General features: G+C 35.8%; 3 protein-coding genes, 1 long non-coding RNA gene and 1 other non-coding gene across 7 annotated transcripts; 3 read left to right on the top strand and 2 right to left on the bottom strand.

The window, feature by feature from the left end:
- Nucleotides 1-1,223: 1,223 nt before the first annotated feature.
- MYOZ2 (myozenin 2) lies at nt 1,224-42,089 on the top strand. The gene is made up of 6 exons (XM_003985054.4): nt 1,224-1,391; nt 1,952-2,040; nt 17,289-17,458; nt 22,895-23,024; nt 28,230-28,413; nt 41,653-42,089. Exons 2-6 carry the CDS (start codon nt 1,965-1,967, stop codon nt 41,885-41,887), a joined length of 795 nt encoding a protein of 264 aa, XP_003985103.1. The 5' UTR covers nt 1,224-1,391; nt 1,952-1,964; the 3' UTR covers nt 41,888-42,089.
- Nucleotides 42,090-58,852: 16,763 nt separating this feature from the next.
- USP53 (ubiquitin specific peptidase 53) lies at nt 58,853-124,595 on the top strand. Of its 2 annotated transcripts, XM_011281669.4 has the most exons (16): nt 58,854-59,142; nt 73,718-74,395; nt 85,447-85,539; nt 89,295-89,429; nt 90,768-90,881; nt 91,037-91,119; nt 93,942-94,047; nt 95,045-95,191; nt 95,978-96,127; nt 104,191-104,353; nt 105,432-105,584; nt 107,060-107,206; nt 108,557-109,295; nt 110,601-110,677; nt 119,017-119,113; nt 121,077-124,595. In XM_011281669.4, exons 2-16 carry the CDS (start codon nt 74,252-74,254, stop codon nt 122,062-122,064), a joined length of 3,336 nt encoding a protein of 1,111 aa, XP_011279971.1. In that variant the 5' UTR covers nt 58,854-59,142; nt 73,718-74,251; the 3' UTR covers nt 122,065-124,595. The 2 variants fall into 2 exon arrangements, with proteins under 2 accessions (XP_011279972.1, XP_011279971.1); XM_011281670.4 differs by lacking the exon at nt 95,045-95,191 and having other exon boundaries at nt 58,853-59,142.
- LOC111560341 lies at nt 81,384-81,448 on the top strand. Its single transcript, XR_002742086.1, has one exon. It is a non-coding gene; the product is annotated as a U7 small nuclear RNA (small nuclear RNA).
- Nucleotides 124,596-125,458: 863 nt separating the features above from the next.
- On the bottom strand, nt 125,459-128,608 carry CB1H4orf3 (chromosome B1 C4orf3 homolog). Of its 2 annotated transcripts, none has more exons than XM_003985052.5 (2): nt 128,266-128,608; nt 125,459-126,841 (listed from the first exon to the last, which is right to left on the bottom strand). In XM_003985052.5, coding segments are annotated over exons 1-2 (207 nt in total). In that variant the 5' UTR covers nt 128,472-128,608; the 3' UTR covers nt 125,459-126,840. The 2 variants fall into 2 exon arrangements, with proteins under 2 accessions (XP_003985101.1, XP_006930954.1); XM_006930892.3 differs by having other exon boundaries at nt 125,459-126,821; nt 128,266-128,606.
- Nucleotides 128,609-129,218: 610 nt separating this feature from the next.
- Nucleotides 129,219-131,644, bottom strand: LOC109499003. Its single transcript, XR_002156101.3, has 3 exons — nt 131,497-131,644; nt 130,964-131,093; nt 129,219-129,734 (listed from the first exon to the last, which is right to left on the bottom strand). It is a non-coding gene; the product is annotated as an uncharacterized LOC109499003 (long non-coding RNA).
- Nucleotides 131,645-131,971: the final 327 nt, after the last annotated feature.

Raw genomic sequence — 131,971 nt, 5'->3', positions numbered from 1 at the left:
ATAGATGGATATAAGCAAAAGAGATCTGAGCAACATCAGGACATGTTCCGAAGAAGAGATAAGATAGTGTGCCTTTCTCATTACTTTTTCCTTTTTCTGCTAACAGAAATATGAACATGCTGGCTAGAGCTGAAGCAGTCACATAGGCCCAAAGGACCTGCATTTTAGGGAAAACGGAGCAAAAAATTGGAAGGTGATTGAGCCCTTGTTGATTATGTCAATCACACTAATCCTAGATGATCACCTCTGGATTAAGTTTACATGTGGGGAAAAACAAACTTCCATCTTTTTAAAATTTCTGTTTTAGGGGTTTTTCTTTCACTTCCATTCGACTTTAATTTTAATACAAAAATATAAAGAAAAATGAAGCCGAATTAGGGGAACAGAGAGTGGCACCATGTGATATTTTAGACATGGGGACTGGGGAAGAACTTTGTAAAGAATCAATAGTTGAGCAAAGTCCTGATTGCATGACAGAGTGAGCCATGTGCATAGACGAAGAGCATGTTACAGCAAGCAGGAAATAGTAAAAGCAAAAGCCCAGAAATGGGAACATGCTTCTTCTGTGTTCAAAGACCGGCAAGGAGGCCAACAAGGCCCACCTTCAAAATTTGTTATCCTGTCATTCTCCCAAACAGGATTCCTTGACTCCAGACCTTGCAAAGATTAGTCAACTTTGTAGGCACTGTTCCTCACAGGGTTTCTTCAAAAAGTGTGACCCAGTTATGAGTCTAAGCTTTTACTCAAATAGCTTCATGGCTCAACTTTAACACCATTTCAAAGTGCTCACCTGCCTCAGCATTCAAATATTACCCATTTTTCTGAACCCAGCATCTGTTCTCACTCCTGCTTAAGGGATGAGTCCGCTCCACATTGCTTTCTTTATTCTTGAAACTCTGTAGACATTATTGTCCAGACTTTCATTTTAATAGTTAATGATCTATCATTCTGTTCTCATTCATGTTATGTGTCTCTTGCCGCCTCAATTTAGAGGTAGCATGAGATCTACATGTCAAAAAGTTTTCAAAATCCCTTTTGGCTACTATCTTCTCGAAGAGAAGGTGCTCCATAAAAACTTTCTGTATGTTCATTCAACCATCTCTCAAACTAGAAGCACAATGGAGAAAACCTAATCTTTCTCTGTTCCTCCCTTTCGCCAGGAAGATATGAGTAGCTGAAGTATTTGGTGCTATATATAGTCAGTTGATGTCAGCTGGATGCCAGTCTCTTCAGAAAGGCTCAGTCCCCAGTTTGAGTCAGAGCTAGGGACCATGCCGTCCCAGGCTCAGGGATAAAAACCATCGGGCCCAAGTGCCATCCATACTCCATCTCCACTCTTTCCTCCACAAATTGGGATTCAACCCTGCTGAAAAGCACAGTCTAAGAACAAGGTGAGTATATTGTTTCCTAAAATGTTTTATTAGTCAGTTGTCCAAGGAGGTTCAGAGTTGTGACTCATAAATGGGCATTCTTTGCTTTAAAGGGCAGCTGTTGATGTCAATATTAAAATGTCACCACCAAAGAGTCCTGGTTTAATCTAGTGTCCTTTCTTCATTCTTACAGTTTGCTGGAATTGATGTACTGTGAGGCTGGTACAAGTGAAGGCCAATAAGGAAATAATGACAAATTAAAATAAACTGTGGAAAAGAGAGAGGGAGGGGAAAGGAGGCAGCTCTCTCATTGTTTCTCATTGCCTGGTGACCATTGTACAAGTGTATAGATAAGACTGGGCCTGAAACTCTGAGTATTATCCTCTGTACAGTGTGACTTTGCCTGTCAATGAGTAACATGCTCTGTCACTAGATAGAGAATACATATTAAAGTCACTCAGTAGGAAGCAATGATAAATTCCTAATACAGAACAAAGATGCTGTCTTTCAAAAGGATGATTATAAAACCCTCCAGACAAGTTCTTCACGATGTTTCAATAATGTTCCTTTATTTTCTATAGGGAACAAAAAACCATGCTTTCACATAATACCATGGTGAAGCAGAGAAAACAGCAAGCATCAGCCATCATGAAGGAAATCCATGGAAATGGTATCAATAAAAATCCTTTGTAGCATTAACATAGCTCACCATTAACATAGATCCTTCCTGATGTTATTTAATATTCTATAGTTTACTTCCTTTAAAACCTTGCTATTCTGTCATAACAAACCTGGAGCTCTAGGGGGTGTAGAAAAGCCTATGGTAACTAATCCTTTTGTAGTCATCCTTTCTCATTTGAAAGCTATTTTCAGATGAACAACTGCTCTAAAGGAATGAAGCAATCTGACAGCTGATGTACATTCTGTTTGGCTTGCCTTTCACATTTCACATTATAAATTAATATCCCTCTCAATTCCTTCTTTTGGCCAGGTCTCATATTTATCTTGATGGTCCAACCTGCATGGCATATCTTGATTTCTTTTACCTTATACTGCGTAAAACATTCAAAATATATTCTATTATCTTTTTTGTATGAAAGCTTTTAAGTTGGAATCCATGTTGTGAATTTCTCCAACTCTGAAACCAGTCTTCATATTTAGTAATTGGTTTACTAAGACATTTTTCTGTAGAAATCTACTTTTATTTATAATTTTTAAGGAAATGTAAAGTTTATGTAGTCTCAAAGCATATGGCCCCCCAAAACTTAATATAAATTAGATACAAGATGATATTCTACTCTCCTTTTCCTTAAGTTCTAGCAAATAACTCTGGAAAGCAATTCTTTATACATTGCATTTTGATCATTATAAAGGAAATTCAACTTTATGAGCAAAGGATAGTATCAATTAAAAGTGAATAGGTAAAGTATTCAGAGGCTTTTAAGGGCTGATTTGAGCCATTCCAGACATATCTATGGGGTTTTCAGAATGCCTCCTTATTTCCCCTCCATTGATAAGGAATGTAACCTTTCACCTGAACACTATCGAGACCTAAAGGCATGATATCTGGTGAGGGCAGCTGGGTACAGGGGTAAGTATAGTGTTTTCATATTTTACCTTCCATAACTCACACTGAATAGAATCAAAGATTGTTTTTGAACTCGCCTCCCCACACAGTGTCATATCTAAACAGTCTTGTTAAGTTTCATTTTCTATCTTTTGCAGTACAAAATTACCATACTGGATTCAATTTAGTTTTACTATGATGTTAGACTAGCTTGGAATACAGTGAGAATAATTCTGAACCAGATTCCAGAACTGAACTTGTATCAGTTCAGTTCAAAAACTCATACTTCTTTTAAATTTTTGTGCTTCTTTATATTTCCTGCTTCAGGTAATTCACTTGAAATTGTTTTTATAGTTTTCCTGATCAACAAGGAAAAAGGGGTGAACACTTGAATTTGAGAATAAATTATTTACCTTGCAACTAGCTGAGATAAGTTATTTTCTAATTGCAGCACAATAATTAATCAATTGATCCATTTAATGTATTCCCAGTTTAAATCATGTGTTGGATTCTACTCTATGTTAGTCCTGCCATAGACCTACAAGGGTAAGAATATCTTTTTCTTTTTCTTACAACATAACTTTTATGTTTATGAAATATAAAGAAAAAATACAACTATATCTCAAGGGGAAAAGACCCTCAAAACTATTATCTTACCACCAGTAGGTCCTGGCCATGAAAAGTCTGTGGAAGCCTCCTCCCAAGTCACGGGTAGATTTCCAGCCCCCTTAAGTGGAGTCACATGCTCTGCCTTTGTTTGGAGGTCAAGTATCCAGATAACACAGGATGATCACAGACTTTCCTAACTCATCTCAGATAAAATAGCTGTAGTACGTTAAGAAATAGCTTAAATAATTTCCCTATTTTATTTCCTCTCTTATTTCCTCTGATATCTTATGTGGAACTTTACTATTTGTATATGATACAGCGTCTAGAGATCTGGAGCTAGGAAAATATCCTGGATGCAGAGATGCGACATAGACTGCGGAGAAGCCTTCTTGGGAATAATCCTCCAAATTTTCAAATACATCACAGCAGTAAAAATCTGGATAATTTAAGATAGAACATTCAACTGTTTTTATCTTAATAATAAGACTAAGTAAATCAAACTTGGATTGCATTTTCCTTTATAAAACTGAACAGAGAAGGATATTTTCAAATCCTTCTCCCACCTCCTTTTCCCCTTGTGCATCAGGACTTTTTTCTGTTGTGTGTTATAACTTCTTTGTTTTTTTACATCACTTTTCAAAAACATTTAGCCTGGAAGAGAATGAAACGTGGCAATGAGATGACTAAATGTGTTGTCTTTTAACATGAACTGGAAGTTCACTCCAGTTCTTGTTGTCTGGGAGAGACTAGAGCTAGTGAGCCTTTGAGATTAAAACAGTAGAAAAATGTAAGAATCAAATAAGGAGAGTTTTATATCAGAGTACTCATTTCATCTGAAGAAGAATCAACCTCAAAGAATTGATGAGCAATCCTATCCCTGTAGACTAAAATACATAGAACTGGATAGAAGAAGTAAAAATGTAGATAGCTTCCAGCCTCTACTGATTATGCCCTAAATTTTTACTCAGTATAAATCCATTACATTTGTGGTGTCAAATTATGCATGAGCAGCAAACCTACCACACTCCCAACAAATAATTAATAGAGAGTATTCCCTGACACTAAGGCTGTGTACTTTCACATTGACCATGTATCATGACCATCATCATCAATGTTAGAAGGAGTAGAGTTGACAGTGGTAGTAGTCTTGTGTTACTGCTGTGATACAAAACTTCTGTGCTTCTTACAGGAGTATGAAGAGCCATGTTGCTGCCATCTAACAAGTGCTATTCTAAAAGATAGACAAAAACGCAAAAATATTTTGCCGTTATCTGTGCATGCATTAGTTGTGGGGGAAAGAAAACTTGGCTTATAAAAGTTTCATGGACACCAGCCCTGTGCTGTTTATCCCTAATTGGTCAATATTCTTCAGTATAAATCATGTTTTTCTATCACTCAGAAACTCATTTGAGACTTGACTACTGGAGAGGAGAAAGAGAGATAGGGAAGCATAAAATGAGTTGTGAGTAATAAGGGAGTAATAAGTTGACAGAGAAAAGAGGAGGGGGAATAAGAATAAAAGAAGGGGAGGCTCTCTAGAATAACTGGCATCTGACCAGAAGTGGGAGGACGCGTGGGGAAAGAATTGTAATTAAAATAGCCATAAGCAGAACTGTGCATATGCTGTGCCCTGGTCTTACACACAGATATAACAGACAGTTCAGAAGAACTTCAGAAACAGGGAAGACCACAGTGCCTCAGAAGGCTGCTTCAGTCACCCTACAGTTTTTTCACTGGGGTGCTGTGAAGGCTTTTTTGGTATGTTTTCTGTTTATGTTCTTTATTTTTCCCCTCATGATTGGTGAATAGCTTTTCCCGGCACACAAAAGAGGACTGAGCAGACTGTTTTGGTGACTTCAGGAAAAGAGTTTAGCTTTGTGGTCTGAAAACAGGAAGCCCAGGTTCTAAAGGGAGTGCTGTTGTTGATAGGGTACCAGGAGCCCTGGGTTCCAGACTAGCCATCGGATTGCTCATCTGAACATGAGGAGGTTGGATTTGCTGATACATTTAATTCTTTTCTTTTAGCTTTTATTCATTTATTTTGAGAGAGAGAGAGTGAAAGAGAGTGGGGGGGGGCAGAGACAAAGGGAGAGAGATAATCCCAAGCAGGGTCTGTCAGCACAGAGCCTGATGTGGGGCTTGATCCCACAACTCTGAGATCATGACCTGAGCTGAAATCAAGAGTCGGACACTCAACCAGCTGAGCCATCCAGACGCCCCAACCAATACATCTAATTCTAAAATTCCATGATTCTAATTTACTGAACTTTGTGCCAAAGTCAAACATCAGTGTGTTTGAGTTTCTCCACCAATAACAAAGACGATGATCATATTGACATAAATTGTAAGGGCACTTTGAAAAGTACAGAGTATAAAATCTATAAATTCAGATGGAAGACTGTGAAGATTCTTTTTGCTTTTCCTGTATCAGCCTATCTTAAACTGTAATTAACCAAGTCATCAGTGTCAAAATAAGGACACCAAGAAGGCCTTAAATACCAGAGACAAAATACAAAAAGTATGCGGGAGAAAAAGATTTTAACCTAATGCTTCAGTGTACAAGTTTATTAGTTTTCTTTGGTTTCAATTTTGACATTAGCATTCCAAAACTCCAAGAAAAAAAGCATGTTTTATTTTGAAAAGTGGTGTGCAGTAACATCTTGTAAATTCATAGATTTTCTGAGCATGCCATAGGTTCTTAATTTTCTAATAAGACCCTTCAGAGAAGTGGCTGTAGAGAGCTAGGCTAAATTTTAGCTAATACCCAAGTTGAAATCACAGTGAATAAATCCAGCCACACTATATGTATACTATCATCTGAATTTCCTTCTTGTCTTTTTCATTCTAAAATGCTCTACAAGTACATCTCATAAACAGTCCTAAATGGTTGCATAATTCAAATTGTAGAATTCAATACATTGGTAATCTCATTTCTTAAATGTTTATAAATTTATAGTTATTAAACAATAATATTTTAATGGCAAGTTTTTGAAAACTTTACAAAATAGTCTTAGAACTCAAATCAAGGCAAAGAGATATAAAATAGGAAAGTAAAGAATCTCAGAGGTTTTAAAAATCAACTTTTTAATGTAAAGAAAATTATTACTGACATTATCAATTGTAGACTTTTCCGGCATTATTCAAAATCACAGTCTGGACTATTATCTTTCATGTAATATGTATATATGGTTGTTACATTTTAAAATAAAGTATATTTTATGAACTATATTCAATTAAAACAGGCCATCTATAAGCAGTCAGAAGAGACCTGTACAAGTGCAGAGAAAATATATCGCCTAAGACTTCTTAGTAAATCAATAGGACCACCCTAAAGCAAGTCAATTTCCATTAACTTCCCTTCACTCTTTTTGTCTATTCCACCAGAATGGCAACTGCCAGGGAATCGTGGGGAAGTAGATTTTTAAAAGATCTTTTGTCTTACTACAATTATGTGTAAGTGATATCTTTATAGACTATGAACTAGATTCATGGGTCTAACTAAATATGTAGCTTTTGGTATGATCAAAATTTCATCTTAAATATGTAGGACTACCTGTGCACAATCAATCATTGTTGATGAAGTTTCAGAATGTCAACCTATGAAATAAATGTGGGAAAAAAAGAATATTTCCCTTTGGAGGAACTGAAGTCCAGTTTTGTTCATAAGACTATGCACTGACAGAAGGTTTGAAAAAGGAACTGTTCATGTTTTCGAAGATTACATATTCTCTCAATAAAATGCAATTTTCCATTTGGTTTCTAATACTCACAGTAATGGAGCTCCTCAGTATGAAAAGTAGGAGAGTATACTCAAAAACCAAATATTTGAACTTATAAAAAATGTTTATTTTGAGAGAGAGAGAGAGAGCTTGTGCACCCACAAGTAGGGGAGGGGCAAAGAGAGAAGAAGAGAGCGAGAGAATCCCTAGCAGGCTCTGCACTGTCAGCACAGAGCTCAATTTGGGGCTCAATCCCAGGAACAGTGAGATCATGACCAGAGCTGAAATCAAGAGTCAGATGCATAACTGACTGAACCACCCAGGTGCCCCAAAATATTTGAACTTTTTAATGTAAGATTTTGGATCTTAATTTAACCACAAAATATTTTACATTTGAGAACACTACTGAGGAAGAATATTAGTAACAATTATTTAATATTTCTAGCAGATTAAAACTTGTAGGATTTTTGTGGAAATTAATTTGATTATGGTGAAGACCCTCCAGTTATGTATCTATATCAAATAATAATTAAATAATCAACTATTCATAAATAATTGAAATAGTAGCAAAATACTATATTTCAAATCCTATAAAATCTTTAAAGAATAAAGGGAAAATTCTGGATGATTATAAATGACATCAATAGGAAAGTATGCCTAGTAATATTATTTTCAATAGATGATCTAATGCCACAAAGACAACCTTCTAATCCATCAGGGCAAAGATATGTATCCTGAACAAGTTATATCATTTATCAGGCATCCAGATTAAACACACTGTTAAGACCCTACAGACGGGTTTGCGATAAAGGGCAGAGAACAGCTGAACTTGAATTCTATGTGCTCAGTTGACAGTATTCTTCACTCTGAAAGTTTCAGTAATGAAAGTGTTCATATATTAGATTCCCCAACTCACAGATGGTCTGGAACTCCTGCTCCATTTACCTAATAAAGTTAGCTATTGGAAGGGAAGGGAAGAAAACCTTGGAGAATTTAGATATGCCTTTCATTGTTTGTTTCTTTATGCAGAATGTGTTGACTTAACATATTCCTTTATCTAGGTCTTTGTTAGTAAATATTTAAAGACTGGTTCTTTAGGGGGTAGAATGCCTTGGTTTTTAGAGTTTGCCAATTTCTATGGTATAAATATTCCCACCATGGCCAATTTCAAGCTACCATCAAGAAGACACTGAATGCAGAATTAGAAAAAGATGTGCAGTAATACATTATATAGTATTTCCACTATTCACATACAAATAGATATAAATAACATCAGGAGCACAGATAATAGCAAAAAGAAGTAAAAGACTAAGGCAAAAAGTAGTAGAAAGTAATACTTTTTGAGTATTTATTGCTTTGTTTTAAATATACTTTATCTAAATACTATTTATATAAATTTTAATATGGTTGTGTTCGTTGAAGTTAACTACTGGCTCACAGAATTCTTGAAAGTTTATCATTTGATTCTTCTGAGCCACATACAAGTTTGCTGTAGCACTGACTTATCACCTGGTACTTCTGGCTCCAGAGATCCTTAATACTGTCAGATGGTCACTCAAAGTCACAGATGGGTTCTCAAAGGGAGAAAATGTAGACTTAGAGGAAGTGTAATGGAGCATAAAGAATAAGAGGTTGGGCTATTATCTTGTGTGCCTTCTCTCCTCCTTTTTCCTTTTTGTCTCTTACTTCCCCTCTCTCATGGTATAAATTTGCTAGTAATAACAGACTGTATCAGCTGGTAATTTCTTTGTACACCCTGACCCTGAAAGTTCCTCGTGGCTCTTACTGAGCATCTATTCCTTGTAGCAGCTTGAATGATGGTTCTAGTGCTTTGCTAAAAAGGAGTGAATGTTTCTTAGAAACCAGATGAGTCTGTGGCCAGGGTATATCCATTTTTGTTATAGCTCTGCTCTCTGCTCTCTTTCCTCTTTGAGGCCCCCACTTCTGGGCTCTCTGGCTGGCCTTATTCACTCATCCTTATGACCCCAATCCTAATATACTTTTTGGACCTACATCAGTGAGATGAAAATCTAGAGAGAATAACTACACCAGCAGGTTCTTAGTCAGAAGCCAACTAGCTTAAACAATAAAGGTAATTTATGGCTCACATATCTGAAAAGTTCAGAGGTGATCTGGTAGAGCTTCTTCATCTAGCAACTCAAGTATGCCACCAAGGATTCTCCTGTTTCTCTGTCTTTGTTTTGATTTCCTTGGGATGAGCTTCATCCCAAGCCTGGCTCAATACTCTACCATGTACCTGCCAAAAGTTTCCTGGATGATATACTTCCATGTTTTGATGCAGCAGGATACAGAAAGCATCCTTGGCATATTTACAGAGACAAGTCCTGATATTCACTCTCATTGGCCTGAGTCAGGTCACATACTTGTTTCTGAATCAATCACAAAGTGGATCAACTCCTGTCAAACCCACCCTAGAAGACTACCATCAAATACAGAGGCCAGCAGGATGGAATCTAATTATGTCATGTGGCTATTTCAGAAAGGTTGGTGGTATCAGCTAATATTAGGGGCCATTAGGAAAAGGGAAACAAGACAAAAACCATTTTCTCAAATTTGCGTCTGGAGTCACAAAATTAGACTTATGCCGTAGATTGAAATTTTAGAAGGTACAGAAGGTAATAATAATATGTCAGTCCTTTATCCTAACACCTCTATTTTTATTTAACTGTTTGTAATGACACAAATCAGTAACAGAAATGAGGAGGAAGAAAAAAGTTGCATTTCTGTTTTGGTTTCTTTACGGAAAAGCCTTGTGGTCTTAATTGTAAGGAGAAAGATTCCATTACTATGAAGATTGTCATCTCTGCATTTTCTAGTGGCTGCCTGCCTTGGGGCATTTTTCATTTCCTGAAAATGTCCCATTGAAAGTTTTTCAGAAAAACCGAAATTTGTTTAAAAACATTATTTGGAATATATAATTATATTATGTGGAATATGTATTTCTGGAAAAGGCTAATGGAAAAAAAATCTGTGGATTTCAATTTTTTGTGTTATTATTTCATTCTCTCTCTGTCTCTCTCATTGCTAATTAAATTGTTTTGAGAAGCATTTAAAGGCGATTCCCCCCTCCCATAGTGATTGCACTATGTTAGTATAAGCAATACTGTTTCTTGTGTCTTTTGTGATCTAAAGGGAATTGCTGTTTTGATTATAGAAACAAAAAGTTGAAACAGCCCACCCTGTCACTCCCTCTAGAATATATTGAATATATATGAGTGAATATATATATTCAGTGTATAATATGCATATATATGTATATGTATACTGAAAAATACACTGAAAATCAACCCAGCTTCTCTTTCCATGTTCCAAGCACACAGTAACAAAGATTCCGAACACTTGTAAATAAATGAAGGTGAATATTCCCTGTAGAACTCAGCAGGGCTGGCAAACAAATCCTAGGAAACTGTTATAAAACACCATCATTTACTTTGCTCTGTTCTTCCTGTCTTCTGAAGTTCTGCCCTTTCCAGAATGTCATATAGTTGGAATCAGACAGTGTGTAGCTTTTACAGACTTTACAGCAATTTTTACTTAAGGATTATTCATGTCTTTTCATAGCTTGGTAGCTTTCTTTTTTTCTTTCTTTCTTTTTTTTTTTTGAGAAAATTGTAGTTCATATGCAAATATACAAAGTTCTCCCATCATGTACCTTTTCTCAATTTCTCCCAAGGTAACGTCTTGCAAAGCTATAATACACTGTCACAACCAGAATATTGTCATTAATACAGTTAAGAGACTCTGACCAATCACTAATCTACTCCTTATTTCTCTCTATTGTTTCATTTCAAGAATACTAGATAAATTATATAGACACCATATGTGTATATACAGTATGTAACCTTTGAAGATTGGCTTTTTTCACTTACTATAATTTTCTACAGTTATGTATGTTTCAATAGTTTGTTTCTTTTTATTGCTGAGTACCATGGTATGAATGGACTGCAGTGTTTTTAACCATTTACCCATTGAGGTGCATCTGGATTGTTTCCGTTTTGTTTTTAATTAAGAATTTGGCTACTATGAACATTTGTACATAGGTTTTTGTGTGCACATGAGCTTTCATTTCACTGGGATAAATGCCCATTATTACTGTTAGTTCTATGTTCATTTTTTAACAGATATTACTAAATTACTTTCTAGAGTGGCTATACCATTCTACATTTCCAATAAGAATATATGAATGATCCAGTTTTTCCATACCCTCCCCAGAATTAGGAACTGTCACTATTTTTCATTTCAGTCATTCTGGTAGTGACATATCATTGTGGTCTTAATTTGCATTTCCTTAATTTGCATTGGCTAATGAAGTTGCACATCTTTTTGTATGCTTATTTGCTATGTGTACATCCTCTTTGGTGATATGTCTCTTCATGTCTTTTGCCCATGTTCTAATTGGATTGTTTGCATTTTACTGGCGAGTTTTGAGAGTTCTTTATATATTCTAGCTTGTTGTCAAGTAGGTGTTTTGCAAATACTGTATCCCACTCTGTAGCTTGTCTTTTCATCCTCATAACAATCTTTCTCAGAGTACAAATTTTTAACTTTGATGAAGTCCAATTTATCAAATTTTCCTTTAATGAATTGTGCCTGTGTCATCAAGTTTAACAGTGTTTTGCCGAGCCCTAGATCTCAAAGTTATGGTCGTGTGATTTTTCTTCTTTAGCATGTTAATATGATGGAATGCATTGATTTTTGAATATTGAACCAGCCAGTATCCATGAAATAAATCACACTTATTCATAGCATAGAATTCTTTTTATATATTAATTCTAATTATTAATATTTTGTTAAGGATTTTTGCTTCTATATGCATGAGGAAAATTGGTCTTTAGCTTTCTTTTTTATGTGTTGTCTTTGTTTGGTTTTGGTATGGAGGTAATATTAGCTTCATAATGAATTGGGAACTGTTCTCTCATCTTCTATTTCCAGATAGAGATTATGTAGCATAGGGTGTTAATTCTTTAAATGTTTGGTAGAACTCTCCAGTGAAATTATCTAGTTCTGAAGATTTCTTTTTTTTGGAGATTTTAAAATTATAAATTTGGCTGCCTTATAGTTGTAGGATTAATGAGATTATCTACTTCATATTGAGTGAGATGGGATACTTTGTGCTTTTCAGAAATTGGTGAATTTTTTTAAGTTTTCAAATTTATGTGAATTTATGTATAAAGTTTTTCGTAGTGTTCTCTTAATATCCATTTGCTATCTGAGGTGTCTATAGTGATATCCCTTGTTTTGTTCCTAACATTGGTAGTTTGTGTCTTTTATTTTTTTGTCTGTGTCAGTCTAGCTAGAGATTTGTCAATTTTATTGATCTTTCAAAAGCCAAATCCATGCTTAACAGGTTTTTAATTTCTGCTGTTATCTTTATGATTTGTTTCCTTCTGCTTGCTTTGGGTTTATTTTGCTCTTCTTTTTCTAGGTTTTTGAGGTGGAAGTTTAGGTTATTCATTTGAGACTTTTTTTAATGTATGCATTTAGTACTATAAATGTCCCTCTCTGCACTGCATTATCTGTGTCCCATAAATTTTGCCATACTCTATTTTTATTTTCATTCAGGTCTGTGAATTTTTTTATTTCCCTTGAGACTTCCCCTTTGACACATAGATTATTTAAAAGTATGTTGTTTACTTTACAAATGTTTGGAAATTTTCCTGTTATCTTTCTGTAAGAGATTTCTGGTGTGATTCCATTGTAATCAGAGATCATGCTCTGTACAATTTTACTCTTTTAAATTTGTTGAGGTTTGTTTAATGGCCCAGGATATGGTCTACCTTGGTATATGTTCCATGGGCACTTGAAAAGAACATGCATTCTGTCGTTCAGTAAAATATTCTGTAAGTGTCAGTTAGACCTTCCTGGTTAATGGTATTATTGAGTTATTTTATATCCTTGCTGATTTTCTGTCTCTTGCTCCATCCTGTTAAGAGAGGGATGTTGAAGTCTCCAACTATAATTATGGATTTGTCTATTTCTCCTTTCACTTCTTTAGTTCTTTTTGTTGTTGTTGCTGCTGTTTGGTGGATACACATTTAGAATTTCTAGGTCATCTTGGTGGATTGATACTTTAATCATTATATAATGCCTTCTCTGTCTCTGGTAATTGTCTTTGCTCTGAGGTTCAGTTTATTTGATATTAATATGACCACTCCTGATTTCCATTGATTAATATTTGATCTTGATATATATTTTTCTACCCTGTTACTTTCAATTTACCTGTAGTTTCAACTCACTTATTTGAAGTGAGTTTTTTGTAGACATCATATAGTCTGGTCATATTTTTTAATTCAATCTACTAGTCTTGTCCTTTGGTATATTTAGAGCATTTATATTTGATGTGATTATTGATGTGTTAGAGCTTAACTCTATCATTTTATTTTTTGTTGCCTCTGTTTTTCATTTCTGCTTTGTTTTTCCTATTTTTATACGGAATACTTAAACATTTTTTAACATTTCCATTTCTATTTATCTTTGTGATTTCAAGTCTATCTGTAATAGCTTTTTTAGTAGTTGCACTAAGAATTACATTACATATGCCTAACTTTTCAAAGTCTACTGATGTTGTTACTTTATCAGTTCAAGTATGAAAACTTTACTTACTTTCATGTCCCTTTATCCTCCTCTGTTTATAATATAATTGTCTTAACTTTTTCTTATACATACATTTATAGTTATATCAGAGACTTTTATAGTTTTTGCTTCTAATATCAGGCATAATTTGGAAGACTCAAGAGGAGAAGGGAAGCTTATTGCATTCTTATTCTTATGTTGCTTACTGTATTCTTTGCTCCATCTTTTATTGTTTCCCTTCTGTTTAAAGAACTTCCCTTAGCTTCTTGCAATGGTCTGAATGTTTGGGTCCCCCACAAATTCATATACTGAAATCCCAATGCCCCTGTGATGGTATTACATGATGGTGATTAGGTTATGCAGTGGGGTCCTCATGAATGAGATTAATGCCCTTATAAAAGAAGTACAAGAGAGCTACTTTGTCCCTTTCACCATGTGAGAACACAGCAAGAAATAATCAGCGTGTAACCCAGAAGGGGGCTTTCACCAGACTTCCAGCCTCTAGAACTGTGAGAAATAATTTTATTGTTTAGAAACCACTACTAGTCTTGTATTTTGGTATAGCTGCCTGAACCATTGTTTAGGATAGGACTCCAGGAAACAAATTCTCCTAGTTTCCCCTCTTCTGAAGAGGTCTCAATTTCTCCTTTATTTCTGAAGGATATTTTAACTGGGTATCAGATTCTGGGTTGACAACTTTTTCTTTCAGTACCTTTGTGCTACTTCCTTTTGGTTTTAATGGTTTCTGGTGAGAAATTCATTGTCATTCTCCTTTTTTTCCTCCTTAAAGGTAAGTTGTCGTTTTTCCTGGCTGCTTTAGTTTTTAGAAGATTACATAATGTTGTGAAGTTCTATAAATTTATCTTGTATAGGATTCTCTTAGCTTCTTGAACCTGTAGATTTATGTCTCTTGCCTGATTTGGGGAATTTTTAACCATTATTTCTTTGGGTACTTTTCCAGCCCTACTTCCTTCTCCTCTCCTGGGACTTCAATGATACAAATGCTGTATCTTCTGTTCTAGTCCAATTAATACCTAAGGCTTTCTTTGTTTTCTTTTTTAGTCTATTTTTTTTCTCTGTTGTTCTTATTGGGTGATTTACATTATTCTACCTCCCAGTTCACAGATTTTCTTTTCCATTCTCCCCTCCATTCTGCTACTGATTCCATCCACTGAGCTTTTACTTTGGTTATTATATTTTCAGTTCTGAAGTTTCCATTTGGTTCTTTACATCTTTTATTTTGCTGCCATGACTTTTTATTTCTTTGCTGAAGCTTTCTATTTTTTCATTTGTTTCTAAGAGCTTTGTAATTGCTCTTTGAAGCATTTTAATCATGGCTGCTTTAAAATCTTTGTTGTGTGATCTTAACATCTCAGTTATCTCATGTTGGCATCTGTCTTTTTTTCATTTGATTTGAGATCTCCCTGGTTCTTGGTATGATAAGAGATTTTTTTTATTTGAACTTAGAAAATTTCATTTTATGTTCTAAGACCCTTGCTCTTATTTAAGCCTTCTTTTTCATTTATCTTAGTCTAACACTGCTTCAGCGGGAAAGGAGAGCGCCACCTCATCACCGTAGGGTGGAAGTAGTAATACAGGTTTCCCGCTTGTCCTCCATTGAAACTTGAGGGGAAGAACTCTTTGTTACTGCTGGGGGGGGGAGTGGTCATTTGAAATCCCCACATGGTCTCCACTAACACTGCAGGGAGGGAAGGTTGTTACTGGCCAATAGTAATGAAAGTCCCAGTTTCTTCCCTGGCTTCTCTGACAACACCCCAGTGGGAGTATTGTGGCACCTTTTTACAGCCTCAGAAGGGTAAAATTCTAGGCTCCCCACTTAGCTTTTGTTGATGTGGCTAGGACCAAAGTTTTTTCTTTGGTATTTTGCTGAGGTAGAATGGCTATAGTCTAAAAGTTTTCTTTTTTCTAGGCTGCTCCTTTCCTGGTCTTTTTGGCAATAACAGTCTTTTATTAGGGCTTTTTTTTTTTTTTTTTTTTTTTTTTTTTTTGTCTGCACTTGGTCTGTCTGGCTTGCTAGCATCTTAGCTCCAAGTCTGGGATTTTGTAGCTAAAAGAAAACTCAGAGAATTCACCACCATGTTGTTCCTTGAGTTGTGAGGTCCTAGCTAGTTGCCTTCTTCTCCCCATCTTTCAGAGTCATCTCATGTTTGTTTTATACATAATGCTCAGGATTTTTAGTTGTATTTAGCAGAGGTATAGGGAAAGTATATCCACTTTCTCAGAAACAGAAGTCTTTATATTATTAGTTTTATGATTAGTGGAGCTCTTCTTCATGTAACATCAAAATATGTAAACAAACTGATTTTTTTTCCAAAGTAAAATAAGGAGAAAATTTAATTAATTCTGTTGTTTCATCCTTAAATACCACCAAAAGCCCAACTACTAAGGTTAATTTGTCCCATTGTCAAAGAATGTCATCCCAATCAATCAGCATAATTATTTATTTTACTAGTGGCCCAGTTTTTCTTCCTGTGCATTTACCAACAGTGTACAGTGGCAAGAGTATTCTGTGTGTGACACAGAAACATATTCTTGATTAAAGGAGAAAGTAGAGAGAAAAGTTTGATTTCTTTTGAGTTTTAAAAAAATCCAGTACTAGAAATAAAAAATAACAGGCATTTACTGGACATCGCCCATATTTAAGGCATGGAAGACACAAAGATTAAAACAAAACAAAACAAAAATTACAAACTATTAAATCAGTAAAATGGAATCAAGTAATTGTGATTCAGTGTGATGGGAATACAGAAAAGGCATGAATAATTATGAATACAGATTTTAGTGAAGGAATTCACATAAATAGCACTTAAGCTGGGTTGGGAAGGATTCTTCACTCAATACTCACCACCTGCCTGCTTTATACTAGGCTCCTTGGTGATGGCTGCAGAATGAATGGTATTTTGACAGTGATGGGGAAATGGATGGCATGAGTGGAAGGGTAGGCCTTCTAGTGTTAGGGATAATTCAAACCAACACATAAAAATGTGGAGTGCCAAATAAAACTTATTAAAACAACTATAAGCAGTGCTGTTTGAAAACTCATTAAATTTGGAAACACTAAATAATAACAGTGTTATTAGCTAACTTTCAGTCATTCTTTCTATGTGCCAGTTACCATTGCTAAGTGATTTATATGAAGCATTTTATTTAATCCTATCAACCCTATTCAGTGGGTATTATTACCATTAGCCCTCCTTTACAGATGAGGAGACCAAGGCTTAGAAAAATAAGTAACATATCTATAATCATACAGTTAGAAAATAAGGGAGCCAGGATTCAACCTAAAGCAATTTGAATAAAGAGTCTTTATTTAAGCCACTACATAGCAGGCAATAAATTATGGAATTTAGCAAAGCACTTACAAATGCTTACCTTGGGGTTTTCATACACATGAATGTTGTTTTACAGATGTAGATGGCATGCACCTGGGCAAAAAAGTCAGCATCCCCAGAGACATCATGTTGGAAGAATTATCCCACCTCAGTAACCGTGGTGCCAGACTATTTAAGATGCGACAAAGAAGATCTGATAAATACACATTTGAAAATTTCCAGTATGAATCTAAAGCACAAATAAATGTAGGTATAACCTGATCATGTGGTATCTAAATAAATGGGCAGCATTTCTAAGTGTATATGTATCACTAGATTCCCAAACAAGTGTTCTACATATTTATTTGACATATTTTCCCATTGATGCTGTTAGACTTTTTTTTCTCATGATAATAAATAGTTGAGGTGAATAAACAAAAGAAGCATTGTATATGTTATGAGTATCTTTTTAGTTTAGTAGGGACACTGCAAACCTGTAAATTTGGCACTGAAAAACTGGTCTGCTCACTAAGAGGAGGGAGAGGGAGTGGAGGTTGGTGTAACTAAAAGTTTCCATGGTCTTATCACTGCTAGTTAAATGCTTGGGATGGGAACAATTCCAAAGCACACAGCACTCCACAAAGTAAGTATAAGCATTTTATTGGCTGAGTACATCCTGGCACTGAAACGTGCCTGAGGACTACAGACACAGTTGAGCTCCTCTCACTCAAAGCATTTATTCCACATTGTGTAGGGAAGTCTGATTCCTATTAACAACAAACCAAGGTAGACAAAACTCTTCAGGCAAAAGTTTCCCTCAGCTTAAAGGTAATAAACAAATGAACAAACTAATGACTTAAATTATGTTTTATGTATTATATTAATATTACATTATTCATATATTTATATTATGTGTATATATATATATACATATTTATTATATTATATATATATTTTAAATGTCCTTATGAACACAATATATTCTATGGGGAGATTATAGAGGAAGAAGTTCATAGTAGGAAAACAACTAGTTTTGGGAAAATGGCTTTAAAAATAAAATACCAGTCATGAAGAATCAAAAAGGAATAAAGCATTGGTTCTAAACTTGAAGAAGTAGTGGAGACTACAATAAATACGTTTTATTTCCTAAAGGTTTCTTCCTGTAACTATGGGAAGTCTGTAAGTTTACTTGTGCATTTCAACCCAAACATTTGCCAGCTGCCCCCACTAATAAGTTGTTTTGAATGGACATCTCACATCTTTACAACAAATAGACTGGTTTCACTGAGATCTTTTATTGTAATTACTAAAATACATTACAGAACTAACATCCACACCCACAAACACTAAAATTTTATTCATTCCTGAAATTTCTATTTCCCTGGTTAACAATAAATGTGAGGGGACTTCTTAAATAAAATAATTTCTTTTTCACATTAAAGAGCATCATTTAACATCCATGGATTAAGTCTAGTTATAACTATGAATTTGGTTAGACATCAAATCTTACTGAACTATAATGTTTACATTTGTGAGGGATGATTTTTCACTTGAAGTCATGGATAAATATAATGTTATGTTACCCTATAATTATGTCCAGTATCTACATCCAAAAATGTGGCTAATACAGTGTGAGCCTAAAATAATCCCTATCACAGCTGATGATGTCTAATTATATAATCATATTCTTTCATTAATGACAACAGAGGAGCAGCTTTAAAGAGTAGTATAAAATGAGGTGGCTTAAGGAAATTCTTTGAAAAGTCATCTACAAGTCTAGGCACCTGAATAAATGAATAAATCCAGTTTTCATAACTTATACTTACATCTCTAAGTCCATGCCTTAACTACAATTCTGGAGGAAGGCACAATGAGTTTTTAAATGTCTTTATGAACACAATATATTCTTTCATCACTAGTATCTCAAATTACTGACAACATCCTGTGGCCAAATGTTTTGATTATACATAAAAGGTAAGAATATGCCTTGACAGTTTTTCAGTATTCCTAAAAGGTTGAACATTAAATAAATAAAATAGTCTGTAACAAGCATATTGAAATAAACAATCAAATGCCAGTAAGTAACTTAGAGCAATAAACAATAAAAACGTATGCAATGAACTAGTATGTCATTGAGTTACATAACCCACTCCAAAGTCTGTTGAAATCTACTCTCTCTTTTTTCTAAATGAGGAAAGTAATGTTCAAGGAAGTATATTAATTTGTCTTAAGCAACACTATAATAAATAAGATTGAAATCCAGCTCTCAGAATTTTAGAATTCTTGGCACTGACACTTATCATGGTGTAATTAAAGGAAACTGGGCTGGAAACCAGAAGACCAGGGTTCCGTCCCGGCTGTCCCACAAGCTGTGCAATTTGGAGTCCACTTAAAAGTTTTTTTAGCTTTCCTGGACCTCTTTTCTCATTTAGAAAATAAGAGAATGGACTAAAATGTTCTCTAAAGTGCCTTCTTTAATGATCTGTATTTAATTCTAAAAATGACCTGCATAATAAATCATTGAGGAAGAGAGAGTGAACCACATTATATAATGATATATTTGCTTAATCAAGGCACTAGATTGCAACTTGGAGCAAGCCTTGTTAATATGATGGGAATTTAAAAACAATATTAGGCTCAGGTCTATTTCCATTCATTTATTTATACTTTGGCAAATATTTAGTGAATGTCTACTGTGTTCTAGATACTATGCTGGGAACTCATAGATAAATAAATACAGCCTTTGTGTAGTGAAGAAGAAACAAAGTAATATTGAAAGAAAACAGCTATTACTTATAATCTACTTCTTGAATCATCTTTATATGATTTATATCACATTTTCCTAATTTATTAACTACATTTTCTGGAATGAGCTTTTACTTTTACTGGTTCCCTCAAGCAATAAATATTGTCAAAATAATTATTTAACTCTATATAAATGTCTTATTTTATTATAATCTTTAGGACATCATTAGATGAAAATACAAGCCAACTCCCTGGTAATTTAATGCCATTTGTCCAAATTCTAAGTACCATTTTAAAAATGAAAAAGCTAACGGCAGCTTTGAGCTTACTCTACTGCTAAGAAACCGTCAGAATTAAGCCACACAAACCTTATGACATAAATAACAACAGAAAATGTGCTGTCTTGAAAAGAAATGAAAATACACTCCTTGCTACAAAGCCAATTTTGAAACCCTAGTTCATGAATTGATCAAATTCTTACACCAGTAGGCAAAAACTGAAATGGATGAAGAAAACAAGCATTTAAGGAAAAATAAAATAGAAGAATGATTCATGATAATTAAAATTAACTTCTATAAATCATTATAAAATGATATTGAGGAAAACAATCTCCATTTTATGGTGAAGACTATATATGTTTTTGGTAACTATGGACTTTTTAAAATCCTTAGAAATCTTAAATAATAGTGGGGAAAGGGGAAGTGTACAATAAAAAATAATTCTGAAATAAGACCAAACTAAATATACTGAGATTCCTAACATATATTTATTTTGTGCAAAAAATAACTTCTATGTATTTGGCAAAAATTATAGAAACATGTTTTTTTAAAAAAGACCTTTTATTTCTATTGATATTTCAACAGACATCATGTAATAGATATTATCCACGTGTTTATAACTTCTATGTTTATGACCCGTAAGATGCTGCTCTAGTTTTACTTTGTTTAGGGTCAACTTAACTGAAATAAAAAGAAACAGATTTTCATTTATCTTTTCAACTTCTCCTGAAGGGAATCACACAGGATGGAACTCTGTAATTTAAGGCTTATATCATAACTAAAGTAAGTTGCTACTCAACTATTATTAGGCTTTCTTTGTATATTTAACGATGACAATAGAGGTACTGGATGTCGCCTGATAATTAATGACTAGCTAGACACAGTTGATTTTCCTGTTCAATAATCCCCAGGAAGAAGTCTTCAAAGAACATCAGTATTATGATTCTTAAATTACCGTAGGTAGAATGGTTTGCAAGTTTAGGTGAAATGTATCTCATGGACAAATTTCAGGTACTTAGAAAAAGAATTCTAAATTCATGATGTTCCTATATTTATCTCAGTTGGCTTTTTATTTATAATTAAAGTTTTGAGAGGTGATGTAGGTTCAGAAGTGAGAAAAGATACCAGTCTAGTCTAGACTTAAATGTCTAACACTTAAGATAATTGCTACATTCAAAAAGCTAAATACTGATATTTCTGAGTATAACATTATTCTAGTCTTTAGAAATTGTTCCTTGTTGCCTATGGAATAAAATGCCAACTCTTCTGCTCAGTAATCAAGACACTGTGCTCACCTAATAAACAGTATCTCTCATGTCTTTGCTCCTTTCCACAAGCCAGCTTCCCATTGCCAATATGTGCCCTATTCATTTCCACAGCAGCTTTATCCACGGTGTTGCAGAGAGTAAGGTGAATGTAAAAGGCACCTGGAGAGTGGCTGTGGGTGGGGAAAGCCTGAAAACAAAGATAAAGTTTATTTAAGTACTAAAGTGTAAAATTATTTTTCACCAGATCATCTTAGAAATACATGTAAAAGTGAAAAAGCATTTAAAAATGTTTTCTGCTTCTGTCACATAAGGTCAAAATTGGCTTTTATTTGCTATGCTCTTCACTAAATTTTTCTTTCTAAAGTTAAAAAAAAATAACTAGGTACTTCTTAGATTGGCTTCTTCTTAAAACACACATATTTCTCATATCAAATTACAACAATGCTTTATTATAGAGATAATGCCTAGCCTTGCTTCTGAAGACATCACCTATTACAATGTCTTTTTCTCTGTTAAAATGCAAATTAACTGTTTTTAAAGGTGCTATATTAGTGCCATAGAATAAATCCTAAATTATAATAATAAAACAAATTCACCTAAAACTTAAAAGATGAACATCTCTTTTAAGTATTTTACTTCCTAGAAATCCCAGATTCTTCCTTTTATAAATCTATGCAGCTCCAAGTATATTTTTCATACACAACTAGAGTTCAAATTTTAGATTAAATTTTTAAACAAGACAAACTAAAGAATATAATTAAATCTCAGTATAAACAAAATAGTAATGTAACTGTGACTAAGCCAAATCTTTGGCCGGTATGCTCTATAATATTAGATTTGTAAAGACCTAAAAATGAAATAGATTCACCTTATAGGGGCTTTGTGAATAGTACACTAAATAATTGATACCAAGCTTTAGACACAGTGTCTGGCACATAGTGAGGCTCAATTAATTATTCAAAAAATTATTTTAATGTTTATTTATTTTTGAGAGAGAGAGAGAGACAGAGGGCGAGCAGGGTAGGAGCAGAGAGAGGGAGATAGAGAATCCAAAGCAGGCTCCAGGTTCTAAGTTGTTAGCACAGAGCCCGAGGCCAGGCTCAAACCCATGAATTCAGAGATCATGACCCAAGTGGAAGCCAGATGCTTAACCGACTGAGCCACCCAGGCACCCCTCAATTAATTATTAACTGAAGTGTTGTCATATAACGGATCCTAGGTTAGGATCAGTAAAATTTCTCATTCAATAACTTAACCAACTACATATAAATTATTGAAGCCCCAAGAAACAAGAAAGTGGCACTGTATTTAAGTTTTAAATATACAAATGGAGTCTTGCACATACGGTATCTCCTATTAGTGTGTCCAACATTTTTGAGTTTTCAGCAGAGTTTACTTTTGATCAAATACAGCACAACATTGCCATGCAGAACGGGAAACTGGATGGAAGCAACTTGGAAGGTGGCTCACAACAAGCCCCATTTACTCCTCCCAACACCCCGGATCCACGAAGTCCCCCAAATCCAGAAAACATTGCACCAGGTAACTGTCCCCTTACAGACAATAAATAAAATAAATAGAATAAAATTGGTGTGTACTTAAATATATGACTCAGGTCATTTGGACCCTTTAATGAATGGTATGTAAATGACATGGCTTTGGTTATCATATGTCTATTTTGTGGTTAAGTTCAATATGACCATAAAGATTTAGTTCTAAGAAGTCATATAAAACATTTCCTATGTTCTTTCAAAAGTTTCGTTGTATTTGTTGGCAATCATCTGTTATATTAAAAATTGAATCACTTGTAATGATATTGACATTCTATTTGTATAGGACTATAGTTTATCAAGTGCTATGATATATATTGTCTTCTTTAATTTCAAAATAACTCTGACACATTTATTACAATCCTCATTGTACAAATTAAGAAACTGAGGTTATGAATGGCTATAAGCTCATATTGACTGATCAAGAATTAAATCCAGACCCCAAATTTACAGATGCCTTCTGTAAGGTGACCTTGTGGAGATTGCTTTTATTATTCTCTGCTTTCTTAGAAGACTTTAAATGCAATTCTTTAAGCTTGCATATTTGTTTAATATCTTAAAAGAGAACCAAATCCTTATCCAGTCAGTGTATGTTATTTAGAAATTCTGTTAGATTTTGAAATACTAAATCTATCACAAAAATTATCTATTTAGACAACATCTTTTCAAAATAATTGATGGCAAGTACCTTCAAGTATTTCCTCAAGAGAATGTATAGATTTTTTAAAGGTTCAAATACTTTTATCTTGAAATTAGCAATACTTATGTCGTATTTTTATAAACAGTAAATTTAGGAAAAGTAATTCTAGAATTCTCCTCAAACAACAGCAATAGTTTTTGAAAATATGTAAGTAAAGCAACTGTATCATATTTAATCTTACTTAAAAGTAAATTGAATGCCAGTCATTGATGACCTTAGATTTATTGACACTCTTATTGAACACCACAATGAGAAAAAGTATTGATAGATACAATAAAATAACACTGAAGGAGACCAAATACACAATTAGAATGCATGGAATTCTGAAGTAAAGCATCGTGATAAAGTTCTTAGTTTTCCAGTAGCCTTTTTCATGGTAGGAAAGCAGGTAACAGATTTACATATACAGCATTAAGCACACAGGAGTAAAACAAGCTTCAGAATGGGACAGACCTGGGTTCAGCCTCCTAGCTCCTTCCATCCCCGCCTATTTTAAGATTGTGCTGGGAAATAAACTAAATCTCTTTGAATCTCAGTTCCCTCAATCTGTAAAATAAGGAAAACAAATCTCACTGCACAGGGCTGTGAGAATTAAGTTTGATAAGTATAGTCCCAAACATATAATAAAGTATGGTAGTCCTCCTTTTCCACGGGAATATGCCCGAGACCCCAGCGGGTTCCTGAAACTGTGGACAGTAGTGAATTCTATGTATACAATGTTTTTTTCTATACGTACATACTTACTATAAAGTTGAATTTATAAATTAGGCACAGTAAGAGATTAACAACAACAATAATAAAGTAGAACAATTATAACAATATACTATAATGAAACATATGTGAATGTGGTCTCCGTCTCTCTTTCAAAATACCTTATTATTCTGTACTCTCCTGTCTTCTTGTGATGATGTGAGATAATAAAATGTTGCATGGGGAGGTGTAGTGAGGTGAGTGAAGCAGGCCTTGTGTTAAGCTACTATTGACTTTCTGACCACGTATCAAAAGGAGGAGCACCCGCTTGGGGACAGGACAGGACCATGATAACTGCCTTTAACTGACACCGCAGACAGGGAAACAAAGGATAAGTGGGGTACCATTGTACTTAGCTAAAGTTAATCCTTTCCTTATCAACTTTATATCCTTAAAACATAATAGAACACATACATATTATTTTAGCTCCAACCACTATGTGGTAACTACTTGCCTTCTAATGTTTGGAGTGTTTTTTTGTTTACTTTTTTAAATAGCAAAGAGAAGACATATAGAAAGGCTTATGTTGGTTCAATCCAGTACTCTCAGCACGAAGTTAGAACTTTTATTATGTGGTCATCTTTATAAACTATGTAATTACAAAGGGAATAAAAAAAAATTCATCTTTACCCTCAAGGAATTCATGCATAGGGAGACAGGAAAAAGTTCACATTATATTTGTGGTCTCACTTTGCCTCTGCATATATAATTCAATATCATATATGCATTTTATTTATTTCAAAATAAATGAAATATATATACAAATATATAAATGTAAATAAATATAAAGAGAAAGTTTAAAAGTATAAACTCATAGAGCTCTTTAAATCTATATATCCAATTATTAAATATTAGGAAATGTCTATGTAACACAGACTAAGAAAAGGAGGATTTTGGAGGTTATCAGATAGTTTGTCCTGAAGCAAGAGTAATGGATCCTTCCTCCTTGGTTGATAATTGAGGAAGCAAACTTCAGTTTATCCTAATTTAGCAAAAAAATTTATTAGTTAACATGCCATGTATCTAAAATCTAACTTTTCTCAAACATGAATCACTAAGAGTATTACAGTGCCATAATACTGCAGGAATTAAGTTCCTTTGAACTGAAATGTTATCTTAAAGACATTATTTTAAAATCAAACAAGAAATTTTATCGTGTAGCATTGCTGAAATGTAATGTATCTGAGAACTTAAACATATGCAAATTCTTTCCTATAAATCAGCACATCAGAAAAGAGTTATTAGTTAATTCTATTTATAAAAAGAAATTGGGAAACTTGGAATATTAAAAAAATGTGAAAAGATTAGACCCCTTGTCATCCCTCAATGTAACAAAGGTAATAAAACCTTTAAAATTATTATAAACATGATGTAGAAACTTCAAAAGTATCCTGAGCAAAGTTGGTTAGGAATAAAATACACTAGAATGTATACTAGAATTATAGTTATGTGATCATTATGTTTATTGGTGGAAAAATACTGAGACAAAATACACACAGATAAAATAACTGTATTGGGGTAGTGGGATTTCAAGGAATTTTTAAAAACGTAAAATTCTAAAATTTCCAGTTTCTAGATGGCTGACGTTTGATCACTTTTAGGAAAGGAAGAGGACATTAAAATGTAATAGTTACGATAATGGAGTTATGTTTACAATACAAATGCAAAATGCCAGGAAAGTAACTCTCCTTTTCTGAGGGAGACAGGAAAGGCTAGATAGAAGAGGTAACTTCAAGCTAAGGCTTAAAATAGGAATTTGCAGGTGGCAAGAATTAGAAAAACATTCCAGGCACAGGGAACTAATGGAACAAGTAGGGAATCATATGGGGACACAACACGCTTCAGGTAGAGTGGACCCAAGTTCTGAAGCATTAAAGGGACAAGAGAATGGCAGGACATTACCCTGGATGGGGCTAGGGCCACATGTGCAATGCTAAGTAATTTAGACTTTTGTCATGGGGAGCCATCTTAGCACCCTGAGAAGGGGAAGTCAGTGACAGGATCAGGTTTTCCAGTTAGAAAGGTCAGTCAGGCAGCAGTGTGGGACATGGGGGAAGGGTTGGGATCTAAAGGATTAGTATGAAGGCTATTGTGAAAGCCCAGGCAAGAGATGGTCAAGGCTTAAACCAAGGCAGTGGTAACAAAAATGAAGAAGATAGAGGGAATTTTCTAGAGCAAGGTTTCCCAATGTTCTTTTTGCAAATCCCTTCCCTAAGACTTGTAAGCCATACTTGAGACTTACCGAAATCAAATCTCTGGAGGGAAGAGCCCACTATCCACATTTTAAATATGTGCCCAAAGTTATTCAGCAATAAAGTTTAAGAGCCACTATTTTAGAAATCCTTAAAAAGCACAGATAGTAATACTTAGAGATTTGTTGTGGGAATGAGGGAAAGTTTAGCATAATGCTTCTGTCTTGGGCATCTGAAGGTAGTGATAGCATTAAGGTAACCAGTATAGAAGAAGAAGCTAAATATATTAGAAATAGGCACACATAGGTCTAGACAGGTTATAAAGGATGGCAGGGGAATATTTGTTTGGACAAATGTAATGGGTGGTTGAACAGAAAGTCTTGGGGATTTAAAAATGTGCAATCATCAATATGTAGGCTACAAAGCCATGAATATAAATGGAATTTTTTTAGGCAGCATGTATAATATAAGAAAAGAGCTTTGAGTAACTAAGTGGCAAGCAGAAAAAAAGATTATTAGAAGAGATTATCATGAGATACTGGAGGCAATCAGAAGAAAATTAATAGTGCAAACAAATAACTGCAAGATTTGTTGGAGGAGATAAACTCTTTAGTGTAACGAAAGGATAGGTGTGATTTGACAGAAGAAAATAGAAAACATTTTAGAGAAGAGAATCAGAGAAACTTAAAAAAAGTAAGAGTGACCAAATGGTAAAGGGTTTTGACAGTGGAAAAGAGAATTATGCAAACGACACAATGAGGTAGTATGGTAGTGTAGATGGAGAGTACACAGCTGCCTTTGAATAACTTGAAGAATGTCACTTGATGCATGTGAACATGATTTAAAGTTTATGCCAGAAATTCGTGTGATTTTTAAACGGCACTTAAAAAAATTTCCAGCTCCCGCGAGAAGTTGAGGAAGTGAGACCGGAAGCAGAAAAGTTACCTAAGAAATCTTGAGGAACAAAGTAATCATGGGATGGACTCCTCAGGGAATAAGTTCAGGGTCTGACTAAGACAGTGAAAACAAATTACTTCACCGTTCTGAAGCTTAAACGGTTTGCAGATCACTCAGCGATTTAAGATAGACAAGACCTAAGTATTACCTCTAATGAATCAGCTCCCAGAGGAGGGAGGTTTTATCTTCATGGCTATTTCCCCAGCACTTGAACCACAGTAGGCACTCAATATATATAATTTTAACTTAATTCATTCACTGTGGTAACTAAAGCCTACTATAAATTAATGTAAGGGAAACAACTTTTTAAAATTAAATGAATAGTTTCATTGAACAAATACATACTAATCAAGAAAGAAATAACTGTATGATTTGGTATAATTAAATGTTGACAAAAGTGGTTTCTTCTGAAAATTCCACAAATTTAAAGTGGTTAAAAATGTCTTACAGTTTCAGACTGTTGTCTGAGAGATCATAAAAAGGACGCATTCTTCGTAAATTCACCCCCGCTTGAAAATTAAACATGGTAAAATGTTAGGTGGAGTTCTGTAATCCTAGGCACTCTGTGTTTATTTATTCTTGCTATATTTTTCCAAAGGATATTCTGGACCACTGAAGGAAATTCCTCCTGAAAAGTTCAACACCACGGCTGTCCCTAAGTACTATCAGTCTCCCTGGGAACAAGCCATTAGCGGTGATCCGGAGCTTTTAGAGGCTTTATACCCTAAATTTTTCAAGCCTGAAGGAAAGGCAGAACTGCCTGATTACAGGAGCTTTAACAGGTAATCCAATTATCCTGGGTGACGCTGTTGGCGTGTAACACCAAGTCTTTTATATCATGGTATGGAGAACTGAATTTTCTGGTAGAAAAAGAAATTTTCTTTTAAGAAGAGACTCAAAATGGCAATATAGGGTAACTCCTAAGCCTAGGCAAGGACTCATTTTTGCAATATTATTAATATGGCAAATCTTGGTTTTTTAGTATAAAAATGAAGGCAGTGATTCAGAAACTATCACTGTTACAACATCAAGATTATTTCCCACATTATAGAATGTTTTTAAAAAATTTTTATTAACATAATTTTATTAAAGTTTTTCCAAAAACTAATAATTTCTCATTCAAAGGTTGATATTAGTGTTTATGTGTTGTTTCAAATGACAATGCTATTCAAAAATTTCAGAAATTACATATAGGACAATTACTGTGTAACTCTAGGTCCCAACTTACATTTTTTAAACCAGATTAAAGGTAACTTAAGGATTTGTGGTTCAAGACTCCAGCACATGGATAAACCAAAATTTATGCTACCAAAATTATTGCTAAATAATATCTGCATGATAGTATTCACAATGGATATTTATTTCTCCCTGCTATCCAATTTTAATAATTCCCATGGCTATTTTAGATATATTTTTAATGGTCTTATAATCCATTCTTTGATCATTTGATTTTTGTCTAAAATTTTTTTTTAACGTTTATTTATTTTTGAGAGAGACAGATACAGAGTGTGACGGGGGAGGGGCAGAGAGAGAGGGAGACACAGAATCTGAAGCAGGCTCCAGGCTCTGAGCTGTCAGCACAGAGCCACACGCTGGGCTTGAACTCACAAACCGTGAGATCATGACCCGAGCGGAAGTCGGACACTTAATCGACTGAGCGTGCCCCTGATTTTCATTTTAGAGTAAAATATCTCCGGTATGCTGTTTTGGACCCACAGAAAAGTAGAACCAATTAATAGACTGCTTAATGACGATTCATTTGAAAATTAAAAAATTAAGGAGTAACTTTTTTATTTACAAAAGAATACCACAAAACCTGCATTTAATTAGTGACCTTCCTCAGTACTTATAAATTATACTTAGTTTTCACACACTACTATAATAGTGGTGTTAATATTATGCCTATTATTAGTAATAGATCTCCTAGGATTACACCTAACATTAGCATTATTACTACTATTACTATTATTACCATTATTAATACTTATTAGCATTATTAGTAATACTAATAGTATTATATATGTTACTAATAGTAGTTAGTATATTTCTGTTGCATAAATGAGGTATACCATAGAATTTAAGGAGGGATTGAGATGTATCAAGGAAAGGAGATTGGAGGCCCTTTCTAATCAATGATATAACTTTTTTCCAAAATGGGAGGGTAGAAAATTATAAAAAGTAAAACACTAAGGGAAAATGGAAAATAATGAAATAATTGAGGCTTGTTTTTGAGATTAGTGCTTTAGAGATGCTGTGTGACTTCTGGTGTATTTTGTGGCTTTACCACCCCATGCCTGCTGAACAGTTTGTTTTCCAGTTTTACAAACACACTGGTACATCTGGGCTGGCTATAAACAGATGCTTACTGATTGTATAAATACCAAGTGAATGCTATTTCAGCGAACACAATACCATCCAATTAGGAACTGTAGTTTCCTGTGTTAAATCAAGGCTTTTGTAAATGTAACATTGTGTGTGTGCATGTGTGTGTGTGTGAGAGAGAGAGAGAAAGAGAGAGAGAGAGAGAGAGAGAGAGAACCTCTTAATATTTCTCCTTTACTTGAGAAAATTTTATTTTGTTATACATACATCAATATAGAAATAAAAACTTTACAGCTTAATGTTAATATTACTGTATTCTTAGATTCTTTTATGAGCATAATTTGATATAAGTAAATGTGCATCTACATCATTTTAATGTGTACAAATGTCATTTCATACACATATGCCAATATTTATTTAGTCACTTTCACTGATTTTATGAGATAGCAAATAAGTAATGATAATTTTTTTTTAATTTTAGCATGGTTGATACACAGTGTTATGTGAATTCCACATGTACAACATAGTGATTCAACAACTCTATACATTATTCTATGCTCACCATAAGTATAGCTACCATCTGTCACCATGCAATGCTATTATAATACCATTGACTATATTCCCTATGCTGTACTTTTATTCACATGGCATTCATTACATAAACTGGAAGCCTGTATCTCCCACTCTCCTTCACCCATTTTGCGCATGCTCCCAACCTCCCTCCTCTCTGGCAACCATCAGTTTGCTCTCTGTATTTATATGTCTGATTCTGCTTTTTGTTTGTTTGTTTATTCATTTGTTTTGTTTTTTTTAGATTCCAGATATAAGTGAATTTTCTCTGATTTATTTAACTTAGCACGATACCCTTTAGGCACATTCATGTTGTTGCAAATGACAAGATCTCATCCTTTTTATGACCGAGTAGTATTCCTTTGTGTATATTTTATTCCACATCTTCTTTATTCATTCATCTATTGAGGGACACTTGGGCTACTTCTATATCTTGGCTGTTGTAAATAATGCTGCAATATTCTTAGATTCTTTATTACCGTCAAATAATAGATGAAACAAAATAGGATGATACGTAGGCAATCCCTGATGGGTAGCTTTAAGATTCTTTTTGTCCTTAAAGTATATGTAACTTGCTACACAAGTTTAAGGCCTTGTCTATTTCACACATTGCTTGAAAAGCCTACTTAAGAAACAAACAACATAATCATGATCTTTGTCTTAAATGTTTGCTAAATAAATGAGTATAAAAAGTTACATAGGTAGGAAGCGGAAATCTATTTCCAGCTATGGAAGACTAGTTTATATTAGAACAACTTCATAAAAATAAGTAGAAAAGCTAGTTATTATAAAGTGATTAAAAAGCTACCAAGAGGGGAGCCTGGGTGGCTCAGTCCGTTGGGCGTCTGACTTCGGCTCAGGTCACCATCTCACAGTTCATGGGTTTGAGCCCCACGTAGGACTCTGTGCTGACAGCTCAGAGCCTGGAGCCTGCTTTGGATTCTGTGTCTCCTTCTCTCTCTGTCCCTCCCCTGCTCGCGCTCTGCCTCTCTCTCTCAAAAATAAATAAACATTAAAACAACAACAAAAAAAAGCGCTACCAATGAAGTAAGGACTTGAAAGCCAAAATCCTAGATATGAGGGACATTTAGAGATATAAACCCAACATTTGGTACCACTTTTCCTCTTAAGGCATTTGCTGATTTATTGGCAACAACTAAGAAGAAGCAGAAATAGTGAGCAAACCTTTATCAATCTTGAATCTGGGAAGGCCAAAAACAGGAACATAGGGTCTGCTAGGGGGAGAGGCCTAGCAGATATAAGATATATATCCTATCCTAGATTGGATAAAAATCAATTCCTTTATGTCAAACTGCCTGCCATGGACAAAAGTAAATCATCTCTGGAGGGAAGAGAACACCATTCCAAGACTCAAATTATTTCTACAATTTTTGTACACATGCTTATCAGTCAATTAAAATTACTGTGAGACATAGTATGAGACAAGCATACTATGAGACAAGACAAAATGACTAAAAATAAAGAGAAAAATAATAAACAAAAGAAACAGACACACAAAAGATCCAATTATTGGAATGTTGGATACTCTAAAATAATTGTGAATAATATGTTCAAGAAAATAGATAACAAGACAAAGAATATCAGCAGACTGGAAATGTTTTTAAAAAGAGAATCAAATGGAAATTCTACAAAAGTGAAAATATACAGACATAACTTGGAGATATTGTGGGTTCAGTTCTAGAGCACTGTTAATAAAGCAAATTATCACAATAAAGCGAGTCAAATGAATTTCTTGTTTTCCCAGTGCATATAAAATTATATTTACACTATACTATGAAATATTAAGCATGCAATAGCATTATGTGTAAAACAACATGTACTACCTTAATTAAAATATACTTTATTGATAAAAAATGCTAACCATCATCTGAGGTTTCAGCAAGTCATAATCACTGATCACAGATCACCACAAGTTTAATAATTATGAAAAGTTCAAAATATTGTGAGAATTACCAAAATGTGACACAGAAATATGAAATGAACAAATGCTGTTGGAAAAATACACTTTCTTGACACAGGGTTGGTACAAACCTCTAATTTGTAAAAATTCAATATTTGCAAAGCTCAGTAAAATGAAGCAAAATAAAATGAAGTATTCATATGATAACTGAAATGAGGAAGCCAAAGGACTGGGGTGCCTGAGTGGCTTAGTCAGTTAAGCGCCCAACTCTTGATTTCAGTGCAGGTCATGATATCAGAGTCATGAGATTGAGCTCTGAATCAGGCTCTGTGCTGAGCTCATAGCTTAAGATTGTCTCTTTCTCTCTCTCTCTCTCTCTCTCTCTCTCTCTCTCTCCCTCTCTCTTCCTCCCTCTGCCCCATATAAAAGTTATAGGAAATACAAAGAACAGACAAACATGTTAAAAATACCAAGGGAATATAATCAGTAAAATTCAGACTGTGGAAAACTCTATGGGACAAATGATCCAGTATTTTCAATAAATAAATGCAAGGAACGGATTAAAGGAAAATCCATATGTAAAAATGATTTAAAAGACATTTTAAAAAGACAGGCAAAACTAAACCATGAGTATTTAGAGATACAGATGTGGGTTATTAACAGATAAAGAAAGGTTTTTTTTTTTACATTTTATAAACTTATATTACCATAAAGTCAAAACATTTACTACTACTAGCATCAGGAGAGGATTGGGATTGAGCAGGCACATGTGGGCTTCTGGAGAAACTTTTCACATGTGTAGTAGTTACAAGGTTATTTGCTTTATAATAAGCTATTGTACATTTTAATCAGTTTTCTATATTTGTATTATATTTAATGATAAATTTTTTTAAAGATTAAACAAATAGCCTTCATGGCAGATGAAACACAGCTGAAGAGTGGATTCATAAACTGATACAGAAGATGATCAAAAGGACTCAGAATGCAGTAAAATAGCAGAAGATGCACTTGGGACAGTAATAAAAAAATAAATAAGCCAATAGAGTCTTATGAGGGAATAAGAGAGAAAATAAGCCAGAACAATATCTGAGGAGTTAATAGCTAAGAAGTTTTCAAAATTGGGAAGCCTGGCTAGCTCAGTTGGTAGAGCATGCAACTCTTAATCTCAAAATTGTGAGTTCAAGCCTCATATTGGGTGTAGAGATTACTTAAAAATAGAAAATATTGGGGGCGCCTGGGTGGTTCAGTTGTTTGAGTGTCTGACTTTGGCTCATGATCTCATGGCTCCTGGGTTCAAGCTCCACATCAGGCTTTGCACAGATAGTACAGATAGGGTAAAAATAAGGCAACTGGAATTATAGGAGACAATGGAATAACACTTTAAAAATGAAAAAAAATAACTGCCAGCCTATAATTCTATTTCCAGTGAACATATTCTTTAAAGGTAAAAGTTAAAATAAAAAAAAAAAAAACACTTACATACACATTTTCAGACAGAGAAGTTGTTTTTTGACACTTGTTAGACAATGAAACTATAATAATAATAAACAAAAGGTGTAAGAATAGGAAAGGAAAAATAAAACTATCCTTATTCACAAATGGCAGGATTATGTCCATAGGAGATTCAAAAGCAGCAGATTAGTAATCAGAATTAGTAAATAAATTTAGTACAACCACAGAGTACAAGGTCAACATAAAAATTATGATATTTTTATACTACTATCAAATAATTAGAAAATAAATAATATTCATTAAATTTTGCCTTATGATCTGTATACATTTTTAGTGTATCTTACACTTCAACTAAATTTTAAAAATCACATAGGCAAAATAATCTCAATAGGTATCTATCATAAATTAGATGTGATAAAAGCCATCCATCAAATTAGTCTAGAACACATTCCAGCCATGTAAAAGAGAGGTTAAAATAATTTCCAGGTACGAATTGGGTTAATACCTTTTCTGTTATAGGTTATTTACCAAGACTTTATTTTAACAAAACTCAAGATTATGAGAAAAAAAAACATTTATTTAAAAATAAAATGTAATAAGGTATATCATTTCCCTTCTATTTCTTAACTAAATGTTATTATAAGACTTACTTCTAATATATCTTTTCTTTCACTTTTGCAAAAATAAAATAGAGCAACAGGAAGGAAGGGAAATAAGCAGTCTCCAAATATTCCCTAATTCCTTTGCAAAGAGTAAAATAATATTATTTGGTAACACCATATTATTATACATCGTTGTTAGATATTGTGTGTGTGTGTGTGTGTGTGTGTGTTTGAGAGAGAGAGAGAGAGAGAGCAAGGAAGGGCCAGATGAAGGGAGAGGCTTACACAGAGCCCAATGTGGGGCTCGATCCCTGGATATTGTTAATAAAGCATATAAGGGTAAGACACAGTCTAACATCATTCAGCAGTGATAATGAACTGGTTAAGAATTGGCTCCAAAGTCTAATCATATATTCAAAATGGCCCATGGTTTAAAACAACTTTGTATTCTTGTACTCATTTTTAATTCATTTAAATATTATGCTTTATTCAAGTAATGCTATGTTAAGCCTTCTTAACATGTGAAGAAAAGTAAACTAGGAACAAGGAGCTTTCCAGCTCTTCTGAAAAAAGCTGTATGACTTTGAGTATGTCACTTAAACCCTCCTTATATTAGTTTCCTCATCTGTATATATCTATGATTATAGAAGTGGCTTTAAATGTATTACATGCATGTGTATTCAGTAGAATATTTATTTTAATTTCTATACAACCATTTTACATAATTCTTTACCTTATAGAATAATCAGTAATTACTATGGGCGTATTATATGTCAAGCACTATTAGTCTTAACAAATGCAACCCTATTACTGATCAATCAAAATAATCAAGAAAGCATCTATTAACTGTGAATCTGAGTGAAACATGCTTATTATTCACTGCACAGATGACAAAGTGTAAAAATCATTTTTAAGTCAGATCTATGTTTGAAGAATTTATGTTACAAGAATTATAGAGATGCGCAGTCATCTTTTAATAGAACATTCCAAATCTTTAAGTGGAAGTTTTTGCTTCACTACCTTTGACTAAAACTTGACACTATTTACAGAGATCTTAAAAATCTTACAAATGATCTCTCACATTGACTCTTTAACATCTCTGTTGATAGACTTTACTTTGTATGCTGAGGGCAATAAACATTCAAACAAACAGGATATAGTCTCTCTGGTGCCAAAGAAAAGAAAACACAACTTTTCAAACAACAATCTTTCACTGGATCACTGGTAGGAGGTAGGAGATGGGTGGTGGACCAGAATGGAATGTTTTCATTTATAACAGAAGAAAATGACCTACAAATTGGGAAGGAAAAACAAAACTGAACTGAACAAAAAGGTAAAAAGTGATTCATTAAATGTCAAACTCAAATGTTAGATTTCAGTGGCAGAAGAACATTTATTCTTTGATTTAGAAAAATAAATAAATGAGCAAAATTCATTCTGAAGTTAAGATTTGAAATTAAGATTTTTTTTAAAGTTTATTCATTTTTGAGAAAGAGAGAGACAGAGTGTGAGCAGGGGAGGGGCAGAGAGAGAGGGAGACACAGAATGTGAAGCAGGCTCCAGGCTCTGAGCTGTCAAGCTGTCAGCACAGAGCTTGACATGGGGCTTGAACCCATGAACTGCAAGATCATGACATGAGCCGAAGTCAGAGGCTTAATCGACTGAGCTACCCAGGTGCCCCTGAAATTAAGGTTTTTTAAGAATTGGCCAAATTCAGCCTAATTCTGGAAATGTTCAACTCCAGCCTCTTGCATCCAATGGATAAACATATATTTTTTTTAAACAAACAAGCAAAACAACTTAGTAATGGGAAATATGCAACATATACAAAAGAAGAGAGGATGGTATAATGAACCTCTATGTAACAGCCATTCTGCTTAAACAGTCAACTCATGGCTAATCATTTTTTTTTCCTGAGATATAATTGACACATAACATTGTATTAGTTTTCAGTGTACTACATAATGACTTGATATGTGTATATACTGTGAAATGATTACCCATTAAGTTTTGTGATCATGTGCATATTCTTAAACTCCCAGGAATAGATGTGAAGCCTGTGCAGTCACCTGGGGTGCCCACGCTTTGAAGGGCTCTGCTTGGGTTTCAGTATTTTGCTGTCTTTGCCTCGAAATTCTTAACAATTTTTTTTAATAAGAATCTCTAAGGTTTTATTTTGCATTGGACCATACAAATTAATGTAGCTGGTCCTTACCCTAGGCTTCTTAAGAAGTGGTTACTGACCAACCAGGCAGACTAAGGTGCTTTTACCCTAAGCTTCTCTGCATAGATACTCTTCCCTTGGAGCAACTGTCATATTCAATGATGTGTTGTTTCTTCCCCGTGTTTCACTTTTTACTTGTCTGTAAGACCTACGGCAATCTTTCCATCCTTGAACTCCTAGCACAGATAGGATGTTTAGACATAATAAACCATCAGTAATTTGTTGCATGAATAAATGAATGAATCTCAAATGAACAAACTATTGCTATATAATAGCCAGCTTCTAAAATGATAAAATATTGTCTTGGACATCTTGGACATCCAAGAATAAGAAGTTTAAATCAAATCTGAGTCGTAAAGACCCTTCAGTTCAGTAAATCAAATGACAAAATGTGGGATATTGAATCAGCTAGTTGTATCGTGAATGTGACAGCAACCTGGTTTTATGTCACTTAGACAAAGCCCAGGTAGGTTGACATTCCTAAACACACATCTCTACTTAGAAAGTGATCTCAGAAGGCCCAATATTCCTTAAGAATTTTCTTGTCAAGGTGTGGTATAAGATAGTGACTAGAAAAGCAGGCCTCCCATGAGTCTCGCTGCCTGGGTATAAATCCTAGTTCTATAACTTAATAGGTAGGTGACTTTGAGCAAGTCATTTAGCTTAGCTGTGTCTCAGGCTTATTTATTAAATAGGGATAGAAGTAGAACCAATTTATAAGGTTGTGAGGATTTACGAAAAAATCATGTAAAGCCTTTGTACCCAAAGTATGATCCACAGACCAGTATCAATGGCATTACCTGGGAACTGGTTAGAGATGTGGAATCTCAGGATATACACTAGACTGACTGGATTAGTGGATGCACTGTAACAAGATCCCAATGTGACTGCCCTACCAAGAGAGGTTGAGAAGCACTTTAAAAAGTGTCTGGTATATAGTACTCAATCAATAAATATTAGCTTTCATCATCACTATGCCTTCTGAAGTTCAATAATCATAAAGGACCTGAATGATAATCTAAGTTCTTCAAGTTCTTTCTAAACCGATCTCTCTTATACCTCCAGAGTAACAGTTTTACTCTGGACATGGAAGTCTATACTGATATGATTGCTGAGTACTAACTTAGGCTGAGGTTACTGAACCAATCAGTGACCTGTTGTTATGCATATCTTCCACAGCAATTTGGGGAAAATATCATAAGGTGAGTCATCTTGAATATAGATGCAATATAAAATAAAACATGCTGCTCTTCAGAGGAGCAAATTACTGGAAGACAAAATTATGGGAAACAAGACAGAGATTCTATACCATGTGACACCATGTACTATCTGTTCAGCCATTGTTGAGGTCATCTGTTCATTTTTTTTTCAATATATGAAATTTATTGTCAAATTGGTTTCCATACAACACCCGGTGCTCATCCCAAAAGGTGCCCTCCTCAATACCCATCACCCACCTTCCCCTCCCTCCCACCTCCCATCAACCCTCAGTTTGTTCTCAGTTTTTAACAGTCTCTTATGCTTTGGCTCTCTCCCACTCTAACCTCTTTTTTTTTCCTTCCCCTCCCCCATGGGTTCCTGTTAAGTTACTCAGGATCCACATAAAAGTGAAACCATATGGTATCTGTCTTTCTCTGTATGGCTTATTTCACTTAGCATCACACTCTCCAGTTCCATCCACGTTGCTACAAAAGGCCATATTTCATTTTTTCTCATTGCCACGTAGTATTCCATTGTGTATATAAACCACAATTTCTTTATCCATTCATCAGTTGATGGACATTTAGGCTCTTTCCATAATTTGGCTATTGTTGAGAGTGCTGCTATGAACATTGGGGTACAAGTGGCCCTATGCATCAGTACTCCTGTATCCCTTGGATAAATTCCTAGCAGTGCTATTGCTGGGTCATAGGGTAGGTCTATTTTTAATTTTCTGAGGAACCTCCACACTGCTTTCCAGAGCGGCTGCACCAATTTGCATTCCCACCAACAGTGCAAGAGGGTTCCCGTTTCTCCACATCCTCTCCAGCATCTATAGTCTCCTGATTTGTTCATTTTGGCCACTCTGACTGGCATGAGGTGATATCTGAGTGTAATCTATTCATTTTGTAGACATTCCCCTCACTGAAGATTTTAGTGTCTGGCTCCCTGTCTTCCTCCCCAGTACTATTCCTGTCTTACTTCTTTGTGGCTTCAGGATCCATGTATGAGCCACTGAACTCTCCGCCCTTTCAAGACTTTGTTTCATTTTAAGGATAGCTTTCTCAATCCCTCGGTCACTCTTGGTTTTTCTTAAAGTTTGTCGTCACCAATACCTGTGTCTCTTTCAAAATCTCAATTTCAAGCATTCCACTCTCTATCACATTGTAATTTTACCTTTCATTTCTTCATCTTTCCTTCAATAATACTTTAGCCCCACACGTTAAAGCCATCCCATCTCTCAAAGTCCATCAATCACTTTCTCCTTACCCAACTAGAGTCCATGGCCCCTCACTATTGCCACACAGAAATTAAGGTATTCAAGAAAGATCACAGAGTGACTGAGCTACAAAGAAAATCAGATCTCTTCCAGGCTTTAAAATAATTTCCACATTATTGGAGAATCTGTATAGTCTTGCCAGTTGCACTGTCCAGATGTGTATGGGGATCTTCTAGGTACAATGCATTACACAAATATATTGTAATGAGTTACAAAGATACATGAGAGAGAATTCCAGTCCTCCTGGAGTACAGTTTGGCAAAAAATAAAGCAGATATATCAATGGATATAATGGAAAATAGGAAATGGGGTGAGACGGGAGGTAAAGATAGAGTCCATGAAAACTTAGAGGGGAAAGAACTACTTTTAGCTGTGGGAGATCAGAGAAATCTTCCAGAAGAAAGCTATGTATGTTACTTAAATAACATACTAAAGAACTAGATAATTTGGAAGTGCAAATTAGAACTTATGTTATCGGGGTGCCTGTGTGGCTCAGTCAGTTAAGCATCTGACTTCAGGCCAGGTCATGATCTCACGGTTCGTGAGTTTGAGCCCCACGTCGGGCTCTGTGCTGACAGCTCAGAGCCTGGAGCCTGCTTCAGATTCTGTGTCTCCCTCTCTCTCTGCCCCTTCCCCGCTTGCACTCTTTCTTTCTCTCTCTCTCTCAAAGATAAATAAATGTTAAAAAAGATTTAAAAAAAAAAGAACTTACAGTTATAACCTAATGGAGATTTAGAAATGTAGCAAGAAGTGTAGGAGTATACCAACAAAGAAAAGGAGTATGAGTAAAGGTAGGAGAGAATAAGGTGAAGAGCAAGCCATGCATTCAGTTTGGCTGGAACAAAGGGTGCATGAAAGAGAAGAGGGCAAACCAGCATGATTGACCTTCCACTAGGATGTCAACATTGTTTTCCACCCACACACCCAACCTGTTCCTCTCTGTATTCCACCAGCCAGTTGCTAAAACTCTAAACATAAAACCAATTCTTGGTTTCTTTCTTTCCCCCACAATTTTTATCCATTTTATCAAAAAATCCTGTTGACTCTGCTCAACACATCCTGAAACCACCTGCTTCTTCACATCTTCATGGAAAACACTTGAAATCCAAGCCACCATCATGTCTCACTTGAATTGTCACGATGTCGTCTCTCCTTTCACTCTTGTTCTCCTATAATCTATTTGCAGAGAAAGAGCAGCCAGAGTAAACTTTACAAAAATGTAATCACGTTACACTACTCCCTGTTTAACATTTTACAGTGTTTCCCTTCACACTGACAATGAAATTCATATTCCTTATTTGGACAAAGTCCCGTACAATACACCCCTCTGTCCTCTCTTCTCTCTACCAACCCCTTACCTACTGGTCTACCAATGTAGGCTTTCTTTCTTTTCCCGAACATTATTTCTGCCTTAGATTCTTTGCATTAACTACTCCCTCTTCCTGAAATGCTGATGTGCTTCAGCTGTACTGCCCATGGCTAACTTCTCATCCTCAGATGACAGTTTAAATGTCACCTCTTTAGAGAAGTCTTCCCTGACTATCTAGTCATTCATTTATGTTTTATTATATCATACTACTTTAATTTTCTGCATAGCTCTCATTAGTCTTGAATGTTTTGTCTATATGTTTATTTTTTTATTGTCTGTCTCCTTTGTTAGAATATAAGGGCTCAAACATTGACTACATTGTTCACTGCTATACCCCTAACACTGAAAATGTGCCTGGCACTAAATGAATAAATAAATTAATGGCTAAATCAAACACAGCTAGAATTTTATGTGGGATCTTGAATGCCAAGATAAGAAGTTGGTCTTTATTCAAAAGAAAAACAGAATATTGAGAGTTTTGACGTAGAGCTAGAAAGATACAGAAGACATACTATTTGTCTTCAAAGAGTTTATAATTCACAAATTATACCAAACCATATTATTAAAACCCAAACTCAAACCAAATCATATTATGAAAAAAAAAAGCTAACAATACAAAGTACCATATCGTAAGCACCAAATAACTGACATAAAGCAATGGATGCTACAGGAATTTGGCTAAAGAAGGGTGTGTGGGCTGGAATAATTGGAGGGGAGTTGGAACTTAAAGGCCACAAGACGGACACAGGTGGAGAGAAGGCAAGGAAGAAATATCTTAAGCAGGGGAAACACTGGTAGCAAAGGCACAAAGGCAAGAAATGTTTTCAGGGAGTTCAGGGTGTAAGGAATAGATAATTTAGTCATCAACTAAAAGTACATACAAAGGAATTTACACCAATTTATTATCTTAAAAGCATAGTCCTTAAAAAAAATGCTTGAGTCAGAGATCAAAACCTGAAAATCATACAAAGAATATAACATAACAACATGCCCATAAAATCATGAATTAAATTGTTTTCTATTTATTGGCAAGTGAATTTGAAAATTAATTAATATATCCTTTCTTTTTTCACTTCCCACAGAGTTGCCACCCCATTTGGAGGTTTTGAAAAAGCATCAAAGATGGTTAAATTCAAGGTTCCAGATTTTGAGCTACTACTCCTAACAGATCCCAGGTTTATGGGTTTTGCCAATCCTCTTTCTGGCAGACGGTCCTTTAATAGGACTCCTAAGGGATGGATATCTGAGAATATTCCTATAGTGATAACAACTGAACCTACAGAGGATACCACTGTACCAGAAACAGAAGACCTATGAAAAGAAAGTTGTATGTGCCGCAAAAACTTCGAACCATAAATGTTGCTGTTTTATTATTCTACCTACTGGCAAATCCACTTACACTCTTCATTAGTAGCAATAATTTAATAGCAATTTAGCAATTTTCCTTTTATGACATTTAAATTCGATCTTATCTCAAACACTAATAAACAATTTGAAATCTTGTTTTAAAAACTTTCAACTCACTTGTCTTTATTCATAATGTTGTTTTCACTTGGTCTAAATAATCCGGCCTTTTCATTGAGAAAGTCCAGAAGAGTAACTGACAACAAAAGCTTTCATCTCTTTTTCCTTTAATATTTGCTAGTCCTGAACAAATTTTCAAAATGATGTAGAATCAAAGTGCAGTGCAAGATATTTAGACTCATTTGGAGTTTTATTTAATGGATGAAAGCTATGGAAGACGATGCACAAACATTTTTTATGGAGGAAAGGGTTGGGTTCTTCCTTTCTGGTGACCAGGATAAAATAGCACATCTGGATGAAGTCTTTTCATTAGTCATTCTTAAAATTTCTAAACTACCTTGTAATTTTTGACTGGCTTTGAATCACCAGGTTACCTATATAACCTATATATATATACCTATATATACCTATATATATATATATATATATATATATATATATATATATATATACACACACATACATACATACAAAGGAAGAAAATATAATTAGAATTAGTGACTTTTTTTCCTTGAATCGTTAAATTCTACTCAGTCCTTAAGTACTAGGGAGTATATGCTATAAAACACAAATGAAAACAAGAAATGGATAAGCACAAAAGTATCTGAAAGCAATGTAGTAACATATCAATCTTGATATATGTGAACATATTGGTATGAATGGCTCAAACTAATATATAGATGTGTCTTAAAATATTTTAGAGGGAGGGGTGCCTGGGTGGCTCAGTTGGTTAAGCATCCGACTTCAGCTCAGGTCATGATCTTGTGATTCATGAACTTGAGCCCTGCATTGGGCTCTGTGCTGACAGCTCAGAGCCTGGAGCCTGTTTCAGATTCTGTGTCTCCTTTTCTCTCTGCCCCTTTGCTGCTCGTGCTCTGTCTCTGTCTCTCTCTCTCTCTCTCTCTCTCTCTCTCTCTCACACACACACACACACACACACAAATAAACATTGAAAAAAAATAAACATCAAAAAAATTTTTTTAAATATGATAGAGGAAGTGTATAAGACTGAGCTAGTAAGAAATAAAAATCAGGGGCGCCTAGGTGGCTCAGTTGGTTGAGCGTCTGACTTCAGCTCAGGTCATGATCTCACAGTCTGTAGGTTCAAGCCCTGCGTTGGGCTCTGTGCTGACAGCTCAGAGCCTGGAGCCTGCTTCAGATTCTGTGTCTCCCTCTCTCTCTGCCTCTCCCTTGCTCATGCTCTGTCTCTCTCTGTCTCAAAAATAGATAAAAACATTAAAAAATTAAAAATTTAAAAATTAAAAAAAAGAAATAGGGGCGCCTGGGTGGCGCAGTCGGTTAAGCGTTAAGCGTCCGACTTCAGCCAGGTCACGATCTCGCGGTCCGTGAGTTCGAGCCCCGCGTCGGGCTCTGGGCTGATGGCTCAGAGCCTGGAGCCTGTTTCCGATTCTGTGTCTCCCTCTCTCTCTGCCCCTCCCCTGTTCACGCTCTGTCTCTCTCTGTCCCAAAAATAAATAAATGTTGAAAAAAAAATTAAAAAAAAAAAAAAAAGAAATAAAAATCAATTGTCATTTTAGTTTAGTTAAGAGTTCTGTAATAGATGTTTATACCAAAGAAGGAATGTCTCATCCACAGAAAACTATGCACCAGACTAAATTTAGGCAGGAGAGTGCATAGTCAAAGCAATGCCACCTAACAACATTACATATTTAAAAAAGAATCTATGTATGCAGTGTTGGAATTGGTGCTTGTTTTAATCATCCTTTAGACTTGAAGGCAGAGAGATTTTTTTTTAATTGCTTATGAAAAAATGCAATCCCTAGAAAGTAGCAATATCAAAATATTGTATTTACATATACCGAAGTTGTAGAGAATTTGTATAATTTAAAATATATCTTTAAATGTGTATTTAAAATATAACTTAGTTTTACTTATGTCTTGGTGTTTACCTGTTTTAAAATAGTGATGTTGGCATCTGTGATAAGCTAGATGTGAGGCTCCCACCATACCATTTTTTTGTCCATTTTTAATGTTTTAAAAAATAAAAATGAGTCATATTCTATGATGCATTATGATGAAATGGTTTAATTTTTATTAGTATTTTGAGATGAGTTACTATTTTTCATTAAATTGAAATTTTATTGCATGATTTCAGCTATCTCCAAATAACTAAACTCTATGTTCAGTATCCCCATTCTGTCAACCACCAAAAGGGGCCCAGCGATAACAGTACCGACCCCCCAGTACCATAAAGGAATATTTAAAAAGGGAAAATCCTAAATATTTTTTTAGGATTGGATACAGAATGATGGAATAACTCTGTTCACTATTGTATTTTGTCCTTTCCTGGAAGTATCTATTAATTCTAGTTCAGCTGTCTGACACCTTTAGAAATGCCAAAATTTCACACTCTGGTTGCTACACAATCGAGAATTTGAAAGCAATTTTGACTAGGTTTCCTCTGACCTGAAAAACAGCTAAATATTTCAAAGTCTGAAGAAACAGAATAGTCTTTTTAGAACAGCAAAAAGACTGTGGCATCTTTTCCAGCCAGATTTGTATACATGAAAAACGGAAGAAAGGAGAAAGAAAATTAAAAGAAAAAGTAAAAGAATAAAAATAACTTTTATTGATGGATTAGTAAGTGCCAGGAACGATACTCATGGCTTTATAAAGACTTTTTAACATATATTCAAAATATTTTATTTGCATAATTATCCTGTGAGAAAGGTATTATAAGTAATCTTAATTGTATATAGAAAAATTAAGTCTTAGAGAACTCAGATGATTTGCTTAATTCTAGCTCAAAAGGGAAAGAACTTGATAAGTCTGGCTCTAAAATATATGCTCTAAAAAGTCATTGTTCGTCTTGTCTTTCAGAATAAAATTCAGCCTTAAACTATTTTATTACATTAGATAAAATAATAATAAATCTCCATTATCTCAATTGGGGAAACTATAGCTATAAATTGAACAATTTCCAAGTATCCCTCCAAAGTCCTTCAGGCACTCATGATCAGAGGAAGCTGAGCTTTCAGACTGTGTTGAAAGTGAACTAAATAAAACAAGCAACATGCATGTTTAATTCTGAAATTTGAGAAACACGAAAGTGCATTCTGATTAAATTTGCTTATTTCTGCTTTTAATCTGTGTCATCTTCCTTTTCTTTCCCCTATAAAGGCAAAAAAAGGAGGAAAGAAAGAGGAAAGAAATGCAGGACACCAAGAAACCATAAGGTTGAAAGAAGTCATCTAGTGTGATAATATGCCAAAGCCATTCCTTTAAATGAAAATATTTTCTGCTTTTCAAAACTTTAGAGGGAACCCGCTCAATTTCCATTATACTGTTCAACAGACTTCCGGATCATGAAATTATATCTCCTATTTTATGTAAGCCAATTTCCTGATGATCAGCTGGCCAATTGTTCTCTAGATAATAACTACAGCCACATTAATAACTAGAGTTATCCGTAAAAGGCCACTCTCTTCAATCATTTCTCAAAGTCAGGATTTTGCATTTCTTAACTCAATATTCAAAAGTACTTGATAATTTAAAATAACTACTGGCTATTACAGAATCAAGGCAAATAAAAACAATCATTTTGAGTCAAAATGACCATTTATTGAATCCATTTAAACTTTTAGATTTTCTAAATAGGCCCATTTATAAATGTTTTAGCAGCTTGGAAATGGAGAGAGCCAATTATTCTCACAAAGGCTAATGTGGAGCAAAATGTCCAGTCGTGAGTATGAAAAGAACATCCTGAACTTTCCAACTCAGGGCACAGCTGTACCAGCAGACTTATTAATTCTGGAATTTCCTCACTCTGCTGCTTATGCAAGATAAAACTTGCATGACATCATTGCAGTTTCTCAGCTACGACTGCTTTTTATTAAGCTTAGGAAAGTGTTGCTTTGAGCGATTCTTTTCTTATGAAAAGTACTTTCAACCTCCACGAGCTCTACTCTGTAGGAAGAAGGGCGCTTCGCTTTCTATGAAAGATGGAAGAGTGCCAGCTTTTGCCGAAAGAGCAAGCAAGGGGAATCGATTCTGAACTAACTGATCAAAGCACTTCATAAATATATCAAAGAATATTTAGAAAATTATAATACATGAAAAAATTAAACTTTCAAAAACTAAGAAAAAAGTAAGTAAAACTGTGTCAAGATTTCCCTGGCTTAAGCTGGAGTGTTATTAGATAAAGAATAGGGTGTGTCTCTTAGAATTCCTTAGATGGAAGGGCTAGATTTTAACCTAGAATAGAAAGTTCTTCCGCTTTCTCAATATAATGTGACATCAATAGGAAGATTTGGCCCATATGGGCAAAAAGGGGGAATATACTAATTTTAAGATGTTATATAGCTAAGATCCAAAAAGAATGTGCTTAGTTTTCTAACTTGTGTTATATTTTGAAACACATTTCAGTGCCAACTTAGGCACTGTAGGAGATGGAGATGTTTCAGGAAACAAGACCGGAAAAAGAAGGAAAAAAGATAAACTCAATGTCATACCCTATTTTAAAACTGTTGATTGAAAAAACTAGCATAGAAGTTACAGCACTAGCAAAATAAATACAAAGGAACAGGGTAAAATGGGAACACCAGAATGAAGCAGGATGAAAGGAAATATGGGCTAGCCTGTACAGGAATTAATTGTGCTATGCTGTGGTTTCTGCAGGATTTTCCTCACATCTTTGGAAGTAGATTCTGATTCTGCATGTACACAATTGTGTAATGTGAAATGTCATCTAAACAGATACTCCCATTACACTTTCTTTATCATCACTTACCTACAAATAACATACAAAAGCAGTTGTTTGAAGGTGCTAGCTATCTACTGATCTACCACCAATCAGTGATGTCATCTCAAGCAATTTACTTCACTCTGTGCATCAGTTTTCCCCAATTCTTTATGTGCTCAAGTGCTACCTCTCTGCCCGAGACCATCCTTTACCATCCTTATTTAAGAGCATCTATTTCTAACACTTATTATTTTATTTTTTCTAATAGCACTTGTTACCCCCTAACATAACATGTTAGTCTGGGTCCTCAGAAAAGCAGATGCCAAGATGGGGTTATATCTGAAAGAATTTAATGGGAAAAATGCCCTCAAAAGTGAAAATGGTGGGGGCACCTGGATGGCTCAGGCAGTTAAGCCTCAGACTCATTGGCTCAGGTCATGGGATTGAGCCCTGTATCAGGCTCTGCACTGAGCGTTAAGCCTACTTGAGATTCTCTCTCCCTCTCTCTCTGCCCCTCCCCTGCTTGCACTCTCTCTCTCTTTTTCTCAAAAATAAATAAATAAACTTAAAAAAAAAAAGAGTGAAGAAGGGGAAGGAGTCTAGCAGGCTGGGAGAGCCAAGAGACTTCAAATGGAAGTGCATGGACTTGCCCCCCACTGCCATACAGTCTAGGGAAGATGCAGCAAAGCTGTTGGAAGATCCTGGAGCCAAAGTCACCTGTAAGAGAGGCCCTGCGTTTCCCTGAAACAGTTCCACTTTAGTGTCACTGTGACAGTCAGTCATTGGCTGGCAGCCGACCGTGGAAGGCAGCCTAGGCACAAATGTAGTGATGGGGGTTGCAGTGCACCAGAATTGGAACCCTTGGTCAGTAATGTTGTTGGAGATCTGCAAGGAGCGTTCTTATGGCCACCACATAAAATATATGTATTTGTTCCTTTACTGTTTATCTCGTCCACCAGAATGAAAGTTCTCCAAGGGCAGAGACTTTCCTTTTTTTTTTAACTGCTCTACCCTCTATACCTGGTGAGTAGTACAGAACAATAAATATTTGTTAAATGAATAAATGTATCTGAATTATGGGGATAATATTAGTATCTGTATTAAAATAAATGCATTATAAAGTATACTACCACATACACAGTAAGTGCTCAATAAACGTTAGCTATTGTTATGAATATAAAAATTTATCAACATCATGCATTAAGAAATCAAAGGCATTTAGAACTAAGTTAGGGGCACCTGGGTGGCTCAGTCGGTTAAGCGTCCGACTTCGGCTCAGGTCACGATCTCACGGTCCGTGAGTTTGAGCCCCGCGTCTGGCTCTGGGCCGATGGCTCAGAGCCTGGAGCCTGCTTCCGATTCTGTGTCTCCCTCTCTCTCTCTGCCTCTCCCCTGTTCATGCTCTGTCTCTCTCTGTCTCAAAAATAAATAAATGTTAAAAAAAAAATTAGGGGCGCCTGGGTGGCGCAGTCGGTTAAGTGTCCGACTTCAGACAGGTCACGATCTCGCGGTCCGTGAGTTCGTGCCCCACGTCAGGCTCTGGGCTGATGGGCTCAGAGCCTGGAGCCTGTTTCCAATTCTGTGTCTCCCTCTCTCTCTGCCCCTCCACCGTTCATGCTCTGTCTCTCTCTGTCCCAAAAATAAATAAACGTTGAAAAAAAAAATTAAAAAAAAAATTAAAAAAAAAAAGAACTAAGTTAGATTAAAGGTTACATTGAAACTTCTTTGGGATAAATAGAGTAGGCTCCGATTTGGAACTAATATATGTTGAAATAAGGAATTTATTAAATATAGACATAGTCAGAAACAGTAAATTGGCCTGACTACTTTTTAAGATAAGCATGAGCTTTAGCTCAATTCTCTAGACTCAAAATTGCAGATGAGATAGCTTTTTTTAGGATCTTGATAGAGTAGTCTTATTTCCTGTGATCCTTCACATATTTTGTATGTCAATTAAGATTTTTTTTTCACAGTGCTTGGGCTCTATTTAATATCACATCTGTAACCAAGAGGCAGCTTGGAATTCACAGTCAGCACATAGCCAGAAGGCCCACAGCTCACCAGGACCCACTTTCTCCCAGCCCACCCTTCACTGACATAAGACACAGGGCCTGCATGATGAAGGTGTGGGGGTTACAGGTTTTCACAGATCACTTACAGGTTTTTAGAACCCTCATAATATGAGTTCCTAAACCAGCTGCTTCTTGTGGAAACTCGGACACTGGATGGGTGGGTCAGGGTAGGCTCTGGTCTTCTTTTTTATTTCAATCTAAGCTTGTTCCAAATCACCTCCAGGGCTATTTTCCCCATGAAGAAGGTGATGGCAAAATTGGGCTGTACCAGTGCAGTGTACATGTGCTTCTGAAAATTTTTACTTAAAAATTCCTGTAAAAGTCAGCCATTTCTCCCTCATTCAATGTCGCTGTTTGACCCGATTCTGCTTCAGTTCCCAGGCCTTAAGCTTTTAGTCTTGAGTGAACAAGTTCTTTTTTTCTTATGAAAAGTCAAATTTTGGTTTGCCCAGAACTTTTGGTTCCATCCTTCTGTTTCTTGTCTTAATTCTCTTAGCTTTTGCTTCAATGGTGATTCATTTTCAGGGATATCAGAGTGAACAGGTCGATGGTTTACATTTTTATCTGGGATTCCTATTCAATCATGGCAAAATGTTCTTGGTGGAATCTTGAGACTGCTCTGTGCTGCACTCCCACTCAGGGTGGGGGGTAAGCTGACAGCTGGGACCAGCAAATTTGCTGAAAAAAGAGGGAGAAAGGTCCTCATCCCAGGCAGCAAAGCCTCACTATGGCCCCAGGTTGCCTATTATTAATTTTTAAATATCAATATGGTGGATACTTTCTTGATCAGGGTGCCTTACCTCTTCAGAAAACATATTACATAATCAAAAAGGAGTTCCCACGGATCTGATGGCTACATAACCCTTCCTCCTCCCCCGCCCACCGCCCACCCCCAACTAAAATGAGTTTTTCATTTAAATTCTTGTTCGGAATATTCAAAGAAAGAAGCATATTGCCCCTGGGGTGCCTGGCTGGCTCAGTTGGTGGAGCCTGCAACTCGATCTCACCGTTCTGAGTTCTAGACCCATGTTGGGTGTAGAGATTACCTAAAAATAAAAACAGAATTAAAAGAAGAAAAAAAGAGCCATATTGCCCCTGGATTCTAATGTTTTGGCACAATTATCTCCAGAATAGAATTAATAAAAATAATCACTCCCAAGTCCCTTTGGGGGCTGAGACAGTCTGTCTTGCTCAAAGAAATTAGGCATTTGGAGGTCATAAATAGGGGAAGGAGTTAATTCCCCTATGAGCTGATGCTAAAATAATGCAAAATTCACCTAAATGCAATCTACCTGAAATAACCTTTTCTTCTTTTCCACTTTACCTTGAAAAAGCAAGCAGGAATACTTTCCAATTTCCACTGTCAAGCTTAATTTTAACAGTCACTTTTTAATATCTATTTTACCTTAATTCCACCTATGTGAAAAATTGGGACTAATGAAGACTCTACAACATAGCTGATTTGCCTTAGGTCCCAGGCCTCCTGGGCAAGACTCTGTTCTGGGCGTACAGCACTCCAGGCTCAGCACTTATTTTGGAACATAGAGTCAAATGTGAACATGGGCCGCATTTATTTAAGAAAAATACTCTTTACTTATGATATATAGAAAGAGATGTGAACACAGTATATGATTACAGTTATCTTACAAACTGATCAAAATGATAAAAACACACCAAACTTAACATAAACTTACCAAACTTATTAAGGTATAGACTGAATGTAAGTGTCTCCTTTAAAATTCATATGCTAATATCCTAACCCTCATTGTGATGGTATTGGGAGGTGGGGTCTTTGGCAGGTGATTGGATCATCTTAAGAGTGGAGCTCTCATGAATGGGATTAGTGCCCTTATAAAAGAGACCCCAGAGAGCTCCCTCACCTCTTCCCCTGTGTAAGTACACAGTGAGAAGACAGCCATCTGTGAATCAGGAAGCGGGTTCTTACCAGACACTGAATCTACTGGCATCTTGATCTTGGATTTCCCATTTTCCAGAACTTGAAAGATAAATTTCTGTTGTTTATGAACTACCCAGTCTATGATATTCTGTTATAGTAGTCCAAACAGACTAACATGCATAGCAACACAGAAAAATTATCACATTTTCAGATGCATATATGTATAAATGTATCAATTATGATTAATGATCATAATTATCGGAATGTATTAGACTATGCCATTTGTATAATTCCATATCTTGATATTTACTTGTGTTCTCTTGTTAGCATAGCAAAGGAATATTAATAATTAGATACAATAATAAGAATAAGCAATTAACAAGTTGTTATTTTGCCAAATTTAATCCACTATTTCTATGTTAATAGCATAATAAAACACTCTTTGGTTTAAATAAACAACCATCAAAGAACTTTAGACACTATCTTAAAATATTCTAGATCAATTCTCTCATTTACAGAATGGAAACTTTTATCAGAGAAGTTAAGAAACTAGCCCAATCTCACATTGCACATCTAAAATTAGGACCCACGTGGCGCCTGGGTGGCTCCGTCAGTTAAGCGTCCAGTTTTGGCTCAGGTCACGATCTCATGGTTTGTGAGTTCAAGCCCTGCATTGGGCTCTCTACTGTCAGTGAAGGGCCCATTTCAGATCCTCTGTCTCCCTCTCTCTCTTCCCCTCCCCCACTCTCTCTCTCTCAAAAATAAATAAAAACATTAAAAAATGAATTTATTTAAAATAAATAAATAAATAAATAAATAAAATTTGGACCCAAGAATCCTGCTTCTGATCTCACGTTCCTTCCACTATCATATTCTCTCTACTATCTCAGTTAAGAATACAATCCATAGACATCATCCACACACCTTCTGGCAGCATACTGTAAATAATTTCATATTGATCTATAACTATATGGATACAGCCTTATATAATTTGTACATTTCATTTATTAACCACAGAGAATTAAAACTGTGAATAGGAGTAATGTTAGTAAAATGTGGAGCCAAAGAGTAATGGCCTTTTTACAATGTTAGGAAGTTTTTAATCAGTGAAAAATTGTTGATGTGGTAATATCAAACAAAAATGAATATTTGTTCTAACCAGATGGGAGTAAATTTCCACACTATATTGAAGAATAAACTGTTCCTTCTACTAAAACCCTCTCGGTTACAGCTTTCAAACTATAGTTGTGTCTGTTAGGCGGTCTGGGAATCAATTTAGTTGGTTATGACCAGAAGCTTTTCAAATGAAATAGGAGAGAATAAAATATCAGAGTGTGTCACTCATAGTAATAATCTTGTTTTAAAAAATTACTGGTTTTAGGCAACAACAGATATTGGTGTGGATGCAGAGAAAGAGGATCTCTTTTGCATTGTTGGTGGGAAAGCAAGCTGGTGCAACCACTCTGGAAAACAGTATGGAGGTTCCTCAGAAAACTAAAAATAGAACTACCCTACGACCCAGCAATTGCACTACTACACATTTATCCAAGGGATACGGGTGTGCTGTTTCGAAGGGACACATGCACCCTCCATGTTTATAGCAGCACTATCAACAATAGCCAAAGTATGGAAAGAGCTCAAATATCCATTGATGGATGAATGGATAAAGAGAAGATGTGGTATATATATATATATATATATATATATATACATATATATATATATATAATGGGAGTATTACTTGGCAATCAAAAAGAATGAAATCTTGCCATTTGCAACTACGTGGATAGAATTGGAGGGTATTATGCTAAGTGAAATTAGTCAGAGAAAGACAAATATCATATGACTTCACTCATATGAGGACTTTAAGAGACAAAACAGATGAACATAAGGGAAGGGAAACAAAATATAAAAACAGAGAGGGGGACAAAACATACGAGACTTAAATATGGAGAACAAACTGAGGGTTACTGGAGGGGTTGTGGGAGGGGGGAGGGGCTAATTGGGTAAGGGGCACTAAGGAATCTACTCCTGAAATCATTGTTTTACTGTATGCTAACTAATTTGGATGTAAATTTAAAAAAAATAAAAAATAAATAAAAAAATAAAAACTTTATTATCTTATCAAAATATATTTTTAAAAAACCTACTGGTTTTGTTTTCTATACATCCATGTGAACTGAATCATAGTGTAAAATATACTGCTTTCTCTCCGCTGCAGTCCACAGTGTTTGAGACCTACAGTTCTTCTTGCTAGCTGCTGTTTGAAACTGAAATGTCAGCACAGTTTTTGACAGCTGAAATGGCTTCTCTTTGTCATATTAAAACTATTATACTAATTTGATAAAGAGAGTTATTCTAATTAGATAAAGAGAGTTATTCAGAATTAAAAGAATTTGAAACAGTAATAGAACAAAACATGTAGAAAACAATTTAATCAGAAAACTTTGATTTTAAAATGTACGATGTTTTTAACATATATTCCTGGGATATTATTTGCCAAGAGTTAGATTGTTTGTTTTTCCCCAGCACACTTTCAGTTTTAGGGCTTGTTTTAGAGATAAGAGAATGAAAGACTCAAGAACAATAATAGTTGAGAATTAGAAATAATTTCAGTACTTTAGATTTTCTGTTTTAGATATACCTATAATTCTTTGAAGTATTTCTATCACTGAATATTTTCCAACAATTTTTATTACTCTATTAAAAAATGTTTTATTTCCCTTTTTTCTTTTGACTGTGAAGTGAATTTCAATAAGGAAGTTCAACTTGAAAACACCGGTGCCCTGAATATTTTTGTCATCTTTACAAAGAAAAGTGTTCTACAGGGCAACTTCCTTTGGGTTCAGTGCTTCAGCCAATATGCTATAAGCAAAAGACACAATGTTATTCTACTATTGTATTTCTTTAAGAACTACTTTAAACACAGTCAGTCCAAGATGTAAAGTGTGTGTGTGTGTGTGTGTGTGTGTGTGTGTGTGTGTATACATGGCTTGGATTTCTCCCTGGGGTGAGAAAATAAATTTGGTAAATTTCCAAACATCTTAGTGTTTTTCATAAAGTCAGAGTACTAGCATAGATACCACAATTCAGAAAAGGAAAATCTTATGGAATGCTCTTGACTTCCTTCTTATATGCCCCTTCCCTTGTCTTTCAAAAGGGTACAAAGATGACAAGTATATTTATCACCATACTTGAATTTAGAAGAAATTTCATTGCACTTTAAGAAACAAAAGAGTACTATCTCTTATGAAACTTCAGAATATTTCAGGGAAAATATTTCACACCAGGCCAATTCCAAGTGTTTAGGAATTGGGTTTCAGTTCTGGTTCTACCAGCATCTAGCGTGAGCTTGTGTAACTTTATTTCCCTGAGGTTAAGTTTTCTCATCTGTACAATGAAAGACTTTAACAAAGTAATCTCTAAGATCCTTTCCATTTCTTTTTTTTTTTTAATTTTTTAACGTTTATTTATTTATTTATTTATTTATTTATTTATTGGGTTATTGGGTTATTGGTTTTTTTAAATATGAAATTTATTGTCAAATTGGTTTCCATACAACACCCAGTGCTCATCCAAAAGGTGCCCTCCTCAATACCCATCACCCACCCTCCTCTCCCTCCCACCCCCCATCAACCCTCAATTTGTTCTCAGTTTTTAAGAGTCTCTTATGTTTTGGGTCTCTCCCTCTGTGACCTCTTTTTTTTATTTTTTATTTTTTTTTCATTTTTGAGAGAGACAGAGCGGAGTGGGGGAGGGGCATAGACAGAGGGAGACACAGAATCCAAAGCAGGCTCCAGGCTCTGAGCTGTCAGCACAGAGCCCGGAGTGGAGCTCGAACTCAAGGACCATGAGATCATGACCTGAGCTGAAGCCTGATGCTCAACTGACTGAGCCACCCAAGTGCCCCAGATCCTTTCCATTTCTAAGAGAGTTATTCTTTCCATCTAAAGAAACTTATAAGTAAAACATGTTATAAAACTTGTTTATAAAAAATTTTTAAAAATTATATTTACACACAAACCATGATTGGGCTAATTGAAAAAAATCTGTTTTAATTTTGGGGAGACACATCTTTTTTTTTCAGAAGTTAACACCAAAAGTGCATCCCGAATTCAGTTTTATGGATGGTATATGAAATCTGTTACTGCATTTTCCAGGGACATGTTGATGAGTCCATTGCCCATGAACATAGATAAGAGCCTCCTTAGATGAAGGCCCACATGAGGGGGAAAAACATTGCAGGTGATGACAGAAAAATGTTTTCCTGTTACTGATAACTTCCATATCATATCCACTTTTGATTTTTAGATTGGAGCCAAACAAGTTTAAGGTACAGACTCATGCATATTTTTGTTCTTTTGCTCTCATTCTTTATGTTCTACTGGTATTACAATCTCATAGCTCTGATTCTTATTATTTATATTTGATCATTATGTTATATGTTTGAATTTATTTTATTATTATTATTTTTTTAGAATTCACTTTAAATCCTTTGTAGGATGATATCAAATATTGTGAATGAATGAATTCATTAGCTTAATATTTACTAGGCCCTCAAAAAATTATTGAGAGAACTGAGTATATTTACCTTGAAAAAACAAGTGTTTTCAAAGTTAAACAGTGTCTTATGGAAAAAATAATATAGATTTCTGTTGCTACAAAGGACAGATGTATGGAAATTACAGGTAGATTTCAATTACATTTAGATTTCAATTCCCTGTGATGAAAAGTTCTTAACAGTCTTAAAAAGGAATAGGCTGTCCCACAAAGCATCACATTTTTTATCATGTTACTATATTTGAACAGAACTTGGACAACCACTGGTGGGGATGATCCTTCAGTGGGTGGGAGGCTGGGCCAGATGTAATCTAATGCCTCCCACATCTTTGAGATTGTAATGAAATACATAAGGCAGCAAGAAAAACAATATATAGGTTCTTATAGCATCACATTACATTGATGATAACAGTATTGGTAATCATAATAATAGCACTAATGGCCATAATAACACAGTACAGTACTTTACTTGCTTTTATCTGGGTCAGTATCAAAAGACATCGTATATAAGTATTATTTCTCATCACAGTTTTACAGATAAGAAAATTAGAATGTTTCAAGGTGAAATAATATACAAGGATAATGAAATTGCCTAAGCTGGTAGTAACTCAGCAAAAATTAAGGAGGCAAATGTTGACTCTGGTATAGCAGAGACCTAAAAGGATGGGGATGTAGGGCTAGTAAAGTTTTGGCTAAGGAAGAGCTGGCTATGATACTAAGGATATTGAATTTGATCTTCTGATATTTAACAAAATGTCATGCTGCAGACCTTTGAGGAATCCAGTGAACACTTAACTCCTTAATTCCCTATTTTGGAAGAGGATAGAGGACCTTCAGGGACTCTCTTCTCTCTCTCCCATATTTACATTACATTATTTACATATTTACATTATTCTTTCAGACCAGCAACTCTAAAAGGCAACACACATTGTTACAAGCAGCTCTCAGCTCCCATCTTTACAGCTTTGCAACCAGAGAAAAGGTCTGATTTGAAACTCCCGGAAGGGATGCTGATTAACCTGAACAACCCGTACACCAATCACTGGGCTAGAAAAGGCAAAATGCCCGACATGGAGCTATGCCCACCCTGTGGTTATTATTAAAACCTGTGGGTGTGTTATTATTAAAAGCAAGTGAAGACATTCCTAGCTACAAAGTTTTCTGGGTGCAATATGTGGTGCAATGTCAGTTTTCCTTTTTCTCATCTGTTTGCTTCAGACTGCTCTCTTGATGCTTAACTGTGACCTATTACAAGCCTATAATTTAAAACTCAGTTCTTAGATATGCCAAGAACTGGTAGAAAGTTTGAACTTAGAGGATTAAAAAAGTGTTCAGTTAGGATTTAGTCAAACTCTCAAGCAGGGTGAACTAAAGGGCATTCTTCTGTAATCTCTAAATGAGGAAAGGAGATAGTATGAGACTTTATTATCCACAGTTCAAATTATTTTTCAAGAGTGGAGACAGGGGTTGCCCTGTCAGTTACATTTGCAAATAATGATAGTACAATATAATTGTTATCATAGAAGTAAGTCCAAAACGGGTGAAGGAAAGGCAAGTCTGTCTTAGAAAGTTATGAAAAATTCAATGGAGGAGGTAAGTGTTCAATTCAAATGAGACCTGAAAGATCTTGAAAGAACCTGGTAGGATCACAGAAAAGCAAGGAGTTCACTAGTGTGGAGTAAATGGGCAAAAATGGCAGATGATGTTAACAGTCTGGAGGCAGATCATGAAAGGTCCCCATGGTGATGGGAAGTCCCTGAAAAAATCTTGGCAGAGGAATATTGTGATCATATTTTCATGTTAGAAAAACTATTAATAGAATGTAGGTTGGACTGGAGTGGGAAATAATGAGTGATTGCAATTGTCCAAGGAAGATGAGTCAGGAGAGGTGTTAATTACTTGATGGACTAAGACAGTGAGAGTGAAGATAGAAGAGGAGTGGATTTGAGAGATACTTAAGTAGATAAGAGTCAATAGAACTTGGTGTTAGGATAGAGGAAGTGATGGAACTGTAATATAGGGGGTATTCATGGATTTCTGTCTTGGGTAACTGGGTGCCATTATCTGAAATAGGGAATGAAAATGGGCTAGTTTCTAGATGGGTGGGGAAAGTCATGGCATCAGGAATAGGTAATGGTAAAGATACCAATGCCAATTTAGGACCTAGTTAAGGTATCTGTGTGATATCCAAAGCAGATGCTGTTGCTTAAAATAGTCTAACCTGAAGATATACATCTGGGAATACTTGGTGTACTGGGAAAGCTGGTAGCCAAGTCCATGATGGCAAAGAGACTGCTCAAGGATACAAGAGGAGTAAGGTCAAATTACCAAAAGAAAATGGAGAGCTTGGGAACAGAGGGCCTTAAGAAAAATATTTAAAGTGTATCAGAGATACAGTTGCAGAACCAAGATTTAGTGGGGCTGGGGAAACCAAAGGGAGAGTTAATGCTGTTATTATTTTTTAATGCAGAGGTTTTTTCCTCCTCCTCCAGAAGTTTTACATTTCTTAAACGCAGGAATTGCCTTCACTTTCACTATTATTTCATGTTTAATTCAGTGAAGGGAATCTATAAACGCTCAATACATTCTCATTCAGTCTTAAGCACAACGCACCCATATCAATGTAAAATGTTTCTTCATTCTAATTCTTCAAATAAACTTCTAGTTACCCATGAGTTTACTTAAATCAATTTTTATAATCTGTATGTTCTGCCTGCACCAGCTTTGAAATGAGTTTCAAAATTTTATTTAATTCTTATTGAGGAATCTTTGATACTAAAGATGGTAGTGGTTTTTTTTTAACTTCTATTTTTAAAAAACAGTTTATTACAAAACAAAGTTTAGCCCAGTTCCCAAGCAGTAGCTTCTAACTTCAAACCTGTTCTAAAGCATAGTAAGGAAGCAGCCAAATTTTTCTTAACACAATTAACCATTAACCGAGTCAACACGGTTATTACAGCTTTGATTTTATTAACAGTCACGAAACAACCAGTTAGGGAATATACATTCATGCCAAGGGAAGCCATTTAACTGCAAACAGATCATAATGATTCACAGAAAGCTAAAGGAATTGCATATTCGCAAGTAGTTTCCGTGCCAGGCAGTACAGATTGTTCCCTCTCAGGTAACAATGCCTAACTAACCTAAAGCCCAGTCCTTGGTAGGTCCGCGTTCCTGAGCTTAGAAAATACCGAATATAATGACCAAGAGCACCGGAATAATCACCTCCACCTCAGGAGAACTAGCCCTCCTTCTACACCACAGAGCCAACCTGCACGCACCTTTCCCAACAGCTCAGCAAGCCCTCCCACACCGGCCTGCCTTAGGGGAAATGTTCAAGCTCCTGCTCTCGCGGGATCTCGCGCCTTGGAGTAAGTCAACTGGATCGCGCGCCCAATCGAACCCCCGCGGGAATACAGTTCGCCAGGTCCGGAAAGCCGGGAAATCGCGTGCGGGGCGGGGTTAACTTGGTGAGCGTGAAGGCGGAGCCTTTCCCAAGGAGGCGGGGCGGGCGCGAGGCGGAGATTGGGGCGGGTCTCCCGGGACCTGTTGATCGCAGGTGTCACTGTCCTGACTGGCCCTTGGGTGTTGGGGCGTGTGCGCATGCTCCGTGCTCCGGGTCGAGCTCTGGGCGGCGATACCAGACGCCACTGCTCCAGTTCCCGGTGAACCTCGGCTACGGTGGCAGCTGTTAGTATCAGCCGGGTGTTGGCGTGAGGCAGAGCTGGGCCAGCGGGAGGTAGCCCTGTGGAAGTGGAAGGCCCGTGTTTCTCTACCTGGACAGCACGCTCCTCTCGTTAGGAGGGCAGAGCTCAAGGTAAGTATCCGAAACTAGTCTCTAGATAGAGATCCAACGACTGGAGACCCCGGGCCTGAGTGGGAGACCCCAGTTTCAGCGCCAGACCTTGTCTCTCCCCTAGCAGCAGCCCTGTGACATCCTCCGCTCCTGCTCCGCGGACTTTTCGCCCGGGTTCAGGCGCCCGAGGGCACGCAGCCTGCCCGCCTCCTGCCCGTCACGTCCCGGCCTGGCGGAGATGCCTCTGGGCAGGCTGGAGGCGCGCGGGAGGCGAAAGGAGGTGCTCTATTTACTGGGTCGTGGCTGTTCTTGCTGCTGTGTTTGAGGGCGGGCAAGAGGCAGAACCTGGAGTCCAGCTGGGTGCGTTGGGATTGTGAATATAGCTTACTTGGCCCCTGCGCCTTGCTTGCGAAGCCACTGCCACTCCTGAGCAGCAGCTCTATAAAGGGGTCCAGATGGTTATGTTGTCCTCCTTGGAGAAGAGAGATGACTGGATACGTAAGAATCTTTGGGCTGGTGGTTTCTGGTTGGTAGTAGTAATTTATGAAGTTAATGTTTAGCTTTTAGACAACAACTTGTGGGACATTTACCAAACTACTTTTAAACATCGTTGGAGAACAGGAAGTACTTGTACAGGTGTACTAGGGAGGCCTTCTAAAGACTGCAATCTGAGCATGTTCTGAGGTTTTGTTATCTTGCTGCAAGGTTTTCTGTATCAATGCAAAGTCTGATTAATGCTTGCAAAATGTACTGGAAGGCTTTATTTGTTAGACAGCAGAGTATGCCAGAATGTTTCCTTATCTGGAAAAATATAGATATATACTTTTGCACTGGATTTTCAAGGCTATTGTGAGGGATGTTTAAACTTCGGAAGTTCTTTGTAATTAGGGTCTGATTTGCTTTTAACTCTGTTCTTTAAAAGAACATTGCTAATTCTCAGTGTTTAAAGGAAGTAACAAGTACTAACAAAATTCTGGTTGAAATGAGCTTTTGGCTAAATGGGTACTTGTTAGTTTAATTTTCTATTTTTGGTTTCCTGATGATGGCCTAGGCAAAGCTCCTTCATCCTGTGAAGGAGAAATTAGAAAAATAAAACTTACTTTGTAAAAGTAATACATGATTTATCTGCCATTGTCATAAGAATTCAAATAGACAAACTCAACTGTAAGTAAGAGTTAATTACAGTCTGGAAAAAACACAGGTTTTGTTTTTGTTTTACATTTTGGAGGCTCTTAAAATGAGCTTTTTTGGACAATTTGTCTACGTTCGTGATTACAGGTAATAAGCTATAAAGTGATTTATTTAAGTTTGTTCACAAATTAAACTCATTGGTAGTTATGTGTATTTTTTCCTGCAGTGTAGAAAATAAGTAATCAAGAACACCTTTTTTCTTTATTAGTTAAAAACTTTTTATAAACATATGTAGATTGTATATTGTTCATGAAACTTGACACTAGTTGTCAACCCATTAATATTCTCTAGAAGATACAAAAATAAGTTTTTTAAAAGATAGCTATTTTAATATGGAACGGGTACCGTTCTCCACCGTGTTTGTTCTCTTCCTTAAAAAAGAAAATCTCTTTTCAAAATTTTTTATGATTTTACAATGTACTGATTCAAGATTTTTTTGTATTATATTTAGTGTCAAATAAATGTTTCTTTTAAACTGTAGTATCAAACACAATTTTAGAATTATGGTTTAGAAGTCTTAGCAAGACAAAGAGTTAAAAAGTAAAAATTCTGATTTATTTTAAGGTGATATGCCCATTAAAGAGTCAAAATCAGAGTTATTTTTATCTTCCCTGTTGATACTGTTTGGAACTCACTCACCTACCATGCTAGGGAGGATGTTGCTGTACCCTACAATTTTCCAAAAGTATGTTTGAAATCTATAAAGTGGTAGATTAAGTTATCCTACAAAGACATTTAGTTACTACAATACTGAGCAGATCTTGTTATTTGACAGCTTTAACTATAAGGTGTTTCTTAATTATAGATCCCAAAGACAACCTACAGTGAGGTCGTTTATGTAGTGCACCTGAAAGTATTCTGAATACAGAGCGTGCTAGGTGTGCTGGGGCCCAGAAGATTGTCAGTCTAGCCTACTAGTACTCATGAGCTCTTGGATTAAGGGAGGAAGTGTACTAGTAGATGTCATGTTTGGAGAACTAGCTAGAGATTAGTGATGATACAAATATAGCATTAGTATATTATTAATTTTGTACAGATGAAATGATGTTAGAAAATTTTGCATTACAACAGATGCACATAGTAGGAACAAGAAATGGAAGCAGCCTGTTCTACCACAAATAAAACCTTCAAAAGTTATTTAAACTTTTAAATATTAACTTTATATAATATCCTAATCTTGGTAATTTATTATGAGCTTTTTTAAGGTAATAGGAATATTACATATATATGGGGGGGTGCTCTTTAGGTAAGAAGTGTCTATTCTTTGCTTTTCCAAGTTAACTGATACCCTCTATCAAGAATTCTTAAAGGAGGGTCCATGATTTGAACTGTAGTCTGTGATTAGAACTGAATGTTAACATAATTGATGAATTATATTATGAATTTTATTTTATGCATTTACAAACGTTTTCCCGCGGAGTCCATAGGCCTCATTAGGCCACCAAAAGTGTCTCTGACATACACAAAAATGCTACAAACCATTGCATGTAGTTGAAGAATTTTTGTTTTATGAGTCACTTCAGAAAAGTTGCTGCTTATATTCATATTTGTAATTCATCAGATAATAAAATATTATGCAACATAAACCATGTTTCAGTACCTAAACTATCATTTCAGTTATCTGAATTGTGATATTTTTTTAATTAATTTGGTATTTTTGAACACATTTTGTAAATGTAACCTCTGTTTACTTCTATTTTGTAAATATTGACCTGCAGAAAGCATTTTGAAGAAATACTTTTCCTTTGGAATTTGGAACCTCCAAATTCCAAACTTTTTTTACTTCCTTTTTGTGATTTTCTGAGTTAGCAAATTTATTCAGTGAACATTTATTGACCTATTGTATGCTAGGCACTAGAGAATCAAAAATCAGTGAGACAAAGGTAAAGTAGTCAGAAATAGGAGGTCTTCCTTTTCTGAGCCTCATCTCAGCCTGTTCCCAATCCTCCCCCAAACTGAAATGAGTTTCCAAAGATCCAATAGTTCTTGTTTTCTTATACCTTACCTTTGTAAGATACCACTTCTCCTCCTCCCATTACCCGTTCAACTTACTGGTCACCCATACCACACCTGTGAAGTATTTTCTAAGCCAGCAAAGGACAGTAGATTACTTCATTTTTGTGTTACCAGTGCACTTTGTACATTTCTTTTAAAACTCTGTACTGTGTTTCTGTAGAGGGAACGCGGAGTAAGAGAACCTGGAGATGATGGTATGTGTGCTGTCATCTCAGGTGTACGGAGAGTACCGTATGGACACCACGAAGGGTGGTAGGCAGGCAGAGGAGCTTTCTCTGGGACCCAGAGACATGATGAGAGCAGTGTCCAGATGTATTTTGGGTGCTCTAGTTATGTTTTATGGCTGGATGGATCATGTTATTTATGAATTAAAGTTCTCATTAAGGAAGTTTGTAGTTATTTTTCTGAAAAGTGGTACATAGGTTGAATTTTTCTAAATTAAATCTCTTTTGTTTGCATTGTTATTCCAGAGTTGCTTTCCATTTATTTCCGATGCATTGCCTTCTAATGTTTTAACTTAATTTCTCTTTCTCTAGTCCAAAAGGTTGTAAATGAATGTTTAAAACAATACTGTGATGAATCCATTTGTAAAGTGAAGCATTCCCAAACACTTTTTTTTGTAAATTAGAATTTTTCATGTTAAGTTTCTTACAGTAGGATAGCTCTGTAAATGAAATTGTTTTATTTTCTACTAAGAATAACTTATTCACAGATACTAAAATTTAGAAATTGATACTTTATTGTACAATTTATCTGATCTAACTAAGGCTATAGTCAAGATTGATACATCAGTGTAACGAAATGGAGAAAGATAGCAAAATGAGATATATATAATACAGCTTTTACTTTCTTTTCGAATGTTTCTTTATATTATTAAAGACCATTTACCTCAAAGGTAGTGTTGCTGCTATCATTGTAGTTAGCTTACATTTATTGAATGCCTGCTTATTTTGGGCATTTATTAGGTATTTTATACATGGTTTATGATATTTAACAACTATGAACCTTTTTATATAATTATGATTATAGATTATGTAACTGATATGATTTTAATGATTGAATAGTTGAGTAATTTTCTGTGATGCTAGAAACTTTATCATTGGTGGAATAAATAATTGTGGGACACTTGAGGTCAGTATCAGACCATAGTTTCTGTCCTTGTCAAGAACCTATCAGGGCATTCTTTGTCCACCAGATGTCTTCTAAACTTCTTGGCCTGCAAAGTAAAACTCTTGCCCCTCTCATGGTGGCCTTCCGTTTCAAGCAGGATGTGAATTCTGGAAGACTTTTCCTCCTATATAGTATGTTGTATAGGCCTGAAATAATCCTACCTTGGCAATAGTACTGACAGTGATGTAGCTGCCACTTGGTGGGAGATTGTCCTGAGTCCTGATTGCCTAAGTCATCTTTGTTATAGGAGCACTGATTTGTTGATTGAGGTTTCACTTTATTTCCTGAGCTTTCTTTAATAAATATTTAGTGAGTACTTACCATGTACTGTGCACTGTTTTACATGCCTGGGATTCCCTTTACAGTCTAAGATGATTGAGAGGAGAAACAATAATAATCCTAGTAAGTCAGTTATATAGTATATAAGATGGTGATAAATGCCAAGGAGAAAAGAAAGGTAGTAGAGCAGGGTAAGGGGAGTTGGGAGTGTGGAGTGGAGGTTGTGGTTGCAATTTTAAATCAATATAGGCCTCATTTAGAAGGTGTTTTTTGAACAGAGCAATCCCGAAGGGAGCCAGGGAGAAGTCATGTGGGTATCAAGGGGAAGTGTGTTCCAGGCAGAAGAATAGCCACTTTAAAGCAGGTGTTTGCATGGTGTGTTCAGAAACAAGGAGGGTGATACAACTGCAGTGGAGAAAGTATAGGAAAAGTATTTAGAGGTGAAGGTGAGGGGATGGGCAGGTGTGACATAGTAAGAAATATATACAGTATTTGATCTCTGGCACCATTTTCTGGCACATAGCCTCTAAAACCCTTGGAATCTCTGGAAGCAATAAATGTGTTTTTTTGCATGCTAATGAGATGACTGGTGGTTCAGAGCTCCTAGATAGCCTTAGGAGGGGGTGCTGGTTGCCAGGGGAACCAACTGTGTGATTAGAGGAATTGAACTTTCAGCCTGTCCACCTCCCTCCACTTCCAGGGAGGGGAGCGCGGTGGATTTCGAGCTAATCACTAATGGCTAGTGATTTAATCAGTTGTGCCCTGTGTAATGAAGCCTCCATAAAAAATCCTAACTGAAGGGATTTGGAGAGCTTTTGGATTGTTGAACATAGGGAGGTGCTGGGAGAGCAGTATGTCTGGAGAGGGCATGGACATTCCATCCCCCTTCCCACATACCTTACCCTTTGCCTGTCTTCCATCTGGCTGTTTCTGAGTATCTTTTCATAATAAAGCTCAAGTCTAGTCGGTAAGCTGTTTTCCTGAGTTCTGTGAGCCATGCTAGCAAATTAATTGGATCCATGGAGAATGTCATGGGAACCTCCAAATTATAGGCAATTAATCAGAAGTACAGGTAACAACTTGGGACATGTGATAAGCAGCTGAAGTGAGAGGGATGGTCTTTTGGGACTGAGCCCTTGTCTTGGGACTTGACACTTACTGCAGGTAGATAATGTCAAAATTGAGTTAAATTGTAGGTATTGTGTTGGTGTCCACTGAGAATTGGAGAATGGCTTGTTGTGGAAGAACACATCTGGTCTCATTAGTGCAGTGAGAGTATAGAAAAAAGTGTTTTTTACTTTTGGCAGGTAGTATAGGGCCTTGCAGTCCATTGTAAAGACTTTTCGGGTTTTAATCTGAAGGTAATAAAGACCCATTGAAAGATTATAAGGAGGGGGATGACATTATGATTTAATTTTAGATGGCTCTTTTTGCCTGTTCTTGAGGGTAGGTTTTGTTGGGTAAGGGCAGCATCTAGGAGACAATTAGGCTATACTAGCAATCCAGGCAAGATTTGATGATGGATACGTCGAGAATAGTAGAAGCGAGAATAGTAGAAGTGGAGGGGGTGAGAATTGGTCACATTCTGACAGAGGTAGGTGAGAAAGCAGAGTCAAAGATCATAGCAAGATACTTGTTCTCAGCAACTGGAAAGACAAAGTTACCATCAAATGAGATGAGGGGGAAGATATAGGCAAAGCAAGAGTTCCGTTTTGGCCTTTGTCAAGGCAAAGAAATGTTAGGTTATGCCTGCTTTGGCATAATTGGCTTCTGAAGTCGTATCTTAAAACAGATTGCTATAAGCCATTGTCTTTAATGTTCATACTCTATATTCTGGATACACATGAACTCATGTCTTTCTCTGGTTAGTTATCAGTGGGAACTAGTGAGTAGGTAAAAGCCATGAGAGATAAAGCATAGTTCTTTTTTAGATGAAAAGAAATAGTGCAAAAAAGTACAGAACATTGGGAATTACTTAAAATTTGCTGTTTTTGTTTGTGGTGGTACAGTATTTTCTTATGACTTTAATCTCATTTTCTGTCTTTGTTTTATAAATGTTCTAGTACACTCTTCTCCAATACCTCCATTTGTGGGGTGACAGTGGTTTTGTGTGTCAAAGGATATCTGTTCTTCAGTTGTATCTTCCTTACTCTAATCCTTCAATTTACAGAAGTCAAGATACCTCTATCATGAATTAGGCTTTTAATTGCTTCACCTTGCTATACCTCTTCACCTTGCTATCGAGTTATTGAAAATGAAACCTTGAATACTTTTACTAGTTAGGTGAACAGTTGTAGTGTACCAATAAAAAGTCTTCAGCGTGTCTTTGAGTTGCTGTATTGCTTATTAGTGAAAAGATGTTAAAATGAAATTTTACTTTATAGTTTGATGGTTACGCCAGGATACTATTAAAAATATATTTCAGTAGCTTTATTAGCAGTGATTTTATGTAGGATTATGGGTATTCTATATTTTCCCTATGCAGTACTTCTATGTTATTTTAAAAATCTATGTAATATTTTATAATCAAAACAAATCCCAATAAACGTAAAAGAACAAAGGAATTTCATAGCTTTATTAGCACTTTTATTAGTTTTCTAGGACCGCTGTAGCAGAGCAGAACAAAATGAATGACATAAAACAATAGAAATTTATTCTCTCACAGCTCCAGAGGCTGGAAGTCCAAAATCAAGGTTGGCAGAGTTGTTTTCTTTCAAGGGCTCTGAGCAGAAGCCTTCCTTTCCCCTTTTTCCTTCTGGTGGTGGCTGTCAATCCTTGGTGTTCCCTTACTTGTAGTTGTATCGCACCATTCTCTGCCTGTCATTAAACGGTATTCTCTCTGTGTGTTTCTGTCTCTTTTAATGATAACTGCTAGCCTTATTGGATAAGGGCCCACACTAATGACCTCATCTTAACCTCATTACATCTGCAAAAGCCCTATTTCCAAGTATTCACAGGCACTGGAGGTTAGGACTCTAATATGCCATTGGGTGAATACAATTCAATTTTTTTTCTAGCTTAATATTCATTTTTAAATCAATTGAAGAAAAGGGAACACGTCCAAACTCCTTTTTATGAGGCCAGCTTTACCCTGATAACAAAGATAAATAAGGACACTACAAGGAAAGAAAATATAGGCCAATATCCCTGGCAAGTATAGATGGAAAAATTCTCAGCAAAATGTTAACAAATCAAATTCAGTAGCATATTGTAAGGATCATGTACTATGATCAAGTGGGATTTATTCCTGATGTGCAAGGATGGTTCAATATTTGAAAATCAATAAATGTCATATACCACATTAAAGAAAGGAAAAATTAGATGCAGAAAAGCATTTAATGAAATTTAATATCCTTCCAGTATAAAATTTCTCAACAAAGTGGGTATAGAGGGAATGTGCCTCAATATAATAAAAGCCATTTATGACAATTACACAGCTGACATCATTTTTAATTATGAAAAGGCAAAAGCTTTTCCTCTAAGATCAGAAACAAAACAGGGTGCCCATTCTCACCACACCTATTCAACATAGCATTGGAAGTCCTAGCCAGAGCAGTTAGTCAAGAAAAAGAAATAAATGGCATCCAAATAGGAAAAGAAGAAGTGAAACGATTAAGGCTCCAGCAGGAACTGTTAGAACTAATGCTCGAATTCGGTACAGTTACAGGATACAAAATCAATGTAGAGAGATCAGTTGTATTTTTATTCAGTCAATTTTATCTGAGCCTAAAATTGCAATATCAAATTTCTTTTCATTTATTGTTTTCTGGTACGTCGTATTTATTTAAATTTTTTGTGTGTGTATACACGTACATAACTTATATAATATGTGAATGTAATTAAGATACATACTATCGGTTTTTTTCGTACAGGCTTTTTTTTTTCACTTTTATTTTCAAGTTTGGCTGTCCATCCCCATTTTAATAAAACATATACACACTCTTCCTTGTTAAGAAGTTCATGTAAAGCGTATATATTTTTTCACATATGTTTTACAAAAATGGGATTATATTACATTTCTGCATTTTGCCTTTGTCACTCAAAAACACCCTCTTATATAATTATGTTCCTGTTTATGGATATTCATTTTGATTCTTTCCTTATTTATTGCATCTACATAATATAGCTCAAAAAGGTAATACTTTTGGGGGGGGCATAGAATCTCAGTATTAGAGCTTTTAGATTGAAGGGTGTTTGTTTTGAAGCGCCTGGGTGGCTCAGTTGGTTGAGTGTCCAACTCTTGATTTTGGCTCAGGTCACGTTCCCAGGGTTGTAAGATCAAGCCTCGTGTCAGGTTCTGTGCTGAGTATGGAGCCTGCTTAAGATTCTCTCTCCCTTTCCCTCTGTCCTTTTCCCCTTCTCTCTCTCTCTAATGAAAAATAAATAAATAAATAAATAAATAAATAAATAAATAAATAAATAAATAAATAAATGTTTTAAAATTTAGTGGTTGTTGCCAGGTTGATATAATATTTCTGCAAGGGTAGTACAGTATAATTACATGTTTTATTAGTTAACAAGAAGAGAAAGCACTTCTTTCCATTTATCCCAACCAACAATGTCTCTTTTAACTTTGCAAGCCTGATACAAACAAAGTACTTTCATAATGCCTCTGTGTTGAGGTCTCCAAGATCCCTCTCATTCCCAGGTTTGGTGATTTTGTAAAACTCCGAGTACTCAGCATATAGTATGGGGAGCGATCATGGGGTGATGTCTGATGGAAATCAGGCACAAGTTTCTCACAATTTTATTCCAGCGGAGTCACAAAAAACACACGAATTCCTCCAGCACCAAATTGTGGTGACAAAGTGTTGTCTGTCAGAAAGCTGTTTAGAGACTCAGTGCATAGGGTTTTATTGGAATAGTCACATAGTTATCCTCTGCTTCATAGGTTATCAAAATTCCATACTTCCAGAAGGAAAACAGGTGTTCAGGGTAAAACACAGTTCAGGCATAGTAACCAGCACTCACTAGTTGTTGTGATGGGAATCCTCTCAAAAATTTAAATTCTAAAAGCCTAAAACCTTGCAAACAGGCTTTTCTGAGATGGCAATCTTTGGTCTTGCTATGTTGTCTTTTTTCTTTTTTCTTACGTAGTTTTATTGAAATATAATTCACATATCATACAATTTACTCATTGAAAGAGTACAATTCAGTAGTTTTTAGGCAGACCTATCACCACAATTTTAGAACATTTTCATCATCTCGAGAAGAATCCTTGTATCCTTTAGCTGTTACTCTTCCCTTCTCATCTCTATAGCCCCCATTTCTCCAGTCAAAGCAACCACTGACTGTCTCTAGATTTCTCTGTTCTGGACATTTTGTATCAATGGAAACATAACGTGTGGTCCTGCATGACTGACTTCTTTCACTTAGCAAAGTGTTTTCATAACGTGTGGTCCTGCATGACTGACTTCTTTCACTTAGCAAAGTGTTTTCGGTGTTCATCCATATGGTAGTATGAAAAGTACTTCATTTCTTTTTTTTTTTTTTTTTAATTTTTTTTTTTTAACATTTATTTATTTTTGGGACTGAGAGAGAGAGATAGAACATGAACAGGGGAGGGTCAGAGAGAGAGGGAGACACAGAATCTGAAACAGGCTCCAGGCTCTGAGCTGTCAGCACAGAGCCCGACGTGGAGCTTGAACTCACGGACCACGAGATCATGACCTGAGCTGAAGTCAGACGCTTAACCCACTGAGCTACCCAGGCGCCCCAACTTCATTTCTTTTTATAGCTGAATAATATTCCACTGTTAGAGTATGTATACACACGTAACATGCTCATACCATATGTTGTTTATCCCTTCCATTAGTTGATGAACATTTGGGTTTCCACCTTTTGGCTGTTGCAAACATTGCTTTGTTAGCTCTTTTCTGCATAACCTCCTGAATATTTATTGAAAGCATAAATAGAGAATCACATTTGCATTCCTGGAATAAACCCTCCTTGACTATTCTTTTCAATAGTGTATATTATTCTTTGACATATTGATGCATTATGTTTGCTAGTGCTTTATTTATGAGTTTTATATCCAAGTCACATTAGTCTGAAATTTATCATGTTTTGATATTCAGGTTATGTTAGCTTCATTAAATGATTTGGGATACTTTGTATATTATTTTTCCTGTGCCCTGCAATAATATACCATTAGAATTAATAGTTCTTTAACTTTTAGATAAAATTGAACTTTGAATCCATGTGACCCAGATGGCATTTGCAGTGGGAGAACTTTTGTTTCCACATTGTTCTAGGTTTCGAAAATATTTTCTACTTTTTCTTGGCTTGATTTTGTTAATTTGTATTTTTTGGGGAAATTACCCTTTCCTTTAGATTTTGAAAGTTATTGCCATAGAACTTAAGTGATATTCGTTTACAGTTCTTATGGTTGCTTCTGTATCTGTGGTCATTTCTCATTTATCAATTTCCTTGGTGTTTATATATCTGTTTCTTTTTTTCCTTAATCAAGCTTGTGAAAATTTTGTCTGTTATATTAGTTTTTACAAAAGTTTATTTTTTGATTCATGTTTTCTTTCTTTTTAAAATGTTTATTTTGAGAGAGAGAGAGCGAGCGAGTGAGCTTGCGTGTTGGGGGGGGGGGGTGGGCAGAGAGAGAGAGGGAGACAGAATCCCAAGCAGGCTGTACACAGCACAGAGCCTGACACAGGGCTCAATCCCACCACCCTGGGATCGTGACCTGAGCCAAAATAAAGAGTCGGACACTTAACTGAGCCACCCAGGTGTCTCCATTTCTATTGTTTGCCAGTAAATGGGCTTGAAAATCTCTTTTTTCTCTCTTTTCAGTTTAAGCCTTCATAACTTTCATCCTACTTCCTTCCCCACATCATGTGTGGATTTTTTTGAGTTATGTATTCTCTGTGAGTTTTTTGGCTTTTAATTGTGGAAAAATCATAGTCATTTTTAAAGGTGTTTACTCAATTTACTTTTTCTGGGAATTCTTTTAGATAGTATTGATAGTTTTAGATTTCACTCATGCCTTTTAGCTTTTTTGAAATGTTTATATTTTCCACTTCTTTACTCCTTTTTTAGTACTTGCAGGAAAATTTCCTGATCTGAGCTTACTGCTTCTTAATATAGTTTTCACTTCTATCCATTTTGCTAGTTAAGTCATTCTTTTGCAAAATTGCAGTATTTTAAAAAGCTGCCATATTCAGTTGGTGGATATTTATTGTTTATTTTAAATTTGTATTCCCTTCGGTCTGTTTATTCTGTTTCCTATGTTGTAAAATGTTCAGTTTGCTGCTACTCCTCAAGTGTCTGGTTATCTTTTTCCTGGAGTACAACCAAATTACAAACTAATAATGTTTACATGAGAAGGGTGAACTCTCATTTGTGTTTATTCAAATGATTTCAGTGAGTAGAGGTAGGATGTGAGTAGAGGGGCTTGATCTGGAGTGATGCAGCCTGAGAGAACTGTTACCCAGCCTAGCGGCATGATTTTTTCCAGATCCTACTAATCTCTGTTCTATTTGTGAAGTAGGCATGAGAGAAGAACACACAGGGAGGGCCCTTGCAGGTCCCCGTACTTGTTACCAGTTCCCAAACTGGTTGTGCTCTAGTGCTTTTCTGTTGTTATAATGTTATAATCTCCCTTACACTCCAGATGGCACTAGCGTGGTAGCTGAACTTTCCTGTTTATTGCATTGTGTGGGGTGGGAATTCTCTGCTGAGAGCAATGTGAAGAAAGGAAAAGGTCCTAACTAGAAAGCTCTTTTCCAGTCTGTAGCACTTGTCCCTTTCTATTTCTTAGCTGCTGTTTCCCTCCCACTTTAGAAGCCAGTTACTTTGGTGTCCTTAAGGTTTCTTCCTGTTTCTCATTTGGCTACCTATTCCTTTTGTATAATCTCCAGACTTGGGCTCGGGTTAGGGAGCAGAGGGCATATACTAGTTTGACATCTTGCACAAGAGTGGAAGCCACAGTATTTTAAAATTATCTGTTTGTGTGTTTGCCCTTCACCAAAGTAAGGTCATTAAAGGGAGGGGTTGTTTTATATACTTCAGCACAGTTCATGATGCAAACCTGGTGCCTAGTAAATGATGAAAGAATATCATTTTAATAGGATTCTTTCATTAAATATACAAATTTACTACCAATGTAGAGCTCCTTTAATGTTGTAATATTATGCATTTATTAAAAACTTAATTTATATTAAATATTTGGGGATCATTTAGATCACTTTAGGGAAGGTTGAAATCCACAGAGTTAAAAAGGAGACAACTAACATAGTATAGTGTTTTAGAATTCTTGAAACATTTAATCTATGTTAATTGGGGCTATTATTGTTATCTCCATTTTATAGATGAAGAAGCTGTAAATCAGAGAGGATAAGGATTTATCTAAGACCAAACAGCTAATAAGTGATGAGCGAATATGTTGGGCTGGAAATAAGCCCTGGCTTTAAGTCTTTAGATAAGATGCTTCTTTATTCCTCAATGCTTTCCTTAGTGGGCATTTGACCATTGGTTTTGAACTGATCTATCTCATTCTTTCGTAGGTTTTTGTGCTTTGAAAAAGAGTTTAAAGCCAAAGTCCTCACAGAGGTTTTTCAGTACCCCACATGATCTGTTCCCATCCCTCCTTTTCATCTTTTCTGTTCTTTGTTCACATTTCTCCTGCCACATTGGATAGCTTACTATTTTCCCAACATGCTAAGCATGCTATTCACTCTGTTGGGAATGTCTTTTTCCCAGGTGGTATCTTCACCTCCTTCAAACGTTTGTGCAAAGGCAACAATCTGCAACTAGACTTTCCATGACTATCCTGTTTAAAAGTGCAAACTGTCTCACATTATATGCATTTTCCACCCTCTTTCCTTGCATTGTTTTTCTGTTAGCACTCAGCACATAACCCTTCTAGTACAAGTTACAAGTTGTTACTCATTGTATTAGTGTCTGTCTGCCTTTCCTCATTCTTAGTCCAGTGCCTGGCAGAATACCTGGCTCAGTAAATGTTTGTTGAGTGAATGAATATAGGAAGGAAATTTAATTGATTAAACAAAACTTATTAATAATACTTGTTTTATTTTTAAAATTTTATTTATTTAACTAATCTCTACACTCAACTTGGGGCTTGAACTCATGACGCTGGGATCAAGAATTGCACGCTTTTTTGACTGAGCCAGCCAGGCACCTCAGTGATAATTGCTTTTAATTAAATTTAAAGTCTTTTTAGTCAAGAACATGCATTCGTGAATAATGTAGAAATTTACTTTAGTTCACCAAGATTTGTTTATCAATTTAAGGTTTCTTCTGAGTTATTTTGTTTATTTTTTATTTAAACATTTTTTTCTTAATATTTATTTTTGAGAGACAGCATGAGTGGGAGAGGGGCAGGGAGAGAGGGAGACACAGAATCCAAAGCAGGCCCCAGGCTCCGAGTTGACAGCACAGAGCCAACGCAGGCTCAACCCCACGAACCGTGAGATCATGACCTGAGCCAAAGTCGGAAGCTTAACCGACTGAGCCACCCAGGTGCCCCTCTTCTGAGTTTTTTAATGCATATCAATTTGTGTAAAATCTCCTGGGTTTCTTGGGAAAATGATATGATTCTGTGTAAGAAAGATAACATAGAATGTCTGTATAAGTATTTGTTTTAATAAACAAGGCAATTTAGTGTTGACAACAAAGTTAGTACTTTTGAAAATACTACCTGAGATCTAATTTAATTCTAGTTTTCTGTAAAATATTTTCCTTATGAAACCACTCACCGTTGAAATGTTCAAGTTGGTTGTGATTGATGTCACATGGGTATTTTTAAAAAGTTTTTAATGAAGAATAATGTTTTCATTTTTATATTTTAGAACATTATTAGTTATAATCCTCCTTGGGTATATATTCGGTATTTGTGTTCAAATAGTAAGGTAGCAGTTTTCTTGATTAGCCTTTACTTTTATTTAAACATCTATTTTCTTTCTTGTAGATTTGCTTTGAAGTCACTTTGATAACAAATATGGAGTCACCTTTGATAACTTCACCTGGGAAAGAGAATCTTCTTCTTAAAAAAACATAAGGAAAACAAATGACCAAAGGAATCGTGCCAAATGCGAACTCAACATCTTTTTGTATCATCTGGTTTTTAAATCATCAAGACAAATGGCTTGTACTTCAAAGAAAATTATTTGTTCGTTGACATTGTTTTTAGCAGTTTAAAAAAAAATCTTTTTTTTTACCTTAACTATACAACTCTCTTATAAAATTAAACACATATAAAAATTTTAAGGTCATGTTTAAAATAGCTTTCGTTTTTAGAACTTTAGTGTTTTTGTACCCTATTTTTGCTTGACAAAGTCATCAAAAATTTACAGCAACAGGAAAGATATGGACTTAGAAACTTATGTTATTATAATTGACTGCATTGAATTTAAGTGGACAATTCAAGACATCATCCCTTTTATCAGAAGTATCATGTAAAATATATAATTCTTAGCTTTAATGTAAACAGAGTTTCTTGAAAATGGCATGGGTGAAATTCTTACGGAAACCTGGTGGCAATCTTGGAAAAGCTTATCAACCTGGAAGTATGCTGTCCCTGGCCCCTACCAAAGGCTTGTTAAATGAACCAGGACAAAACAGCTGCTTTCTTAATAGTGCTGTACAGGTGAGACCATAATTTCTTGTTTAATTTTCAAAAGTGCTTTTCAAGAAGTCCTTTGTTTAATGTTTCTTATACTGTAAATTAAGAGTAAAGTTATTGACTGGAAAGGCTTTTTAATACTACTTTTAATTGTATCAAAAATATTTTGGCTTGGCATTTTTTTTATTATAAACAGAAGTGAATATTATTTGTTTAGTATAAATGGGAATGTTTTTGCAACAGAATAATGTATATCTATGCTATAAAAATATCTTTTGACTTAAAATGTTTATTTAAGTTAAAAATATGTTTCTGAAATACATAAAATAGTTTTTTTGAATCAACTAATCTATTCCCCCCCTCCCCCTTTTCTTTTAAAAGGAATCTAGTGGAGTCCCCATAGATAGCCTGGGTTGAAATGAGAATGCACAGTTAATTCTCAGGATTCAAACTCCCTTCACCTTCCACTGCGGCCTTAAATCGTCTCTGTGGTATCATAATTTAGACACCACTATTTTAGTGGAATTGAAAATTAATCCATTTTAGGGGCGCCTGGGTGGCGCAGTCGGTTAAGCATCTGACTTCAGCCGGGTCACGATCTCGCGGTCCGTGAGTTCCAGCCCCGCGTCAGGTTCTGGGCTGATGGCTCAGAGCCTGGAACCTGTTTCTGATTCTGTGTCTCCCTCTCTCTCTGCCCCTCCCCCGTTCATGCTCTGTCTCTCTCTGTCCCAAAAATAAATAAACGTTGAAAAAAAAAAAATTAAAAAAAAAAATTAATCCATTTTGCTTCAGTCCTTGTTGAAATTCTTTTAATTAGCAAGTATGTACTAACCTTGCTTTTCTATCAGCATTCTGATATACATTGGGACCCTTAAATGGCAGTCACTGTTCTTCCCTGGCCTAAAGATCCAACTGGCATTAAGTGCTATGAGAAGTGCAGGAAAATATTTATTGAATGGCACTGGATATAGGGAGATACTGTATACCAAAAAAACGTGGAATGAAATGCTTTTAATTAAATCAGCTGTGAGAAAGGGCTTCTATCACAAATATTTTTCTGTTAACCCTTTTCTAGGTCTTTTTTTTTTTTTTTTTAACATGTAGATATATATTTCTCTCTATTTTTGTCCTTTTCTCTGGCTTCCAAAATGCAGTATGTAGTTGTGTAAAGCATACTTACATGGTACAGAAAATGGATAAATATTCCAGTGGCAATATATTTTTTTAAATGAACATTCCATTGCTCTTTACCATGAAGGTTATTTATACTCCTCTACATAGTTATTGCTGTTTCTGTTGCTCATCACTCCTTTGTGTAGATCCTGGTATCACTTATTCTCCTTGAAGGAAGTCTTTTAACATTTCTTGTAGGTCAGATCTGTTGTTAATGAGTTCTTTCAGCTTTTGTGTGTCTGGAAAAAAATGTTTCAATTTTGTTTTTGAAAGATATTTTTACTCATTAAAGAAGTCTATCTAAGTTGGCAGTTAATCTCTTTCAGTACTGTAAAGATTTTGGCCCTGTATCTTCTGGCTTGCATTATTTCTAATGAAAAACTGTCATTCTTTGTACCTCTGTATGTAATGTGTCCTTGTTCTCTGGCTCCTTATAAAATTTTCTTTTTTTCACTAGTTTAAAGCAATTTGATATTGATGTGCCTCAACATAGATTTCTTCATGTTTCTTGTGTTTGGGCTTATTGAGCATCTTAGATCTGTGGGTTTATGATTTTAATCAAACTTGGAAAGTTTTTGACCATTATTTCTGACTGTGTCAGCACAGAGCTCAACGCGGAGCTTGAACTCATGAACCATGAAGTCATGACCTAAGCCGAAGTTGGATGCTTAACTGACTGAGTTACCAGGCTCCCCAACCATTATTTCTTCAAACTTTTTTGTCTCTCTCCTCCTTTGGAGGATTCCAATTATATATAAAAGTGGTTGCCTCAGGTTGTCCCACAGCCCACTGATGCTCTTTTCATTTTCACTCTCCATCTTTTTTTCTTTCTCTTGATTTCATTTTGTATGGTTTCTATTACTATGTTTTCAACTTCATTAATCCTTTCCTTTGTAGTGTCTAATCTATTAATCCCATCCAGCGTATCTTGATTTCAGACATTGTAATTTTACCTCTAGAAGTTTGATCTGGGTCTTTTAAAAATCTTTTTGAAGTCTATACTTAACATGTTCAGTCTTTTCTATAGCATCTTGAACATTTGAAATATAGTTATTGTTTTAATGTACTTGTCTACTAATTCTGTCATTCTGCAAATTATGGGTTTCAACTGATTTTTATCCTCATTTGGGAATATGTTTTCTTGTTTATTTTAATGTGTAGTAATTTTTTATTGGATGTAAGACATTTTGAGTTTTATCTTGTTGGGTGATGGATATTTTTATATTCCTAGAAATATTCTTTTTTTTTTTTTTTTAACATTTTTTTTTTCAACGTTTATTTATTTTTGGGACAGAGAGAGACAGAGCATGAACAGGGGAGGGGCAGAGAGAGAGGGAGACACAGAATCGGAAACAGGCTCCAGGCTCTGAGCCATCAGCCCAGAGGCCGACGCGGGGCTCGAACTCCCAGACCGCGAGATCGTGACCTGGCTGAAGTCGGACGCTTAACCGACTACGCCACCCAGGCGCCCCCTAGAAATATTCTTGAACTTTGTTCTGGTATACTTTATTTGGAAACAGTTTGATCATTTTACTTTTAAGCTTTGTCAGGCAGTCCCAGAGTTGTGTTTAATCTAGGATTAATTTATCTACTACTGGACAAGACCCTTCTTTCTTTAATCAATTATCTGTGAATTATGAAGCACTCAACTTTGGCTGTTGGGAGCAGGGACTGTCCTGGGTGGGTTTGAGTTCTGGGCACTATCCCCTCTAATCTTTTGGAATACTTCTTTCCCCAGCCATAGGTGGTTTCCTCACAGTATTGCCTGAATACTCAAAGGGGACCCTCTGTAGAGCTCTGGTATTTGCTCTGTGCAGCTCTCTCCTCTGCAGTTCTCTGCCCTGCCAATTCTAGCTGCTTTGGTGCCCCTGAACTTCCACTCTATCTCTTCAATTCAGGAGATCTGTTGTCGCAGATGTTAAAATGTGTGCCATGTAAACTAATTTTCAAAGCCAATCCTTACTAACAAAACAATCATTCAAATAGATTTTGTTAAAAAAAGCCTGACTTCATTTTTAAGAATTCAGAATGTAAATATTGTTATGCAGTTTGATGAATACTTTTAAAAACCACTGAGAAATAAATTGTGGAGTATGTCTTGTAAGAAATTACTAAAAGTAGACATTATTAAAATGTACCGTTTTCAGTAGTGACGCACTAATTTACATTCCCACCAGCAGTGCATGAGGGTTATCTTTTCTCCACATCCTTACCAAAACTTGTTATTCTTTTGTCTTTTTTGATAATAGTCAATCTGATACTTGTGAAATGATATCTTATTGTTTTTATTTGCATTTCCATGTTGAACATCTTTTCATGTGTCTGTTGGCCATCTGTATGTCTTCTTTGGAAAAATATCTATTCAAGTCCTCTGCCCAATTTTTAATTGCGTTGTTGTTGTTGATGTTGATATTAAGTTTTATGAGTTCCTTATATATTTTGGATAACAACCCCCTATCGTATGTATGATTTGAAAATCTCTTTTCCCATTAATTAGGTTGCCTTTTTGTTTTTTGTTTTTTTTGTTTCTTTTTGTGTTTGTTTTTGAGCAAGAGAGAGAGAGAGAGAGAGAGAGAGAGAGAGAGAGAGAGAACACGAGTGGGGGAGGGGCACAGAGAGAGGGAGACACAGAATCCGAAGCAGGCTCCAGGCTCTGAGCTGTCAGCACAGAGACCTATATGGGGCTCGAACTCACAGACTGTGAGATCCTGACCTGAGCCGAAGTTGGACACCCAACTGACTGAGCCACCCAGGTGCCCTGCCTTTTTGTTTTGTTTTTTAAATATTTTTATTTTTAAGTAATCTCTACACCCAGTGTGGGGCTCAAACTTACAACCCTGAGATCAAGAGTCACATGATCTGCCAACTGAGCCAGTCAGGCGTCCTCCTTGTTTGGTTTGTTGATGGTTTCCTTTGCTCTGCAAAAGCTTTTAGTTTAATGCAATCCCATTTGTTTATTTTAGCTTTTTTGCCCTTGCCTAAAGAGATTGGTCCAAAAAAGCGTATTACTGATATCAGATAGAGCTTAGTGTGTATCTTTTCTTCTAGGAATTTTATGGTTTCAGGTTTCACATTCAAGTCTCTAATCCATTTTGAAGTTATTTTTGTATGTCGTGTAAATGTGGTTCAGTTTCATTCTTTCACATATAGCTGTTTAGTTTTCCCCACACTATCGAATAGACTGTTTTTTCTCCATTGTATGTTCTTCTTTTGTCATACATTAATTGACCATATAAGCATGGGTTTGTTTCTGGGCTCTTTGTTCCATTGACTTATGTGTCTCTGTATTCCTGTGTTTACCATACCATTTTGATTACTATAGCTTTGTAGTATAGTTTGAGATCAGGAGGCATAATGCCTCCAGCTGTGTTCTTTCTCAAGATTGCTTTGGCTACTCAGGGTCTTTGTGGTTCCATACAAATTTTGGGATTATTTGTTCTATTTCTGTGAAGAATGTCATTGCTATTTTGATGAGCTTTGCATTGAATCTGTAGATTGCTTTGGGTAGTATGGGCATTTTAAGAATATTAATTCTTCTAATCCATGAGCATGGAATATCTTTCTATTTGTGTCATCTTTGATTTCTTTCAACAAATGTCTTGCAGCTTTCAGAGTACAGTCATACCTCTATTGTGCTTCACTTTATTACACCTTGCAGGTACTGCCTTTTTTTTTTTTTTTTACCAACTGAAGGTTTGTGCAACCCTATATCAAACACGTCTGTGGACACCATTTTTCTGATAGCATTTGCTCACTTTGTGTGGCTTAGTCACATTTTTTAAAATCTTGGAGTATTTCAGACTTCTTCATTATTATATTTGTGATGGTAATCTGTAATTACTGGCCTTGATATTACTATTGTAATTGTTTTGGGGCACCACAAACTGCACCCGTACGGGATAGCAAACTTAATTGGTTAATATATGTGTTTTAACTGCTTCACTGACTGGCTGTTCTCTCATGTCTCTCCCTCTCTTTGGGCTTCCCTATTCCCTGAGACATAACAACATTGAAATTAGGCCAATTAATAAACCTACATTGCCCTCTAAGTGTTCAAGTGAAAGGCAGCCTCATGTATCTCACTTTAAAGCAAAAGCTAGAAATGATTAAGTTTAGTGAGGAAGGCATTGCAAAAGTCGAGAGAGGCTGAAAGTGAGGCCTCTTGTGCCAAACAGCAAAGTTGTGAATACAAAGGAAAAGTTCTCAAAGGAAATTAAAAGTCCTACTCCAGTGAAAATACAAATGATAAGAAAGTGAAAAAGCCTTCTTGCTGAAATGGAAAAAGTTTTAGCAGTCTGGATAGAAGTCAAATCAGCCACAACATCCCCCTAAGTCAAAACCTAATCCAGAGGTAAGCCCTAACTATCTTCAATTCTATGAAGACTGAGAGAGGTGAGGAATCTGCAGAAGAGATGTTTGAAGCTAGTGGAGGTTGGTTCATGAGGTTTATGGAAAGAAGCCTTTTCTATAACAGAAAGTGCAAAATGAAGCAGCAAGTGCTGATGTAGAAGCTGCAGCAAGTTACCCAGAAGATCTAGCTAAGATAACTCGTGAAGATGGCTACGCTAAGCAACAGACTATCAGTGTAGACAAAACATCCTTCTATAGAAAGAAGATGCCACCTAGAACTTTCGTAGCTAGAAAAGAGAAGTCAAAGCCCAGCTTCAAAGCTTCAAAGGACAGGATATCTTGTTATGGGCTAATGTAGGTGGTGACTTTAAATTGAAGCCAGTACTTATTTACCATTTCAGAAATTCTAGGGCCCTTAAAAATTATGTTAAATCTACTCTGCCCATTCCCTCTAAATGGAACAACAAAGATGACAGCACATTGTTTACAACATGGTTTATCAAATCATCCTGCTAATGAGACTTACTATTCAGAAAAAAAAAATCCTCTCAAAATATTACTGTTCATTGACAATGCACTTGGTTACCCAAGAGCTCTGATGGAGATGTACAGTGAGATTAGTGTTGTTTTCATGCCTGTTAACACAACATCCATTCTGCAAGGAGTAATTTTCACTTTCAAGTCTTGCTATTTAAGAAATACATTTCAGAGGCACCTGGGTGGCTCAATCGTTTGAGCATCTGACTTTTGATTTTGGCTCAGGTCATGATCTCAGGGTGGTGAGATTGAGTCCTGCATCAGGCTTGTGCTGGGGATGGAGCTTGCTGAAGATTCTTTCTCTCCCTCTCTCTCTGTCCCTGCCCCCGCTTGGGCACTCCATCAAAAAAAACAAACAAACAAAAAAACATTTCATAAGGCTACAGCTTTCATAAGGCTATAGGCATAGGCATTGATTCCTCTGATGGATCTGGGCAAGGTAAATTAAAAATACTCTTGAAGACTAATGAATCTAGATGTTACTAAAAACATTCATGATTCATGGAAAGAGGTCAAAATATCAACATTAATAGGTTGGAAGAAGTACATGGATGACTTTGAGGGGTTTACAACTTTAGTAGAGGAGGTAACTGCAGATGTGGAAAAAGTAAGAGAACTAGAATTAGAAGTGGAGCTTGAAGATGTGAATTGCTGCAATCTCATAAAACTTCAGTGGATGAGAACATCTTACAGATGAGCAAAGAAAGTGGTTTCTTAAGATGGAATCTACTCTTGGAAGATGCTGTGAAGATTGTTGAAATGTCAACAAAGGATTTGGAATATTACATAAGCTTAGTTGATAAAGCAGCAGCAGAGTTTGAGAAGATTGAGTCCAATTTTGAAAGTTCTACTGTGGGTAAAATTCTGTCAAGCAGTATTGCATGCTACATAAAAATAGTTGGTGAAAGGAAGGCAATGTGGCAAGGTTTATGGTCTTATTTGAAGAAATTGTGAGTGTTACAGCTCTTTTAGAATTTGTCTAGCAGGGTTTCCAGTCCTTACTGGAAGACAACCCCACCCCACCACTGCCAAAAAAAAAAAAAAAGAATTGTACAACCACCCCAGCTTTATACAACCACTACCCTGATCAGTGAGCAGCCATCAACATTGAGGCAGGACCCTCCACCAATAGAATAATTACAACTTTCTGAAAGCTCAGATGATGGTTATCATTTTTAGCAATAAAATATTTTTAAATTAAGGTATGTACATCGTTTTTTAGTCCTAATGCTATTGCACATGTAATAGATGACACTATAGGGTGAACATAGCTTTTATATACACTGGGAAACTAAAAAGTTTATTTGACTGGTTTATTGCAGTATTAGCTTTATTGTGGTGGTCTAGAACTGAACCTGCAATATCTCAGAGGAATGCCTGTACAGGTCTTTCACCTCCTTTGTTAAATTTATTCCTAGGTATTTTATTTTTGTTGATGCAATTGTAAATGGTATTGTTTTCTTAATTTCTCTTTCTGATAGCTCATTATTAGTATATAGAAACAACTAATTTCTACATGTTAATTTTGTGACTTTACTAAATTCATTCTAAGAGTTTTTTGGTGGAGTCTTTAGGGTTTTCTATGTATAGTATCACGTCATTTGCAAATAGTGACAGTTTCACTTCCTTTCAACTTGGATGCCTTTTATTTCTTTTCTTACCTAATTGTAGTGGCTAGGACTTCTTGAATAACAATGACCAGAGTGGGTATTTTTGTCTTGTCCCTGATCTTAAAGGAAAAGCTGTCAGTTTTTCACTGTTGAGTATGTTATTCTATGTCATATATGGTCATTGTTATGTTGAGGTATGTTTCTTTTATATTTAACTTTGTTGAGAGTTTTTATCATAAATGATGTTGAATTTTTGTCAGATGCTGTTTCTGTATATATTAAGATCATAAGATTTTTGTTTTGTTAATGTAGCATAATGTTGATTAATTTACAGATATTGAACCACCCTTGGATCCCTGGAATAAATCTCACTTGATAATGGTGTATGATCCTTTCGTGTACTGTTGAATTTGGTTTGCTAGTATTTTGTTGAGGATTTTTGCATCTGTATTCATCAGAACTGTAGGCCTGTTATTTTCTTTCTTTGTGTGCTGTATCTTTGTCTGGTTTTGATATCAGGGTAATGTTGGCTCTGTAGAATGAGTTTGGAAGTGTTTCTTCTTTAATTTTTGACAAAGATAATTACCAACTCTTTAAATGATTAGTAGAATTCACCTGTTAAACTAATTCTGGGGTTTGAGGTTTATTGTTTTTTGTTTTGTTTTTTCTTTTCAAAGAACCAGCTTTTAGTTTCACTGGTCTTTTCTAAATTTTTTTTTTTTTGTCTGTCTTTTATTTATTTCTACTCTGATCTTTATTATATTTCCTTCTACTAAGTTTGGGTTTCATTCTTTTTCTAGAGTCTTTACATGTAAAGTTTATTTATTTGGACTTTTGTTTCTTTAGGTAGGCCTGTATTGCTGTGAATGTCTTTAGAACTGCTTTTGCTGCATACCCTAGATTTGGGAACGTTGTGTTTCCATTTTCATTTGTCTTAGGGTTTCCCCCCACTCCACATTTCTAAGCAATTCCCCCCCCCCTCTTTTTTAACTTTTTAAAAATGTTATTTATTTTTGAGAGAGACAGAGCACAAATGGGGCAGGTGCAGAGAGAGAGGGAGACACAGAATCTGAAGCAGGCTCCAGGCTCTGAGCTGTCAGCACAGGGCCTGACGCGGGGCTCTAACTCACAAACCATGAGATCATGACCTGAGCTGAAATCAAGAGTGGGCCACTTAACTGACTGAGCCACCCAGGTGCCCCATTCCCCTTGTTTTTTTATTCAAATGTGATTAACTTGCATATTGGTGTCAGGGGTACAATATAAGAATTCAACAATTCAGTACATTTCTCAGTGCTCAAGATAAATATACTCTTAATCCCCTTTATCTATTTCACCCATCCCTGACCCATTGACCTTGTAGCAACCATCAGTTTGTTCTCTGTATTTAAGAGTCTATTTTTTATTTTGGCTCTTTTTTTCCTTGTTTGTTTTGTTTCTTAAACTCCATACATGAGTGGAATCATATGGTATTTGTTGTTCTCTCCCTGACTTATTTCACTTAGCATTATTGCCCTTTAAGTCCATCCATGTTGTTGCAAACGGCAAGATATCACTTAAATTTTTTTCTTTGATTCCTCCCTGGACCCATTGGTTGCTTGTAGTCAACATTTTAAAATGAAGTAGGATAAGGATTAACTACAATTAGAATAATTTTTTCTATTTTGTTAAAATAAGAGTTAAACTATTACACTGAATAATGTATAGAGAAGTCACACAAAATATTTTTTCTATAGTTTAGATCTAGTGTAATTTAAACATTTTGCTAATCTGGAAAACATTCCAGTTACATTGAAAAGAATCACATCACTAACCTTATAAGCAGATTATGGAAGCTATTTTCTTTTGGCTGAATATTTTAGAATTTTATCTGATGATGTAACTAAAATTAAGTAGTTATGACATATGGTATGGTTTTAAATTCTCTGAAAACAAAGTTATAATCTTTAATAGCTCACATTTATTGTGTTCTTACTGTGTGTTGGTACTTAACCTGAACACTGTATGTTCTCTCTTATCTAATTCCTCCAACAATCCTAAGAGGTAAATACTGTTTTTATCTTCATTTAACTGATGAGAAAATTGAGTTTCAGAAAATATTTTATTCAAGTCAGCCCAAGAGCTGGTAAGCAGTAAATCCAAAATTAATACCCAGGTAGCCCGCCTTCAGATGTTATATTATTAAGCAAAGTGCTGTGACACATCCCCAGGTTGTGCTGTCATGGTCTTCATCTTGGCCGATGAATGAATGAATTCCAACACCATGTATTTTATGGTATGATTTGATACGTATGATATGCAAGAAAATTATTAAACATTTTCATGTGCTTTGTAAAACACCTAATTATTATAGATAAATGGATTCTATTAGTTTTCTTTAAGAAAAAGCAACTGTCAAAGGGAAATTCTGAAATGACCTTTAGTTATTGAGTAATTGAAAATATAGGAACTCATTAAAATCATTTGTTTTTATTAATCTTTGTTTCTAGTTGGGAGAAATAAGTGCTCGTTAATGGGTTTTCTAAGTTCTGTTATTTGAGAAAATGACTGAAAGGTAAAGGGAAACTTGGAGATCTTATCTGTTTCTTGTAATAGTAATTATAGCAACAAATAACAGCTGGCATTTGTGCCAGTTATGTACTGGGCACTCCTCTAAATACTTTATGTATTATTACATATTATTTAATCCTTACAAGAACAACAATGAGGCAGGCAAAATTATCCTCAGTGTACATTTTTCAGATTTTTTTAGAATGATTTTAAGTACTGGATTGATTTATTGAAACAGTTACAGTGGTTTTTATTTGTTCTTGTCTTTTAGTAACAACTATCAAATGCATAATTGCAGCAAATATATTCATATTACTCCTTAATTGATGCTTTTTACTGTGCTGTCTCCGTTACCACACAGCTGGCCCTTTTTTCATTCAATATACAGTGACCAGAGGCCTCCTCATTTTTTTTTCTTGCTGTTACATACTGACCCTTATTTGATACACCCTACCTTTCAACTCCAATTTTTTTCCTTGCTAAAGTTCAGTTTGTTCCAAGTATTATAATCACTTCCTTTTTCATGTCACTGCCAAGTTCTCCATTCAGTGTCGCATGTTTCCTGCTCGTATAAAATCCTTAACTGAGGAATTAGTTTTTTCTTATTCTGTGTCTGTCAGTTTTTGCATGTGAATCAACAGGAATGTCTTCTAAACCCATCTTATATATATTCACTACATGTATGTAGCAGTTTAATAGTTGCTGTTAGTTTTAGGGGTTGTATATGTCTGTGCACAAGAGATTAAAAGAAGTTATTAGCCTTCTACAATTAAAAAAATATTGAAATCTGTCTTTTAGTAAGAAAAATTTTATTGTATTTCTTTCTTCACTGTTTTTTTTCTTACAATTTTTTAGGTTTTATGGCAATTGGATATATTCCGAAGAAGCTTACGGGTTCTAACTGGACATGTTTGTCAGGGAGATGCCTGTATATTTTGTGCATTGAAGGTAACCTTTTAAAATTTAATTTTATTTGATAGCTTGTTTGGTTTAGTTGACAGATTTGGTTAGTTTATTTGAAATTAAAGTTCATTGTCAAGATGACTTAGAGCTTTGAAGGTGAATTCTTAAAATATGATTTATTCAGCTTTATGGTCCCCCCCCCTTTTATGGAAGAACAGTGAAAATTAATATTCTAAATAGTATAAAATATTAGGAATGTTATATTTTTCACTATTTTGAAACAATTCTTTATTCATTTTATAAAACGTTTGAGCTGCTACTGAATTTTGTGCACCTCTAGTTACTGAGGATACAGCAATGAACAATCTGATAAAGCGTCTGACCTCATGGAGCTTATATATTCTTGTAGGGCAGGGGAAAATAAGTAAGCAAAATATAAAGTATGTTAGGTGGTAATAATTAAAAAAGGAGGGGAAGTAAATCAGGGAAAGAGAATAGAGAGTGTTAAGTAGCCAGGAAAGCCTCACTGAGAAAGTTTAAACTATAACCTGGAAGAGGTGACGGAATGGAATATTCCAGGCAAGTAGGGAAACAGTAACTGGAAAGGCCCTAAAGTGAGTATGTGTGACACATTCAAGGTAATCTGGGTGGCGGAAGCTTTCTGAACAAGGGGGGGAATGATAGGAGGGGAGCTCAGAAGTAAGGTGAATTTTCGTGGCTTTGAAACATATCTGCAGATTCTTCTGCACTCTTCCTATCAAAAGGTGGAGTCTAATTCTTTGAATATGGGCTGGCCTTAAGGATTCATCCCCATCAAATAGAATGCAGCAGAAATGATGCTGCAGACATTTGAGATTAGATTAGATTAGATTAGAAAAGCTGGTAAAGTTTCTATCTGGCTCTGTCTGTTGGGGTGTCATTCTTGGGAGTGAGCCCACATGCTGCCTGAAGGCCAAGCTGGCCACAGCTGTATCAGAAGTCCCAAGCTGATTGGTAGTGCCAATGGCCACCATCAACTGCTCTATGTAATGAGCAACCTTCAGATGATTCTGGGTTCCAGCATTCAAACTGTTCTAGATAACTCCCAGTGGAGCAGAATCGAGCTGTTCTCACCCAAATTGATGATTTGTGATCAAAATAAATGTTATTTGTAGTATCTACGTTTTGTGGTGGTTTGCTACGGAGCAATAAATAACTGGAACAGGAGTCCATATTGTGTACGTCCTTCTAGACCTTTGTGAGAACCTTGGCTTTCCTCTTGAGCGATTTAGGAAGTCTCAGGATTGTTTTGAGTGGAAGAGTGATATAATCTGTTTTAATTAGATGTAATATTTCAACTGGATCTGTTTGGCTACTTGGATGAGAATAGATGGAAGAGAGACAAAGACAGAAACAGGGAATCATGTATATAGTAGCATTTCATTTATGTCATTGAGATTTTTACCTAAAAATTACTAAGATTATTATTAAGATTTTATTAACGTGTTTCAGAGGTAAACATTTCATTCTTTTACATTCTTGAATATTTTTACACACACATACATACAAGAAAATAAAAAGCGATTTTTATGCTTTATTTTGATTTATATTCCTGAATATAAATCACCAAAGAAGGCAATTTTACACTCTCTTTTTTAGAACATGGCAAAATAGGGTTATTGTTAGGGGATGAAGAATTACCTTAGATCAAATTACAATACCGCATTTTATTTACACCACAGTAAATTTTGGATATTTTGTCCAGTTGTAAACACTAGTATAGTTAAAATGTCTAGCCTAAATCTTTCATAGCCTTACATAATCACTTACCTGCCTCCAAAACTTACTCCCTGTCTCACATACTGCACTTTAGCCAAACTGGCTACCTCCTTCCAATTTCTCAGAGCTGGCTTCCATCTGAGTGTTTTCATTGTTACTCCTTTTGTCTAGAATGCTTTTCTTCTAGATGTTTTTGTAGCTTACACTCTTCTTTTTAAATCTTTTTTTAAATGTTTTTATTTATTTTTGAGAGAGAGCATGAATGGGGGAGGGACAGAGGATCTGAAGCAGGCTCCACGCTGACAGCAGCGAGCCTGTGTGGAGCTCGAACTCATGAACCGTGAGATCACGACCCGAGCCAAAGTCGGATGCTCAACTGACTGAGCCACCCAGACGCCCCCTGTCTTATTTCTTTTATGCCAGTCCTCAAATGAGGACATCAGTGAGGCCCTCCCTGACTACCCTAGGTAATAATTAACCTCCCTTTTCTCAGCATCCCTATTTCGATTATAATACTTTATTTTTCTCTCTTCTATTTTATGTCTTTATTTTTCTCTGTTGTGTCTATCACATTCTGACATATAATTAGTTACTTGCCTTCCCCTTACTGCAACCTGAATGTGTACTCCACGAAGGCAGTGTTTTTGTCTGTTTTCTAGTGAAGATGCCTCACATATACTAGGCAGTCAAAAAACAGATGACAAATAAATGACACTCTTGTGTAGGATTAATATCTTAAACATTACCTTGAAAAGTTTATTACCTACATAAGAAATGATATCTAAAATATTTTTGCTTTTTCATATTTGTAATTATACCTAAAAATTATAGTTCTAGATATCTAATATCATTTAGCATCTTTATTTTTCAATTTCTTATTTATTTATAAATTAGATTTTTCTTAACAGAAGTGGAACAGGTTTTTGAAATATCTTCCTAGCCTATCAGATGTTGATCTGGAAAAAAAAATTAATTTTGAGGTGACATACCCCTTGAGCTAATTATTTAAGAACTTAATATGACCAATTCTTATTTGGTGGGGTTGTCACTGAAAACCTTTTTCCCCCCACTTTCTCTCATCTAAAGTGATTGTCATAAAATTGGAACTTATTAAATAGTTTTTCTTCCTTAAATTCGATAAGGAAAATGGAAAACCAGATTAATACCTAAATCATGTTTTTGTGAGTGTTTCCACCATTTTTTAGGCTTAGCTTAGAAATAATGCTTCAAGTGAGGAAAACTGATAATTTGAAAATTAAGACATTTTTCAAAAAATTAAAAGTCATCATCTTTTGTCTGACCTCATACAAATTGTACAGTGTCAGTTTTTTTTTTTTTTTAATTTCTTTTTCAACGTTTATTTATTTTTGGGACAGAGAGAGACAGAGCATGAACGGGGGAGGGGCAGAGAGAGAGGGAGACACAGAATCTGAAACAGGCTCCAGGCTCTGAGCCATCAGCCCAGAGCCCGACGCGGGGCTCGAACTCCCGGACCGCGAGATCGTGACCTGGCCGAAGTCGGACGCTTAACCGACTGCGCCACCCAGGCGCCCCAGTGTCAGTTTTTAAAGACAATTTTAATTAGTGGGAAGTTGTCATCCCATTGAACTTACGTAATTTTTCTTTTTAAACCAGCATTTGTCATTTTCTGAGGTTTATTTTGGTTAACATAATTTTAATTCCTATAGCATACTTTTAGATTTATAGCAACTTAGAACTTTTCCTTAAACAACTTGGATCAGAATTAGCTGGGGAACAGTTTAAAAATTGCCCTGACTTCTGACTTCAGCATACTCAATCAGAATCTCTGAGGATGGGAACTGAGAACTCATTTAGTTCTGTGCACACTGACACTTAATTTAGAGACTGGGGCAACCATTTCTATACATTGTTGAAAGAAATAAATTTTGTATGGAATTTTAGAGCAAAAGACTATATCCATTTCTAGGTATAGTGTGAGTTTCACTCTGTTACAGTGAAATTACTGAAGTGTTTCTTTAGTTGTTGGCTTTAAGCTTACTGATGTACTTGTTGATCCCCAGACAATATTTGCACAGTTTCAACATAGTCGAGAAAAAGCACTTCCTTCGGATAATATAAGACACGCTCTAGCAGAAAGCTTCAAAGATGAGCAGCGATTTCAGCTGGGCCTTATGGATGATGCTGCAGAGTGCTTTGTAAGTATTTTTGATAATCCCTCAATCAGGATACTAGCTTGTTTTCCTTAAGTGATGTGAATTTTGAGAGGAATGAAACATAAATTTCTAACAATAGAAAGGAATCCATACTGCTCAGTGCATCCTTGTCTTACCCACCCTTCAAAACTCTGTGTGTTTCATGACTTTTGGTTTTGATTTGACATTTATATGTTATTATCATTTTTTTAATGAGTATCTTTACTATTTTCTCAGACAGGTGGAAAGCTCTTTGACTAATGCACTGCTTAACACACTTTCCATGTTGATTAAAATGTGTCCGAAACAGCATACACAGTCCTAAAATATACTTTTCATAATTCTCATGTTCATAATAGATCCATTATTTAAAATATAAATATATTTTGTACAATACCAAATTTTATAGTTTATTTTCACTTAAGTGAAATGTCCTAGTACATGGTTTGATAATTCATAGAATATCTAGAAATTTAGGCTTAAATAATTGAATGGTTTTAAATTTCCTGGGGCAGAGGAGGCAGATGTTTAGCTAATTAAAAGAATCCATTGGAGGTGTCTGGATGGCTCAGTTGGTTAAACATCCGACTTCAGCTCAGGTCATGATCTCGCGATTTGTGGGTTCGAGCCCCAAGTCAGACTCTGCTGACAGCTCAGAGCCAGGAGCCTGCTTCAGATTCTTTGTCTCCCTTTCTCTCTGCCCCTCCCCTGCTCGTGCTTTGTCTCCCTCTGTCTCTCAATATTAACATTAAATAAAATAAAGAATCCATTCAATAGACTTTTGCTAAAAAGGATTGTTAAAGAAATAAATATTCCTTATTGATCTGTATTACAAATTTGAAATTTAATATGAAATTTGTTTGCAGAGCAGATTTCTTGCATTAGGATGTTAGTGTAGGTATTGCAAGCCTTTGTCATTGCTATTTGAATGTGAGTTATACAGACTATTAAAATATCCCAAGTAGGATTTTTAAAAGATCAACTGTTTTTTTCAATGTGAGAATGCTGCAAATATGGGAAACTTATGTTTTCTATTAAATTCTATATGTCAGCCACCATGAATTGATTTTTTAAAGGGTATTAAAGATATTTATTAAATTAATGTTTCTTTTATTTAATTTTTTAAAAAAGCTAATACTACAAAAGGTGAATAATTGAACGGTATTTGAAGGGTTGATTAAAGAGGAAAGCTGAAAAGCTGACAATATATATGGTGCTGTTAAATTTAACACTTTGGAAAATCCTAAAAAGATTTTTAAATTTATAAAGTTAAAAATAGTTGTATTATGAAGTATCTTCTGTAAGATTCACAAGTCATTTGTCTTTTAATTTTTAAATTAGGAAAATATATTGGAGAGGATTCATTTTCATATAGTGCCAAGCAGAGATGCAGACATGTGTACCTCTAAATCTTGTATCACTCACCAGAAGTTTGCCATGACTCTGTATGAACAGGTGAGATGGCTTAACCACTTTATTAGATATTGTATTTGTTATATTTATTTACATTCATTTGTACTTTGGCATAATATATAACATATAAATATATGTAATATATGTATTACATTTATGTTTTATGATTGATAAATTAAACATGTTTTTACCTGTAGTGTGTGTGTCGTAGCTGTGGAGCATCATCAGATCCTCTACCTTTTACAGAATTTGTGCGGTACATTTCTACAACAGCCCTATGGTAAGAACCTTACCAGAGATGTTAATAATACATTTAAGCACATTGAGCATTTATTTTATAAAACCATAACATATGTGAATATCTACTCTCTGTCTTAAACTTAAAAAATATGCTGCCATCAGAAGTACTAAGTGACGTCTGTCTCAGTTGGATGTTTCTGTTTTAGCCTAAAATGTATACTTAATGAAATGTACCAAATATTAGTCAAAATTTGTATCTATTTATATTTATACCAAGTTTTTGGAATTGTGAAGCAGAGTTTAAAATGACAAGCTCAATGGTAAATGGAGCTGCACATTATTTCTTCATTTTTGCTAAGGTGCTATCTTTGTAGTGACCCATCAGCTCCATATCCCATCATGGTGATGGAAACTAGGGTAAGCAGAAAGGGGGGGTGGGGGGATGGTGACATTAATTCTTCATTAGATTTATTGAGTTTAAAGCCTCAACATTAACCTGAAATAAAAATTTGCCTATGCTTGGCTGTCCCCTCCCTCCCTGTGCATGAAACATTACTAATTAGGGATCCATATGATCCCTAGACTTTACCTAAGAATTGTTTGAACATTTTCTAACAGGTATTTGAGAATATAAATATTTGATATATGGTAAACATTGAATAAATGTTTACAGGTATTTTAATACAAAAAAATAAAGCATGGATCAATAATTATTAATCAGAATAAATCAGTTCAACAGTTAGTTACTAAATGCTATTGGGGCGCCTGGGTGGCTCAGTCGGTTGAGCATACAACTTTGGCTCAGATCATGATCTCCCAGTTCGTGAGTTCGAGCCCTGTGTCGGGCTCTGTGCTGACAGCTCAGAGCCTGAAGCCTGCTTCAGATTCTATGTCTCCCTCCTTCTCTGCCCCTCCCCTACTCACACTGTGTCTCTCTTTCAAAAATAAATAAACATTAAAAAATTTTTTAAGGGGCACCTGGGTGGCTCAGTTGGTTAAGCGTCCAAATTCGGCTCAGGTCATGATCTCATAGTCTGTGAGTTCAAGCCCCGCATCAGGGTCTGTGCTGACAGCTCGGAGCCTGGAGCCTGTTTCAAATTCTGTGTCTCCCTTTCTCTCTGACCCTCCCCTGTTCATGCTCTCTCTCTGTCTCAAAAATAAATAAACGTTAAAAAAAAATTTTTTTTAATGCTATCAATATTTTAATCATTGTACAAAGTGAATATCAGGTGCTTATCTGTTTCATTATAATATTAAACTACCTGGGCTTTTTTTGATATAACACAATATTACTTAAAGACTATTGAATAATATCAATTTGGTTATTTTAGTGTGTTTAGTATCTTTCTTAGTATATAGAGTTGGGGATATTGGTTTAAGGAAACATTCCCTAAACTTCAGTCAATTATAGGTTCATTTTTTTCACTTTGTATGAAAAGTAGGATGGTGTCTGAACAAGGATAGGCCACAAATTAAAAACTATAAAACTTTAAGTCTATTTTGAAACTCTTATATAATGACAGTGCTCTGAGGCAGTATCTTATGTAACAGAGTTAGAGCTCCATCAGTCTCTGTGGTCTACACCACAAATTGCAAGAAACCAGACTTTAAATGGTAATTATGGTTGGCCCTCCGGTAACACAGGTTTGAACTGCACAGGTCCACTTAGATGGAGATTTTTCAATAAATTACGTGCAGTACTGTAAATGTATTACATCTTCCTTATGATTTTCTTAATAACATTTACTTTTTTCTAGCTTTTTTGTAAGAATACAGTATATACTACATATAACATAAAATATGTGTTAATCAACTGTTACTGGTAAGGCTTCCGGCCAACAGTAGGCTATTAGTAGTTAAGTTGGGAGCAGGTCAGAAGTTAGTATGCGGATTTTGGACTGCATGAAGGTTAGTGCCCCTTACCTCCATGTTATTTAAGGTTTAACTGTAGTCACTTTCTTTTCATTGGTAATAAGTATTGAATACCAGTTACTGAATTCCAGGCTTAACAAAAATTGTCATTTTAAATGTTAACAAAAACACTATTTTAAATGTACAATTTGAATGAGGTTGTCAGATTTAGTGCATTTTAATACATTTATGAAGTGCTTATGGGTGCTCTTAGTTGTTACTGAATATTGTACATTATTTAAATCATGAAACTGTAAAGTATATCCAACTCTAGGACAGTTCACATTACTAAGCGGAACGAGAACATCTAGAATGGAAACTAGTAAGGATATTTGAGGTTACATTACATTTCTTTTTGGAAATATTTAAATGGCTGTTTAAAGATACTTAATATTTTGGTATATAAAAATTAGATTCTAAGAGAGACTACACAAAAAGTGGCATAGATATCCTGCCTAGGTTCTAATGAAATGGTCAGCACTCATAAGGCACAAACCTGACCTAACTAGTTTTGGTTTTGACTTCTGCATTAATCAGCAAAGGGCCCTTCTATTAGCTGAAAATGATAACTTCGTTTCTGAGAATTTGAGGCCAGAGAGGGAGCCTTTCCCACAATTTGTTGTTCTTGTTAGGTCAAAGTTTAAACTCAAGTCCCTACTTGTTAAACAATAATGTAAAAGAAACATTTGACTTAAAACTTGGAGCATCTTATTATCTTGTTCATGTAGTTCCAGACCATGGTAATAAATGTTTTTCATCATGCACCTGCCAAATTCCATAATTTTTCACTTTATGGAAATATACTTTATGGTTAATTTTTCAGACAAAACCTGTCTTAAACAGAAAAAATGATCATACCCATATTGAGAACTTAATTTCTTTTCATGCATAGTTTGTTAGATCTTTTTAAAGTTCATAGGACACATTTGGGACTGCTTCTTTCTTTTGTAGCAATGAAGTGGAAAGAATGATGGAAAGGCATGAACGTTTTAAGCCTGAAATGTTTGCAGAGTTGCTACAAGCAGCAAATACAACTGATGACTATAGGAAATGTCCTGTAAGTATAATTTGGAGAAAACTAGTATGCTTATATGTTTGCAAACTTGAAAATAAACATTCAGAAATTACCATGTAAATAGTAATTCTACATGGAATTAATTTTAAGAGTTAATTTTTCAGGGGCACCTAGGTGGCTCAGTTGGTTAAGCGCCTGACTCTTGATTTTGGCTCAGGTCATTATCTCATTGTTGTGGGATCAAGCCGCACATTGGGCTCTGTGCTGATGGAGTGGAGCCTGATGGGGACTCTCTCTCCCTTCACTCTTTGCCCCTCTCCACCCCCTCCCCAAAATAAATAAATAAACGTTTTTTAAAATGTTATTTTTTCAGTGTTATTTTAGACAACTCTTTATACCATGTGAGCTATTTATTTAAGCACGATTAAAAACTCTTTGTGAAGGATTTAGTGTATGCTGATTAATTTTTTTAAGTTCTGACATCTGTCATTTGACTAAAGAGAAAGTTAGTTTCTTTTTTTCCCTGTGCCTGGGTGGCTCAGTCAGTTAAGTGTCCGACTTCGGCTCAGGTCATGATCTCGCAGTTTGTGGGTTTGAGCCCTGCGTCAGGCTCTGTGCTGACAACTCAGAGCCTGGAGCCTGCTTCGGATTCTGTGTCTCGCTGTCTCTGCCCCTCCCACTGTTCATGCTCTGTCTCTGTCTCTCAAAGATAAACATTAAAAAAAAAAAATTAAACATTACAAGTGGCATCATTCTTTTTTCTAATGTAATATTACTTCAAGTGTTTTAGGGCTCATTCTTTTAGATTGATTTCTTGTTTTAAAATTACAAAGATACCAAAGTACTTTGATTTAAAATAAACTTCCTGTTTAATCAATAATTAAGACAAATAGTTTGATAAAAGTCCATTTTAGTATGCTGAAAAAATAGATTTCTGATGTATGTAAAGATTGTTAATGTATAGTACAAACTGTCAGGCATCACCTATGGTATATATGTTTCAGTAATTTCAAAATTTGCCTTTTGTGTTTTTCCTTAGAGTAACTGTGGCCAAAAAATAAAAATTCGCCGTGTTTTAATGAATTGCCCAGAAATTGTTACAATTGGTTTAGTCTGGGATTCTGAGCATTCTGACTTGACTGAAGATGTTGTTCGGAATCTAGCAACACATCTTTATCTTCCTGGGGTATCTCACCTGTTTTCATTCACTTCCTTTTTGTTTTTAAATTCTTTTAAAACATACTCATATATTATAATATACTTTGTTTTTCAGAATTAAATTATCTTTCTAAAGGAAAGATGTAGTGCTGATAAAGTTCATCAAATCAGGCTAAGTGGAATGCCTTTCTTGCGTAGACTAGGAACGGCTTTTAGTTATAAACAATCTTGTGTTCTAATTCGATATCACCCTACAATGGTGATATTGATGGTAAATATATGTGTGTGTAGGGTAATGACCAATATAAATATTAACCTAGAAAGGTTTAAGATACAAAATTCATCTATAGCACTGATCTCTTAATATGCATATTAACATCTTAATATATTTTGAATTGGTTTATATCACCATTAATCTTTTAGATAATTATCTTTTATAAATATGTTAATGTTTGTTCAAATAGGTGATTCAGTAAAAAATTATTAGGAATTGTGTAATTTATCCCCCATTTCCAGTTTATGTATATAAAGTGTCAGTTCTGTGTTATTGGAGACAATGTGTTACTGAACTAAATTGTAGTGATTTTATTGGACTAATAATATTAATAGTTATAGTTAATAGTAATTAATAGTTAATAGTAATTCTGTTTAGTACAATGTCAGTGTACCTTCTGTACTAATATAATAGTGAATTGGGGAAGCTTATATAAGAAGTATTTTTCATAGATAGTCTAATATATGACTCACCAAATTATTATTCCTCATTTTTAAAAAGATACAGTATTAAATTACATGTTATTATTTTTTTAAACAGCTTTTTTATAGGGTTACTGATGAAAATGCCAAAAATAGTGAACTTCACCTCGTTGGTATGATCTGCTACACCAGCCGACATTATTGTGCCTTTGCTTTTCATACCAAGAGTTCCAAGTGGGTATTTTTTGATGATGCAACCGTGAAAGAGGTAAGTGATATTTTCACTAACTGGGATAATTGTTGTGATTTTTAGTTTTTAGGAATAAATGAAGATAATGATATATACAATGTATATCACATAATATAATTATGTGAAGTAATGATTGTATGTAAACACTTATTACAAAATTATTATTATATAAAATAATAAATGACCTTTATAATAGCATTGTTAACTTCATACTTTTGTTAATTTTTGAAACCTGGTTTATTTTAAAGCCACCTTTTAAACCAGTCTATTTCCAGAATAATAAAAATGTGACTAATAAATGTTAGAATGCAAATACACAACTGTCAGTGATCCATATGTATTCCCTTTTGTCTGATGCATAGTTGCTCTGTGTATTTCTTTGTGAATGATTCACAATTGCTTTGTATAATTAGTGATGAAAATTTGCTTGTTTTTTTTTTTTTTAATTTTTTTAAAACGTTTTTATTTATTTTTGAGACAGAGAGAGACAGAGCATGAACGGGGGAGGGTCACAGAGAGAGGGAGGCACAGAATCTGAAACAGGCTCCAGGCTCTGAGCCATCAGCCCAGAGCCCGATGCGGGGCTCGAACTCACGGACCGCGAGATCGTGACCTGGCTGAAGTCGGACGCTTAACCGACTGCACCACCCAGGCGCCCCAAAATTTGCTTGTTTTTTTAATTATTAGGACTCCCTTTTCAAACTTCGTGGTATTCAGAATTAGATATGCCTACTATTATCTTTGGTGAGTTATTTATTCAAACATTATAATATCTAGCAAACTAGTGAATAATAGTTTATAATAAGAAGTATGTATCAGAATCACCCTTGGAGCTTTTGAAAAAAAACGTACATGCCTGGATTCTTAAATTCTTGATTCAGTAGTATAGAGGCAGGTATCTTAATTTTTTACAAGTTCTACAGGAGATTCAGATTTTGCCACATTTGAAAACTTGATCTTGTCCATACTGTTTCTAGGCTTATGGGCTTTGAGAATCCTATTATTATGTAGTAAATGGACTTAAAAATGTAAGTTATTTCATTGTTATAGAGAATGGTGTACAGTTCCATTTGCTTTCATTTTAATATATAACAAAGGGCCATTTATCAGCATTATGAATTACTAAGTTAATAGAAGCTCATATATTTAGTATGTAGTGACTTTCTGTCTCTTTCTATGAACAATGAACTGCTATGGAAATTGCCCCTCTAGGGGCACCTGGATGGCTCAGTTGGTTAAGCATCTGACTTGGGTTCAGGTCATGCTCTCACAGTTTGCGGTTCAAGCCCCCACGTTGGGCTCTGCACTGAGAACTCAGAACCTGGAGCCCGCTTCAGATTTTGTGTCTCCTTCTCTCTCTCTGTCTCTCTCTCTGTCTCTCTCTCTCTCTCTGTCCCTCCCCTACTTGTGCATGTGCTCACTTGCGCTCTCTCTCTCAAAAATAAATAAATAAGCTGGAAAAAAAGTGGAAATAGACCCTCCAGTATTAAAAATTAGAAAACCAAATAGATGAGACAACTTTTTAAGACATTAAGTAGTAGGCAGTTGAACAGAAAAAAGGAAAACAAGACGAGCCCTACAATTATTCCTGCTTACTGCCTATAGATTGTTTTTAGGTTGCAATTCAGGGAGGGGGACTCAAACAAAGCCTAGTAGTATCACTGAGTTGAGGAAACCAAAATTGGAATTCAGAGAGGCGAAGATGGCTAAAATTGCTGGACAGATTACCAGAAAAAAACACTGCACAGAGGGAAAGTGCTAGAGACTGTTAAAGGGGTCCCCTTTAATCTTTACCTGAATAGTGATCTGACATGTGTGGGGCAGATCTGCACAAGATGGGGGGGGGGGGGGCAGAATTACTGGAAAACAGAAAGTCAGACAATTTTAAAAATTCATACATGGCTAGGACCAGTTTGCATCTACACCAGTAAGAGTAAAAAGATACTGTAATGCAGGGAGCATCAAGTAGAATCCTTAGAATAGTACCACCTGAATTATACCTAGACTGAATACTGCTCTGCACCTGACATAAAAAGCTTAAAATGAAGCCTTCAAAGGACAAAGATGATCCCACATAAGTTAACAAATGCCAGAATGAAGTCCCAGCACTTTTTAAAGGAACACAACAAAATTCACCCAAAAATATAAATTTCAATTAAATTTCAATATGCTATTTCAAGATAACATTCAATAAAAAGTTACCAACTATGCAGAGAAGAAGAAAAATGCGACCCATACCCTGAAGGAATATTAATAAAAACAGACCTGTTCCACCACTCCCGTTTCTTCCGATCACATGGTAAGGGGTGAGAAAGCAAGGTAGGGAAATGGAGCACACCTTCTCTTCTGTCAGGAACTTCATCAGCTTCACTATTCCTACCCTCAAAAAAGAGGGTTCTGAATAATAACCAGGTGATCTCCAAGGTCAGAAAGACTCAAAGTGACAGAGATGGAAATAATCAGACAAGAGTGTGATAATTGCTGTGTCAGTATAGAGACATTGATTAGATACAGTCGATAAACATGGACCATAAAAATAAGCAATAAATTGGATTTCATCAAAACCTTTACTCTGCAGTAAGATACTGTTAGAATAAAAAGGCAAGACAGACTGGGACAAAATATTTGTCAAGCATATATTTAATAAAGATTATATCCAGAATATATAAAGTCTCTTAAAACTCAATAATTAAAAGATAAATCAATAGATTTATAAGATAGATTTAAAAGATAAACTCAATAATTAAAAGATAATAGGGGAAGATGGTGGAGTAGGAGGACCCTAAGCTCACCTTGTCCCATGGATATAACTAGATAATACATCAGTATAAATAACCAGAAAACTACCCAAAGACTGGCAGAACAAACTCCACAACCAAAGATACAGAGGAGGCCACATTGAATAGGGGAGGAAGGGCAGAGACATGGAGGTGAGGAGAAGGGAGAGAAACAAACTATCCCCATAACATTTGGCTTTGAAAACAAAAAGGCCAAATTTCACGAGTTCTTACAACCAGTAGGACTTAATACTAGCAAACTGAATCCAACAACATGTTAAAAATCATCCACGTGATCAAGTGGGATTTATTCCTGGGTTGCCAGGGTGGTTTAATAATCTCAAATCAATCAACCTGATACACCACATTAATAAAAGAAAGGATAAGAACCTCCATGATCATTTCAATAGATGCAGAAAAAGCATTCGACAAAGTACAATATACATTCATGATAAAAGCCCTCAACAAAATAGATTTAGAGGGAACAAACCTCAACATAATAAAGGCCATATATGAAAAACCCACAACTAACATCATACTCAATGGGAAAAAAACAGAGGTTTTCCTCTATGGTCAGCAGCAAGACAGGGATGTCCACTCTCACCATTACTATTTAACATAGTACTGGAAATCCTAGCCACAGTAATAAGACACCAAGAAGAAAACGTCCAAATCAGCAATGAAGAAGTAGAACTTTCACTATTTGCAGATGACGTGATACTCTACATAGAAAACCCAAAGACTCCACCAAAAAATTGCCAGACACACAAATTCAGTAAAGTTGCAGGATACAAAATCAATGTACAGAAATCTGTTGCATTTCTATACACCAATAATGAAGCAACAGAAAGAGAAATCAGGGAATCAATCCTATTTACAAATCAGGGAATCAATCCTATTTACAATTGTACCAAAAACCATGAGATACCTATGAATAAACCTGACCAAAGAGGCAAAAGACCTGAAATTGAAGATGACACAAAGAAATGGAAAAACATCCTACGCTCATGGATTGGAAGAACAAATACTGTTAAATGTCTAGACTGCCCAAAGCAGTCTAAACATTTAATGCAATCCCTATCAAAAAACCGACAGCATTTTTCACAGAGCTAGGACAAGCAATCCTAAAATTTATGTGGAACCACAAAAGACCCTGAATAGCCAACGCAACGTTGAAAAAGAAGCAAAGCTGAAGGCATCATAATTCTGGAGTTCAAATTATATTACCAAGCTGCAGTGGTCAAAACAATATGGTACTGGCACAAAAGTAGACAAGTAGGTCAATGGAGCAGAATAGAAAACTCCAAAAGGAGTCCACAACTATGTGAGCAATTAATCTTCGACAAAGCAATAAAGAATATGCAATGGGAAATAGTGTCTTCAACAAATGGTATTTGGAAATTGGAACAACAACATGCAGAAGAATCAAACTGGACTACTTTTTTATACTGTACACAAAATGGATTAAATGTGAGGCTTGAAAACAAAAATCACACAGGAGAACACCTGAAACTAATATTACACTGTATGTTAGTTAGCTAACTGGAATTTAAACACTTAAAAAAATTAATTACATAAACTAAAGCACACACACATACACAAAATATGCTCACAGTACACATGTGACTTGCCTAGCCTTTTACTTGTGATACTAATTCAGAAACAGAAAGACAGAAAAAACAAAAAATAAGCACTCTCAGACAAAGCTTTGATGTGTAAAATTTAGCTTGAAGACTTCAGCATTCCTTTTCTTCACTTTTTCCCCAACCATGATGTGTGCCTGTTCCTGAAAGCTCTTCTCCCCTATGACTCCAAAACTCTTGAGGCTTTGCTCCAGAAAGAATTTAACGGGTTTACTTGCAGGATTGGTTTTGTTTGTATTTTGTTTTGTTTTTTGGCTCTATCAAAATATTTTTAGCAGCAAGGTCAAATAAAAGGAAAATTTGTGGTCTGGGGAGCCCTACAGAGAGCTCCTGAGGGTCACACAGTATTGTAGTTACTCACCTTATTTACCTTTAAAGAAAATCATGAGAAAAGTAAATCTGACCAAGGTGTCTTAATGCCAGCAGAGGAAGTGTATAGTACTGTACAAGGACTTAGGAGGAGGACTGAAGGGCTCATTTAGCTGTGAGTGACTCTGCAACCCACAGTGACTCCTGGGTCTTTGAGTGTATCCATTGCGTAGTGCCCTGATGGCTCATGGGAATGCATTAGGGGCAGTCTGGAAGGCTGGAGTGATAAGGTGAGAAGAGGGCTCACTGTATCTTTCTTGCCCCACAGTTAGGAGAATCCTCTCATGGGCCTTCCTTCTCCCCTGTGACATGATGTGCATTCTGTTTTACCTCATCAGCTCCTGAACCTTTCTAATACATCAGGACCTGAGTAGCCAGAGAATGTAGTGGAAGGCAAAGAGGTACTGACTGTAGAAAGAGAACAGGTGTGGAAAGATGAGAAGGGTGAGAGGCCTGAGAGCCTTCCAGGTCTGGGTTTGTAAAACAGTGTCTTTTTGGAGTTTGGGATGAACGAGAATTTGGGGTCCCAGCCATAGGTATGAAGAAGGAAAGAGAGCAAAATGAAAAAAGGAATTGCAAGATTTTTGTGTGCATGAATTATTGGCTATAATTGCTTTTTGGGATAACCAAAATAAAGGTTTAATTTACTTTCCTATTTAAAAAATCCTGGAACTAAAAAAAATCCATGGACTTGGTTCTAGAAGAGCCTGAGAGTGGAGAGTCATAGGAAGTTGTGTCCTCGCCCTTAAAAAAAAAAAGTGGTATTCAGTAAATTATTAGGTACAAAGAAAATAGACCTTCAGTTCACAATGAGGTTTGATTACTTACTTGTTAGAATAGCAAAAATTGAAAAGACTGACCATACCAAGAGTTGGTGATGATGTGATCTCTCACAGAAGAATGATGGAAATGGAAAATGAACACTGTAGAAAACAGCTTACCAGTTTCTTATAAACTTAAACATGTAGTTACCATACAAACTAGTAATTCCACTCCTTTGAAAACATGTCCACACAAAACTTGTACTTTAATGTTTATAGTAGTTTTGTTCATAATAACCCAAACTGGAAACAACTCACATGTCCATCCATAGGTGAGTGGATAAGCAAATTGTGGTATAAGCATTCAATGGAATATAATGCTCAACAGTAAAAAGTAATGAGCTATTTATTGATAGATGCAACAATGTGAAATCTGAAAAGCTGTATGTTAGAGAATGAGACATAAACAACTATGAGTCTTCTTATGTAAAATTCATGAAAAGGAAAAACAGAGTGACAGACAGTAAATCATCAGTTGCCAGTCACTGCAAAGAGGGTACAGGGAAGTTTTCTTTCGGGGGGGGGGGGGGGGAGATACATGATTGTATGTATACATTTGTCAGAATTCATTGGCTTGTATACTGTAACTGGGTAGTTTTGTTTCATGTAAAGTATACTCAATAAAGCCAATGAAAAATTTTTGGTATTACTTTGCTCAAATTAGTACTTTGATATAGCAGTTTATTAACCAGTTCCACCTTGAGTCCATGTGTAGCAACGTTTTGACACTCTTACGTTCCATCCACATAGTTCAACTGGTCAAAATTTGAAGGAAGAATTGGGTATATAGTTACCTGTGAGTTTTATGTTTGTTTGGTTTTCAAACAAGTTCCTAGTTCCTCAAGTATCTCAGAATCCAGGGTAAGGATGGTAAACAGCTAAATATGTGTAGTTTGAAAAATCTCCTCAGGAGTTTTTTTTTTTTTTTTAAAGATCCCTTCCTTCTCTACAAAAGCCAGTATTCTAGAATGCTTTTCTTTTTATTCGGTTGGTTTTATTTTTAAATGAAATTTATAGAGGTGTAATTTATAAACATTAAAATGCACCCATTTTAAGTGTATAGTTGGGGCTGGGACAAGTGTGTACATACTTATGTAACCTACACAGTCATTATATAGAGCACTTACATCACCCAGAAAATTCTGTTATGTCCCTTTACTGTCAATACCCTGGGCCCGAGAAGAACACTGATCTCACTACAGATTAGTTTTGCTCATTCTACAGTTTTGTAAGAATGGTGTCTTACAGTCTCTGTGTTTGTCTTTCTTTACCAAGCATAATGTCTTTTAAGATTCATTTGTGTTAAAAAAAAAAAAAGATTCATTCATATTCTGTCTGTGCTTCATTTTTATGGTTGTGTTCCATTGTATGGCTATATAACACTTCATCTACTTACCTGCTAAAGTATGAATAGTTTTTGTGTGAACATAATTTTTTACCCCATTGCTCTTAGCTAATGCTCAGAAGTGGAATTTCTGGTTGGGATAAGTGTGTGTTAAACTTTACAAGGAACTGGCAAATTGATCGTCAAAGTGATTGTACCAGTTTACCTTCCCATTAAGCAGTGTGTAAGCGTTCCAGTTGCTCTGCATTCTCAGTAGCATTTTACGTTGTTAATCTTTAATGTTAGCCCTTTTAATGAATGTCTAATGTTAGCTCAGTGTGGTTTTAATTTGCATTTCCCTTATGATTAATAATGTTTTGAGTACATTTTTGTGTGCTTGTTGGCCATTCTTATATTTTTTTGGTGAAGGGTCTTCAGATGTTTTGCCTATTTTAAATGGGAGTATCTAACTAATTAAGGAATTGTAGAGATTCTTTGTGCTGCACACCAGTCCTTTATTAGATGTATGTGGCTTGGTTATTTGTTTTTTTTTCATTTTCTTAATGGTATCTTTCAAGGAGCAGAAGTTGTTAATTTATTTTGATACGAAGCCCGTTTTATCACTTTTCTTCTGTGGTGTGTTTGATGTCCTAAGAAATCTTTAACTTCTCCAACGTTGTTAAGATTTTCTCTTTATTTTCTTCTGTAAGTTTTATGGTTTTTGTATGACTCATTCTGATTTAATTTTTGTGCTGTGCATGTGTAGTGCTATCAAAGTTCATTTTTTCATATGACCATCCCTTTGTTCTAGCACCACTGTTGAATAGACTCTTGTATTTCTCCATTAAATTGCCTTTAAATCTTTGTCAAAAGTCAATCAACCATGTATGTCGAAAAGATTTTTAAAATTTGATAGCCTAAATCTTGATATAGCAGGTGTACAATTTTACCCATCAATTTTTTAATGATAATGTTTAAAAAATTTTTATTTAGGCTAGTTTAAAATAAAAGTGATCAGATAACATGATGAACAACTGAATTCTTAAAAATTTTTTAATATAGAGATTAATTCAGTCTCTGCTATTTATGTAACACATTGATTAAAAGATTTTGTTTTGTTTTTCTTCATTGCGGTTTTTTTTTGAAGGTTGGAACTAGATGGAAGGATGTGGTCTCCAAGTGTATCCGATGCCACTTCCAGCCACTGCTTTTGTTTTATGCAAACCCAGATGGCACAGCAGTTTCTACTGAAGATGCACTTAGGCAGGTCATCAACTGGTCACATTATAAATCTGTGGCAGAAAATATGGGTAATTTTCAAAAGTTCTTTTCAATGTTTTTTTTTTAATAGTATCACAATCACACTAAGAATATTAATATACTGAAGATAAAATGAATTTTGAGGATAATTTCAAAATTTAGTTTCAGTAAAACAGAGTTCAGGAAAATTTTATTATTTTGAGTTAATCTTTATAAAGAAGGCTTTCCTCACCGATGGCCTCTAAAGCACCCTCAGGAGTTACCCACTTCTGTGGTCACACAAGCACGGAAGGGGATACTTGGCTGGAAGCTCTTTCTAATGGTGAATATTGAGATTTAAAGTGAGTCACACACAGGAAAAGTCCAAAGGAGCTTACGCCCATTTTTGGATACATTACAAAACATACAGAAATCATTTAAAAATGTCTCCTGGGATGCCTGGGTGGCCTAGTCGGTTAAATGTCTGACTCTTGATTTCAGCTCAGGTTGTGATCTCATGGTAGTGAGATCAAGCCCCGAGTTGGGCTCATGCTGAGCATGCTGAGCTTGGAGCCTGCTTAGTATTCTTGCAGTCCCTCTCTCTGCCCTTCCCCAGCGCACACATGTTCTCTCAAATAATAATGATAATAATAAGGATGCCTGGGTGGCTCAGTTGATTCAGTGTCTGACTCTTGATTTTGGCTCAGGTCATGATCTCATCATTTGTGGGTTCAAGCCCCAAGTTGGGCTCCGTGCTATCAACACAGAGCCTACTTGGGATTCTCTTTCTCTCCCTCTCTCTCGTTGCCCTTACACTCTCCCCTCTCCAAAATGAATAAAATTAAAAAAAAAAAAAAGTCTGGCAAATGTTCTCTTTAAAAATGTATATATATCAGTGTCAATCCTTTGAGTTTGTAAGTGATTGTCTACAGTATTAAAAATGATTCAGGGGGAAAAAAAAAAGAAAATGATTCAGGGGTGCGTGGTTCAGTCAGGGGAGCATGCACCTCTTGATCTCAGGGTTGTGAGTTCGAGTCCCACATTGGGTATAGAGATTACTTAAAAATAAAATCTATAAAAAAATTTCAAACTTCACTTCTTCTGGTGGGGAGGAGGATGGGAATAATACATTTTTGTTTGTCTTTTAAGGATGTGAAAAGCCCATAATTTATAAGTCAGATAATTCAAAAGAGAATGGATTTGGTGATCAGGCAAAACAGAAGGAAATTCAGAAATTTCCAACAGATAATATTTCATCATTTAATCGGAACCACATTCAAACAAGTGGTGGTAGAGGGCCAGGTATGTGTTTAAGTTATCATTTTTATATTGTCCCTGAGTAATTATGCTTCCCCCTTTCTCGTTTACTGAATCTGTAATTCCTGGTAAGTACCATACAGAAGGAGGGTGTTTATTCTTGGCCATGAAGAGAAAATAACTAGATAAAAACATTTTGTCTTTTAACTTAATGCATTTCTCTCAGACTTGTGGTTTTATCTGAACAATTGACTACTATTTGGGTTTCTCCATATATTGACGGCTGTAATAGGCTGGAGGCAATCTGCACTGTTACCAAAGAAAGTCATAATACGGCTTTTCCTTCTAGGAGTTAAATATTAACTTGGAGAGGAAAAACATGAGTTAATAATTTGGTTCATAGGCTAAAATTAAATTTACCATTAGTGAATATAGTAGTAGTTCAGAGTTATTATAGTTGTACTTTATATTTAACTTCATTTTTATTCAACTCTCTGTTACATCATACCACAGATTTAATTTTCACAAACCAGGTTCTGTGACTTGGGTCCACAATGGGACATTGCCACATGGTGTGTGTAGTTATGGTTTAGAAATACGTAAAACTTGAATTGGGTGGATGTTCAGGATGAATTTATAAGCAGCTTTAAAGTACATTAATGAAATAATGTCTAACTATAAAAGTAACCCATTTAATCAAGGGTGGTAGGATCCCGAATTAACAGTTGTCATCAACAAAGAATTACAGGGATGCCTGAGTGGCTTGGTTGGTTAAGCATACAACTCTTGATTTCTACTTAAGTCATGATGTCACAGCCATGGGATTGAGCCCTGTGTCGGGTTCAGTGTGGAGCCTGCCTGGAATATTCTCTCTTTCTCTCTCTCTCTCATAAATTAATAAAAAACAAAAACAAGGAATTACAGTAAATGCTTTTAAAAGTTCTGAATGAGACCATCTTTTACCCTCTGTATTGGTCATACTCTTAGATTAAGCTGTTACCTATTTGTTAAAAGATAACTACTTGTAAGCCCCAAAACTGTATGTGATTACAAACACAAACATTGGACCAGACAACTTGGGTTCATAATCCTGGTTCTACATTTACAAGCTATGTGAACCTGGGAAAGTTTTTAACTTCTCTGTACCTCAGTTTCCTGATCCACAGTGGAGATAGTAGTTGTACCCACCTCAAAGAATTAAATGAGTTAAGACTTAGAATGCTGTCTGACACATAGTGACCACTCAGTTACCTTTAGCTTTTAGTATTTCAATATAAGATCTCTTTACACAAGTTTTTAGGAGCTATATAAGAAGTTCTTAAAGCCAACAGGCATCTCCAGTGTCAGGATAAAAAAAAAGCACATTGAGTTTTTTGGCTTAGGATAAAAATGAGTTCATCGTATACTTATTTTCTTTTTAATATATAACGTGTTAAAAATTTTATATAGTTCAATTTGTACTTTTATTGAGCAATTTGGAAAATGATCTGTATCATTTATAAGAATGGTTTATTTTACAGTTAAGTTAAGTCACAATGATCAAAGGGAAAAAATAAAAGACATTTCCAGAGAATGTGCTTTAAAGGCCATTGAACAGAGAAACTTACTTTCGTCACAAAGGAAGGATTTGGAGAGGGGACCAAGAAAAGATTTGGGCCGACATAGAGGTAAGCTAAGAGCTTATAGTGTTCATTTGAGAAAAGGGGTTGCTAAAATCTTACTTTTAAACTAAATTTTGTAACCTTAATACAAATTAATATAATTTCTTTATTATTTATCATATATACTTATGTACATATTATGTTATATATCTTAGTATGATTTCTTTAATACACCTATTAAATCTATAAAAATAAATTCTGGAGTGTTCTTATTTAATTTTAGCCTGGAATACTTGTGGTTGTTTAGATGTTTTAACTTCCCTTGTAATTATAGATTCACTTCACCCATATGGTACATTCAAACAAGAAGGAAGGTTATAAAATTAAGTGAGGAGAGCTTCTTTTCTTGCAGCTCCTCACCTTTCTTCTGTTTCATCGTTAATAGTGTCCAGTTCATTATGAGCGTGCCTTACACTTTATGGTTTTATCTTCTTTTTGTTATGGACATGCCATTAACTTAAATGATACTGCTAGACTTTAAAAGTTGATTTGAGATTTTTGCTGCAGTGATATCCTTTTACATACACTTTTGTATACTTTTTTTATGTATAGCAATAGCATAAAATTCTTTCAGGAGAATGGCTGGGTTAAGGTATGTATGTTTATTCTTAATTTTGCTGGATGTGGCTCAATTGCTCTCCTAAAAGCCTGAGCCATTCTGCACTCTCACTGACATTGTTTGGATGTCTGTTTTTTCACACCCTCAGCAGCAGTTGGTTTAACAAACTTTTAAACCTTTACCAATATAAGAAGTAGAAAATACTCTTGTTGTTATGATTTTCATTAATTATGAATGAGACAAAATACTGTTTGTTTTTTTTTTTAATTTTTTTTAACGTTTATTTTATTTTTGAGACAGAGAGAGACAGAGCATGAACGGGGGAGGGGCAGAGAGAGAGGGAGACACAGAATCGGAAACAGGCTCCAGGCTCTGAGCCATCAGCCCAGAGCCCGACGTGGGGCTCAAACTCACGGACCGTGAGACCGTGACCTTAGCTGAAGTCGGACACTTAACCGACTGAGCCACCCAGGCGCCCCTAAAGTACTGTTTTTTTAAAAAATATATTTAAGTTAAATTACATTAAAGTATTTAAATTTTTTTAGATCTTATGATCTACCTTAGAGATCATTTTTTAAAATCAATATATAACCACTTATCTTATAAATGCCTCTCATGAAGGATAGAGAATGAAAAAACACTTTGTAACTTCAAACCTCCATGTGATATACTATAAATCTTATTGTTTACTTATTACTGCTTAACATTTCTTTACAAACAAGGTGTTTGACTTGTGACTGAGAAATGTCTCTGAAGAGTACTCATTTGTATCTTCATTTGATTATTTATTTTTAAAGATTTGGTTGATGAAGACCTTCCACATTTCAAGTCTGGATCACCTCCTGCCCCAAATGGCTTTAGGCAATATGGAAATCCACATCTATATCATAGTCAAGGAAAAGGACCATATAAGCATGACCGAGTTGCCCATCAGAGTCGAGCTTCTGCACAAATACTGAGTTCAAGTAAATCCCAGATTCTTGCCCCGGGAGAGAAAGTTACTGGCAAAGTTAAGAGTGACAGTGGCACTGGATATGATACAGACAGCAGCCAAGATTCTAGGGATAAAGGAAGCAGTTACAGTGGCAGCAGTAAAAGCCGGAACCGAGGTTGGAAACCCATGAGGGAAACATTAAATGTTGATAGTATTTTTAATGAAAGTGAAAAAAGGCAACATAGTCCAAGACATAAATCAAATATCAGTAACAAACCTAAATGTAGCAAAGATCAGAGTTTTAACAATTGGCCAAAGGAGAACCCAAAGCAGAAGTGTTTAATGACCATATACGAAGATGAAATGAAGCAGGAAATAGGAGGCAGGAGTTCCCTTGAATCAAATGGAAAAGGAGCAGAGAAAAATAAAGGCCTCAAAGAGACTAAAGTTTACGGTGACAACTGGCAGATGCAGAGGACTGAGTCTGGATACGAAAGTAGTGATCATGTCAGTAATGGATCTGCTAATTTGGATTCACCTGTTATCGATGGAAATGGTACAGTAATGGATATCAGTGGTGTTAAAGAAACAGCATCCTGCAGGTAATGCACAAATTAAATGAATGCTTTTCCCCCATCATTTTCTCTTGTTAGTTATTATGAAGTGATTTTCAAAGTCTGAGGTCAATAAAGTGTAATGGAAAGAGCTTGACTTTAGAATGAAGAAACCTGGGATATCACAAGTTATTTGATATTTCACGTTTCTGTTTTTAATAGTTACCTCCTGATTCTGAAAATAACTTTATTTTTAGGAACTTTTAGAAGTACAGAAATACATTATCATTGTTGCCACTGATAAGAATTAATATATACTACAGGTTTTCTTTTTTTTTTAATTTTTTAATGTTTTTATTTATTTTTGAGACAGAGAGAGACAGAGCATGAACAGGGGAGGGGCAGAGAGAGAGGGAGGCACAGAAGCCAAAATAGACTCCAAGCTCTGAGCTGTCAGCACAGAGCCTGACGCGGAGCTCGAACTCACGGACCGTGAGATCATGACCTGAGCTGAGGTGGGATGCTTAACCGACTGAACCACCCAGGCGCCTCTATACTACAGGTTTTCCAGTGTAGATTTAAATTGGTTGCATCTCTGTCATCAAGCTAATTATTTAATTCTTCAATCTATTTAATGTTCATTATCCCATCTCTAACATCTATAACTCAGAAGTAGGGATATTTTCTACTTTCATAGCCAATTCCATGGAAGAGATATTTTTCCTTTAGCAAGTATAAAAGAATACAGCCAAATAACTAAGTTTGTGTTCAATTAATTCTGAATACATTTTTATGTTTCTGTTAGAAGCACATTTGCCCTTTCCTGTGTAACCTCTAAAACACATCCACAGCTTAAATGGTGGATTTCTTACATCAGTCTAGCCACAATTTCTGCTTTTAATCCAAGTAAAACATCTTAATTTGTTATTAGCTGGTGTTTTACCACATTTATTATTAAAAAGCCAGATTCACAAAAATCAACTGCTTGTATTATATTAAATAATCATTGCCATAAAGACTTAGGATGGCAGGGCAATTTCATAACACTTCTTGGAAAGGGGTAGCCTAGGGTAGTAGAAAGGTCAGGACTTTGTAACCAGATAGTCTTGGATTTTAAGTATTGGGCAAATTAATTTGACTTTGACAGCCTTAATCTTCTGTTGTAAAATGAGGATGATAGCTACTTTTAAGTGTTGCTGTGAGATGTAAATTAAATAATGTACATTAATCCCCTAGAACAGCACATGGCATATAATAATTCTTTAACAAGTATTATTTCCTTTTTCTTAGATTCTAACTAAAATAATCCACGATAGCTGATGTACTTGGTGTGTGTTTTGTTCTGTTTTCTAGTGACCAGGTTAAAACAAGCAACCTAAATATAGAATATATCAACTGTTCCTCCCAACAGAGCAAAAACTACTTGGAAGGTAAAATTTTATTTAAATATATTGTAATAGTAGCTGTAAAGAATAAGTTGTGGTAATAAGAGTAAAGAAGCTAGGAACAGTGCTATTACTGGTAAGGTTACGAGTAATGAGCAAGTTGGGAGAATTCATGCTTGAAGGCTTTTAAAGGATGGGGATAGCTAGTTCAGGGACTGGGCCAAGAGGGGAATGTGTCAGTCAGGATAGGCTAAGCTCTCGGCTACACAGTGGTAACAACTTCAAGATCTCAGTGTGCCAGCACACATTTGTGTTTTGCTCATGATACATGACCAGTGGAGGTCAGTATGGAGTCCTTCCTAGAAGTCACTCAGGGTCCCAGGCTAATGAGACTACATCTCCACAGATGTTTCTCTGATCCTTGCAGTATTGTGGGGAGAGGAGATTGAAGGAGGACACAAGAATCACGCCTGAGCTCTTAAAACTTCAACCCAGAAATGATGAATGTACTTTCACTCACATCTTGGCCAAGGCATGTCTCACAGCCAAGCCTAATTTCAAAGAGGGTGGAAAAGAGCAGTCTTAATAGTGCCTGGAAGGTGAACTGAAATATGCATGAACAGTCCTGATGTCTACCACAGGAGTTGACAGGATAGAAAAATGGATAAACACCCTGTTAGAAAAGTTCAGTTTGGAAACAGTAATTATATTCATGGTGTGGGGCATTATTATAGGTGATCTGTTACTCATACATAGCCCAGAAACAAAATTAGATGTTATGAATGTGTGTAGAATTCAGGTTGCCATTGAAAGGATATAGCTGAAGGATCTGGGGGAGAAGGATCAAGGAAAATGATAAGCAAGGGGATTATTCAGGTTGCAATCAAAGACCATATTTTCAAATGTTAGAATTCAGAGGATTAGAAAAGGTAATTTTTCACAATAAAAAATAGCCATGAAGAACAAATTTTTAGTTTGTTTTTTAATCTTTATCATTCTTAAGGCTTTTGTGGAGATTATTTTAAGGTTACAGACATTGAATATGATGAAATGTTAAATTATGTTGTTTTTATCAAATGGTATAATATCAGAAGGAAACACTTATATTAAGGAAATAACCTTCCTTTCCTATATAAAATGTCTCGCCTGTTTAAAAATCTGATAAAAGTCTGGTAACCAAGTATTACAGGAAGCAGTAAAGGGTTGGCCAGAAATCAACAGCAGAAGTCGGTGAAATTGAACAATAAGTGCAAGTTCAGTACTTTTTACAAAATTATGCTTGCTTCCTGATAGTAATAAAAACACAGGTCATAGAGATTGTGATGGTCAAGAATGTATTGCTGTAAGAGCTTTGTAGTGGGCTTCCCCATTTAATATCAAAGCATATGTATATAACCTACATGAGAATATTTTTTTATTGTGGTAAAATACACATTACAGGGTTGCCATTCTAACCATTTTGAAGTGGCAGTTGAGTGGTAGTAAGAACGTTCACATTGCTGTGCAGCCATCACTACCATCCATCTCCAGAACTCTTTCAACTTCTCAAACTTAAATTCTTGTACTCAGTAAAAAGCTCTCCATTTCCCCCTCCCTCCCAGCCCCCAGCAACCACCATTCTACTTTCTATCTCTATGAATTTGACTACTCTGGGTACCCCAGATAAGTGGAATCATACAGTATTTGTTTGTGTGTGTGTGTGTGTGTGTGTGTGTGTGTGTGTGTCTGGCTTATTTCACTTAACATAATGTCTTTGAAGTTCATCCATGTTGTGGCACGTGTCAAAATTTTATTTCTTTTTAAAGGCTGAATAATTATACATTGTATAACACAACACATTTTGTTTATCCATTCATCTATTGATGGACATTTGGGTTGTTTCTATCTTTTGGGTATAGTGAGTAATGCTCCTGTGAACATTGGTGTACAAATATCTGAGAATTCCTGCTTTCAGTTCTTTTGAGTATGTACCAAGAAGTGCAATTGCTGGATTCTTTGGTAATTATGTGTTGTTGTTGTGGTTTGTTTTCTTTTTTTGAGGAACCACCACACTGTTTTCAACAGCAGCTGCACCATTTTACATTCCCACCAGCCATGCACAAGGGTCCCAACTTCTCTATATTTCACCAACATTTGTTGTTCTCTGGGGTTTTGTTTTGTTTTGATAATTACCATCACTAATGGGTATGAAGTAGGTTTCTTATTGTGGTTTTATGTAACCCACTTATTTAACTACATAAATTGTATTATGTTAAAATTATTTCTTATTTAACAAACTTCAGAATCTACCAGAATTCTCTCACCTGGTCTTTGCCTTGAGGATCTTTGTTAATGCCCCTGCCCATGGTGTCTCTATGGATTCCCCTTCCCTACTCTTTGAGAACATTTTTAAATAGTATAGGTGTTTTTTTCCCCAAGCTAAACACATTCCCTGTGTGGATTTTTGTTTTAAGTAAGGCACAGTTTAATTTAATTCTTTGTGATTTGGTATGGTTTCCTTGGCTTTGTCCTATTTCTTTATAAAATGGGGGCACACTTACAGTATTGACCTAAAGAATTGCTTTCTGTTATATGCTATAAGACTTAGAAAGTTAAGGAGCTTTAGAAATTTTTTACTTTCTTATTTATGATGTTTGAGTCAGTTTTTAATATTAGCCTGTACAAGTTTATTTGATGTTAGAGAACCAAGAATCTACAGTAGTGCCATGCCATAGTAATTATTTCATTGATGTTTTTTCATTGACAAAGATACATAGATTTCTCTGCCTATGTCATGGTTTTTGCTGCCTAAAGCTATTGTCCAGATACACTGTTGGAATTTCACAGTGCCATTTAGATTATTTTAGCTCCACTTTTAAAATGGGTCACTAATCAGGAGAATTTCAAATGCCTTAAATTACATTCAAGACAGAAGAAATTATATGTTCACATGGTCAGGAGAAAGTATCACATTGGAAGAATACAGGTAGTTTAGTGTATGCAAGGCTGAGTGCATGTGTGGAAGTTGTCAGATGACAGATAGAGGGTAGATAGAAGCCAAATCATGATGAAACTTTTATGCTATTTTTAAATTCTTCAGTAAGTGGAAAGGCAGCAGAGGACAAGAAGAGTAATACACTCCAGTCTGCATTTTAGAAAGCCTCTGGTGGCAATGTAGAGGGTGAGTTCGGAGCAGTGGGAGAAAAATTAGATGACTACTTTAACAGCCTGGAGTGAAAGGGTGAGGGCATAAACTAAGACAGTACCAGTGTCAGAAGAGAAGATTTGAGTTTGTAAGAATTTGTAGACAATGGAGTCAGCTTTTATGACAGATGTACAAAAGGGAGGAAAAGGAGGAAGCTGTATTTGTGACTTACATAAATAGTTACACCACTTACCAAATCAAAGAATATAGAAAGAAGAAACAACTTTCAGGGGATGAAAGGAGATGCCCAATGTATTTTGGGATTGTTTTGTTTATCATCTGGGTTAAATAGATGTATTAGCCAGTTAGGGACATATGTCTACAATTTAGGAGAGATTATGTACTGGGTAACCAGCCACATATATGGGAGTTGACATCACTCAGAAAAACTGGAGATTTCAGAGCAAAAAGTAGAGGAAAAAAGTTGGGGTTTGCTAAGAGAATGAACTAAGGATAGAGAGAAGGAGCAACTTTGGGAAAGTATGGGGAAGAGCTAAAGGTATGAGAAAATACAGGACATAAGATTATCACAGGGAAACCAGGAAAATGGGGAGCTTCAAGAAGACAAGTGGTCACAAATTAAGCAAAATAAGGATTAAAAAGCACAGGTTTGATTTAGCGGTAAGTCATTAGTGAAAGAGTAAAAAGCAGTGTTAGAAGGACATTCGAAATAGAAGCAAGCTGAGGTAGGACTGAAGTATTATTGAGAAGTAAAGGGCCATGATGTTTCTAACTTAAAATGGCTCAGAGGTGCCTGGGTGGCTCAGTTTGTTAAGCATCTGATTTCGGCTCAGGTCATGATCTCGCGGTTTGTGAGTTCAAGCCCCACGTTGGGCTCTGTGCTGACAGCTCAGAGCCTAGAGCCTGCTTCAGATTCTGTGTCTTCCTCTCTCTCTGCCCTTACCCCACTTGTGCTCTGTCTCTCTCTATCAAAAATAAATAAATGTAAAAAAAAATTGCTCAGAAAAAAATGGAGCAAAATGTTAATAGGTGAATCTGGGTAAAGATATACAGGTATTCTTTGCACTAGTTTTAATCTTTCAATTTTTCTGGACTTTTTGACATTTTCAAATAAAACGTCTTAAGAAATTACAGTAGAATAATAAGTTAGTAAAAGAGAAGTAAAGAAATGGATTTAGCACATATCTCTCCAGACCTTTGCTGTGAATAGCGAAGAAGCAGTACCTAGAGGAGAAAGATGAAACCAAGAGCTTAGTTTTGCATTTAGGTTATGGAGGGTAAGGAACTAATGATGTACAGAGGAAGAAAAAGGTGTGAAGATAAGAATAGAACAGAACAGTAATTGGTGGAATAAGATCTCTGGAGGCAGAGTGGAAAAAGAAACAAAGAAGGTAAAGAAACAGGCCAGTTAAAGTTTTGTGATTTTTCCAAAGTATTCAAATTTTATTTACAAAATTTTTGTTTTATTGTAAATCAGATCATTGATTGGATTATTGCTCTTGAATGTGTTTAGGCTTTGTAATAGTAGTGCTCATGTTATATTTTGAAATCTCCCTATACAACAAGAGTGAAGATTACATTGTCTAGACCAGCAGTTTGGTTTTATTGCTACCTAAGCCTGTTTTAAACCAGGGTCATCTTTTCAGATGAAGTATATATTTTGATTTCTTAACTATTGGGCTTTTTAAAAATACAGTATCAAAATTAGCATTATTAGTTTAAACCTTGGTGTTGTCCTCTGTGCCAAGTGTAAAAATTGAACTATTTTGGTTTGCAAAGGACCTGGAGCCAAAATTCCCAGTAAAGACACATGGATGTCTAGGTCAGCAGAAGAGAAAAATAACACATCTATTTTTAAGTTAGTTGGAATTCTGAAGTCAAACCACTTGGTTGCATGCCTGCCATAGTGACATGAAAATTTCAAACATATTTATAAGACCTCTGCTGCCTCCTGCTGTCTGTTGTACATACTTGAATAGTAAAGAGTTCTTTAAGAATTAAGTATTTTTTTCTGGTGTTTGTGAATAATAAACTTGAAATTAGGGTAAGAAGTAAACATTCTGAAGTTAAAATCAAAGTGAGTAGAAAATTATAATGTAACTTCAACTTTCTAATTTTTCAAGTCCAAAAAATTATCAGTTCTTTTTGACATTACCTTTTTTTTTTTTTTCCTAAATAATCATAAAGTAGCTGCTGAAGAGAGAGGCTGTTTTTGAGCCTCAGCAATCTGTCAGGCTTACAAGCAACTAACACTCCCTGGGATCAATGATACTGCCTTTTATTTTTAAGATTTTATTAGTGTGGCACTTGTTAAAGTTGAAATAGGTCAAGAGGAAAGGTAAGAAGAATTTGACTCAGTTTATATTTATCTAGTTCTGGTTCTGTGAGTTGGGAACGTTGTGGACAGGGTGGTGGTAATTTAAGAGAAGAAAAACAGTATGTTTGCCTGTAATTGTTTATTCATTTTCTAGACTTTCATTGAATGTATTTTATAGTTAGATATTATACTAAGGGAAACAATAACAAAAAGGGAATGTATCGTGTAATAATGAAGAGCTTACTGCAGTCTAGAGGACGTAGGAGTGTTGTCTTTTTTTTTTTTTAATTTTTTTTTCAACGTTTATTATTTTTGGGACAGAGAGAGACAGAGCATGAACGGGGGAGGGGCAGAGAGAGAGGGAGACACAGAATCAGAAACAGGCTCCAGGCTCTGAGCCATCAGCCCAGAGCCTGACGCGGGGCTCGAACTCCCGGACCGCGAGATCGTGACCTGGCTGAAGTCGGACGCTTAACCGACTGCGCCACCCAGGCGCCCCTTTAGGAGTGTTAAGTCTTAAACAAATGAATGCCAGACTTGTAGTTCCTCTCATTCTACTATCTTAGGTTTTATTGGAAGCTAACATTTACTGTGTGAGCAATATTGCATATGGGGTATTAAATTCTCATATATATTACACAACTCTTTCTTAGAAATTGTAGATTTAATTTGCAAAGCCTGATGGTAATCAAATACAGATTTTTTTCCATAGGATAATAGTTAGATGTTTTGATCAACTATAGATTCCAGCTGAACTTTGAGTGACACCCAGAAGATCAACTTAGGGATAAAAAGCCATCTAAGATAAAGTTCTTTGTTATTGTTTAAAAAATAAAGTTGTTGCTTTAATAACTTTTGTTTTCTCTGAAATCTTTTTTTTTTTTTAATGTTTGTTTATTTTTGAGACAGAGAGAGCAGGAACAGGGGAGGGGCAGAGAGATAGGGAGACACAGAATCTGAAGCAGGCCCCAGGCTCCTAGCTGTCAGCACAGAGCCTGATGCAGGGCTCGAACTCACAAACCGTGAGGTCATGACCTGAAGGCGGATCCTTAACTGACTGAGCCATCCAGGCGCCCCTTCTCTGTAATCTTCAATTCATAGGTTTGGAGTACAATTAAAAGCATGAGAATGAAAGAAAACATAAATGAATGTGATAACAATGCCATCTAAAAATAAGGGAGGATACAGGAAAAACTTAAGTAGAATTGTATAGAAGTATAGGCAATCAATTGAAAATTCAAGCTAATGCCATATATTCTGATATCTTCTGTAGGCATCAGCACATTAAAGTGGATCATGTTATTTGATGTTCAAACTAGTGGCCTAGTTTCATCACAGGAGATTCTGTATGATGATCTTAGATTTTAGTAGCATATGTGAAAGAGAGCATGCAGGTAGGGGAAAGGGCACTGACTTTGGAGTTAACCCTGGATTTGTTTGAATGCTGTCACCAGTTACATAGCATCAGTTGGGTCACCTAACTTCCTTGGGGTATAAAAAGGGAAATTTTGGGCACCTGGGTGGCTCAGTTGGTTGAGCCTCCGACTTCAGCCCAGATCATGATCTCACAGCTGGTAGGTTTGAGCCCTGCATCAAGCTCTATGTTGACAGCTCAGGGCCTGGAGCCTGCTTCAGATTCTGTGTCTCCTTCTCTGCCCCTCCCGCACTCATGCTCTGTCTGTCTCTCTCAAATAAACTTTAAAAAATAAAAATTTGAAAAGAAAAAAAAAGGGGAGGGAATCATTTCACAGAACAGTTGTGACTGAGATTTTAAAAGACAATTATTTTCAATCAATTGTAGCAGTAGTTTTCAAACTTTTTGATCTCAGGATATTTTTATACTATTAAAAAATATTAAGGACCTCAAAGAGCTTTGGTTTTTATGGGCAATATATATTAATAATTACTGTATTGGGCTTTAAAATGGAAAATTTTAAGTATTTAAAGAATGATTTACTTTACTCATGCATGATTTTTTTTACTAACCTCATTTGGAAAATATTGATTTGCTAAATTTGCAAGTGTTCCAAATGTTGACACATTTCTTTATATAATTTAAAAAAGCACATTTGTTAATATTGCCACAGATGCTAGCAGAAAGTCTTTATAATTATCGGGAAGCTACAAAACTCATGATGGTGGATACCCGTTTTCCAAAATTCTAATTTTCATCCAAAAGCTTGAATTCTATCATTGGCAATAAATAATGCTAGTTGTTTTCTTGGAAATGATAGGTTCATGTCTTTAATTTTTAAGAAAATTTCTGCCAGGTACCCAACTCTGAGTAACCAGCGTTTGTTGTCTTTCAAGTAAAAATGGGGTTCACTTGTAAAGATTAAATGAAATAATTATTATCAACCTCTTAACAACTTAGCAGTCAGTAAATGGTAGCTAGTTAGTGATGATGACATAACATCTTACATGTATCATAATACCTTCCCACATATTTAATTCAGTTGATGTTCCTAATGTTCATGTGAGGAAGGTAAAAGAGGTGTCATTATCTCATATAAATGAGGAAACAGATTGTAAGGGATTGAGAGGTTTGTTTAAAGTTACTAGCCCATAACTAGCAAATCTAAACTTCAACCCAAGCCATCTGTCTTCAGATGCACGATTTCCCCACCACTTTGTCGGCAAAGAATATGTCTTACGTAACTGGGGAAACAACATAGCTCCACGCAGTGTAGCCCCAATAACATTGCTAACATTTCCAAGTGGTAGTAGAAGTAGCCATTTATTTTGTATAAAGCATTCAGAAAAGAGGTATTATTTGAGCTGGGCCTTGAAGAATTAATTTCTGTTAGTTGTAAGAGAATTACCTATTTATAGGAAACCTTATGTAAATTATGGAGAAGTATAAGTGGAGTAAATTATAAAAGATCACTTAAATAACTTAATTTTTCTCTCTTCCCACCTCAGGCTTCAGAAAAGAACTCAAGAATTTGGAAGTAGGCTGTAAATCTCCTGAGTTCCACCCAGAGTCACATCTACAAATAAAAAATCCTTTGATAAAGAGGTAATCAAAAATATTTGGAAAAACTAAAATTTTCTGTACTAAATGCATGTATTATAGGAACTCTTTATCAGATAGGCTGTAAATTCATATTACTGCTCTGAAAACAATGGGTCTACAATTTTATTGATGCCTGTCTGTTCATTAAAAGTGATCATTAAAAGGACCTGAGAATAGAGAGCTTGGCCTACAAAGTACCTGGTACAATACATGATTGTTGTCATCCTCACAGCACTTTTAGGAGGTAGATGGTATTATACCAAAGAGAAAATTAAGGGCTTTTATTAAGTATTTTGCCTGAAGCAATGGAGCTGAAATTTGAATACAGCTCTTATCCTACAGAGCCTCTTTTCATCAATTCCATGCAATTCACGAGAAAAATAATTTTCATATAGCAAAATAAAATTTACAATGTAATATCATTTATCTTCACCATAGAAGTTAATTACCTAGGGGCAGCTGGGTGGTTCAGTGAGGTAAGCATCTGACTCTTGATTTCAGCTTAGGTCATGGTCTCACTGTTGGTGGTTCAAGTCCCACGTCAGGTTCCATGCTGGCACTGACAGTAGCACAGACATCCGGCTTAGGATTCTCTTCCTCCCTCTCTCTGCCCCTCTCCTGCTCACACGCTCTCAAAATAAATAAACTTAAAAAAATCGTTACCTATAAGGTTATCACTCTAACAGTGGTCTTTGAAGGGTTGCTGAGGAGTGCTGAGGAGTTTCTGAATTATTCAAACCCCCGTCAAAGCCTAACCTCAGGAGAACACAAAAATTGAAAGCTGAAGTCTATTTAGCCATATTATAGTTACCTGTCTGAAGGAAGACTGAGCTGCTAGATAGGGGCTGGTCAACATGAGGTCTAGAAAAGGGAGGTCAAGAGTTTGACAGTATTTGTCTAGTACTGACTCAGGGAGATGCTCTCTGGAATGTTGTGTCAGTTGTGTCTTATAGTTTTCTTGTAAAATTGGTAACTGCCATTTAAATGATCTTTGAGTAGTGGCTGAGAACATGGCCTTTGGAGACAAACAGATCTGGGTTCGATTCCTAGTTCTTCTGTTTATCATCCAGGTGATTTTGGCCACATGCAGGTAAAGGGGGATAGTAGTCTTAACTTGAATAATCTTTACCTGAATACTGTTGTAGATCAAAGAAAGTAACAGAAAAGCTCTAGTATAGTGGCCAGCATGTAGTTAGTGCTTACTAAATAGTAACTATTATTTTTACTTACAGTCTGTGCAACTTAAGATCTTAAGGGCTGATTAATAATTGAAACAAATTAGAGTCGAATGTATAGCATTTTGTCATTAGCAAAAAAACATGGCTTTGTAGACAGGGTCTCTTGGAAATTGAGAGAGGGCTCAGACCGTTTTTTCTCTTTTGTTCCTCTATTTGTTTTTGAAGCTCTTGGTATTATATAATATATAATAACAGAATAACAGATATACATATATATTAAAAATTCTAAAACTGGCTTCCCAAAAAAATCATTACCTAAAGGTACTCCTGATCAAATTATTTTTAATTAGTATGCCAGCCTTTTATAGCATTACATGTCAAAATTAAAGTTGTCTCTATTGGTATAAACTTTGTGATGTTGGTTGAGAAGTGTTTTAGGGAATTGAAGTGTTTGCTTATAACATTTTTTTTTAAGTCTATGATACATTTTATCACAAATAAATGCAATTTCCATGCTTGTAAGTTGAAATGAGTTTTTTTTAATTATGCTTCTAATTATTAGAAATCTGATTTTGGTAATGATAGGTGTTTCTGGCATTCATATATTTTAGCATAAATTTCGGACTAAGAGAGTGTAAAATGTTAATGGTTATAAATATCTTCCCACTTCTGTTACAAAAATAACATAAAGTGTATAATTGAGAAATTAAACTGCAGGACAAATGTTTGTTTCTCCCCCAGTTTTGCCTATTTATATATGGTGTTTTAGCTTTGCTTTTATGTTTCAGGTCACATATTATACATGAAACGAATGGAAAGTTGTTCCCTTCGTCAGGTCCCCAGATACTGAAGGACACTGCAGCAAGAGAGCATATCCACCAGTCAAATGAACAGAAACTTGAAACATCAAGTGAATGCAAATTTTCTGAGTGGCTTAATACAGAAAATTCTGAGAGAACAGGTTTACTTCTTCACATTGATGATAATTCTGCTTCTGGAAAGATAATGAACAGTAACGAAATAGTCTTACCATCTTCTCTGTGGTCCTCACACATGAGACCTGTCGGGTTAAAGCCAGAAACTGCTCCCCTCATCGAGCAGCAAACTATGATGGAACAGTGTTCCTCTGAGAAGTCTCTATCCAGGGAACATATAATTCAGTCAGCCTGCAGATCTGATGGTCAGATGCCAAACCTTGTTAGCCATAATCCGCCTCCTTTGCCACCAAAGAAATATGCTATAACCAGTGTGCCACAGTCAGAGAAAAATGGTTCCACACATAATGTCAAACTTACAGAGACATTTAAAGCTAATTCTTTTAGTCTTCCAAAGCACAGTTTAAGTCTGGATCCAGAACCAGGTTCAGAAGTGGGTACATACATGAATGATGAAAGACTTAAGGAAACATTTCAAGTAAAAGAGCATGTTGGCAACACACCAAACTACCTGTCCGGCTCCTCAACTAAAGATTTTCAGGCAGACTTGGGTACAGTTGTTGATGAGTTTTGCCAACCAGAAATAGATTCTAGTTCTACTTGTCCAAATGAGACCATTTCATTAACTACCTATTTTTCAGTTGATAGCTGCATGACTGATACATACAGACTGAAATACCATCAGAGACCCAAGCTCTATGTTCCGGAGAGCAGTGGTTTTTGTAATGATAATTCGCTATCCCAGAGTGCAAGAGGGCTAGGACCGGTGTTACACAATAGTCTTGGTTCAAACTGCCCTTCTGAGCAAAGATATAAACCTAGTATACATTGTAGTAGATAAATGATGAAACTGGTAAGCTTATACTTCTCAGAGGCCATTAAAAATAATAGGAATTGACTGACCAAACCTGGTAATACATGAAATTAAAACCATGGCATTTTTAAAGTCATTAATCGCTTTAACTTTCTATATATATTTTTTATTTTGTGATCAACTTATTGGATATTTTAGAAATTCCCTTTGAATAGCCTTGGCGTGCCTGCAAAATAGAAAATTGGGGGGTATGCAAAAAGTCACTGCTGCAATTGAATAAAAATGTACTTTGTTCCTTTATGTGTGGCTAACAGACCCATAAGTATTAAACTAACCAATATTCACATATGCAGATTGATAAACTATGCTAATGGAAAAATACCAGGTGATAACATAGTTTGTGTAGTCAAAGCAGTATTTGCTTTACTAAGAAGCACTTTCTAATGGGTAAGGAACCAAAAGAGGGCTTCACCCATTTGTTTTTGACTTCTGTGATAGTCTATTACATGCAATCCCTTTAAGTGTCTTAAAAAATAACCCATGAAATTGATAGCATTTGAAAAAGAAAAAAAAAAGCCTTAATGATAAAGCAATTTTTAAATTAAATTCTTAAGGTCAGAAGAGAAGAAACTTAATTTTGCTCCTAGAACTTTTATCTACAGAATGCCTAGTTAACATAAATTAGGCCTTTGTTGTATGTATTCATAAACTTATTTCAGCCATGTAAACTAAAAATAAGTGAAATTCTTAACTTTAGTATATTTATTTGTTAACACTTTTTCTAACTTTATATGAAATGTGAAAGGTTTTATTTTGGTTTGGTTTACATTGGGCTGCTAATAACCAGTGTTAGGAATTAAGTTAGGGCCCTCTTATTGGGAATCTCACTGTGACTGCCTAAATTTCCCCTGCTGTAACCTTACATCTTTATAGGTTGTCAACCCATTTTAGTGATCTTCAGATTCTTGAATCTGAAAATATTTTTGGGTTTCCAGGTTCAATTGCTGCCTTTCATAGAGGGTTTAATTTTAATGAAATGTATTAATTTGAGCAGCTCTCCCACTTTTCTACTCTAAACGGATAGTCATTTTACCCTAACTACTTTCATGGAGAGGGCTTTATTTTAAAAATAAAGATTTCCATTATCAGGATGACCTTATAAGTTACTTTAATTGCCTTATTTCATTAGTTGTCATTTTATTTTGTACTAAGTTGGTAAACTTATTGTGGTTTAGGAGTTTTTGTATTGTCCACTTAAGAAAATAAAGAATTACATAATTAAAATTTTTCTTACATTCATTAATAAACTTTATACATATAACTTAATTCTGTAAACTGATGAATAAATTTAACATTTTGACCAATTCCTTAAACTGTTAAAATATTGCAAAATGTAAATGATTTAAAATGAGTATTTCTAGATAAATGTAAAATAATTGCTTGTAAAAACATAACTGCACCCAGTTATCAAACCTAGAGAAGTTTTTAAATAGCGTAACTGTAAATGTAGGTGATTATTACTCTATATTCTCTTACTTTAGAAATACTTGAATATGAACTATGTTAAACTTTATCTTTTAAGAAAGCTTATTTTTAACATAACTTTTAGTATGGAGGGTTTGTAAATACTGTAAAGTTTTTTAAGTTGTATTTGAAATGTATTTAATTACTGCTTTTATAACATTGTAAAATACTAGAAAATGGACTTCAAGTATTTTTAATATCTTTCAAAAACTTTGTGTAGCTTTTATTTTAAATGTATTATTTGAAACATAAACATATTTCTGATATTTAACAGCAGTCTCATAGATTTGTATTTTCAACTCAGATGAGTTGCAGCATCTAATTTTGGCTCTTTTTAAAGTACTATTCAGTTGAAACCACCTGAATTGTCATAGTACTAACAAACTAGAACTGTTTTTGTTGATTCAACACTCCAAATATAGATTTGAATACATAATTACTAACTAATCATTCACATGTAAAATTTTTACTGCTAGGGTATCTAATTTTTATAGATGTTTTCTTCTGGTTATAAAATTATAACTTCTGAAATAATGCAACCAATAATTGTTATAATGTTCAAAATACATATCTTCAGACTGTTCTATTTTTCTGTGAAATCAGTTTTTTTCTGGTTCAGCATTTTTTTTAAAGATAAACCGATTTTTAAGTTAACATGGTTGGACTTTTCTGTGCATTTATGAACACGTTGTGCATTCATTAACATTCTGTGCATTTCCCCCATGTTGATTATTATTTTACGAGAAATGTAAGTCAACTTAAAGTTCAGGGTACTTGGAATATCACTAATCATAAAGTGTTATCACTGGAGGCTCCTAAGAATGTAACTGTAGTGAAGTCTAAAGCTGGGCTCCTATTGGAGTTGGCAAACTTTCTGTAAAGACCCAGATAGTAAATAATTTGGTCTTTGTGGACCATAGGGTCTTTGTAACAAACTACTCAACTCTGCCACTGGTTAAAGAAGTAAAGCAGCCCTAAATGGTATGTAAATGAATGGCATGTTTGTGTTCCAATAAAACTTTATTGATATTGAAGCTTGGATTTCATATAATTCTCATATGAAATTTTTTAATTTTTTTCAACCATTTTAAAATGTAAAAATCATTCTTAGCTCACAGGCCTGAGTAGTGGCCTAGATTTGGCCCATTGGCCATTGTTTGATGACCCTTGTCCTGGAACATAATTTATATTAAGTAACCTCAATGACTCTAAATATCCTGTAGTCTCTGAATGTATTCCCATGCCATTTAGGGACTAGATAGCATGGAGAAGAAGTTTCTATTGCAAATTTTCAGGTTAATGGACTCCTAATGATTTCCTCACAATTGCTAGTCAGCTAGTTCATTTCAGATGATTATTAAAATAATCATTTGGTTTATATGAAATTAAGTTTTTGAAATTTATAAAGGAATCTATCAGATTAAAATCACATTAATGTTATTCTTTGAATGTCTTTGTTTTTGTCTTAGCAAGTTTGCCAACTTTTCTTGGTGCCCCATTCATCCTTTAGCCTTACCCGTTTCCCTTTTTACCCACTTAGCCTTCAGGTGTGGGTACTGTAAGCAGCCACTGTACTAGAGATGGCACAGTTCAGTGGTAGGCATAATTTCTTATTCATCAGCTATAGAAAAGATTCAACCCTCATGCTGCCACCATTTTTGTATACCATTTATAGTCATGTCACAACACTAGGACTTTACTGCCTTCCCTCTATCAGAATTTTCAGAATATCTAATAGTTGTGGTACTGGGCTCAGATTTTAGGCTCAGAAAGGTAGTAAGGATTATAAATCTGTGTGTGTAACCTACCATTAAGCTACATGGTAACTGTTAATCCTCTCAAAATAATACTATCAAGTAATTTGTTTAAACAAATGCAAAGTCCAAATCAGACCAAATTTAATTATGTAATAAACGTTTATTGGACAAAATTATTAGCAAGCAGCAGAAAAATCGTTCACATTTGGTATGCTCAATGAAATCCCAGTTCTGTGTTTCTTTAGATGCTTCAACCTTTGTATAAAAGGTTCTCTCCATGCAGATGCAACAATATCCCGAAGGCGTAATTATTAACCTCATAGTCAGCAACAGGCAATTAAAATCTCCCAAAACCAGTCCCAGATTTCACTCTTAACTGCCATTCTAAAAGGGAGAGGATGTAGAGTTTACCAGATCTATGCCTTGTTTCTAAGGGAAGGGAATATCCTCAAAATACTGAGGCAATACACATGTATCAGATGTCACCAATTTCAACAAGAGCCCATTTCTAACGTTACATAAAGGAGTATCTGTTAGATAATAGGAATGGCTTCTGAAGGGCTTTTAGTAGCTGTTTTGGGAGTGTGACTTTCTGATTAAATAAAATTCTGATCCTCCTAGAATGTACATTCTTGTTAACATTTAGATAAGTAAGAGAATGTAAGCTCCATGAAGGCAAGGATTTTTTTTGTCTCTTTTGCTCACCGCTGTACCTGGCCCAGAGTTAAGTGCTCAAATATTTGTTGAAATGAGTAAATATGCTGACTTTGCTGACGTATTTAATGTACAAACATTTTTAAAAAACATGTTCAGGCCACAAGAATTCTTAATGCAACCACAACAACAAAAAATAGGTTGGAAACACAGTCTTATTTTAGGGAAGTTCAAAAGCCTAAAAGGGAATGAATGGCAGAAAGCATCCAGGTGAGAGGACATGCACTCTAGATTTCCAATGTTGGATATTACATACTTTCCCTGCACTTGTATCAAACTGGCAACCATAACAGAGGACCACTTAATCTAAAATTAAACTGGTACTTACAGCCAATATATCGTGGGCCTGCATTTTCTGTACACTCTTAACTCCTTTTTCTCAAAATCCTTCCCTTGCTTTTCAGTAATTTATTTTTAAATACTTCACCTTAATATTTCATCATTTTTGCATCATATGAAACCCTAGCTAACCCTTAAGATGTTATAGGCTAGACAGTACTGTATTTCTTAATGGATACAATAAACCCTTACATATAAATATTTCAATATTCAGCCCCTGTAAAGCCATCACATGTTTAAAAAGTTTTTAAACATCAATCAGAGTATAGTTTAAGAACTTAGCTATATGAATGGGTGAGATCATCACCCATTTTATGTAGTCCCCAAAATGAAGAGTATGTAAAATGAAAGAAAAGTCGCTTAGAGTTTGAAGTTCTGTTGCACAATCCTTTCTTCTCCAAGAGGTTTGTAGTCATTTTCAGAATTCACTCCAGGAACCAACTTCTTAATCTAGACATAGGCAAACCATTCTGTAAAAACCAAATACTTATCAACAATGTCTCCTTCCCATTTTAATACCCTAATATTTGAAAATCTAGGTTGTCTCAGTCACTTGCACATTCCTAAATGATTTACGTATTGATGAGACAGAGAAAAAAAAAAAAAAAAAAAAAAGGCCTGGACTATTTCTCCTAAGGCTTCCATTTTCTACCCAGGAATGAAAACTTAAAAAAAAAGAAATCACTATATTTGAGGTATCAGTCTCTACCCAAAACAGGAGGGGAAGTAGAGGAGAGTGGAAACTCTATAAATGGCTTGGCAGAGGATTTTATAGAAATACCCAATTCTTCCATTCACCCCACTCAAACCTCTGCCTTCTAATTTACCACACTATCCAGCAACTCAGCAGCGATAGGGCCTTAAATACAATGACCTTATGCCCAAATCTTTGCCACAATTTGGGGGTGGGGAAAGAAGATAAAATTGCCTATCAAGGCTTGCAAATTCATAAGCATGACTGAGAGAGGTTAACTCCTGGTGAGAAAACAACCCCAAACTCCAAGAAAGCTCCTCAATGTCTAAATGAGCTGCCCTGCTTTTCTTCCACAGGCTCTATCTTCAGGTCACTGCTTCTCTCCTGAACTTTTCCCTCATCAACTCAATCCTGTGTCCTTTTCTTGTTCTGCTCCCCTACTCCTTCTCTACATTTCCTTTCCTTCTCCCCTTCCAAAATTGTCTTTTCAGACTGAGTAGCAAGGAAAATGCAGAGCAAGGATTTTGCAAGTGGAACCTACAGAATTTGGTGTTTGGGGCTGTGTGGGTGTGTATACAAGAGAGAGGAGAGTCAAAGAGCCTCAGGGTTCTGGGAGGAGTACTGAGTGAAAAAAATTACTTACTGAAATGGCGGCACAAAAGTGCATTTTTTTGTAGTAAGTTATTAAGAGTTCAGGTTTGGACCTGTTTGAGATACCTACGTGGCCTACTCATGGCCCAACTGTAGTATAGGAACAGTAGCTTCAGTGGAGCGCTTACTGCTGCCAGGGAAAATGCAAATCGGTTTTAGATAAATTACTATCTCATTTAATCTTCATTCCACACCTATGGTTCCAAATGGTAAATGGAAAAATAAAGCTCAGAGAAGCTAAATAACTTCTCTGATTTCTTTGTGGTGGTGCAGGAACTCAAACCCAGCTGGTTTCACTCCATAACATGAGAAAAAAAATCATGGAGCCAAGTTTCTACCTCTTTGAAGACCCTCACTGAGGTGCCAAGGAAGAACATTTTCATTCCAGCCTTATTCCAATCTCCCCACCCACCCACCGACCCTGCCACTCACCAGCTACGTTATTACCTTGGACATACCATACTCTCTGTAATTCAGTTACCTTGCCTACCCCCAAAAGGAGTAGTGGTAACCTCCCTACCAGTTCAACGTTGTATTCAGAGTACTCACCAGGGTAAAAGATACACGAAGATAAATAACACCAGGTCAAAGAGGATGAAGAGCCAGAGATCCAACCAGTAGGAATGTTTTGGAAACCGTTCTGCCCTCGATTGAGACCGCACTTCATGATTCTGCTGCTGCCTCCCAGCTTCACCCAAGGCTAGCCGCTCCCGGGGACCGTCTCGACCATCTTCAGGCGCCGCGCCCGCCTGCATCTCGCACCCGTCACCCGGCCGCAGTCAGAACAGCTGGAAAACCCTCACGTACCGTACTTCCGCGTTCACCTGGCCTTAAACTGGCCGCAGTCTGGCTGCCTACGCATGCGCGCTCCCCGCTCCCGGAAAAGGGCCCCCGCGCACCCTCCTCTTCTAGCGCGCAGGCGCCGCCCGGCGGTCCGCTGTCTCCGTGACTGCCAGCAGGCAGCTGGGCCTCCACCCGGAAGCGGAGTAAGAGGGCCCGCCCGCTCCGCCCTGCTGCGCCCTCGGGGAAAACTGGTGAAACAAGTTTCGCTAAAAGAAAAACTCTCTGGCCGGACCGGAAGTCACCCTCACGTCCCATTCCTGTCAGGTGATGGATTCCGTCCTGGAACTCCCCACGGTCGCCTTTTCTTATCCCTGCATGGGTCCATATGCCAAGGTTTTGGGGCCCCCTCTGATGGGTTTTGTGTATATAGCACGTTCCACTTACTTTATTTAATCCTGAAACACTATACTGAGATGGAAGTCGTAATTACAAGCGTGAGTTTCTAAGGGGGCCAGAGAGCAAATCATGAGAATTTTGCATGTATCTCATGGGAGTGAATATAAGAATAACCCAAAGGTTTGGGAATGTGATCCCCTGCGAGATTACTGTGCTAGCAGAACGAAAATTATTGACCATTGTCGGTGAGGAAAGATTCTCCTCTACTTACCCTCTTTGGGTCTCCAGCAGGGCCTAAAAATTAAACTGACATAAGACAGATAAACAGGAGAAAGGCATACAAGTTTTATTATTATTATTTTTTTACATGTACATGACAACCTTCACAAGAGAATGAAGACTTGAAGAAGTGACCAGAACAGAACGCTTTTATATCTTTTAGACAAAGAACCAAGTAAGGCCAAGGAGTTTGGGCCAGGGGTAGTAAACTGTGGAGAAACGACTAGGAGGATAAGCATTAGTGTAACAAGTCTTGTTTGTACAGATTTCTCAGCGTGATTCCCCATCTCTGGTGAGGGGAATGATTTTCTTCCTCCTGGTAGAGGGAGGGGATCTTTGACATGGGAGTTTTATCTCCTGCCAGGAAGAATAAGGAAGGTCAGAGTGCCCCTCTTGTACCTGCTGTTCCTCAAGCTCCTTTAACTTAAAATAATCAATATGCTAAGACAGCATATTTTGGGGTGACATGCTCTGAACTCCTTCATTTCCTCTGAAAGTTTCTTAAAAAGCTGAATTTGTGGCACTGGAAGGAAGAATTGGATTAGCAGCCAAGAGTCTATCTGCAAAGGGAAAGAAGAGCACAAATTAGAATAAGGATGAATAAACAAGAAATAACAAATCTAAGCACACTTCCCCATATCCTGTTAAATCAGTCTCCCATGCCTCGGAATAGGTCCCTCGTATAGAATGGCTGAACCTCATTTGTCTGACCGAGAGTGTGCAGCTCTGGAGACTGTTTGTCTCAAGCAATTTACACAGAAGCAGCCTCCTTCGCCAGTGACGAAGCTCCTCCTTTTGGGCTGTCAGTGTGTGTAGGGGAAGGCTACTTTGGAGCACAATAGAGCCTAAACTGCTAACTTCTGGTAGAATGGCTTCCAGTGTTTGTGTAGTGATAACTAAACTCTTGTTCTGTTACTATGGAAAGATTTAGAGCTATCTTTTCCAACTCAAGTTCCAAAGCCTGGGAAAAGGGAGCTCAGTATTGAGAAAAAACTTAGAATTGTGATACACAAGCCAGTATTCTGTAACATCTTGTCTAGTATATTTATGTGGCACTACTTTATGACCAAAGGAACCCAAGTTTGTAATTTGGCTGGCATTTAAGGTGGAGTACCTGATGACGGCATCAGGAATCTGAGGCCCCATCATCTTGGCCGTCTAGGTGGAACTCTGTATATACCTTATCATCACATAAGATTAAAAAAAAAAAAACAGTACTGTTCATGGCTAAGGTCACAATGAAACTTGTGACTTACTAAATTGGGGTTTGGTGTATCTTGTCACCTGTCATGTTGTTATCTGCACATCTTTGTCTTCCGTGTATCCTTGTCAGTCCATAGGTGCAGAACAGGTTGTGAAATATCTGATGTAGGAGACCTGCAGTTAGGCCTTGGCCGCTGTAAGGCTTGGTCTTGTTACCTGACCAAGTTAGTGCAATGTTTTGGTCTCCCCATATGTAATCTTTGGCCTTTGGCAGCTCAGCTGCTCCCAGGTCATGCAAGGGTGGCTTGTGAGCCAGCTGTAATATCTGGTGGTTTGGCAAGGGTCTGTACTGTAAGAGTCAGTAAGTATTGAGACCATTTCTGACCTTCACGAGAGGCTTGAGGATGCTACCTGTGGAAGTGCACCACAAGGTTTGATTGTAATATTGTCTTGGTATGTCAGGTGGGAAAAGCCCAGTACCATCACAGTTTTCAATGCTAAGGGGGGAGCGATCCCTTCTAATGTCTTTGAACAAAGGATGGTCCTTGAGCTTCTGTAGAGGCTCTCCCGTGTACAATTTACTCACCAAAAAGAGAAGTGATGTGTTTTTCTCGTCATGGATGCCATACCCTGTCATGCATCCATTTTCCAGAGTTGGTCCACCAGTTGGTCTTATTGGCAGGAATAAAAATTAATTTCAAGTTCTTTTGCGTGATCTAGATGTTGATATAATCGGCAATCAGATTGATTAGTTAATGTGGCCAGGGTTTGAAAAGTGGTTTAGGGTGTGTCAGGTCTGTGCATAACTTGCTGAGAAAACAGTAAGGGCTAGTAAGTGAGACACCAGCTGGAAAGAGAGCCCATAATGGAGGATCAGGGTGAAAATGGGATAGATTGAGACAAGCAATCTCCAGCCAGCCTTTTAATAAATGGCTAAAGAAGGGGGAGGCTTTGTTAAAAGGAAGATCTTTTAAAATTTCCCTTTGGGAGTAGGGAGACCCATTGGGGGAGAAAATAGGTGGAAGTGAATGTTTCTTGATCTGAGACCTTGGGAAAAGCTGTGTACTTGGTGATTCTGTCTGTTTCTGGTGCCTGGGAATTTGCCCGGGAGATCCTTACCTTAAGGTCAACTTAAGGGGTGGTCTTCCAGTTGTCCTGGGAGTGCTAATCCTGGTCTAACTTGGCATGGTTTGTGTGAGTCTAGGAGGGTTTTTCTTTTATTTTGATAGCAGTGTGAGTGGTTACCAGTACATCATAATGGTCTTCTCAGTGAGGTGACAATGCTTTCTTCTAAAAGCCTTGATGTACATCTAATCTTCTGGTCAAAAGGGATGGCCAGTCAGCAGAGGCCATGCCATTGTAACTTGCTGATGATATCCTCCAATTAAACTAGTTAGTTCTTGTATATAGCTAGTCATGGTGATGTGGAGAACAAAGGCAAAAGAAATGCAGATAAAATGAAATCTCCTTAGAACTTGCAGCCCATTGAAAATACTTGAGGCAGGCAGAGTATATGACATTTCTCAGGAACTCACAGCTGCCTTAAGTTAATGCTTTGCTACAGGCAAAAAGCAACCTTAGCGTGACATTGGCC

Source organism: Felis catus, chromosome B1 (assembly GCF_018350175.1).
Source record: "Felis catus isolate Fca126 chromosome B1, F.catus_Fca126_mat1.0, whole genome shotgun sequence".
NCBI lineage: Eukaryota > Metazoa > Chordata > Mammalia > Carnivora > Felidae > Felis > Felis catus.
Note: the sequence above shows the minus strand (reverse complement) of the source record. Positions and strands in the feature narration are given on the sequence as shown.

Coding starts and splice junctions, on each gene's coding strand:
- MYOZ2 (XM_003985054.4), top strand. CDS start 1,965: ATGCTTTCACATAATACCATGGTGAAGCAGAGAAAACAGCAAGCATCA. Junction 2,041..17,288: donor GAAGGAAATCCATGGAAATG/GTATCAATAAAA, acceptor GTTGTTTTACAG/ATGTAGATGGCATGCACCTG. Junction 23,025..28,229: donor TCCAGAAAACATTGCACCAG/GTAACTGTCCCC, acceptor ATTTTTCCAAAG/GATATTCTGGACCACTGAAG.
- CB1H4orf3 (XM_003985052.5), bottom strand. CDS start 128,471: ATGCAGGCGGGCGCGGCGCCTGAAGATGGTCGAGACGGTCCCCGGGAG.
- USP53 (XM_011281669.4), top strand. CDS start 74,252: ATGGCATGGGTGAAATTCTTACGGAAACCTGGTGGCAATCTTGGAAAA. Junction 91,120..93,941: donor ATTTCTACAACAGCCCTATG/GTAAGAACCTTA, acceptor TTTCTTTTGTAG/CAATGAAGTGGAAAGAATGA. Junction 95,192..95,977: donor CACATCTTTATCTTCCTGGG/GTATCTCACCTG, acceptor TTTTTTAAACAG/CTTTTTTATAGGGTTACTGA.